Raw genomic sequence first — 142,524 nt, 5'->3', positions numbered from 1 at the left:
GGTTTCCTTTTTTGAGGGAAAAGGATTTTATGCCTGTAAAAAATGCTATGCGTGTCGACATACAAAAGAAAATAAAAAGAAAAAATCCAGTTTTTCTTTGACGGTGACTAAACAAAAAAAAGAGTATGAAATAGAGGGTTTCATTACATGTCGTAGTGAGGGTGTAGTGTATCTTCTAGAATGTCCTTGCCACATCCAATATGTGGGAAGAACAAAAAGAGAACTCTGGAAGAGACTAAGAGAGCATGTTCAAAATATTAAAAAGGGTTTTGATAAGCATAGCTTATCAAGACATTATGCAAAGTTTCATAAAAAGGACCCTTCATCATTATTAATCTGTGGGATCCAAAAATATAAGCCCCATTGGAGAGGTGACAATAAGATTATTAGGATTAGTCAAGCTGAATCCCGATGGATCCATGAATTATGCACTTTAACACCCTCTGGTCATAACGTAGAATTTGACCTTAATTGTTTTATTTCTAATTATTAATGTAAATTAATTGTATTAATCTGGTATTTTATTTCATTTTTAATTTATTGTCTTATATTTTCTGGGTTTGATTATTTTTATCTTATTGATTAGGGGTTTTCTCCTCTTCCCCTCCTTTTTTCTTTATCAGCAACTCTAAAGGTAGTCCAGCGAAAATTAACATCATAGTTATTTATGAGATGGCTAAAATAAAAGCTAGTGTTTTGCTGAGCACTTCTCCATAATGATGTTATTTATTTTAATCACTAGAAGGCCACAGTGGGCAATCCTTCATTAAGTGCCTTTTATTTATATTAGAGAGATGTAATATTTGATTTAACCACAAGATGTCATTGTATGTGAGGCGCTATATATTGATTATATCTTTGGATTTATTTTAAATGTGGAAAAAATGTTATGTTGATTTTAATGTTTATATGCTAATTGTCAAAGTAGATTTCGAAGTAGGTTCAATATATTCTAATTTTAAGCCATATTAGGAAGTCATCATCATCACGCTATGTGGCGGTTGTTGTTTTAAGTTGTCATGACAGCACCGCATGCTCTATATAAACTTTTTCGACTCCTGACTCCTTGACCCTTTGAAAAAGTCACGTGTCTGTGACGCAACGCGTCAGGGAGGAGCCAGGTGTCTTGTTCGTCACTTCCGGTCGCGGCCCAGACCTGAAGATTTTGTGTTTACAAGCGCGAGATATTATATTTAAATGTAAGTGTGGATTTTATATTTTTATTAAATATTTTGGATTACTACACATGAGAGTCCCCCTTTCATTCCCAATGATCTGTTACACTACGCTGTGAGTTTATGGATAAGCGGGTCATTTGAAGAAAAGCCAGCATCTTTTTCCTTACAAGCGCTTTTGACTCTGAGGGGTCTTGAATTAAGGTGAGAGGCTGGGGGAAACGGGGGGTGCACTACTAGAGCACTGAAGGTGGAGCGATATAATTGTGGAGCCTGCTTGCACTTTTCAAACACTGCATGATTAATTTTGAACTGTCACTATTGGGTATCAATTTATTGAACAGCACTGGATATTCTGGAACACTGGAGTTTTTGATGGACTTTCTTTGTTTGTTATTTGCACTTTGATTGTGTCACTTTTTTTTTTTTTTTGCGTAATTTGCACATTCCATGACTGTGGATTAATATCGCATGTTATATGTGATTTTGCACTTTAGTCATTGTATTACTATTTTTGCACTATTTACGGTGATTGCACATTTATTAATTTATGCACAATTTATAGATTTTTTCACTGATTTATTGATTAGGTGGTTCACATTTTTATTAGATTTATTCTCGTTTTAAAAAGGTAGCGCTACATAACTTTCTTATATTTAATAGATAGTGTGGAGATCATTATTTATGTTGGCAGCTTCCCGTAATATTTTAGTCAGATCTGTTAGCGTTGTTTATTTCGGGTTGTGCGCACTAGTACCTTATTTATAATCCTTGCCTGGCATTGCAGGCAGCAGACATAACTTGGCTCTTATTGATGTGGGTGCCAGCTTAAAGTGATTGATTGTAAATCTTTGTCTTTTCTAAAATAACAAATGTTATACTTACCTGCTCTGTGTAGTAGTTTTGCACAGAGCAGCCCCAATACTCTCCTTGGGCCTCACGCCGGCGCTCCTGGCGTGCCCCCCCCCCCCCCCAAGAGTGGCCCCATAGCAAGCGGCTTGCTATGGGAACATAAAACAAAGCAGGGCTCAGCCCTGCCTCGTCACTGGCTGTGATTGATAGAATGCAGTAAGATGATAAACCTTCTGCCTTTACAACTACTTTAAGACCTATTTCACACTGAGGTGATTTTCAGGCGTTTTAGCACTAGAAATAGAGCCTAAAAACTGCCTCTTATTCATTTCAGTGTCTTTTCACACTGGGATGGTGCGCTTGCGAGACGTTAGGAAAAGTCATGCAAGCAACATCTTTGGAGCAGTTTGGGATATGTTTGGGAGATGTTTTGTATACAGTGCTCCCAAAACACCCTGGCCATTGAAATGAATGGGCAGCATTTCCAAAGCACCTGAAAAGCGTTTCGGAAGCGCCGCAACACTTGCATTTTTAACCCCTTCTTTGGGGTTAAAAGCTCCCCACTAGCGGCTGAAAAGCGCAGCTTCTACAGCGCTAAAGCACTGCTATAATGAGCTTTAGCGTTAATGCACAGGCGGCCCCAGCTTCTACAAGTGCATCTACCAGTCTAGAATCCCTGTGAGGCCCTAAGAGTACTAAAACTTCCTATATAAACACTATTTCCAGATGTTCTGTATCCTTACTGGAAAACTGGTAAATTGTTTACATCTCCGAAACATTTTGGGGTCCAAAACTTGTTTGAGCAGGCCTTTATTAAAAAGTGGGCTTTTCATGCAGCTAGTCTGGCAGTGTCCCATCCTAATGAAACTGTAATGATCCTTGTAAAGAATGCGCTAGCGTTTAAGGGTCCTATAGATTATTGGCTAGAGACACTACAAAACCTTGTGTTCCTTGCCTGGCCCTGAATTGCAACATGCCATGACGTTAGTCTATCAAATACTGGGGAAATTTTAATAAACTCATGGTAAGGGAACCAGCTTTGCTCCACACTACTTCTCTATTTGTGGAGTGCTAAAAGTTCTCATCAACAGCCCCATTGCAACTGTGTAGATGGGTTAATGGATGTCTCCTATCCTATTTCTCATATGAGTCTCCTACCTGTGACTATGAGGAGAAATCTTGGGAATGTTGGTCTGTGCATGCTCTTCAAAGGTGAATATCTTTCATGAGCTCCTTTAAACACCCATATCATGGATGTTATTGGGCTTAAAAGCACTCGCCTACCCGAGCCAACAAAAAAGAAAAAAAGGCTGTCAAGCTGTAAAAAAAAAATCACTCTTCTGCTTAGGCAAAGAAAACTTATTTTGTTATTTCCAACCTCCAAAGGCAAATACAAGCCAAGAGCCCAGTTTTACTGCAAACCCTGGGCCACTAAATCCCTCAAACCTGCAGACAAGTTTTCAAAATGAAGGGGCACTACCACTTCCCAAAGTGTGGGAGGGAGGAATGTGTCACCCTTTGCAGACATTCGTTTGAGCAGCTTCTCAGACACCTGGGTCCAGGAGGTGGTTTCAAAGCATTACAGAAGCGTGCTGCTCCCATCTCCCTCCTAGCTTTCTATCTTCCAACCTTCTGATGTCACTGCTCATAGCATGCCTTGCTTTTCTTCTGAAGCAAGGTATAATTTCCCCAATTCCTGTATCTGAAAGTATCAAGGATGTTATTCCAACCTTTTCTCAAATCCAAAACTGAAAGTTGGCATCCACCCAATCTTGTATCACAACTTCCTGAATGCCTTCATTCGGACCCACAGGTTCTATATGGAATCCACTAGGTCTCTTCATCAGGGAGACTTTCTAGCCTTTGTAGACATCATGGATGTGTATTTGCAGTACCCATTTGTCAAGGACATGAGTAATTTCTTCACTTTGCTGTGGGTCTCCAGCACTTTTGTGTCCTTGCCATTCTGTCTATATTCACCAAGGCTCCAGCCTGTCAGGGCTGGCTTAGCCCTTCCTCCCCTGGGCTGGCCACTCAGCTGTCGGCTAATTGCCAGCTCTCTTCTCTTTCCACAGTTACCAGCTGTTCCCGATGATGCTCGTCTGACCTGCCTATTTAAAGCCTTCCAGCTCACTATTTCCTTTGCCTTCGCATTGGTCACATCACAATGAACCATCTCCTGCGGTTTGTTTCAAGACTGGCTTGCTGACATCCCTCCTGGCTTCTTATCCTGCTTGCAGTTGCTCTCCTTGGTTCCCTGACTTCCGGCCTGGCTGATTACCCGATCTGGCTACTGGACTCTGGCTATGCTTGACTATGCTTTTTTTTAATTTACCTTTTTATTTTTATTAATAAACAAGTGTGATTTGATTGTACTTCTGTCTCAGTCTGTTTCATGGTTTCTGACAGTATGCGAAGGCCATGAATTCAGAAGATACAGTCAATGCACTTGTTGGTAATATTTTTTTCCAGATTGGATGAGCAAGATCACCACATGGATCAGTTTGCATTGGCATTACAAACGCTCCTGAATCGCACCGCTCACCTGGAATCCCCCACGGTGGCTGCTCCGGTACAACCTGAGCCGCAGGCCGGCCCTGCTGCTGTGCTAGTCTCTGTGCAGGCACCCTTCTCGAGTATTACCTCTATAAGAGGTATGTCTGGTTCTGCTCCGCTTCCCCAGCGATTTGGGGGCGATCCAGTTCAATGCAGAAGGTTTTTTCAATCAGGTTGAGATATACTTCGAAATGCTGCCCCAGGCGTTTCCCATGGACAGAAGCAAAGTAGGTTTTGTGATATCTTTGCTTTCTGAGAGAGCCTTGGCCTGGGCTAACCCTCTATGGGAGACGCAAAAACCTGTTGTCTTGAGTTACCCTCAGTTTGTGGCCTCCTTTAAAAGGGTTTTTGACGTTCCCGCGCGCTCCACTTCTGCTGCCAAGTGCCTCATGTCCATCAAACAGAGTACGAAAACTGTTGCCGACTACGCCATTGAATTCCGTACTCTGGCAGCAGAGGTTGCTTGGAACAATGAGGCCCTCGTGGCTGCTTTTTCTCATGGTCTCTCGGATTCCATCAAGGATGAGATAGCAGCCCGAGATATACCCACTGAGCTGGAGAGCTTGATCTCGTTTGCCATCCTCATTGACTCCAGACTCAGAGAAAGACTTTCTCTTAAGGAGCGCTTGCAGAAGCCTCCTGTATGTTTGCCTCCAAGCTTTGTAGTCCCACCCATGCCTCCCTCACCTCCCATGCCTCCTGGTACGGAGTTGGTCAGTGAAGATGAACCCATGCACCTGGGCTTCACGCGTCTCTCTGCGGAGAGCCTTTAGGAGGAGGGAGAGATTGTGCCTTTATTGTGGCCAGGCAGGTCACTTTTTGAAGTCTTGTCCTACCCTTCCAGGGAACGCCCGAACCTTGAGGTCCTGTCATGGACAGACCTTAGGTGGCGTTGTTTCGTCCCCAGTTATCCAGAAGGATAAGCCCCTGGTTTTGGTCACCCTTTCTTGGGCTGAGTCGTCCATCGAGATACAGGCTCTAATCGACTCTGGGGCTGCAGGCCTGTTCATTGATGCTGCATTTGTTTTGCAGCACTCGATTCTGCTGCAGCTGTGTGACACTCCACTTGCCATTGAGGCTCTTGACAGGAGACCTTTACAGCCTGCGCAAGGGACTCATGAGATGGTTCCATTGTCCATGGCCGTAGGGGCTCTTCACCATGAGATAATCCAATTCCAAGTTATTTCCTCACCCAGATTGGTTATCCTTGGCACAACCCCTCTGTTGATTGGCTCCGTGCTGAGGTTCTCTCCTGGTCACCACAATGAAGGTATCCAAGGTCCTGTGCACTGCTTCACTCCCCTCCCTGCCAGAGGAGTACTGTGATTTTGGTCTTTGATAAAGGTCAAGCCGGTAGTTTTCCTCCACACCGGCCTTATGATTGCGCAATTGACCTTCAACCTGGTGCCATACCTCCTCGTGGCCGGGTTTACCCTTTGTCGGTCTTGGAGGATAAGGCCATGGAGGAGTATTTTGCTGACGCACTTTCTCGAGGTTTCATCCACAAGTCCTCGTCTCCTGCTGGTGCTGGTTTCTTCTTTGTGAAAAAGAGCAGTGAACTGAGACCTTGTATAGATTATAGGGGTCTCAATCGTGTCATGATTAAGAATGCCTACCCGATTCCATTGATTACAGAGTTATTTTTTTATTTTTTATTTTTTTTTCAAATGTTTTTATTGAGATTTTTAGCAGAGTTAGTTACAACAAGGGTTACAAAACAAAAAAAAAATAATATATAGTAATAAAAGTAACATAACACAGTATGATTACAGAGTTATTTGACCGCTTCAAGGGAGCAACGGTTTTCACAAAGCTTGACCTGAGAGGGGCATACAATCTCGTGCGCATTAAGGAGGGCGACGAGTGGAAAACTGCGTTTAATACCAGAACAGGCCATTATGAATACCTGGTAATGCCTTTTGGCCTTTGTAACGCCCCGGCAGTTTTCCAGGAATTTATTAACGATGTCCTCCGAGATTTGTTGCAATTGTGTGTGGTGGTTTATCTCGATGATATCCTCATATTTTCCAAGTCCCTGGAGAGCCACCACACAGATGTCTGTCGTGTACTTCAGAAACTAAGAGAGAACAATCTCTATTGTAAACTGGAGAAGTGCGAGTTCCATCATGAACAGGTTACATTCCTGGGCTGTCATTTCCACTGCTGGTTTTTCGATGGACCCAGAGAAACTGTCAGCAGTCCTACAGTGGCCTTGACCCGTGGGTTTACGTCCTCTTCAGTGTTTCCTGGGCTTTGCCAACTACTATCGGAAGTTTATTCGTAACTTCTCGTCTCTCTGGTCAAGCCTCTGACTGATATGACCAGAAAGGACGGTAACCCATAGAGTTGGTCTCTGGAGTCCATTAAGGCCTTTGAGACTCTCAAAGCTGCCTTTGTTTCTGCTCCTGTGTTGGCACATCCTGATCCTACGTTGCCTTTTATCCTAGAAGTTGATGCTTCTGAGACTGGAGTTGGCGCCCTTCTGTCTCAACGTCCTAACTCTGAGAGTGCTATGCATCCGTGTGGCTACTTTTCCAAGAAATTTTCACCTGCTGAGTGCAATTATGAGATTGGTGACAGAGAGCTGTTGGCGATCATTTTAGCCCTGAAAGAATGGAGACATCACCTTGACGGTACCACTGTGCCAGTTCTTATTCTGACTGACCATAAGAATCTTACATTCTTGTCTGAGGCCAATCAACTCTCTCCCAGAAGGGCGCGATGGGCTCTTTTCTTGTCGAGCTTTAATTACATTGTCTCATTCTTACTAAGAATGTAAGGGCTGATGCCTTGTCACGACAATTTTCCTCCACTTCCAAGTCGGAGTCGGTTCCGGTTCCTAGGATTCCTCCTGATCGTATCTTGGCTACGGTTCGCACCAGTCTTCTCCTTTGGGTGACAAAATTCTTGCTGCTCAGGTCCATGCTCCTCCTGATAATCCTTGTGACTGCTTTGTCCCAGAGAGTCTCCATACTGCAGTGCTCCGGACCTACCATTCTCCCAAGGCAGCTGGCCATCCTGGGAAGAATCAACTCATTTGGGCCATCTCCCAACAATTCTGGTGGCCTAGTGTTACTGCCTTCGTAGCTGCCTGTCCTGTGTGTGCTCAGAGTAAGACTCCACGACACCTTCCAGTGGGCCTCCTACAACCCATACCCAATGGAGAGAGGCCCTGGACTCACCTGTCTATGGATTTCATTGTGGAATTGCCCAACTCCCAAGGCAACACTGTTATCCTTATGGTGGTTGACCAGTTCTCAAAGATGTGTCATTGTATTCCACTTAAGAAGTTGCCCACCTCTAAGGAACTGGCTTCCATTTTTGCTCGGGAGATCTTTCGCTTACATGAGATACCCAAGGTGATTGTCTCGGACAGGGGCAGTCAGTTTGTCTCCTGGTTCTGGCGAGCCTTTTGTGCACAGTTGGGAATCCAGCTTGCGTTCTCTTCTGCGTATCACCCGCAGTCTAATGAGGCCGCAGAACGTGCCAATCAGTCCTTGGAGCAATTCCTACGTTGCTATATTTCTGTCCATCATAACAACCGGTCTGACCTATTACCTTGGTCGGAGTTTGCTCACAACTGTGCCTTGAATTCTGCCTCCCGATTGTCTCCATTTATGGCGAATTATGGTTTCCAACCTTCCATGTTGCCTGAATCGTTTGTTCCGCAGAGTATTCCTGCGTTAGAGGAGCATCTCCGTGGTCTTCGTTCCACTTGGGTACAAGTCCAGGAGGCTTTGTGTCATGCTAATGATAGGTACAGACTTCATGCCGACCGCAGACGCCTGTCTGCACCTTCCTACCAGGTTGGGGACAGGGTCTGACTGTCAACTCGCAAACCTCCGGTTTCGTGTTCCCTCACTGAGGTTTGCACCTCGGTTTATTGGGCCTTTCCGTATCCTTCACAGGATTAACCCAGTAGCTTACGCGTTGGACCTTCCTCCTAGTATGCGCATCTCAAATGTGTTTCATGTCTCCTTATTGAAACCGTTGGTCTGTAACCGATTTTACCACCTCAGTGCCACATCCTCACCCTATTCAGGTTAAGAACCATGAGGAGTATGAGGTACAATCCATTGTTGACTCCCGTAGGTTCCATGAGCGCATACAGTACCTGGTGCATTGAAAGGGGTACGGTCCGGAGGAACACTCCTGGGTTTCATCTTCTGACGTACATGCCCCTGTCCTCCTCCGCAAGTTCCATAGATGGTTTCCCCTCAAGCCCGGTGGGCCTCCGAGGTAGAGGGGTCATTGAGGGGGGGTACTGTCGGGGCTGGCTTAGCCCTTCCTCCCCTGGGCTGGCCGTTCAGCTGTCGGCTAATTGCCAGCTCTCTTCTCTTTCCACAGTTACCAGCTGTTCCCGATGATGCTCGTCTGACCTGCCTATTTAAAGCCTTCCAGCTTACTCTTTCCTTTGCCTTCACGTTGGTCACATCACAAGGAACCATCTCCTGCTGTTTGTTTCAAGACTTGCTTGATGACATCCCTACTGGCTTCTTATCCTGCTTGCAGTTGCTCTCCTTGGTTCCCTGACTTCTGGCCTGGCTGATTACCCGATCTGGTTAATGAACTTTGGACTGGCTGACTCCCCGATCTGGCTACTGGACTCTGGCTATGCTTGACTAAGTTTTTTTCTATTTACCTTTTTATTTTTATTAATAAACAAGTGTGATTTTATTGTACTTCTGTCTCAGTCTGTTTCATGGTTTCTGACACAGCCCTTGTGCTTGGCTTGTTACATTCTCAGGACATCCCTATTGTGGGGACACATAGACGACTTTGGCATAGATCCTAACCAACAATGTGAGACAGATGGTTCAGACTTTATAAAGGTTTGGTTGGATCCTGAACCTTTAATCCGTTAGTAGGCTCCAACCCAGACTTTTGGAGTATCTGGATCTGATACTGGATATAGCCTAAGCCATAGTTTTTCTTTGCTTGGTGTGAGGAAAGAAACATACATCCAGAAAAATACTAGGTGGAGCGAAGCCTGACATGTTTACACTCGGGATTAAATCAAGAGTACTGTCAAAGGTTTAATCTCAGTGCTTGTGATCTTGTTGCAAAGAACGCTAAATCATTCTATGATTAATATGCTTGTACATCCACCTATGTTTGCATGGGATTTAAATTTGGTTCTCTCAGTTTCAAAGGGTGGTTTATGAAGTACTATCAGAGGTATACCCCTTTAGTCACAAGGTTGTGTTCTTTGTCACGATCATCTCTACATGAAAAAAAAACCTTTCTGGTCTTGCACAAGAACAAGATAGTATTACGGCTTGGATCCCCCTTCCTTCCCAAGGAGATGTTGATCTTTAACCTTAATCAGAACATTGGGCTTCCATCTCCCTGTCCAGTGTCAGTACATCAGATTTCCCATCATCGTCAGGATGTAGTTTGAGCTGTGCCTATCTTACCTTGCAGCCACTGCCTCTGTTGGAAAAATTTACTCTGTCATCCCTGATGGTCCCCATAAACGGTAACCTTCTTTGAGTTCCACCATTTCAAGGGGGCTTAGACAAATCTTTATTCAAGCTTATTGCCTTAATGTTCGTTTTCCACCCTTTCCTTTCAAGGCACACTCTACTAGTGTAGGATGGGCTTTACAGCAATAAGGACCTGTTCTCCAGATTTCCAAGGCTGCCACCCGGTCTTCTGTTTATACGTTCTATACGTTGTTCCAGATGCATGTTTAGGCCTTATCTGATGCCATCTTTGGGTGTAAGGTCCTTCAAGCAATTTTTTGATCCACTGGCAGTGCCCAGTTTGTTTATGGTTGGGCCCATTACCATGTTTATGGTACAGGATGAGCACTGCCAGAGCCCTACAAAATGACCTCCAGCAGGCCACTGGTGTGAATGTCTGACTAAACAATCAGAAACGAACTTAATGAGGGTAGCCTGAGGGCCAGACATCCTCTAGTGGACCATGTGCTCACTGCCTGACACAGTGGAGCTCGATTGGCATTTGCCATTGAACATCAGAATTAGCAGGTTCACCACTAGCACCCTGTGCTTTTCACAGATGAGAGCAGGTTCAACCTGAGCACATGTAACAGACATGAAAGGGTCTGGAGAAGCCATAGAGAATGTTATGCCTGTTATGCATCGTTCAGCATGGCCGGTTTGGTGGTGGGTCAGTGATGGTCTGGGGAGGCATATTCATGAAGGGACACACAGACCTCTCTACAGGCTAGACCAGTGTTTCTCAACTCTAGTCCTCAAGGGGCCCCAACAGGTCATGTTTTCAGGATATTGCTCAGATGAAACAGCTTTGGTAATTACTAAGACAGTGAAACTGATCAAATCACCTGCAAAATAGTGGAAAGCCTGAAAACATGACCTGTTGGGGTGCCATGAGGACTGGAGTTGAGAAACACTGGGCTAGACAAGGGCACCCCGACTGTCATTGGGTATCAGAATGAAATCCTTTCACCCATTGTCAGACCCTATGCTGGTGCAGTGGGTTCTGGGTTCCGGGTTCCTCCCAGTGCATGACAATGCCTGGCCTCATGTAGAAAAAGTATGTAGCCAGTTCCTGGAGAATGAAGGAATTGATACCACTGAATGGACCCCACGCTCGCCTGACCTAAATCTAATAGAACACTTCTGGGACATTATGTTTTGGTACATCCAGCGCTGCCAGGTTGCACCTCAGTCTGTTCAGGAGCTCAGTGATGCCCTGGTCCAGATCTGGGAGGAAATACCGCAGGACACCATTTGTCGCCTCATTAGGAGCGTGTCCCGACATTGTCAGGCATGCATACAAACTATTGAGTACCATTTTGAGTTGCTTAAATTTCAGCAGAATGTACTACTGCTGCATCATCTTTTCACTTAGATTTTTGAGGTGTCTTTAAATTCAGCCCTCTGTAGTTTGATAGTTTTCATTTCCATGAAACGCTGTGGCATCCTTTTGTCCCTAACATTACCCAGTCCATATCAGTATAGATATCCAACATGATATTTTTCCCTGTTTGAGATCTGATGTGTTTTCAAAGCGTTTCTTTCATTTTTTTTGAGCAGTGTATATATAGTGATTAACATCATAGTTTGTTTTTATGTTTGCATGTGTAAACACATATGTATAGTTTTGTTATTATTTTATATATTCTTTATGTTGTTTTAAGTAGTGTAACACTTTCATCTTATTTTTTTATGAGTGTTTATTACACATACTTATGTTGTCTTGAGCAGCCCAACACATTTTTAATATTGCTTATTCTGGTGTAGAAAGACATTTTGTGTTAGCTGTAGATCTGCATTTTTGTTTTATTTATTGTTGTATATATTTTTTTTGTTGGCGCATAAAGTATTTTTTAGATATTATGAGTGGTTGATTGCTTTCCACGGCTGAAGAGACACTGGTGGATCAGTGGTATTTGTGTAGCCTAATAGGGATCTGTCCACTGATGGCATGGGTAAGCTGTCTGATAGAGTACATTGCCAGTCGTGTGCTGTGCTAGTGGAGAGCATCCAGTGTATTAATGAAGCGTTAACTTTACCTTAATAAGCTCTCTCTCTGGTCTAAGCCAACCCCCTACACATAGTAAGACCCACTCTCCAATATAAATTTACAATCTGCTCTCTGTAGAACGTCAAAGTGATTATTCCATAGTGTGTCCTGTATTTTATATTTCAGTCAGAAATTTCAGGACGCTGTTCGGAGTCTGCAGTGTCTGTACGACTGCATAGTGCTGCTTAGAACCCTTCACGATAGGAGGGGGAACTAGGTTACAAAGCTTTGACAGGTCACATGATTAGACCCTTCCCCTTCTGACATATTTTTTTTTTTTTCATTCAACAAAATGAATAAGGGCTTTATAGCTTGAGAGTCCAGAAACCAGTGAAGTGGAACGCACCTTTGAAAAGCACACTGTTATACATACATTACATAAATGTGGCACTTTTTTTTTTTTTTAAAAGCAGCAATAAGGCAATTAAAAATAAATGGGCACATTCATGCTTTGGCATTCTTGTGTGTCGCATTAAGGCATGTTAACATGTATTGTGTCACATGTTAATGTGTGTTGTGTTAGGACAGTCAATTCATTTTAAAGGTGCTCCCTAAGCACAAGAACGGACATAAAAACATAAATGTGTCTTTTTTTTTTTTTCAAGCGTTATCATGCGTTGTGGTTTTCTGCAACACATGCATCGGAGCTGCATTGCCTTAGTGCACTGGTGTTCCATCCAATTCAATATGAATGGCACCACAATGTGCTAGCCCACATAATGCGTTTTACTGCACTGTAATCCACAAGTGTAATATGGCTTGTTATAGACCATTTCTTCAAAAACAACAATTCTGACTCTTGGTGCAGACATAAAAAATGCGTATCGTAAAATTCACCGCAATCTCCCATACCCAAGGTGCAGCAGGTGGGGTATACAGCTGCCCATAGAAGGGCATGCTGAGGAAATACGCCGTACACATATGCATGGGTAAAATGCAGATGCACAGAAGCATTGAAATATACCCGTCTACTTACCTGCGCACCTCAAGCACAGAAAAATGCCAGGAATTTTATGGTAGACATATTTTTTTACCTGCAAATGTCTATGCACAAGGCCTGAAAGTCTTAACAATTTTAGTGATTCAGCCATTTAGACTAAAATGAGGGGTGGCAATACCTTTTAGAAATGATGTCAAATGGAAGGTGAATAGATATATAGGTTTACAATCAAAGCTGATTATACACTATACAGTTTAATTGTAAAATTTCCTTTACATAAGATCCTCCTATCTACAGTGAGGGAAAAATGTATTTGATCCCCTGCTGGTTTTGTACATTTGCCCACTGACAAGCTTGTAGCGAATCACTGAATGCAGGCGGTTTCCCCTGCTTTTCAGGCTTGGATCTCAAAAATAAATGTCACACTGCCATACAAAAAATTGATCTGCCTCCATAGGGGGCGTCCATTGAAATAGAACAAAGTTTGGGACAGATGGTTGGAGAAGTCTGACACTTGTGATGCCTGATTGTACATTTATGACCTAATATGTGGACCTTTTTCATGTTGAGTCTATCTCATAGTAACTAGTTTTGTAAATTGTATACTCCCCGGAGTTTGCACAGTTCGTGATAGCACCTTTCTAATTTCCTCTGACGTGTTACACTTGAGAACTTTGTACCGTTCAGTTACACCAGTTTTGTACCAGATTTGTACCCTTATTTTATCCCATTTTTTATTTTATTGTACTGCACCATGCTTTTATACATTGTATGCACCTCTTGCCAATTAACTTGGTTTGTTGAAAAAACAAAGACAGGGACAAGGGATCTAGCCCTCAGAGACTTTGAAGATGCTGATATGACATAGTAGAAATAGTAGCCCAAAAAGAGATATCATAAAAAGCACAAAGATTTTTTATTTCACAATATATAAAAAATATAATCACAAAACAATTAATTTAAAACCAATTATTCACATTGTTGTTTAGCAAATTGAATATAGCCTATGATGCTTATAGAATATACCACTCAACATGTTTCGCTCCAAAATGAGCTTCCTCAGGAGTAGTCGGTATATCTAGTGGGTAAACTGTAAATAAATATGAATATAGATATAAATCAAATGTAAATACAGCTAGTGTTAAATACATTCAAAGGATAATCTTAAAGATAAATATCTAAAATGCCTCAAATTGTATACACAATAAGATATCAAAAAGATCAGACATGTTAGTACTACATCAAACAATCATTGTTGAATCAAAATAGGTCCAAATGTGATCTCACCTAAGCACAGTCACTGTTGTGCAACTTGCATCACATATTTTTAAACCCCCTCCAATGGGTGGTGTAGATTAGGACCACAGTCAGGTCCCAAACCTGATGCTGGACAGTCCAATGGGGGGGGGGGGCACAGGAGAGCTGCCAAATATAGGACCTAAATTAAAATAAAAGGTCTAAATATATAGGTAGGGTAAAATAAAGATCCAAAAAGATGTATAACAAGTATGAAATACCTGAATTTGATAGAGAAATATCAGCAAATGCTCTGTTAGACAATGTTCAATGTCATCTTACGCTAACTTCCACTAGATATTCACATCTAATTGGATCAGCATATCGGTCAGGCCTAATTACTAAGAAGACGTGGGAATTTTTAAATGTTACATCCCCGCGTACACCTACTTTATACGCACTCCCGAAAATACATAAGAATTCCATTAAACCTCCAGGATGCCCGATTGTGTCGGGTAATGGATCCCTAACTGAAAAGGCCAGTCAACTAGTGGATGACTTTCTTAGACCTCATGTGGAAGGGCTGGCATCGTATTTACAGGACACCAGGGACCTACTCAGGGCCCTAGATGGTATTGTTGTCCAGCGGGGCTCTTGGCTAGTCTCGTTGGATGTCGAGTCCCTCTACAACTCCATCCCCCTCTTTGATTGGGGGTTGGCAGTTGTTGAGGGCTTCATTAGGGAGAATACAGAAATTTCCCATCAGTACAACACATTCATTTTGGAATTGTTGGGCTTCATTTTGACCAACAATATTTTTCTATTTGGCGATTTCCACTTCCACAAGGTGCAGGGTGTGGCTATGGGGACCAAATGTGCTCCCTCTTATACCAACCTATACCTGGGGGGGTGGGAACGCAGTTTGTTCTTTCGAGATGATATGCAGGCCTTTATGGAATTTTTACCGGTATGGCGACATATATATTTATAGATGACATATAAATGGACTTTCTTGAAAGTATGAAAATCAATAACTTCAATTTGAGGTTTACTTACGAGTTCAGCCAATATAGGCTGACCTTTTTGGATGTCCAGATTTTTGTCAATGAGGATGGGAGCATTGGCACCACCCTCTATCGCAAACCTTCATCAGGGAACACCCTATTACATGCAACTTCATTACATCCGGTACCCTTGGTAACAAGTGTCCCGTATGGACAATACTTACGATTGAAAAGGAATTATAGTTCCACTGAGGATTTTGAAAGAGAAGCCCAATTACTATATCAACGGTTATTGCAACGTGGATATAGTCATAATTGCCTCAAAAAAGCATATTCTAGGGCCAGAAATCAACAGAGACATACCCTGCTACATAAAGTGAAAACCAAACCCGAATGGGACTCTGGAGTAAGATGCAATTTCTGCAGATACATCTATGCAGCAAGGTCTATTATCCTACCAAATGGCCGCAGGTATAAACCTAATTTTTCCGTCAATTGCCAGTCCACTTGTGGGATGTCGAACACCCCATGACCGGGACCCCTCACGGGGCTACCCCGGTCCAGGAAACGAGAACAGACCGCTCAGGCCTCACAAACTCCTACTGAACATGTGACTTCAACATCTTAAGTACCCCTTCCCAGGCTCCTCAGCGGGGCCCGGCACACCCACTGATTGGCTCCGAGAAGGCTGATACCCAAAACGTCCAACCAGGCCTGGTTCTGGCCTGTCATGTGTACCTCACTGCACACCTGACCAAGCAGAACTTCTAACACAGCCCAGCCAAACTGATGTTAAAGTTAAAGCGGGAGTCCACCGGGACTCCGCGTTTTTTTTTTTTTATTTTTTTTTTAAAAGCCAGCAGCTACAAATACTGCAGCTGCTGACTTTTAAATAGTGACACTTACCTGTCCAGCGCGCCCGCGATGTCGGCACCCGAAGCCGATCGCTCGTCTGGCGGGTCCTGCCGCCGCCATCTTGGGTATGGGAATCAGGAAATGGAGCCTTTCGGCTTCATTTCCCGGTTCCCTACTGCGCATGCGCGAGCCACGCAATCCGGACGGTCCCCGCTGCCTCTGGGAGCTGTGTGTTTCCCAGCAGGCAGCGGGGCACTTGCTGAAGGGGGCGGGCGCTTGCGGAAAGGGGTGTAACGTACGCCCCTTTCCGCAGAGAGCTAGCCCGGAAGTGGGTGCAGTTACCTGGATTATCCAGGTAACTGCACCCCCCTCCCCCCTGAAAGGTGCCGATTGTGGCGCCGGAGGGGGGGGGGATTCCGATGAGCGGAGGTCCATTTTAGGGTGGACCTCCGCTTTAACCTACGTAATTAACCCTCAGAACCCCACTACTGTTCTGAGGCAAAAACTAAATTTACACATGAATGACACTTTGTCCAAAATGTCATCCGCTACAAAAAAAAAAGGGGGGGGGGAATAAAGTGCTCACAGTGCCATCTGTCCCCAGTGCCATGTATAAGTGTCATCAGTGCCAAGTATTAGTGCCATCTGTCATAAGTGCCACATCAGTGTCACGTGTCATCAGTGCCACCTATTATTGCCATCTGTCATCAGTGTCGCATATCATTTTGTTCTATTTAAAGTAATGTATAGAAGGTAGGGCCCGAAAGTGACTCAAACCCAGGGCCCCCCACCACCCTAAGTCCTGCCCTAACTGTTTGATGTGAACTATGCAATGGGAACCAATATTACCTACTTTCCATGAAAAAAAAGCACTACACTGCATGTGGTGTGTACCAGCCCTAAGGCAGAACTTCACCTAAAACTGTAAGAGACCCTGGTAGGTACTCAGAAGACTGTGGGACCTTTCCAAAATCGCAACGTGTCTTCCACATTCACAGTGGGAAGTCAAGATGGTGGTGCCGGGGACCCCAAGACTGGTGAAGAACCAGCCTGGGTGAAGACCGCTCTGGATCCCTGAACTGCTAAGTATCTGTATATTAGAAGTTAGCAGCTACAGTATCATACCTCCCAATCTTTTGAGATGGGAATGAGGGACACCTGATTCCCATCTCAAAAGGTTGGGAGGTATGATATTGTAGCTGCTAACCTCATTACATAGCTCCCAACTGTCCCTGATTTTGAGGAGCTGTCCCAGATTTTTAATAAAGTCCCTCTGTCCTTCTTTCCTCCTCATTTGTCTCTGATCTATATAGTTGTATATAAAATGCACTTTTTATCTTTCAAAAAGTGTTTCCCAGTGCTAAACCTTTCATCCAATTTCTAAATTGCTGCATTTGAAAAATTCCAAAAGCCAATATATAAAGGAATAGTAGTAGTAAAAAAAAACACTTGTGGGTCCAATGAATCATATTTTTGTATAATTCTTCTTTAACCACTTAAGGACCACCCACCGCATGTACACTGTGGTAGGGAGGCCCTATTGTGCAAAAACAATGTCCCCTTACATCGTTTTATGCATGAGTCACTGTGGGCATGCGCGTGCGCCTGCTGAACAGCAGGGGGAGCCGATGCACAGGTCGCTTTTGCCGCAGTCCCGCTAAAAATCGCTGATCAACGTCATTACTAGTAATAAAAATGCCATAAATCTATCCCCTATTTTGTAGACAATAACTTTTGTGAAAACCAATCAAAATATACACTTATTGCGATTTTTTTTCTGACTTTTTTTGGGGGGGATATTTATTTTAGCAAAAAGTAAAAAATATTGTTAATTTTTCAAAATTGTATTTTTTTTGTTTATAGCGCAAAAAATAAAAACTGCAGAGGTGATAAAATACCACCAAAAGAAAGCTCTATTTGTGGTGAAAAAAGGACATTAATTTTGTTTGGGTACAATGTTGCACCACCGCGCAATTGTCAGTGCAATGAAATGCCGTATCACAAAAAATAGCCTGGTCATTAAGGGGGTAAATCCTTCAGTCCTTAACCACTTCCCACCCGGCCAATGCACATATACGGCCGGGTGGGAGCCATCTACTTCTGATAGGATGTTCAGGAACGTGCTTCAGAAGGAGTGGGATCGCGGGCACGCGTGGCCCACGCAGCGGCGCAATCCCGATGTGCTCGTGTCACCTGGACACAGCGCATCTCAGATCGGCAGGAGGGCTCTGTGATTGGCCCTCCTGATCACATGACGGCCGTGTCCAATCACGGCCGTCATTTGATGTAAACAAACAGCCGGTTGCTAGGCAATGGGCTCCTCCTCTCCTCACACAGAAGTCATCGCTGAGGAGAGGAGAGCAGATCGCTGCAGCCGGGTGATGATCAGTGAGTATGAGCTGTTTTTTACAGCTTTTTACTCACTGATCATCAGTCTAGTGTAAACACACAACACACCACACAGTATAAACACAGTCCCCACATATGTCCCCAAAACACACATGTCCCCAAAACATACATGTCCCCAAATAATAAAAACACATGTTCCTAATAATAAAAACATGTCCCCCACATATGTCCCACTAAAATCACATGTCCCAATGATTATCTGAACACATATGTACATGATCATTTGCGTACATATGTCCGTGACCACACAAACCAATTATTATACACTTAACGGAATTTTTTTTTACCAAAAACATGTAGCAGAATACATTTTGGCTTAAATTTATGACAAAATTTGATTTTATTGGATTTCTTTTAAAATAGAAAAAAGAAAATATTGTTTTTTTTTTCCAAATTTCCGCTTTTTTTGCACTTATATCGCAAAAAATAAAAAACGGAGTCGTGAATAAATAACACCAAAATAAAGCTCTATTTGTGCGAACAAAATGATAAAAATTTAATTTGGGTACAGTGTAGCATGACCGCGCAATTGTCACTGAAAGCGCTAGAGTGATGAAAGCTGAAAATTGGGCTGGGAAGGAAGGGGGCGAAAGTGCCCTGTATTGTAGTGGTTAAAGCGGAGCTGCACCTTAAAAAAATAAAATAAAAGCCAGCATCTACAAATACTGCAGCTGCTGACTTTTAATAAATGAACTCTTACCTGTCCAGGGTGCCCGCGATGTTGGCAGCAAATGACCAGCAATCACTCGTCTCTCGGCTGCCCCCGCCGCCATCCTCGTCAGGGAATCGGGAAGTAAAGCGTTGCGGCTTCACTGCCCGGTTCCCTACTGCACATGCGCGTCTTCACTTGTCTCCGTTGTGTTCTGGGAACTGTGTGTTTCCCAGAAAACAACGGGGAGGGGGGGCAGGCATCTGTTGATATTCTGCGGCTATCTATGCCCGGAAGTGGGTGCGCCTGTATTATACAGGTATCTGCACCCCCCTCCCCCCTGAAAGGTGCCAATTGTGGCACCAGGGGAGGAATCCGATGAGCGGAAGTTGGGGGGAAAAAAATTCAAAGTCAGCAGCTACAAATACTGTAGCTGCTGACTTTTAATATATGGACACTTACCTGTCCAGGGAATCCACGATGTCAGCACCCCAGCCGATTTTTGGGTCTGCCTTTGGGTGCTGCCGCTGTCATCTTCAAGGCCGGTCACGGCCGGTTCCCCACTGCGCATGCGTGAAACAGGCTGCGCTTTATAATTGGCCTGGCGGCGGAGGAAGGAGGAGGGGACCGAACTTCTGAGCGGTGAGGCCATCTCCCAGAAATGGGGATGGAGACCTGTCAAAAACAGGTCCTCATTCCCTCCCCTGCCCTGAAAGGTGCCAAATATGGCACTGGAGTGCGGGATGAAGCAAATAAGCGGAGGTTTCCACTTTTGGGTGGAACTCCGCATTAAGGAGTGTGTGACAGGGAGTGTGCCCTATGCCTACATACTTTTGCTAATAGGCAACCATAGCTCCTAACTGTCCCTGATTTGAAGCAATGTCCCTCTGTCCCGTTCCCCCCCCCCATTTGTCCCTCATTTTGGTCTGATCTATATAGTTTTATATAAAATGCACTTTTTATCTTTCAAAAAGTGTTTCCCAGTGCTAAACCTTTCATCCAAATTCTAAATTGCTGTATTTGTAAATGTTTAAAGCCAATATAAAGCCAATATAAAGGAATAGTAGTGGTAAAAAAAAAAGCTCTTGTACATTTCATTAACTTTTTTTAGTTAATTCTCCTGTGAGGGGGTGTGGCAGGGGGCGTGTCCTATGCCTACATATGTTTGCTAGTAGGTGTCCCTCATTCCCATCTCAAAATGTTGGGAGGTATGCTATTAGCAAAAGTATGTAGGCATAGGACACACCCCTGCCACGCCCCCTTAAAGGAGAAATCTGAAAAAATGGATTAGTTAAACCCACAAGTGCTTTTTTTTTATTTTATTTTTTACCACTTCTGTTCCTTTATATTGGCTTTTCACGTTTATAAATGCAGCAATTTAGAAATTGGAAAGACAGCTTTAGCACTGGAAAAGACTTTTTGAAAGAAAATAGTGGGATTTATATACAACTATATAGATCAGACCAAAATTAGGGACAAATGAAGAGGACAGCGGGACTTTGTTCCAAATCAGGGACAGTACCTCGAAATCGGGGACAGCTGAGAGCTATGCTGTATTTATAGCTACTGACTCCTAATTTTCTTTTTATAAATGACTGAAGTTCCACTTTAATTTCGTTTTTTATTGGCCTGTGCCTCAAATTACATAAAGAGGTTAACAGTACATGGTGAGGTCTGTAGGATCCTCACAATAACTTGTATGAAATGTGTTGGATCAGTGAGAGGATCTGTCATCATTCACAGCCTGTGTTTTTTTCCTAAGTATGCACGCGTTGTACGTGGTGCAGTGATTGTTTTTATCTAAATAAAGTTTTATCGAAACATGTACACAAAGAGGCGTGCCGCTATGCGCCCCGGGATTGGAGGAGACCCGGATCACGTGGGCGTGTTGTCAGAGCAGCAGGAAGCCGTGTGTGGATTAGAGACACACTGAGGAGGAGAGCCAGGACTGTCATGGATGTCACACAATGGTGACTGAAGGTAATGTGCTTTACAGAGAGGAGGGCTGACCGTACACAGATGATGAAATACTATTATTATGATGATTATGTATGAGGTGTAAAGGGGAACACAAACTGGGGGGGGGGGGGGTCCCAAAATTGAATGCAAAATTGGAACTATAAGTCTATTTATTTATTTTTTTCATAAAACACAATATAACTTTGCTGGTTTTCTATAAAATAATTCCCCCTCTGTGTTTCCTTTTGAAAGGGTCCCCCGGTCATGCTGATACACTCCCCGTTCTATAGGTTCCCCCTGTATCGCCAGGACCTCTCCATCCCCATAGGAGCCCCGCTCTATACTGCATCACACCAGAGGCATGGGGGCTTTTCATTTTTTTTTTTTTTTTATTATTTATTAAAAAAAAAAAAAAAAATTTACTCCTTTTAACATTTTACTTTTTAAATTGAACTTAAAGTGGAGTTCAACCCATTTAAAAGTCTGCAGCTACAAAAAGTGTATCTGCTGACTTTTAATAAACAGACACTCACCGGTCCCATGGTCCAGCGATGCGGCCGCCCCGGAGCCTCGCTTCTCTGCTGCCCGAAGCCTCGCTCCTCTCCTCTCCTGCACAAGTTTTCCCATTCCTATGGGGGAGCCAGGATCGCCGGTGGGGGACACAAGAAGAAGAGATTTGGGGCCACTCTGTGCAGTTCTATTTCACAGAGCAGGTAATCATAAACCTGTTTATTATATATATATTTTTTATATAAGACCTTACAACCACTTTATGCTTGGATGTGACTGCTGTTAGCTATTAAATCTTTGTGTCCTTCATTTCTGAGTAGGACGTGTTGCTCTGTTAAACATTGCAGTGTCCTTGGCTGTGGCATGCGCTCTGTGTGAAGAAACAAATGTGACAGCAAGGAGCAGAGCTGAAGTGTGCATGGTCTTCTTCCTGCTAGCGACACTGGCTATAATCTCACTTATCTTGCGTCGTCGGGTGTACTAGAGGGGATTATTTACTAAAGACAAATCCACTTTGCACTACAAGTGCACTTGGAAGTGCAGTTACTTTAGATCTGAGGGTAAGATCTGAAATAATTGGAAGCTCTGCTGATTTTATCATACAATCATGCACAAGCAAAAATGCTGTTTTTTATTTTCCTTGCTTGTCCCCCTCAGATTTACAGTGACTGCGCTTCCAAGTGCACTTGTAGTGCAAAGTGGATTAAATAACCCCCAATGTGTTGAATTTGTCATCTGAAAAGCAGGATGGGCCAGCTTTATGTATTTGTTTCATGTTCAATTTAAGTGTAACTAAAGGCAAAACTTTTTGTTTATAACTTTTTGATAGTGGAGAGGGATTAGAACCCCCGGAGCTTTTTATTGTAGATTATAAGGTCTAACGAACAGGGCCCTCTGATTCCCCCTGTCTTGAATTGTATTGTAATGTCTACCCTAATGTTGTTGTATAGTGCTGCATAAACTGTCGGCGCTATATAAATCCTGTATTATAATAATAATATTGCTATTTGCGCTGATCCCCCCCCTCTCTATTTGTCCTGGTTACCGTTCTCACTGAAAGTGAAAGAACAGCCCAAATTTTGGGTTGTCCCCAGAACAGTAAAGCCCCATACACACTATCAGATCTTCTTCTGCTGATTTTTTTTTTCTTTAGGTTTACCAAAACCATATGATATGAGGTCAAACCTTAGGAGTTTCAATTTGTATGCAATCAGGCAGGCCATTGCACTACATGGTTTTGGTAAATCTGAAGACAAAAATCGGCATAAAATCTGTATAGGGCTTTATAGAGGGGAAATCGTCCAATTGGGACACAAATTCTGGTGACACGCCTGAGTTTCTCTCACTTTAAAGGAATTTCCTCTGACTTCCTGTTTTGGCTATGGGATACAATGTGAAGTGAAATCTTGGCAATGGGATACCGATGGCAAAAATCAACCTTACAGGGGTTATAGCCCTCCCTTTCTATATCCAAAATTAAACAAAAGTTTTGTATATAGTTCTTCAAATTTTCACACATATAACTGATAAATACTACTAAAAAAGATTTCTAACTAAGGAGTGTTTCTGTAATACTGTGTGGAAATGGTGTGGTTTCCTATTCACTCCATTACATTATTAGGTCATGTTATGTCTATCCGAATCTCTTGTGCAAAGCAGCCTATGATTACCTTTTCCAGTCTGTCTGAGCCAAGGGCATATTCAGAAGTTAATTGGAGGAGGGGTTAAACTGTGGTTGTAGCTTTATTGAGAACCAGTCATGTTTCGGCTTATACAGAATTTTTTGGCATTTTTTAATTCTCACCATGATGCAAGCCATTGATTTTAATTTTATTTATTTTTGATGTTATACACCATGCATAAACCGCAGTCCTTGTATCCACAAAATGTGACTATGCATTAGATACACTTGACCCTAGGGTCACATCTGTGCATTTCTGTGGGACGCATTTGCCCAGACACGACAGCCTATTCATTTCAGTGGGCTGCCGTGCCTGCATTTCCTGCAGAAAAAGATGCACACACCTTTTTCAAAACACAGCATGCTGGAAAATTGCATGGTCATTTTGACCATGCGATTTCCCTGCAGTTCCTGCACACGCACTATGGTTTTACATGTGTGGGAGTACCATTGAGAATGAATTACAGCCCTGCGCATTTTCTCAGAGCAGCTTGTTTACACTGCATGTGTTGTGAGTGCAGGAATCGCTGCGATTCCCGCACCCACGGCCACACACACAGTTGTGAACCAAGCCTTAACCCTTTTGCTGCCAGGTCTGTACAATGTACAGAAGGGGGTTTCACACACAATCCAGTGCCTGCAGCCACCAGAATTGTGTGTAAGCCCTGATTCACACTGACTGTGGGAATTAAATTGTGCGAGTTCAGCTGAACTCACACGATTTCATTTCCACATGTCAGTCCCGACTTCGGGAGCGAGTTCACAGACATCTGTTCAGGTTTCTGAAATTTCCGAAATTGCCAAAAGTAGCACAGAATCTACTTTTGGGAATTGGTGCAGTGCCGCAAATGCATGCCAAATCGCATCAATGTGAACAAGGGCTAAAACTGACAGGCAGACTCCTGTCTTCACACACTCCATTGCCTCCACACTAGAGCTGCACAATTCTGGCTAAAATGAGAATCACAATTTTTTTGCTTAGAAGATAGATCACGATTCTCGCAGCGTATCATCTTTCACATTAAAACAAAAAAATTGTGCTAACTTTACTGTTTCATTTTTTATTTTTTTATTTATTGAAGTGTATTTTTTTCCCAAAAAATTGCATTTGAAAGACTGCTGAGCAAATACAGTGTGACATAAAATATTGCAGCAATTGCCATTTTATTCCCTAGGGTCTCTGATTTTATATATATATATATTGTTTGGGGGTTCCAAATAATTTTCTAGCAAAAAATATTGATTTTAACTTAAGAAGTGTCAGAAAAAGATTTAGACTTTAAGTGGTTAAACTGCAAAAAAATAAAGTTACACCCAAGCACATAAAGTGACACACACACACACACACTCACCTCTGTAACACTAAACTGATGACCTATAGAGGGCTTTCAAAGTGTCGCCCATACTAACTATGAGGTACTAAAGTTTGCCATTTCACAGGCGCATGCAAATTTAAGGTTTGACATGTTGAGTATCTTTTTACTCTATACAACCTTGTCCTTTATATTTTTAATCATTTGGGTAGTTTATTGCATTTGTTCATCCTAAAATTCACTTTAGTTTGTTTTTACTGAAACTTTGCATTTCCTAGACCTTTGCGGTAATTTCGTATGACATAAAAAATTGGAAGTACCATTATTTTATTTTCTAGGGGGTCTGCATTCACAAAAGGTATAATGTTGGGTAGTTTTATGTAATCTTCAGGCCTAAATTATTTTTTTATTTTTTTACATGTGTGGGAAAAAATAGCTCTGGCAGCGAATGGGTTAATCTCTAACCATCCTAATATCATTTGTATGATACTTACAATCTATATTGTCTTCAAACAATGCTTTTTTTTTTTTTTCTTCCTCGTGCAAATCATCTGTGACTCATTGGTTTCTGGGACTTTGTAGGTGCAAGCTTTAGTTGCATACTATAAAATTATATTTATTGGTGGTTTCCTTGTTGTCCTGTGTTTTAGATTAGTAGTTTTTATAAAAGAAAAAAAAAAACCACTGAGGCATATTTTTTTTTATTTTTCATTTAATTAACATGCTGTATTGTATTTTTCTGGAGTTGAGACTTTTGCAGTAAAGTTTAATATGGATAGATGGAAACAGACGTTGATAAAGCATGTGGCAATACATATCATTGAAGAGGGTAAAGGGGCACCATCTGCATAGTAACAGAGAGTAGGTGTTTTAGAATCTGTATTTGAAAAAAAAAAGTGTTCTAGTGACATGACATATAGCCCTAAAATGTTTAAAATTTCCTAGGGCTTGTTCATACTAGCAGTTGGAGGGGAGGTGTGTGTGTGTGTGTGTGTGTGTTTGGGGGGGGGGGGTGGTTATAAAACACAGATCGCTCTTCGGAGAGCAACTCAAGTGTGAATGAGCCCTTACAGCCATGTAAACATTTTAAATAGAAGTATGGCCAAAACTGTAGAGGAGAGACGATCAGCGACTCTCCTGATAGGGGGGTTTGCGCTGATAATCAGCACATTGATTATCAGTGCAGACCCATCAGCAGTACCCACCAGGGATGCCCATCAGTGCCACCTATCAGTGCCCATCCATGCTGCTTATCAGTGCCCATTAGTGCCACCTCATCAGTGCCTATCAGTGAAGGAAACATTTTATTTACAAAATTTTATAACCAAAATAAAGAAACTCTATTTTTTATTTATTTTTTTCAAAATTTTCAGTCTTTTCTTTTTTTGTTCAGCAACAAATAAAAAAAAACCCAGTGGTGATAAAATAGCACCAAAAAAAAGCTCTATCTGTGGGAAATAAAATGGTAAAATTTTCATATGGGTACAGTTTTGCATGGCCGCGCAATTGTCAAAGTGCAACAAAGAGCTGAAAATTGGCCTGGCCATGAAGGGGTGAAATTTCCCCGTATTAAAGTGGTTAAACAGAGGCCAAGATGGCAGCTTCCTTGGCTGAAAACTATCGGAGTGTTTACTTCCACTTAAGGGGTATTTCTGTCACAGACAATGTTAACAGGGGAATCCGCAATTGTACTCTCCTAGCGGTGGTGAGTGGGGGAAGCTGTCAATGCCGGGAGAAGACCGTGATTATTGCTAGCAGCTATTGCAGCTGCTAGCAATAATTGCAAGATAATCCGGCAGGCTGGTTGCACCCAAGCTGATTGATTAACTTAATACAGTCAGCCTGCCCATTAACAGATTGAATCTCGGCCATTTCAGCAGGTTTCAGACCGTGTATAGCTGGCCTAAGCCACTGGAATAGTTCCACTGCTTGCTTTAATGTTCTAATGCCCAGCAAGTGGTCCTTTTTATCCTTGCTGTGTGGCTCTTGGACTCCAGGAGCCAGTAGTAGGGGTGCAGGCATTGATTTGTAAAGCACCTGATCTCTGGCAGTCTCATATTACGGTTTCTAGTCTGTCTCCTAAAGCATGTCTCCAGCCACACCTGTGCAGAATATATGATGACAAAATGAACACAGTTAATGGATTTTTTTAGGCACAACTAAAGTACAAAAAAAAAATTACAACGCTTTAATGATGCTCAGAAAGTAGTTTAAAAACATATAAAATATATAGTAGCATTTTGCTCCCTAAACTATTAAGGGTGGTGACCTAATTCAAATGGCACCGTGTGAATGTGGGCTTAAGGTGCAAAATGCTATTATATTTTAAAAAGTTTTTTTAAACATCCTTTTTGTACATCAATAAAGCTTTGTAAATTTTATTGTACTTTGTTTGGTTGTGCCTATAAAGTTCATGAACTGTGGTGAATTTTGTCGGTCATATATTTGGATTATCTTGGGACGTGGCACGGTTGTAATATTGGGGTTAACGAGTGTCCACACTGCCACCCAGTGGCTCCTCATTTTATATATTTTCAGCCCACACATGTGCAGAGATTTCTTGTCAGATTTGTTTATTGAATTTTAACAATTAGCATGCATGCTAATAATCATTATTATCGAGTATAGTTTTTAAATAATAATAACAAAAAAATTCTTATAGAATCTAAAATTCCTACTACATATTGGAACTATGTACCATTGGTATAATGATAACCAATGAAATAAAGTTCTGCTACCAGAGCTATATAAAGAGTAAACTGAAAGAGGAGAGAGAGAGAAGATAAAAGAAAATGTAATCTTAGGTATGAGAAAAAAAAATACAGTGTCTTGCAAAAGTATTCACCCCTCTTGGCATTTTTCATGTTTTTGTTGCCTCACAACCTGGAATTAACATGGATTGTTTGAGGATTTGCATCATTTAATTTACAGATCATGCGCACAACTTTGAAGTTTTTTTTGTATATATATGTTTTTATTTTATTGTGAAGCAAACACCAAATAGGACAAAATAACAGAAAAAGTCAATGTGCATAACAATTCACCCCCTAAAGTCAATACTTTGTATATCACAACTCCAAGTCACTTTGGATAAGTCTATATGAGCTTGCCATATCTTACCACTGGGATTTTTGCCCATTCCTCCTTGCAAAACTGCTCCAGCTCCTTCAAGTTGGATGGGCTGCACTTGTGAACAGCAATCTTTAAGTCTGACCACGGATTTTCTATTGGATTGAGGTCTGGGCTTTGACTAGGCCATTCCAACACATTTACATGTTTCTCCTTAAACCACTCCAGTGTTGCTTTCGCAGTGTGTATGGGGCCATTGTCCTGCTGGAAGGTGAACCTCTGTCCTAGCCTCAAATCACAAACACAGTGGTACAGGTTTTGCTCAAGAATATCCCTGTATTTAGCACCATCCATCTTTCCCTAAACTGACCAGTTTCCCAGTCCCGACTGCCGAAAAACATCCCACAGCATGATGTGCCACCACCATGTTTCACTGTGAGGATGGTGTTCTTTGGTTGATGTGATGTGTTTGGGTTTGCACCAGACATAGCGTTTTCTTTGATGGCCAAAATGTTCAATTTAAGTCTCATCAGACCAGAGCACCTTCCTCCATACATTTTGGGAGTCTCCCACATGCCTTTTTGCAAACCCAATACATGCCATTTTGTTTTTTGCTGAAAGTAATGGCTTTCTTCTGGCCACTCTGCCATAAAGCCCAATTCTATGGAGTGTACAGCTTATTGTAGATACTCCAGTCTCTGCTGTGGTACTCTTCAGCTCCTCCAGGGTTACCTTAGGTCTCTGTGCTGCCTCTCTGATTAATGCCCTCCTTGCCCGGTCTGTGAGTTTTGATGTGTGGCAGGTTTGCTGTTGTGCCATGTTCTTTCAATTTGGTTTGAATAGATTTGATGGTGCTCCTAGGGATCATCAAAGATTTGGATATTTTTTTTTATAACCTAACCCTGACTAGTATTTCTCAATATTGTCCCTTACTTGTTTGGAGAGCTTCTTGGTCTTCATGGCAGTGTTTGGTTAGTGGTTCCTCTTGCTTAGGTGTTGCAACCTCTGGGGCCTTTGAAAAAGGTGTATATATGTAATGACAGATCATGTGACACTTAGATTGCACACAGGTAGAAATAATTTCACTAATTATGTGACTTCTGAAGGCAATTGGTTGCACTAGTGCTTTTTATGGGCTTTATAACAAAGTGGGTGAATACATAGGGACATGCCAATTATCGTTTTTTTTTTTTTTATTTGTGAAAAATTGTTTTATGTATATATTTTCTAATTTTACTTCACCAACTTAGACTATTGTGTTCTGATCCTTCACATATAATTCTGATTAAAAAAAACATTGAACTAAATGCTGTAATGTAACAAAATAAATAAAAAGCCAAGGGGGGTGAATACTTTTGCAAGGCACTGTAGATAGGGAAGAAAGAAAATAGTAGGGGCCCCCAGGGTAGTACATAGTAATAAACACATACCGCGAATGCAGAGAATGGAAGTATAAATCGAGATTACCAAGGTCTTAGTAGGGAGTGTGCAGAGGTTTCAACCCGGGGAGACGTTTACCAGGTTAATGTAGCACTAGTGTGTAGCGTGGCATGGCAAAAAAAAAAAAAAAAATTGGTGTGGCTATTTTGACTAAGGGACATGGCTAATTTAACCACTAGGGATCCGCGCTATAGCCGAATGACGGCTACAGCGCGTACCTACTTTGCTGGGACTACGTCTATTGACGTCGTCCCGTGCACGAGAGGCCTGCACGCCCCCTGAGGGGCGCGCGCGGTGCGCTCTGTGATCAGCGAGTCTATGAGACTCGCCTGATCACGGATCGAAGCAAGGGGTCGATCCCCAACCCTTACCACGTGATCAGCTGTCAGCCAATGACAGCTGATCATGTGACACAACGGAGCTGGTAATCGGCTACTTTTCCTCCTCGCGCTGTCAGCGCGAGGAGAAAAAATAAAGCAGATCACCGGCGGCCGTGATCGGGACATCAGTCCCAATCACGGCCAGCTTACCAGTGCCCACCTGCCCCCTGCCAGTGCAACCTCAGTAATAAAAAAAAAAAGTGCCCCCCATCAGTGCCCACAATCTGCCTCAACAACGGTGCTGCACCCCAGTGCCACATATCCGTGCCCATCAGTGTCATCTACCAGTGCCCAGCAGTGCCACCTATCAGTGCCCATCAGTCCCATCTATCAGTGCCCCTTAGTGCCACCCATCCGTGCCACCCTTCTGTGCCATCTTATCTGTGCCCATCAGTACTGCCTTATCTGTGCCTATCGGTGCCACCTTATCTGTGCCTATTAGTGCCGCCTTAACTATGCCTATCAGTGCCCACCAGTGCCGCCTCATCAGCGCACTTCAATGAAGGAGAAAATGACCTGTTTGCTAAATTTTATAACAAACTATTAAACATGATTTTTTATTTTTATTTTATTTTGCATCATTTTTGTCATTCAAAGTGCATCAGCGCTGAAAGCTGAAAATTGGTCTGGGCAGGAGGGGGGTTTGAGTGCCCAGTAAGCAAGTGGTTAAAGCGGGGTTCCACCCTAAAGTGGAACTTCCGCTGATCGGAACCCTCCCCCCCCCCTCCGGTGTCACAATTGGCACCTTACAGGGGGGAGGGGGGTGGGGGGTGGAGATACCTGTTAAAGACAGGTATTTACACCCACTTCCGGGCATAGACTCCCATGGGAGTCTGTCATTTCCTGTCCTGCCGCGCTGTCTGCTGGGACACACACGGGTCCCAGTGACAGCGCGGAGATTTCCTATTGCGCTGCGCGACTCGCGCATGTGCAGTAGGGAACCGGGAAGTGAAGCCGATTCGCTTCACTTCCTGATTCCCTCACCTAGAATGGTGGCGGCAGCAGCCGAGGGCCGAGCGATCGATCGGCCTCGGCTGCCGGCATCGCTGGAACCCGGGACAGGTGAGTGTCCATTTATTAAAAGTCAGCAGCTGTAGTATTTATAGCTGCTGGCTTTTAATATTTTTTTTTTTAGGTGGAATCCCTCTTTAACCACTTGCTTACTGGGCACTTAAACCCCCCTCAGTCCCAGACCAATTTTCAGCTTTCAGCGCTGATGCACTTTGAGTGACAATTGCGCGGGCATACAACACTGTACCCAAATGAAATTTTTATCATTTTTTTCCCACAAATAGAGCTTTCTTTTGGTGGTATTTAGTTACAGCTCGGAGTTTTATTTTTTGCTAAACAAACAAAAAAAGATGCAAAAAAAAAAAAAAAAAAATCATGTTTTAATAGTTTGTTATAAAATTTTGCAAACGGGTCATTTTTCTCCTTCATTGAAGTGCGCTGATTAGGCGGCACTGATAGGCTGCATTGGTGGGCACTGATGGGCTGCATTGGTGGGCACTGATGGGCTGCATTGGTGGGCACTGATAGGCTGCACTGGTGGGCACTGATAGGCATAGTTAAGGCGGCACTAATAGGCACAGATAAGGCGGCACCGATGGGCACAGATAAGGCGGCACTGATGGGCAAAGATGGGCACAGATAAGATGGCACGGATGGGTGGCACGGATAAGTGGCACGGATGGGTGGCACGGATGGGCACTGATAGGTACCACAGATAGATGGGACTGATGGGCACTGATAGGTGGCACTGATAGGTGGCTCTGATAGGTGGCACTGCTGGGCACTGATGGGCGGCACTGCTGGGCACTGATGGGCGGCACTGCTGGGCACTGATGGGCGGCACTGGGGTGCAGCACCTGAGGCAGATTTTGGGTGGCACTGTGGGTGGCACTGTGGGTGGCACTGCTGGGTGGCACTGTGGGCACTGCTGGGTGGCACTGTGGGCACTGCTGGGTGGCACTGTGGGCACTATGGGCACTGCTGGGTGGCACTGACAGGGGGGCACTTACTTTATTCAGGATGGCACTGCGGGTGGCAGGTGGGCACTGGCAGGGGGCAGGTGTCCTTTTATATTGCTGGCCGTGATCGGGACTGATGTCCCGAACACGGCCGCCGGCGATCGGCTTTTTTTTTTTCTCCTCGCGCTGTCAGCGCGAGGAGGAATACTAGCCGATTACCGGCTCCGTTTTATCACATGATCAGCTGTCATTGGCTGACAGCTGATCACGTGATAAGGGGTCGGGATCGACCCCTTACACGGATCGGTGATCAGGCGAGTCTCACGGACTCGCCGATCACAGAGCGCGCCGCGCGCGCCCCTCAGGGGGCGCGCAGGCCGCTCGTAACCAGGACTACGTCAATAGACGTAGTCCCGGAAATGTGGGTCCGCGCTATTGCCGTCATTTTGCAATAGCGCGGATCCCAAGTGGTTAAGTAAAGGCCTTTTTTATGTTAACAGCTTAACTAAAACATCCCTACAGTATTCTTTCAATTCTCAAAAAGGCTTGGCTCAAATTAGTGCATTTTTAACCATTAACTGCCTAGATTCTTCTGTCCCACTCACTGTACTTTTGTCCCACAATTATCACAGTCCAAACTGGCTCCTTACTAACTACTGACGAATCTACAATTAGATTTTTTTTTTTTTTTTTTTTGAGCAATCAATTTACAATCTAAACTGCTTCAATTGCTCAGCCCCTAACTCACCTGCACAGGCACTTGCTGTGGGCTGCCTAGGGCTAAAGCTCCAGGTTTTTCTGCAGCCTGTGGTGCTGAAGGCTCAGGAACTGTGGGTTGGATGCCTGGACTGCTTGGAGCTAAAGCTGTTGCTCAGGCAGCTCAGCAATGGGGCTGCTGAGCTGAGAATTCGGCTGGAGGCAGGAAAGCTGAGGTTCAGGTGCACAGCACTGCCAGTGTGCAAACTGGTACTAGCAGGCAATTAACGTCTACTGCAAATAAAAAAAGGGGGTAATACTTGCCCTTATCTTGCCCTCATATATACTTCTCCCTGCCCACTCCACCAACCTCTGTGTCTTGACTAGACACTACTGGCAGTGTCAAACTCCCGGTCCCCTTCTATGTGCTTTGGTTCCATCCCCTATCCCCTGCCCAGGTCAGTGTTGTGATATGAAAAGAGAAAAAACAAAGCAACAGGCACCACTTAGTAAGACTGTTTAAAATGTAATAGCAAAATGCATTACAAAGGCTCACTTGTAGGTATCTGTTATCAGGCACAGGGGAGTCCAGTGTAGTCACATTTAGTCTCTGCAATCAGGATGGTGGTGTCCTCTAGAGGTTGACCGATATATCGGCCAATATTTACAGTTTTTTAATTGGCCGATTGAGCTGATAAAAAGACCGATTTATAACTACAGTGCGATTTGCAAATGACTTCTGTAATAGAAGTCAATGCAAGTTGCCTGAGTCTTCAGCGAAGCGTCTTTCCTCCTCTGGGCAGTCTGCCAAGAAAAGAGTAAAGAGATACAATGTTTCCACTTATGAATGAATTGAACTCCCTGTGTAGGAGTTCTCAGTGTAACCATTTAAAGACTAAATCTTTTCTGACACTTGTTGCTTATGAGTAAAAATCCTGTATTTTCTGCCATAAAATCACTTGGAACCCCCAAAAATTATATATATATTTTTAGCAGAGATCTTGGGGAATAAAATAGCAGTTGTTGCAATATTTTATGTACCACGGCATTTGCGCAGAGGTCTTTCAAACGCAGTTTGTTTGTTTTTTTTGAAAAAAAAAAATACCAAAACAGTGAATTATTATTTTTTTCATCCAAAAGTTTTGATTACTGTATTTATTGGCACTCACTTTTTCACCATGAAAATCGGGTGCAAATAGCGTGTGCGTGTTATACACCAATACAAAAATGTAAGTTTTTTTCCCTGAAACGTCCCTCTTAAAATGAATGTGTGTGTTATACACCTGTGCGTGTTATACGCCGATAAATACGGTACCTGTTTTTTTTTTTTTTTTATATATAGTGTTTTTTTTATCTAAATTATACATACAAGTAAACTGATTGGAGGTTTGTTTTGTTTAATAAATGTTTAAATGTAAGAAATTTTCTGTATCACTTATTAAGGCTGCTTTCAGACTTGAGCAGACAGGCATTGACGGTAAAACGCTGCTAGTTTTAGCAGCGCTTTACCGTCATTTTAGCGGTGCTATTCGGCTGCTAGTGGGGCACATATAACCCAGCTAGCGGCCGAGGAAGAGGTTAAATGCGCTCGTGAAGCGCGGATGCCAAATCGCATTGCATGGCTTCGGCAGTGGTGCCCATTCATATCAATTGGCAGGAGTGGTGGAGGAGCTCCAAGCGTGCTGCTTGCTGGACTTTTCTTTCACATACAGCGCATTACCTCAGTGTGAAAGCACTCGGTCTTTCACACAGACTGCAGGGGAGCCGTTTTGCAGGCATTTTACAGGCGCTATTTGTAGCCCAAAAGCGCCTGAAAAACGCCCCAGTGGGAAAGGTGTCTGTTAGATTTTATGAGATGAAGGGTGGGGGGAAAAAAAAAAGTGAAAAAAAAAAACGGCCTAACATATCGGCCCAAAAAAATTGACATCATATATCGGCCACCGTGATTTCTAAATATCAGCATCGGCCAGAGAAAAACCCATATCGGTCGACCTCTAGTGTCCTCTGTTTGTCCATGCAGCCGGCGTTCTGTTCCACGGGAGACTTACGGTATTTGGGCGGAATCCAAAGCAAGGCTTGGAGTGCAGCTAGACGGTCACAGAGGGGGCTGGAGTGCAGCAGAGTTGAGTGAAGTGACTGTACTGCCGGAAAGCGACGTGTTTCAAGAGCTTGAGAAAGGAGCGCGCACCTCGTGTATTCCCTTGGTGCGCATGCTCAGAAACGCTTTGCTTTATGGCAGTACAGTCACTTCACTGAACTCTGCACTGCAGCCCTGTGACCGTCCGGCTGCACTCCAAGCCTCGTTTTGGATTCTGCCGGAATACCGGAAGTCTCCTGTGGAACAGGACTCCGGCTGCATGGACAAACCGAGCACACCACCCTCCTGATTGCAGAGACTGAATGTGACTACACTGGACTCCTCTGTGCCTGATAACAGATACCTATATGTGAGTGTTTTAATGCATTTTGCTATTAAATTTTAAACAGTCTTACTAAGAGGCACCTGTTGCTTTGTTTTTTCTCATTACATATTTGGAGTGGCTTCAACTCCCTTCACAAGGCTGCCCTATCAAAACAGACTTGCATTGCTTATCATTATACTGAAATCTGTGCTGCTACCCATTGTTGTTTTGTTCAGTGTTGTGACATGAGACCACCTGCTTTAAAGTGATTGTAAATGATCACCTTCTGAAACGACTTATTCTGTTTAAAAAAGAAATGAGAGGCAAAACATTTTTGTATAGGTATAAAAAACATAAATACCTTTTTAGTTCCCTTTTTTTTGTAAGTGATCACGTTCCCCCTGTTCCTAGCTGCATAAGAGCTGTGGCAGGGAAAACAACAATACATGGATCTTCCCAGTCAAATGCTGTGCAGGGGGGCATCAGGAGAAGTCTGATCATTGGAGCAAAGCACACTGAGTTCCCAGAATATCTAGAGAACTGACTGAGTTGTGCTTTCATGCCTAGTGTGGTCAGTTTTAATAAGAATGCAGAGGGGACTGGCAGGAACACCAGGGATTTCACACAAAGGAAGCAATACATAGTTAGTCTGGATGAAAAAAGGCATAAGTCCATCTAATTTATACAAAGACAACAGGATGTGTTTTCATACAAGTACATGGTACAGCAGGCACATATCAGAAATATGAAATGTTGGGGAAACAAATGCTTTAACCACAGCACAGGGTGTGGGACCCGGCATTCAACACCCAATGAGTGTACCTGATGCAAAAAAATGTAAACAAAAATAGTCATTATCTTTAAAACCTCACCAGACATAACATCGTAGATATATTTGGTTTTTCAGGTTGTCCTGTTAAAAATTCAGCCGGAGTAAGGAGATATTCTGTGTGCAGTTATCCTTTATCCCCAGGGAAGTCATTTTATGCTAGGCTTTCTACATTAGTTTCAGCAGTGCTGAAGAATTGCCACCCACCGCAGTGCAATGTATAGAGCTGCTGTGTACAAAAAGCTGCTGTCTCTCCAGATGCTTGCTCACATTTTCTATTTTCTTTTGTTTAAGGTTCTTCTTTGATTTCTGCATGCTGAGTTACACTGTGAAACTGACATGTTTGGTGGTTGCACAGCCACAAAGAGGTAAGAACTCAAAGCTGACCTCAATCATTCATATTTCATAGAGGCCTGTCTTGAAAATCACATAGAGTGACACATTGCTGACCTGAAGGTGACTAGAAATAAACCGTGTTAACTATACACTCACTGTATTCTGATCTCTAAATACACAATGACATTATCTTGTGGCTTCATTGTACAGGGAATTCTCAAGAAAATAGAAATTCCTGGACTGGGGAATAAAAAGGAGTGTTCCCAACCTCCTACAGCTCTTCAGTGGACCAATGTCACTGATGCTAAAAGCTGAACAAATTCCTGCAGCTGTAGGTTAAAGTGGTTGTAAACTCCGATCCATTAATTGTTCCTATAGGCAAGCCTATAATAAACGTGTACTGTTTAGGAGATATCTGCTGTATATGCAGCCAATTACATAATTGCCACATTCACTCTGAAGGAACGGCCACCGTGCCTTTCCTTCAGATTCCTGTGCCGTAAGCGGAAGCTCCCCCATGCATGCGTGGGAGTGAGGTCATGTGGCTTGGCTTTGGCCAGTCGCACAGCTGGAGACAGCGGACCCAGAAGGAAGATGGGTGAAGCTGTATGCAGCCTCCAGCCATGACAACACATCGGTGGAGGGCTTTGTTTGCAGGCAAGTTTCACATAATTTGCTAGTATGCGATGCATACTAGCACACTATGGCTTTACCTTGCCTGTAAGGAAAAAAAATGAACCCTGCAGTTTACTTTGTCTTTAATTAAAATTCATTTAATGTTATTTTAAAAGCAACTTGTGTAAGAACCCCTATTTGACTTGGTATAGGCCTCTTGCAATCCTCCTGTATTGTAGAACTCAGACTGGGAGACAGAAGCCACAAAAGGAGCCAATCAGTAGTTTTGCAGTGCCCATGTGCTAACAAGTAACATGCTGACAGGAGGAAAAAGCGACAGAAAGATGGGCTCATCAGTCCACAGCTTTTCCTTCACTGCTCAATCATGAGCTGGGGAGGGAAAAGACCTGGTTGTATTAGTTAGCAGAAGTAGAGAGAAAATGATTATGGTTGTGGTAATGGTTATGTTTGTGGTTCTGATAATGGTTGTTTATGGTTATCGTTGTGTTATGTTTATGGCAGGGATATGCAATTAGCGGACCTCCAGCTGTTGTAAAACTAAAAGTCCCATCATGCCTCTGCCTCTGGGTGTCATGCTTGTGGCTGTCAGAGTCTTGCTATGCCTCATGGGACTTGTAGTTCTGCAACAGCTGGAGGTCGGCTAATTGCATATCCCTGGTTTATGGTAATGGGTTGGTTTGTGGTAATGGTATGTTATGGTTATGCTATGGGTATAGTTATGGCATTGCTTTGGTTCTGTAATGGTTATGTTATGATGATGGTTATGTTCATGTTATGTTGTAATAATGGTTCTGGTATGTTGTGATGTGTTATGTTGTACTCTGGTGATGGCTGTGTTATATTCTGGTGATGGCTGTGTTATGCGTTATGTTCTAGTGATGGCTGTGTTATGTTCTGGTGATGGCTGTGTTATGTTCTGGTGATGGCTGTGTTATGTTCTGGTGATGGCTGTGTTATGTTCTGGTGATGGCTGTGTTATGTTCTGGTGATGGCTGTGTTATGTTCTGGTGATGGCTGTGTTATGTTCTGGTGATGGCTGTGTTATGTTCTGGTGATGGCTGTGTTATGTTCTGGTGATGGCTGTGTTATGTTCTGGTGATGGCTGTGTTATGTTCTGGTGATGGCTGTGTTATGTTCTGGTGATGGCTGTGTTATGTTCTGGTGATGGCTGCGTTATGTTCTGGTGATGGCTGCGTTATGTTCTGGTGATGGCTGCGTTATGTTTTGGTGATGGCTGCGTTATGTTTTGGTGATGGCTGCGTTATGTTTTGGTGATGGCTGCGTTATGTTTTGGTGATGGCTGCGTTATGTTTTGGTGATGGCTGCGTTATGTTTTGGTGATGGCTGCGTTATGTTCTGTTCTGGTAGTGGTTATGGTAATAGTTATGAATGAAACCGAGTGAGTCACTTCTGTCTGTCGACTTCTAAAATTTGAAATATCCAACTGGATAATCTCATAAATAGTGGGCTACTATCGTTCTGCCAATATCGTACAAGAAATGGATTTGATGCGAGATCCACGAAATGCAAAAATCTTTTACTTTAAACATCCATGTGTATACATACAAAAAAAGTTCATGCACCTGTACAGTTTGGAGCAATACTATGCTCTTTCTCAAGGCATGTGTGAACCACTGTTGAGCAAAACCATTGAAATAGATACAAGAAAATGGCTTGACAGGTGTCTCCCATTTGACTAATTATACAAACCAAACATCAATAATTACAAATGAAAGAAAGGTATATCCAAACTAACTGGTTGTATAGCAAGTTCTCCTTTCTTAATTAAATGACGTTGTATGCAGTTGAGACATGGAAAGCACCCATTTCTGCTATCTAAAAAGGTTCTTTTTACCTCACTCTCCTGAACCTAAAAATCCATATGTACTCGCATGTCAGGTGAAGTTTATTTCTAAGGTAAGCTTTTAAGGGCACTACTTGAAAGTCCTCAATCTCTGGATAAGAATGCTGCAGCAAGGGCCAGTGTATTTTTTTATGATCCTAAAGATCTCCACACTGTCACATAGAGACACACTCTGTCTCTACGTGACACTCCTCGATCGTTGGACTGATCCATTTTCTTTAATTCCTGTTGTATAATTATTTCCGGATAATCCCGATCTCTGAATTTTTTTTTACACATTTCACTTTTTTTTTTTTTTTTTTTTTTTACACATTTCATCCAACTACTGGGCACATTTTCATTTATTACTTGCAATCCTTGTCACTCTGCATAACCGACTTCTAATGATGGACCTAAAAACGTGGTAAGTGAAAGCTGTCAAATAGCAGGAGCCGATTCCTGTCAGTGGGTTTCACATAGAGATTGGATTCAATTTGCCCTCCTTTCATGTAGAGTGGGTATAGAAAATAATTCACCCCCCTTTAAAATAATCACTTTGTGTTGCTTTGCAGTCTGAATTGAAGACAGACACCGTTTTTGATTTATCCAGCTGTATTTTCTCAGTACAGCTTATAACATCCAAGTGAATGATTTAACACCAACATGCCAGAAAAACAAAATAAAAAAACCTAATCACTGAGTTGGAAAAAGGATCGCTCCTTGTGTCCGTATTTTGTTGAACCATTTTTTGCTTTAATTACAGCCTTTAGTCTGTTAGGATATGTCTCTGCTAACATTGCACATCTAGAATTTGCAATGTTTGCCCACTTTTCTTTACAGAACTGCTCCAGTACCGTTAAATTTTAAGGTGACCATTTCTGGACTGCAGTCTTCATGTCATTCCACAGATTTTCAATGGGCTTTAAGTCTGGGCGCTAACGAGGACATTTACCTTTTTTCTCTTTCAACCACTGTGTGGTCATTTTTGCTGTGTGCTTTGGGCCGTTGTCATCTTGAAAGGTAAAACTTCTTCCCATTGACAACTTTCTAGCAGCAGATTTTCCTCAAGCATTTAATGGTATTTTGCCCCATCTATTTTTCAAGTGCCTGCTGCAGATAAATACCCCCATAACAGGATTTTATCACCTCCATGCTTTACTTTAGAAATGGTGTCATTTGGATGATGAGCTGTATTGGATTTCTGCCAGGCCAAATAATTCAATTTTAGTTTTATCTAACCATAACACCTTATTCCATGTGGCCTTAGAAACTTCAAGGTGTGTTTTTGGCAAAGCTCAGTAGTGACTGCATGTGGCCTTAATTGAGGAGTGGCTATTTTCTTGCAACCTTCTCATAAAAGCCACATTTGTGGAGAATTTGTGATATTGGTGTCACAGGCACACAATGACCGTTCTTTGTCATAAATTCCTTCAACTGCTTCAGAGTTACTGTAGACCTTTTGGTATCCTCTGACCAGTTTCCTCCTGGCTCTTTCATCCAGTTTTGAGCAATGTCCTGATCCACAGAGGATCTGTGTTGTACCACATACCTTCCACTTCTTATTAATAAACTTCGCTGTGCTTCTAGGCATTAGTAAAATCTTTGATTTATTTATTTCTTTTTTGTATCCATCTCCTGACTGTACCTTTTGCACAACTTTATCCTGGAGGTCTTTTGACAGTGCCCTGCCACCCATAGTTAATTGTTTGCTTCAGTTGCACTACCAGGGACTGAAATGCTCCAGGAAATTGATTAGCTCAGCTTATCATGCTGAGCTAATCAAAATGACCACAGCTAATGTGTGACATGGCAAAGGTGATTAGCTACATTTGATAGAGTGTACAAGTCATTTTTAGGAGGGGTGGTCCTTTTTCCAACTCTGTGATTCTGTTTTTACATTTTTTTTTTTTTATATGAATTTTTTATTTATTTTTTGTCACGTTGGTGTTCTATCTCTTCACTTGGATGTTATAAGTTGCACTGAGTACATACAGCTGGATAAAAGTAAAGGTGTCCGCCTTCATTTCAGGCTGCAAAGCAGCAAAATGTGATTTATTTTTAAGGGAGGTGATTATTTTCTATATCTACTGTAAATCACAGTGTACAAGAATGCAACCCCAGACCCTCCAACACAAAATTTAAACTGTATATCTTGACTGAAACAATTTAATACCTCCTCCAAAAAGATGAAGGTTTACAACGTCACCCCACCAAATAGCAAACACGTCATCTATATAGCGCAACCATGTTACAATACTTCTTGCATATATCATCCAAAAAGGTTTATTTGTTTGCAAAATCCTGCATATATGCACACGCAAATGATGAAGCGTTGTTGAAACCCATCACAACGCCTTGCAGCTGTAGTAGTTGTCCTGAAAAAGATAAAAATTGTAAGTCAAAATAAAATCCAATGATTTTTCAAATAAAAAAACTTGAGCCAGTGTATATTATTTGGCTAGTCGGCTTAATGATTGGCTTAATTTCATGGCCACTGCAAAACCCATTCCTTTTGGGTAGGGATGTACAGTATATAAACTATTTACATCCCAGGTAACCAAGATCTCTTCTCCATTATTTTTGGGTAATTATATTAAGTTCTGCTATGGTAATGTAAATGTTATTCTTGCTATTTTATGTCTGTTGGGTTTAGATCCACTTTAAATTTGACAGAAACTATGAATCTTAACACTCTCCTCATACTTACGTGTTTTAAAGCATGTCTTTTTCTTTCAGGCTGTGTTGGGGTAAGATGCTTTTTGCATATCTACTCCAAACCAGGAACCTCTCAGGTGCAGATGCAGTCAATGCTCTAAGACCTTTCTATTTTGCTGTGCATCCTGATTTCTTTGGTCAGCATCCAAGAGAAAGAGTAAGTACACCAACATCCACTCTCCCCACATTTTGAACATTGTACACAGATTAAGGACTCTTAAGCACAAACTATTGAATATGTATCTGTTTGACTTGGCCACTTGTTACTGCAGCTGTGCTGCTTACCTTTTATTGGTAAACCTGAACGGTTAGGCATATGGGGCATAGACCAATCGGGTCATAATATGAGTTCTGTCTCATCAGATGCTTATTGATGTGACCTGTGCCCCATGTGTATGTGACAATCAACATGATGTTGATATTCACTACAAACGCTTTTACCCAATAAATCTTACCAAATGGGACAAAGCAATGACTTCTGTAGCCTCTGTGTGTTTCATTTTCATTTTCCGCCTAAAACAAGTGAACTGCATGTGGTTTCTGTTCACCCATTCAAATTGAATAGATGTGTGATTACTAATCTAACAAGGGGCTTGATTCTCAGGGAGCAAGTGTGGCTCTCTCTGATTAAAGCAGTGTTTTAGAACAGGAAGAATATCTACAACAGACTACACTAACATCTCTTGCTAAAGCTGTTGCACATTTCACAGATAAGCTCTGTTTCTTCGGACAAAAATGGAAACCATAATCTACAATAGAAGTCTTCAGTAGTTAATCGTTTAGCACCACCAGAAAGATGGTTTATGGTGTGTGTTTGTAAATGTGTATATAAAAAAAAAATAAATAAATATATATATATATATATATATATATATATATATATATATATATATATATATATATATAGCGTTCCAGAGAGGGCCGGGAACAGTACTGTTCAGGGTTTATATGTCTCCCAGGCTCCTCTCATACACGTTCAGGAATCTCTGATCCATGGTCCAGTTCGGATCTTGATCCTCTACCCCCAGGCTAATTTAAACTCACCTGAGATAGACAGCCAGTGCTCTTGGCCTGGAAACCTCAGACAACTTCTGTCTAGGAGAGCAAAAGGTTGGTAAAAGCTATTAAGCTGTGGGGAAGCTGACAAGCTGTAGGCTTACTCAGCCTGGTATTTAGGGTCTGTAAATATTGTATAGTTAGTACCGAGACACTTTTGTTTTTGTTTGGCTATTTTAGTTCCTGTTTGTTTTTGGAACACTGTACAGCACCTGTATATAGACTTGTATATATCACATATAAACACCGCACTGTTTGTCACTACTTTACTGGATTTGGTATCTGTGCCTGAAAGACGGCTCATCCCAAGGAGCTTTGTACCGTTACCTGTCCTCCAGGTTAAAAAAATATAAATATATAATGTATGTGTGTATATATGTGTGTGTGTGTGTGTGTGTGTATATATATATATATATATATATATATATATATATATATATATATATATATATATATATATATATATATATATATATATAATACAGTGGAGACAGAAAGTATTCAGAGCCCCTTAAATTTTTCACTCTTTGTTATATTGCAGCCATTTGCTAAAATCATTTTAAGTTCTTTTTTTTTCCTCATTAACGTACACACAGCACCCCATATTGACAGAGAAACACAAACTTGTTGACATTTTTGCAGATTTATTAAAAAAAGAAAAACTGAAATATCACATGGTCCTAAGTATTCAGATCCTTTGCTGTGGCACTCATATATTCAATTCAGGTGCTGTCCATTTCTTCTGATCATCCTTGAGATGGTTCTACATCTTCATTTGAGTCCAGCTGTGTTTGATTATACTGATTGGACTTGATTAGGAAAGCCACACACCTGTCTATATAAGACCTTACAGTGCATGTCAGAGCAAATGAGAATCATGAAATCAAAGGAACTGCCTTAAGAGTTCAGAGACAGAATTATGGCAAGGCACAGATCTGGCCAAGGTTACAAAAAAATGTCTTCTGCACTTATGGTTCCTAAGAGCACTGTGGTCTCCATAATCCTTAAATGGAAGACGTTTGGCATGACCAGAACCCTTCCTAGAGCTGGCCAAACTAAGCTATCGGGGGAGAAGAGCCTTGGTGAGAGAGGTAAAGAACCCAAAGATCACTGGGGCTGAGCTCCAGAGATGCAGTCGGGAGATGGGAGAAAGTTGTAGAAAGTCAACCATAACTGCAGCCCTCCACCAGTTGGGGCTTTATGGCAGAGAGGCCTGACAGAAGCCTCTCCTCAGTACAAGACACATGAAAGCCCACATGGATTTTGCTGAAAAACACCTGAAGGAAGATGGTGAGAAATAAGATTCTCTGGTCTGATGAGACCAAGATAGAACATTTTGGCCTTAATTCTAAGCGGTATGTGTGGAGAAAACCAGGCACTGCTCATCACCTGTCAAATACAGTCCTAACAGTGAAGCATGGTGGTGGCAGCATCATGCTGTGGGGGTGTTTTTCAGCTGCAGGGACAGGACGACTGGTTGCAATCGAGGGCAAGATGAATGCGGCCAAGTACAGGGATATCCTGGACAAAAACCGAGTGCTCAGGACCTCAGACTGGGCCGAAGGTTTACCTTCCAACAAGACAATGACCCTAAGCACACAGCTAAAATAATGAATTAGTGGCTTCACAACAACTCCGTGACTGTTCTTGAATGGCCCAGCCAGAGCCCTGACTTAAACCCAATTGAGCATCTCTGAATAGACCTAAAAATGTCTGTCCACCAATGTCTACCATCCAACCTGACAAAACTGCAGAGGATCCCCAAATCCAGGTGTGAAAAACTTGTTGCATCTTTCCAAAAATGTCTCATGGCTCTATTAGATCAAAAGGGTGCTTCTACTAAATACCAAGCAAAGGGTCTGAATACTTAGGACCATGTGATGTTTCAGTTTTTCTTTTTTTAATAAATCTGCAAAAATGTCAACAATTCTGTGTTTTTATGCCAATACGGGGTGCTGTGTGTACATTAATGAGGAAAAAAATAAACTTAAATGATTTTAGCAAATGGCTGCAATATAACAAAGAGTGAAAATTTTAAGGGGGTCTGAATACTTTGTCACCACTGTGTGTGTGTGTGTGTGTATGTATGTATGTATGTATGTATGTATGTATGTATGTATATATATATATATATATATATATATATATAGTCTCTACTTCAGTATTTCACAGTACATATTGCCATTTATAGTTACCTCAGTGAACTGTAGCTCCCAGTGCCGACAGCACCCGTACAGCCCCAGACCATGACACTCCCACCACAATGCTTGACTGTAGTTAAGACTCACTTGTCTTTGTACTCCTCACCTGGTTGCCGCCACACACGCTTGACACCATCTGAACCAAATAAGTTTATCTTGGTCTCATCAGACCACAGGACATGGTTCCAGTAATCCATGTCCTTAGTCTGTTTGTCTTTAGCAAACTGTTTTCAGGCTTTCCTGTGCATCATCTTTAGAAGAGGCTTTCTTATGGGACGGCAGCCATGCAGACCAATTTGATGCAGTGTGCGGCTTATAGTCTGAGCACTGATAGGCTGACCACCACCCCTTCAACCTCTGCACCAATGCTGGCAGCACTCATACCTCTATTTCCCAAAGGCAATCTCTGCATATGACGCTGAGCACGTGAACTCAACTTCTTTGGTTGAACATGGCAAGGCCTGTTCTGAGTGAAACCTGTCCTGTTAAACCGCTGTATGGTCTTGGTAACCATGCTGCAGCTCAGTTTCAGGGTCTTGGCAATCTTCTTATAGCCTAGGCCATCTTTATGTAGAGCAGCAATTCTTCTTCTTCTTCTTCTTCTTCTTTTTTTTTTTTTTTTTTTTTTTTTTTTTTTTTAGATCCTTAGAGTTTTTTGCCATGTGGTGCCTTGTTGAACTTCCAGTGACCAGTATGAGAGAGTGAGAGTGATGACACCAAAGTTAACACACCTGCTTCCCATTCACACCTGAGACCTTGTAACACTGAGTCACATGACACAAGGGAAGGAAAATGGCTAATTGGGCCCAATTATGACATTTTCACTTAGGAGTGTACCCGCTTTTGTTGCCAGCAGTTTAGACATTGATGGTGGTGTGTTGAGATATTTTGAGGGGACAGCAAATTTACGCTGTTATACAAGCTGTACACTCTCACTACTTTTAGATTGTAGCAAAGTGTCATTTCTGCAGTGTCGTCACATGAAAAGATATAATAAAATATTTACAAAAATGTGAGGGGTGTACTAACATTTGAGATACTGTATGTCAAGTAAAAATGATTTAAAAAATATAATTACTTTTTTAATCAATTCACAAAATGCGAAGTGAGCGAGAAGGCGGAAAAATCTAAATCAAATGAACATTTGGTGCAACTACCCTTTGGCTTCAATCCAGCATCAATTAATTTAGTATTTCACAGTACATGTTGGCATTTATGCTTGTGCACACTATTTTCTTTTTAAAGATAGGTTGTCAGGTTGTTCCAAACTGAGAAATACAGGCAAATGCCAGGTATTCTTCTTGCCATACCATCAGGGAGGTGTGTGTATATTCTAGGGAAGGACAACCCAAAACATACAGCCAACGTCATTACGAACTACAGTGCCTTGAAAGTATTCATACTTATTGAAATTTTCCACGTTTTGTCACGTTGCAACCAAAAACTTAAATGTATTTTATTGGGCTTTTATGTGGTAGACCAACACAAAGTGGCACATAATTTTGAAGTGGCAGGAAAACTATAAATGGTTTGAAGTGTTTTTTTTTTACAAATAAGTATCTGAAAAGTGTGGTGTGTATTTGTATTTAGCCCCTTTTACTCTGATACCCCTAACTAACATCTGATGGATCCAATTGCCTTCAGAAGTCACCTAATTAGTAAGTAGAGTACACCTGTGTGTAATTTAATCTCAGCATAAATACAGCTGTCCTGTGAAGCCTCAGAGGTTTGTTAGAGAACCTTGGTGAACAAACTGCATCATGAAGGCCAAGGAACACACAAGACAGGTCAGGAATAAAGTGTGAAGCAGGGTTAGGTTATAAAAAATATGCCAAGCTTTGGGCGCATGCATGCGATCAAGGAAGATGGCCGCCTGATCTCCTCGCTCCATGCCGGCGGAACACTCCACCTCGGCTGATAAAGTGCAGGCTTCACCTCAGCACAAGCTAACTGGCTCCCAAGGCTGCAGATACCACACCACAAACCCTGTATCTGCCAGCGATACTAATCCCAATCGGAGTCCTCTGCTGCACAGGAAAAGGCAAGGGCAAGATGGCGCCTGAACCTCCCAAGCCAGACGACTCCATGCGGCTCTTCGCATCGGACCCTGCTTCTCCAACGGACAGCCTGCGCCAATTTTCCAACTGACCTGGTAAGCCCTATGACCATAGACTCGGACGCTCTGCTTAATAAATTTTGCTCTATAGTGCGAGATGAAATTACTATGGCCTCTCGCAAGCTCTCTGCTGACCTGGTAAAGGGTATTAAAGGGCTAGTTCACCTCACTAACCAATTGGAGCAACGCATAGACTTGGCTACAACAATGTTGGAGGGGTATGAGGAGGAGGTTGGTGGGCTAAATGCTGAACTTAAATCTGCAGGATAAGCTGTAGAATGCAGAAAACGGGGCCCGCAGAGATAACCTCCACATCTGTGGAATTCCTGAGGTCATTACTGACTTGCAAGGTACTGCTACTGCCTTCTTTCAGGAACTTGTACCTGAGATTCCCTATGAGCCTTTGGAATTTGATAGCATTCACAGGTCCCTTGCCCCTAAACCAACCGAGTGCCATAGATTCCGACGGAATGTGTCCTAACGGACCATTTTGTCGGATTAATCCGACTGTGTGTGGTCTCCTTTGGACTGTTTCCGACGGACCAAGTTTTCCAACTTGTCCGTAAAATTTTCCGACAAAATACTCCGATCGGACATACTCCGATCATGTGTAGCCTACCCCGATGGACAAAGTACCACGCATGCTCAGATCGAATTCCTAGACCAAAGCTATTGGCTACTAGCCTGAACGTAGTCCCGTCGTAACGAAATAACGGACAATTTTGTCCGACCGTGTGTATGCAACAGTTTCAGACAAAGTCCGTCAGACAAAATCCAACAGATTTGGTTGTCAGAATGTCCGACCGTGTGTACAAGGGCTTAGGGTTTCTCTTATTTTTTTCTCTTTTGTTTGTTTATTAGACCGCCAGATATTGCCCTGGTCAAGATGGTTATATTGATGATGTTTTCTATATTAATTTTATATATTTTTTTTTTTCATGTTGTATCCTCCTCATTAGAGAGACTCTTTACCACAAATGCTTTCCTTTAGATAAGAAAGTTTCTCTAAATGGACACTTATGTTTGGTAGGTATCATGACCCCTATGATACCTCATAAAGCTATTTTTGGGCTTCCCTTTTTCTCTTTTTGTCATCTGAAACGTTATGCTTGTAACTTGTGTAAAACCACTGTTTATGTCTCCTTTTTTATTACTAATTTATTTTTTTGCTCTGTTTTTTTACTACATAATGTAACCATCTAACAGCTCTCCTGTTATGTTTGATTATATCTTAATAAATCTTTTGTAAAAGAAAAATATCCCAAACTTTGAACATCTCACAGAGCCCTGTTGAATCCATCTTCCAAAAATGGATAGAGCATGGCACAACTGGAAACCTACCAAGACATGGCCGTCCACTTAAACTGACAGGCAGGGCAAGGAGAGCATTAACCACTTGCCACCCTGGTCAATTCTGACATTTCTCTCCTACCTGTAAAAATCGTAATTTTCTTGCAAGAAAATTACACAGAACCCCCAAATATTATCTTTTTTTTTAGCAGAGACCCTAGAGAATACGTTGGCAGTCGTTTTTTATCTTGCATGGTATTTTCACAGCAATTTTTCAAACGTTTCATGCATTAAAGAAAAAAAAAAACAGTAAAGTTAGCCTAATTTTTTAGTATAATGTGAAACATGATCCTACGCTGAGTAAATAGATATCTAACATGTCATGCGTCAAAATCGCACACGCTTGTGAAATGGTGCCAAACTTCAGTACTTTAAAAATACCCATAGGCGACGCTTTACATTTTTTTACAGGTTACGTGTTTTGAGTTAAGAGAAGGTCTAGTGCTAAAATTATTCCTCTCGCTCTAACGTTTGCGGTGATACCTCACGTGTGGTTTGAACACCGTTTACATATGTAGGCGCAACTTGTGTTTTTCTGGGAGAGAGCACGCGGGGGCAGGGGCGCTTTAAATTAAATTATTTTATTTTTTGTATTGTTAATTTTACTTTTATTGACACTTTTTTTTTTTTTCGCTTTTATTCCTATTACAAGGAATGTAAATATCCCTTGTAATAGAAATAGTGCTTGACAGGTCCTCTTTACATTGAGATCTGGGGTAAAAAAAAAAAATCTCAGCTTCCCAGCCGAGGTGGCGGAATTTTTTTAAATGCAGCAGCCAGGCGTGACGTCATAGCATCATGCCAGGCCTCCGAATGATCATAGAAACCCGTGGGACCATCTGGCCCACCGGAAATCTCTATGGTTAGCATCTGGGGCCGGTTGGTTTCTCCTACTCTGGTTCGCGGATGGCAGGGGCGAGCCAGTAGAAGCACTGAAGGCCGGCTTGGGCGGGGTGTCCCCTCCAGCTGCCTGTAAGAATGATCAAGCGGCTGAAAAGCCGATATGATCAGTCTTATGGTGAAGGGGATCGCCCTTCACCATAAGAAAAAAGGTGCTCTGGTCAAATGAGACAAAAATTAAAACATTTTGGCCCAAAAGAAAAACGCTATGTATGGTGAAACACTAACACTGCACATCACCCTGAACACACCATCCCTACCGTGAAAAATGGTGATGGCAGCATCATGTTGTCAGGATGCTTTTCTTCAGCAGGGACAGGGAAGCTGGTCAGAGTTGATGGGAAGATGGATGGAGCCAGATACATGGCAATCTTAGAAGAAAACCTGTTACAGTCTGCAAAAGACTTGAGACTGGGGCAGAGGTTCACCTTTCAGCAGGGCACCAACCCTAAACATGCAGCCGGAGCTACAATGGAATGGTTTATCAAAGCATATTCATGTGTTAAAATGGCCCATTCAAAGAGTCCAGACCTAAATCCAATTGAGAATCTGTGGCCAGATTTGAAAATTACTGTTCACAGATGCTCTCCATCTGACAGAGCTTGAGCTATTCTGCAAAGAAGAATGGGCAAAAATGTCACTCTCCTAGATGTGCCAAGGTGGCAGGGACATCCCCAAAAATACTTGCAGCTGTAATTGAAGTGAAATGTGGTTCTACAAAGTATTTACTCAGGGGGGCTGAATACAAATGCATGCCACACCTTTCACCTATTTATTTGTAAAAAAAAAAATTGAAAACCATTTCTCATTTTCTTGCCACTTTACAATTATGTGCCACTTGGTCTATGTTAGTCTATCACCTAAAATCTCAATAAAATACATGTAAGATTTTGGTTGTAACATGACAAAATGTGGGATATTTCAAGCACTGTATCTTCAGTGTAAAGGCGAACAAGGAGTCCTGTAAGTGATAGTTTGGCCCCCACAGAGCATCGTAAATAAAAAAAAAATAAAAAAAAATTAAATATATATTTTTGAAGACATTCTTATGTTACAGCATTTCTTCACACCTGAGTATTGTATATTCCTCATGGAATATCTCTTATTTTATACATGATTATGTTTTTACATTGAAATTGTAAAAAAAAAGTATGGTTTAGACATCTTGTTGATCATTTAGAATAGGGATGCACCGAAATTTCGTCCGAAAATGCCCTTTTCGGAAATTTGCCGAAATTTGAAAAACGGCAGAAAATGGGGCGTGGCCTGGGTGGGGGCGGGGCCCTGGTGCCGTCCATCATGGGGGTGTCCTATAGCGCAGGAGAGCCACCTCCGCCGCCTGTTTGATCACAGCGCTGGGAACATCACAGCTTTCATTTCAGTAGCTGTGTGTTCCCGGCCGCGCCGTCCCCCTTGTCCGGGCACTTTGATAGACAGATCAACCGCAGGATTGGATGGTTGATCTGTCTATCAAAGTGCCCGGACAAGGGGGGCGGCGCGGCCGGGAACACACAGCTACTGAAATTAAAGCTGTGATGTTCCCAGCGCTGTGATCAAACAGGCGGAGGCGGCTCACCTCTCTTCCCTTCACAGGTTGGCTGCAATATGGGACACACTGGCTGCAATGGGGCACTCTGGCTGCAACGGGGGACACCTCCTGTACCACGTCCTCTGTCTCTGACCATCTCCTGTACCACGTCCCCAGTCTCTGACCATCTCCTGTACCACGTCCCCAGTCTCTGACCATCTCCTGTACCACGTCCCCAGTCTCTGACCATCTCCTGTACCACGTCCCCAGTCTCTGACCATCTCCTGTACCACGTCCCCAGTCTCTGACCATCTCCTGTACCACGTCCCCAGTCTCTGACCATCTCCTGTACCACGTCCCCAGTCTCTGACCATCTCCTGTACCACGTCCCCAGTCTCTGACCATCTCCTGTACCACGTCCCCAGTCTCTGACCATCTCCTGTACCACGTCTCCAGTCTCTGACCATCTCCTGTATAAAAAATTTTTTTTTTAAATATGTTTCGGTATCGGTTTTGGTTTTCGACCTAGTGTATTTTTCATTTTCTGTATCGGTTTCGGCACCAAAAAACCCATTCGGTGCACCCCTAATTTAGAATAATAGCATGCAGACACCTCGAAAATCTTATGTGGCGTCTAAGCAGGAAAACTGGGGACTCCACATCTTTGAATCTGACTAGTGCCTCTAATAACTCATCTGAACGAGCCCTTAAAAAGAAAACCCTTAAAGGCTAAGTTCACTTTTTTTTTTTTTTTTTTTTTACTTTTCTAAAATCCAGCTCTCCTATGTACCAATATACCATGAATGTAGCTTGGTTGCAGAAACATAAAAGCCTTCTTTGATTTTGAGAATAAGACCTTACCTTAGCCCTTAGCAGTATTTCTTTGACGGCTTACCTGCTGACCTCATTAGCGTTCACCCATCAACTATGTTTCACAGCACCCCCCGCATCTCTCCAGGGTCCCTCCAGACGGGTTCAGGTTGCATGCTATACTCCCTGGGGCCACATGTAGCCAACTGTACACCCCTGATGTAGTGCAAGGGCCTGCCTGATTGGGTACAGAATGATTGGATAGATGGTGTGTCCTCCTATTTATATTGTTTTTTGGTAAATCTAAAGGAGATTATATAGTGTATGGCCACATTTGGACACCTAAAATTACTAGTTGCTCTTTCTGTGTCATTAATTAACGGTACACCAAAGACAGATGCAAGCACACATTTTTGCACATGGAAAAAAAAAACAAGTGACAAACGCAGTAAAAACATGTAACTCGCACCACGCCAAAATGTCCCATGAGCTACTTTGCAACGTGTAGAGCAGCCCATTGAAATCAATGGGCTGCCCTATGTGTGTGTATCTGGAAAAACAAGCCCAAAAATAAGCCTACAACACTAGGTGTGAATGGGGCCTGAAAGTGAAATTGGTGCATTTACACAAGAACAATGAAGCTTTATTAACATCTGTGTTTCAAAATGCATGCTTTGCCATGCGTTTCAGAAATGCTGCATATGTGCATTGTGCTTGTGTTGTGATTACATGTTAAAGGCTCCCCAAGTGCAACAAACGCAACAAAAACTGTGACAACCCACCATACTCCAGTCCAAAAAAAATCTTGAGGAAATTGTACAATCAGATTGTATAGAAAGTGGGTGGAAGGTGGTATTGTAGTGGGGGACACATCCTATCACTCCCTGTTTTTTAATGGAACAAGGAAATTTAAGGGTGCTTTCACACCGAGGCGTTGGCGGTAAAGCGCCACTATTTGGCCGCTAGTGGGACACTTTTAACCCCCGCTAGCGGCCGAAAAAGGGTTAAAACCGCCCTCAAAGTGCCGCTACTCGATTGATTTCAATGGGCAGGGGCGATTCAGGAGCGGGCACTCGCATCGGCTCTGGGCACACGCTGCATGCCTCCAGCAAAGCGTAAGGTAACGTCATATTGCCCAGCTGTGCCATTCCGCCGCAGTAAAACTGGTCGGCAAGTAGTTAAATGAACACGAGATATTTAGGCGTAGGGGCATCACAGGATGAGCAAGACAAAATTACATTGTAATAATGGTAGATATAAGTGTAAATATTGAAGGTATTTTTCAATCATTGTCTTGTTTTTTTCAAGGAGGTCAATGAAAACTCCCTAAAAAGGTTAAATGGATACCTGGAGAATCTTCAGAAGCCTGGACATCTTTCACACAAGCCAGCCCAGCTCACATTTTATGTTCGAGAAACTGAGCCGACTTCCGAGAATGACCAAGAATCCTCCAAAATACCAGGTTAATGCATCCCATATTTATGTCTGTTAAAATACTTAACCCCTCCACGCCTAAGTATTTTTTTTATGACACTTGTTGCTTCGTTGAAATCTATATTTTTTGCTAGAAAATGACTCGGAACCCACAAACATTATATATTCATATATATTTTTTAGCAGAGACCCTAGAGAATAAAATGGAAGTTGTTGCAAAACCATACAGTTAGCCCAATTTTTTGTATAATGTAAAAGATGCCATAATGGTTACCGGTTTAGAGTTACTAAGGAGGTCTAGTGCTATAATTATTGCTCTCGCTCTAACAATTGCAGCGATACCTCACATGTATGGTTAAACACTGCTTACATTTGCAGACGTGACTTGCGTATGCGTTTGCTTCTGCGCGCTAACACGAAGGGATGGGGCACTTTAATTATTTTTTTTCTTATTTATTTTATTGGTGCACTGTCCCTTTTAAATTTATATCACTTTTATTGCTGTCACAAGGAATGTAAACATCCCTTATGACATCCATTGTGACAGTAATAGGCATGTGACAGGTACTCTATAAAACCCCAAATCCCTCCTTTGCACTTAAAAGCATTCAAAACGCCAAGTTTGGCTGTTTTGAATACTGATTATTTTTTGTTTTTTTAATCTGGAGCCTTTTAAGACTCCAGTTAACCAGAAGTGATGTCTGGGTTACTAGATCCGAGACCCGATCAAAGCCAATTCCTCTGCGTCAAGTGATTAATGTACACCTGTTAAAATATGCCATCTTTTGTTTTACCCAAATATATCATCAGTTTAGATTTTGGTGCCGACCCTAAGATTCTTGGTGCCATTGTACAGTAGTTGACAGAACCTGTATGTTCATAATAATCCAGCACTAAATCCAGGGGTTTTCACTTTTGCAGTGCTTTAGTGCACAATGCCTCTTTGGGTGCAGCCCTCTTCAGACTGGGAAATCTTCCGGCCAGCTACAGGCATGGCCGAAATTGTTGGCACCCCAGACATTTTTCTGGAAAATCAAGTATTTATCACAGAAAAGTATTGCAGTAACACATGTTTTCCTATACACACTTTTATTTCCTTTGTGTATATTGGAATAAAACAAAAAAGGAGGAAAAAAAGCATAATGTCACACAGCTCCAAAAATGGGCTGGTCAAAATTCTTGGCACCCTTAACTTAATATTTGGTTGCACACCCTTTGGAAAAAATAACTGAAATCAGTCTCTTCCTACAACCATCAATAAGCTTCTTACACCTCTCACCCTGAATTTTGGACCACTCTTCCTTTGCAAACTGCTTCAGGTCTCTCTTATTGAAAGGGCGCCTTTTCCCAACAGCAATTTTAAGATCTCTCAACAGGTGTTCAATGGGATTTAGAGATGGACTCATTGCTGGCCACTTTAGAACTCTCCAGCACTTTGTTGCCATCCATTTCTGGGTGCTTTTTGACATATGTTTGGGGTCATTGTCCTGTAGAAGACCCAAGATCTCGGACGCAAACCCAGCTTTCTGACACTGGTCTCTACAGTGCGACCCAAAATCCTTTGATAATCCTCAGATTTCATGATACCTTGCACACATTCAAGGCACCCAGTGCCTGAGGCAGAAAAACAACCCCAAAACATCATTGAACCTCCACCATATTTCACTGTAGGTACTGTGTTCTTTTCTTTGTAGGCCTCATTCCGTTTTCTGTAAACAGTAGAATGATGTGCTTTACCAAAAAGCTCTATCTTGGTCTGATCTGTCCACAAGACATTTTCCCAGAAGGATTTTGGCTTACTCAAGTACATTTTGGTAAACTGTAGTCTTGCTTTTTTTATGTCTCTGTGTCAGCAGTGGGGTCCTCCTGGGTCTCCTGCCATAGCGTTTCATTTAAATGTTGACGGATAGTTCGCACTGACACTGATGCCCCCTGAGCCTGCAGGAATGTTTTTGGAACTTGTTTGGGGCTGCTTATCCACCAGCCGTACTATCCTACATTGCAATCTTTCCTCAATTTTTCTCTTCCGTTCACGCCCAGCGAGATAAGCTACAGTGCCATGGGTTGCAAACTTCTTGATAACGTTGCGCACTGTGACAAAGGCAAATCTAGATCTCTGGAAATGGACTTGTAACCTTGAGATTGTTGATATTTTTCCACAATTTTGTTTCTCAAGTCCTCAGACAGTTATCTTCTCCTCTTTCTGTTGTCCATGCTTAGTGTGGCACACACAGACACACAATACAAAGACTAAGTGAACTTCTCTCCTTTTTATCTGCTTTCAGGTGTGATTTTTTTTTATATTGCCCACACCTGTTACCTGCCCTAGATGAGTTTAAAGGAGCATCACATGCTTGAAACAATCTTATTTATCCACAATTTTGAAAGGGTGTCAATAATTTTGACCAGCCCATTTTTGGAATTTTGTGTGACATTATGGCCAATTTGCTTTTCTCCTTTTTTTTTTTTTTTTGTTCCAACACACAAAGGGAATAAAAGTGTATAGCAAAACATGTTTCACTGCAATACTTTTCTGTGAGAAATACTTGATTTTCTGGAAAAATTTCTGGGGTGCTAACAATTTCAGCCATGACTGTATGTAATTTTTCATTTTGAGCAAGAGTAAGGCATCGTGCATATCTTGGCATTCTAAATTGCAGGCTGAATCACTGTGATTCTGCCTGCGATTCGAAATAGCGGCAAATCGCAGGACGCCCATGCAATCACCATTCACCATTTTGCTGCAATTCGCCAGGCAACAATCATGGTAAAATCATGCACAAAATCTCTGACGCATTATGTAAAACTCATTATCTTACCTGTTTAGTTTGCTGCACGATTTCTTTGTTCTGTTATCCTATTTTATGCTAGGTGGTGTTTAATCATTTTATTTTATTTCATTTTGATTAAAATAAAATCTGTTACACCAAATGTAAACTTTTATCTATTTGTTTATTTTATTTAATTGATTTCAAGATTGATTTTTGTCTTGTGTAATAATAAGTTTTGCAATTGTATTACTGATGGTTTATTCCAGATAGGATTTATGTTATGTTAAAGTATAACTAAAGGCAAAAGGTATTTGTTTTTTTGCTTTGGATAGAGAGAAAATGGATTAGAACACCTGTCAGGTTTTTATCATTCTCCTTGTCCCCGCTAAGGAGATTCACCTTCCCTATTTGTCTTTTTTACAGTTATCTCGAAGAGTGAAAGTGGAAGAAAATTCCCAAATTTTAGGTTGTCACTAAAACCGTAATAGAGGGAAAAATCTTCCAATTTGAACTTTACATCTAGTGACCATGGGGACAACCAGAGATTCCATCTTTATGGAGGAAATTCCTCTCATTTCCTGCTTTGACTATGGGACAGGAAGTGAAAGGAATTCTTCCCAATGGGACACAGATGTCAAACAAACTGACAGGGTTATAACCGCCCCCTGCTCTATTCAAGAAGAAAAAATGTTTTCCTTTTATTTCACTTCTAAAGAGATCTCATATTATAAAGGTTTTTAATAACTAATGTTTTCATTGCATGAGATTTTTTTTTTATTCAAGCTTTATTATGAAATGAGCAGTGCAGTCAGTACACACAAACTGTCAAAGATCCAGATTCAGGAAAACAGTATTACTAACCATATCTTATAAATATCTGTTTACCCATAATCACTCCTAATTCGGATGCACTAATTGGGTAAAAAATGTATTTATTCCGGTTTACTCTAATTCTAAAAAAAAAAATTTCCCATGAAGCCAAGGCATAGGGATAATACACGCACCACTCACAAAAATCCAGAATACAGCTAGCTTACAGTTTGAGCTGCTAACTTTTGACTGTTCTGCAGTAAAATCTCTAGCAGTGTGAGCAGCCCTAAACGCTCCCCTGGTGGACTATAGAATAGATCAATTTCTTATCTGCATAATATAAGAAGGAAGCATTCTGTAGACCAACAGGGGAGAATGGAGAAAGTGTTGTCAGCTTGGCACAGAAAGACAGGCAGTGACTGGATTTCTGGCAGAATCAGTAGGTATATTTCTTAACGTGCAGTATTTTTAAGAAGACAAAATGTGAGGAAATGTGCTTATATTGTAGACATTTATTGAAAAAAAAGTGTGTGTGTGTATGTGTGTGTGTATATGTATATGTGTATATATATATATATATATATATATATATATATAAATTTTACTGTGCAACAATTGTAGACAGGTTTGAAAAAAAAATGCTGTAAACTAGCAATGCTTTCAGAAATAGAAGCACTATTAGTTTTTTTTTTTTTTTTTCAGTTAACAAAATGGAATGTAATTGAAAAGAGAAATCCAAATAATATCAATATTTGGTGTGATCACCCTTTGCATGCAGTTTTTGAAGCAGGTAGGCTGTTCCAAACATCTTGAAGAACTAAGCACAGATCTTCTGTGGATGTAGGCTGCCTCAAAGCTTTCTGTCTTTTCATGTAATCCCAGACAGACTCAATGATGTGAAGATCAGGGCTCTGTGCGGTCCAAGCCATCACTTCCAGGACTCCCTGCTGTTTTTTTACACTGAAGATCATTCTTAACGCCATTGGCTGCATGTCGTTGTTTTGCTGCAGAATAAATTTGGGGCCAATCACACACCTCCCTGATTGTATGGCATGATGGATACATTTCTGTCTGCATTTCTCAGCATTGAGGACCCCATTGATCCTGACCAAATCTCCAATTCCATTTGCAGAAATGCAGCCCTTAACTTGCAAGGAACCTCCACCATGCTTCACCGTTAGATGCATTGTTGTACCGCTTTCCAGCCCTTTGTGAACACATTGCCTCCTGCTACAGCCAAATATATCGAATTGTGACTTGTCAGTCCAGAGTACCTGCTGCCATTTTCTGCACCCCAGTTCCTATGTTTCCACCTACATTTTTGGTTAGTTTTCCAAGATGTTTGGAACAACTTACTTGCTGAGTTCCTTTAAAAACTGTGTGCAAGTGTATCTATAAGAATCAAAGAATTAATGATGTTTTAAAGGCAAAGGGTGGTCACACAAAATATTGATTTGATTTGGATTTCTCTTCTGTTAATTTACTTTCCATTTTGTTAATTGATAAAAATAAACTATGAACACTTCTATTTCTGAAAACATTCTTAATTTACAGCATTGTTCACACCTGCCTAAAACTTTTGTAATATATGTATATTCATTCTACAAATTGACTTAAGTTGAAGTACAATGTTGGTGTGCAGTTGACAACACTCCACATGTGTGTTCCTCCACTTTTACAGAATTAAACACTGCCATAACTGCATTTTTTTTCTATTTTTTTTAAACAATATCAGTGTGAATTATGCTTTGTTTATGTTACTGCAAATGTTCTGTACAAAAATATAGATATCAACAGGAAGTATTTGTAGGATGAGAAAATACGCCAGCTTATGTCTCATTAGGTTTGTGTTTTCATCCTTAGCATAAATGTGCTTATATGAACAAAAAGGTAATCATTTTCTTTTTGTTGCTTTTTGTCAGGATTCCGAACGGTCAGCTTCACTTTAGATAGCAGAGACATGCTCAGCACGGTGTTGGGTATTCTCAATTCTTGCAGCTTGTCCACAGACCATGTGCAGTGTTCGGTTAAAGGTACGGCATCTCCAAGGAAAGGAGCAACCACATTTTACAGACCCATCAAGTGGGACAAGAGCTATTATGCCTTCACTGGATTCAAGGACCCAGAGGAAGAAATGGCACAAGCACATAGAGCAGAAATGACTATTATGCAAGTAACATCCAAAGCATTATTAGTAATGTTTCTTTGCTTCTTGTAGGCGTTGCCCCTTATTTATCATGGGGACTACGCTTTGTGCACCTTGTTTTGCTAGCTACTCGCTTACCATTATTAAAGTTGACCTTTCAGCATGAATAAATTACTGACGTCACAATATACAGCAACATAGATAAAATAAAACTGTACTTATTTTTATTGATTAAAAAAAAGAGTCCTTAGGCTGCAATCAAGTAACCTTACTTAAACTTAGGCTGGCCTGGCTATACATGATTTTGTTTTGTTTTTTCGTTCAGCAAGCAGACAGAACAAAATAAGTCGACAGATTCCTCTATCCACACAAGTTAGGTGGATGGAGGAATCTCTTCTTGCCAGGACATGATATTCTGACGGCAGGACTCTCTGCTGTCAGAATACACTGATCAGCGGCTGCAGGCACTAGTTGACAACAGTATTCAAACCTTCTCATTCAACAGAAGTCAAACTTCTGAAACAGATTAATTTTGATTATTATGAGCAGCTTTAGAAGAAATCGTTAGCCTGCTGCAGGCAGCAGAAAATACTACTTCAGTCTCCTTTTCTCTGATCATCAGACTGCAACATTGCAACTTTATATCAAGCCACAAGCTGAAAGGCTTCAGCAGTCAAAAACTGCACAGAAACCAGAATATGTATACATTGTTTCATCTCTAAAGCCGGATACACATGGGCTGAATGTTGGGAGATATTCGCTGATTCAAATAAACACCCATGTGTAGGTCGGTTTGTCTGGCTTCTGTCGGAAGAGCATGCTGGAAAACCAGCAGCTGACCGACTCCTGATCAGCGCTCTCAGCCAATGGCCGAGAGCCTGATAGAAATGTTGTTCTGGCGGGCGAGCACCCCCCCCCCTCCATCAGAACACAGCAGCTCAGCGGATCGCTGTACTAACGTCAGATGGTTAGTACAGCTGCTCCGACCAGGGCCGTCAAACTGTTAGTGTGTACCAGGCTTAAGACATTGTCAGAGGGAGTATTGTTATCTTTGCCAGATGTAAAAAAAATCCTGCTAGCGTTACACATATACATTTCTTGCAATTGACTTTACAATATGCATGATGTTATTATGATCAAACGTATCTGATACTAGGTTCACTACAATGTAAATGGCACAAAGTTAGATGATAATGTCTGATACTTATGTTGATTAGCAATGGTTTGAAAATTACTTGATATGACCTGCATTGTTTTTGTGTGTGTGTGTTTCATGCAAATCCACCCCTCATACTGATTTTATAGATAAAGAATCATTGATTTTTTTTCTTTGCGGTACGTTTCATAAAATGTCCTTCATCATATGAAGAAAGTTTTACCCTTTTCTTTTCTCAAGTGTTTCTGTGATTTAAGGGTAACCGCAAAAAGCCAAAATAATAATTTGAACTATTGTTGGTACATTACAAAGTATAACATTGTAAGTACTGCATGTTCCTTTGAACTAAGATTTTTGTTAGAGACACAAAATACTTTCAAATGAGAGTTGAATGAAGCAGTTGCAGTCTGCTTTGAATGACTGCAGGTCTTGAAATCGCCTTCCTACTGACCAAACCTAGCACTAGAATATGAATGGGTTTGACTCTAGATGTATTTTTTTTCTTTATAAAAATCAATGGTAAAATCATTTAATCTGCACTGAATTCTTTTTTCTGGGTCATTGAATCATTAAATAAGGGAAGTTGGAGAATCATCAAGCCAACCAGAAAACTAGCCTTTTCAAAAGAGGTCTGGGTTATCGGCACATAATTCTGTTACGGAATTTCTTCTTTAAAACAGTTGTGGATTGTCATCAAATGAATACATTTTATGACGTATTGCTTTGTAAGCAATAATTACTCCCCTTTTTTTTTCCCTGCCATGTAAGACCCTGTTGTAATGTTGATAGATGTGTAGATCTTTCTTACAGTGAAGAATGTCTGTTTGAAGCTCAATCTGTATTACTCTATTGTGTCTGCTTAATTTAAATTAGCACAGTTAACAGTTTTATGGTGTGTTCCTAATGTTCTTCATGAATCTATTAACTCAAGTTCATTTTTATTTTCTTCAGTTTTACCGGCTCTCAAATAATTTTTTTTTCTTCTTTTAGTCCATGGTTAGAAAGTAACCGAGAAGTAGCCCTAAAGAAGCTGCAAGACAGTATTTCTTTAAGGGAAGAATTAGAACGTTTAAAGAAAGATTTGTCCGACCGACTTCAGCTGTCTGATGTCAGGTAAGCTATTGTTCACCAAGAATTGTTAACAATATTTATGTGATAAATGACTTGATAATCACTTAGTAGAGGTGGAAACACTATTGCTGTATAATAATTTGGACGCATGCTATATGTAGTAAAAACAATAAATAAAATTGCCAGGCTTTATTCATGCCCACTTAAAACATTTATATACAAAAATAGCACTCTTGTAAAAGCATACTAATTACCAATATTATTCAACACCTGTGCTCTACTGTGAGGAAATTGATCTGTAAAATCTGGCACTACGCTGCTGTATAAAAAAACAAAAAACTCTTGTGTTACTCAAATGCCAAAACTACAGACTTCCAGACTAGTGCTAGTTTATCAGCTGATGCTTTCTTATACAATACCTACTTCAACTGATAAATTCCTATGTCAATACTATGCTTTCTATGTGTTTCATACTGTAAATTAGTAATGTTCATGGAGGCCTCTGTTTTTCTGAATGTGACTAAAGTGTTTTTGTTTTTGTAAGATAAAAAAAGTTTTTTTGGATAAAGAATTAAAAAAATTAAAAAGTTTGCGTGTGTATTAAATCTTATAGCACATATCTTAAGCCAAAACATAGGACACTTTATTGCCTTGAACTCGGGTAGCTTGGGTTCGTTAAAGTTTTCATTCTTTAAGTGCTTTGGTACATTAGCATTTGTGCAGATGTACGCAGTGTACGCTTCACTGCAAACTGCTGCTAGTCAACGCAAGACAAGGCAGGAGAAGGGGTACAAACAAAGCTCAGAGGTCGAATCCTGCTACTGCTAATAAGATCGTATGTTTATGAACCAGAAGAGGTAACTGTACAGGTATCAATTGTTATTTTGGTGTTAGTTTTGCATTGTGTTTTTTTTTTTATATGATATTTTAAGAAGTTGGCTTCATGGATAGAAATTACATTTCTCCTCTTTTACAGGTGGCAGAGAAGTTGGGGTATCGCTCACCGTTGTGGGCAACTTCATAGTCTAAGCCGACTAACTCAACAAAGCAGTGAGTCTTTAAAGATGGCAAAGGGTAAATATTCCATCTACACCACATCTTGTTGTTGTGTTGCTAAAGCTTTACATTCTCTTGCAGCTTTGTTTGACCTATCATCTGGTTATTGTTTTTGGAGAGAAATGTGGGGAATATAATGTGTGCATGCTGCTTTTCTTAGGAGATAAACAGGTAATTGGCATGGGTGGAACATGTATACCCTTTTTTATGACTGCATTTTCCTGATTTTTTTTGTCAGTAATTTAGTACAGCAATAAGCTTCCCTCACATTTCGACACATACAGTACAATAATATAGTCAATTTATCACAGGATATTCATTCCTATTTGTTCTTTATCTAACCTACCAATTTATCACTTGGAAGCTTAATGGGCCATTACAGGCAAATGTATTCACAGACCTATTTTGGCAGGCAAGGATCCATTGAATGTGCACCAAAAACTTGTGTTGTTTCAGTTATACCTCATGTGTGTGCCTCTTCATCTTGCACAATAATGTTTGACTTCTTTTAAAATGCTTGCTGTAGCTATTGCATGATCATATTTTTCTGCTTAGGACGCATAGTGATATTTACAGATCGAACTGGCATGAATGCAGCCGGACATGTAATGCTAGGGACCACAGATGTCCATCACCACTGGACAAGGGTAAGCAATCATTCTGTAGTCAGCAATTGCCCATGAACAAGTAATGGATTATTCCTTGTGAAACTCTTTTTGCAAACAATTCTCATGTATGCATGCAACAATTATTGGAAGAAACATTGAAGGTTTAAGCGAAATCGAAAGCTTTTTTTATTTTTTATTTTTTTTAAATAATATACATGTCATACGTACCTTCCCTGTGCAATGGTTTTGCACAAACAGCCCCAATCCTCCTCTTGTGGGGTCCCCTACCGAACCTCCTGTCTTCAACTAATGCCGACATCAGAAGCTGCTTCCTGTGAGGTGCTCATCCTGGCTTGACCCCGAGTGTCCATAAACACAGACAGCTGGCTCAGCTCCACCCCTCGCCACCTTTTTACAGGATTTGATCGACAGCAGCATGAGCCAATGGTTCCTGCTGCTGCCTCACTGTCGCTTCGGGAAAGAGCGAGCAGAGACAGCCATAGCTCTAGGGCTCAGCACTGAATTGAGATTTGGCTCAGGTAAGTGAAATGGAGGGGGGTTGGGGTGATCTTAATAAGTTTTTTTTACCTTAAAGTGATACTAAAGTTTTGTTTTGTTTTTTTGTTAAAAATAACAAACGTGTTATACTTGCCTGCTCTGTGTAATGGCAACCCAGATCCTCCTCTTCTTGGGTCCCTCTTCGGGCTTCTGGCCCCTCCCCTCCTGTTGAGTGCCTCCACAGCAAGCTGCTTGCTATGGGGGCGCCCGAGCCGAGCCACAACTCCCTGTGTCCATTTAGACACAAAGCTGTGGCCCCGCCCGCCCTATCGCACCCCCTTTCTTTCCTGATTAGCTGATTGACTTTGACAGCAGCAGGAGCCAATGGCACCACGTTGCTGTGTTAGCCAATGAGAAGGGGAGTCCCAGACAGCCGAGATACTACTGCTACATCGCTGGATCTAGATGGGAGTTCAGGTAAGTATTGGGAGGCTAAGCGGAGATCTGCACACAGAAGGCTTTTTATCTTAATGCATAGAATGTATTAAGTTAAAAAAAAATCTTCTACCATTTAAACCACTTTAATGCAGAAAATGCATTGGGGTGAAACCATTTGCCTTTTAGAACCCCTTTAAATCATCCTTACACAAACAGGTTTCAATGTTGCCAACAAATGATCAACCTTTTTTCTCCTTACAGAAATGAACATATATACTACTCTTGTATACAGATGCTCAAATTTGTTGCATCACTTGTAATATTTGGGTAATGTGTGGCCCACTTTCCAAAAGCCACAAGGCCCTGGTGTTGAATTTAAGCTGCTTTTCAAACATAAGTCTGCCATAAACTCAAAAAGCAACTAGGAGAAGAAACAAGGGATGTGAAGGAAAGAGAGATGTGTACCAACTGTATATTCTGTATAAATTGTAATGCAGTTGCCCCTCTGAGTCTTAATGTCGTTAGTCTTTGGGATATAGTGAACCGTGTAGCATCTAACCTATAGCAGTTACTGAAGGTCTTGTGATCCTTGGGTACTCCATAATTAAAGACATACAAAAAGAAAATTCTAAGTCTTTAATTTATACAATGTCCATTATTGATTGCCTACCCAGCCTTTACTATCCTTGATTTGATGCAGCATTCCTTCTGTGTGTTCTGACATGGTCACCAAATCGTCCTAATGACCTGGCCTTCCTAAGCAGGATGAAAGAGAAACTGCATTAAGTAGCTTTCGAGCAAGAAAAGCTAGCATGGTAGATGCCGGATGCTTACAATGTGCTGCTGAAATGTTTTAGTGTTTGATTTATAACCATATTGTAGGAAAAGGTTTAGTTTTTATAGCATACAGGAGACTTTAGTAATAATGTTCTGTCTGTGCTTCTCTTCAAAGAATGCTCAATATGTTTTCAATTCCCTAGGGCCTGGGAAAAATAATCTGTTTGTTCATGAGGATATATATCAATTAAATAAACCGATGTCTTTATTTTTGCTAGTTTTATTCAGATGATTTTAACATATAGTGTGGAAACGTATCAACTCTGCTACACAGCAAAGTATATTGTAGAACAGGAGGAATAAGCCAGGCCAAGTGCTAGATTTACTAAAGCTTGCAGGTTAATTCATACATTCTCCCTTCAGCTCCTCAAAAAAATAGCACTGCGCTAATTAAACATGCACACATCTGGAGGAGGTAGTCCCTTCCAGGGCTATGCGCACAATGCTGAATGTGTTATTATTTTATGGCAGGAAAGCCATACTGCTGCATTGGAAGAAAGCCAGGGCTCCTGAGGTCTCCTTCTGGAAGGGTTTGATCAACTCGATGCTGCCCTTTTACAAGGCCACCTATATGGCTAGGGGGTGCATGAAGAAATTCGACAAAGTATGGCACACGTGGTTCAACGCTGAGTCAACAGTGGGATGAGAGGGCCTGAACTCACATGGTTGCTCGGGTGCTGGGCGTGTTACTGTTGAGATGGCTGGGTGGTGATTTCGTGACTTCTGTATCACATCTGGGGGAGTATGACAACTGAAGGTATGATACTGAGGATACCTTGCTAGGGTGATGTCAGACAACGGATAAATCCGTCAGATGATCGAGCTGTGACCAGGGGGGGAGGGGGGGTGGGGGGTTTTTGGGGGGATAGCTAGTTGTACGTTGTTAGTTAACGGCGGCCGGCCGGATGAATGCCTCCAGTTGAGGTGTTCACTGTTTGTATTGTATAAGTTTTATGACGAAATAATAAAAAGAATTTTATATAAAAAAAACATGCACACATCTAAGAAGTGGTTGGGGTCATGTTTTAGAAGCAGAGAACTATGGCATGTGTAATCATAAATATGTCATAGATACTGTATGAGCAAAACTGTCCAAGAGACCATAAGCATAAACTGCTGCAAATTCTCTGCTAAATGCCAGGTAGTCTGATTTGCATTAAACTGCATCTAAACTCTTTCTGCATTTCAGAGATGTGCTCTGTGCAAGCCGAAGCAGCAGTTGGTGTGGACAACTACCAGAAAGAACTGATGCAGATTTGTTTACCGTATATATCCACACCATACAACAAGCACTCCTGGACCTTTGCACATTTAGGACTGTAGTTAGGGAACATTGAAGCCATCTTTCATAAAAATAGAGTTCCCAAAATGTCTTTAGTCATGTGAATATGGATTTACTGTATTTTATTGTTGTGTAATCTGTGTTCTTCTCAGTGGGTGTTTCTATTTGAATCTTCCTTTAGTCCCATAGTGTTGTCAGTTTATCAAGAAAACAAGTTCTCATTATCCAGTGGAGTGGTTTGTAACAGGATTGGAAATCCAGAAGCTTTTAATTTTAACTGCTGGGCTTAGCACTGGATCCAAGCTGTCACTGAGGATCCATTCATACCATGGTATCCTGGTTTGTTTTGTTCATGATGTGTTCAGTCAGATGGATGGGACGCCAATGCACCAAAACATCCAAAAAACTGACTTATATTTTGTTGTATTTTGCAGAAAAGTGCTCCATGATGCATGGTAGTGCGTTGGGGTGCTATTAAAATGAATGGCAGTGTCCATTGAAGCTGACAGAACCTGCAGCCACAAAGTCCTGTTGATGCTTTAAAATAGGGGTGCCCAACCTTTTGAAGAGCAAGGGCCACTTAAGGGACTTGATAACCGGTCACGGGCCACAATGAGCAGAGCAGGGGGGTGACAGGTCCATGCAGAGTGGACACGGACACAGCCCACTCTACTATGGGTCCACCGATCCAATCCGCCCTAACGGAAGGGTATTGATCCCCCTCTGGTTTTGGGGGGGTTGTTTTTTGGGAATCAGATTGGAGTTAGGCAGGTGTAAAATTACACAAATCTGTTTAGATCTGCTGTTTCATAGCGGTGAATGGAGGGTTCAATTGAGTTGGACCGATTGTGTGAAAGGGGCCTTTCACACTAATGCAGCGCAGTGCATCTGTGTTTTTCCTGCAGGTTAGCTACACTTTGCCATACTTCTATTATATCCTGCAGCTGTGCTGTACTTACTGAAAGCTCACCAAACCCGCAGGTAATAACAGAAGTCTATGCCTCAGTGCAGGTAACCTGAAGGTGCGCTGCACCTGTGCATCAGTTTGAAAGCAGCCCAGTAACCACTGCGCAGATATGCCCATATATACACTGCAATTTTAGTAATAAACTGACCTTTAGTAACAGTCTTCCATTCAGGTATCACCTGCTGTTGCTGTCCCCGGCAGAGTGCATTTGGTATCACTCCGCCTGTGGCAAGAGATGGCGCTGTACAGGAAGCATCAGTTTATACAGCTCTGCTCCACAGCTGCTTGCTTTGTCGGCTTCATTAACAACACAGATGCTCTGAGATGACAGGTCTGCAACCCAAGATCTGGGCTTGCCAATCTGCCATCCCACAGAAGGAGGTCGCAGGCCACAGGCCACATCAGAGGTCTCCGTGGGCCACATGTTGCCACTGGTTGGGTACCCCTGCTTTAAAACAACACTGGTAAAAAAAAAAAAGTGGCTATCCCAGTGCAATGTAAAAACTGCACCTGCGACTCAAGCGATTAAAGAAAAGGTATGCATTTCAACCCTACCGGTAATATCTTTTTCTCTTAGTACACTACAGCAGTGGTCATCAACCCTGTCCTCAGGGCCCACTAACAGGCCAGGTTTGTAAGATAACTGAAATACATCACAGGTGATATCATTTGCTGCTCAGTGATTGCAGTATTCTAGTCTGCATCTCCCCAAGGTAATATATAAAGCCTGGCCTGTTAGTGGGCCCCGAGGACAGGGTTGATGACCACTGCACTACAGGACACGGGCATAGTCCAAGACAACTGGGTTATATGCAGCTAATTTCATAGGATTGGACACTGGAAAATGAGAGCTGTAAGGACCCCCTCCTACTCCCACTATTTTTTTTATTTATTTTTTTAGTAAGCAATAAAAGGATCCATAGCCAGGGTGGGAGGGTCCTGTACGGTACTCCAAGAAAAAGATTTTACAGATAAGTCAAATATGCAACTGAAGCATCAGTATAGACCTGAACATCTACCTAGCAAGCTTGCAAATGTGTGAACAGAGGACCAAGTGGCAGCCTAGCAATTTTAAAAAAGAGGTGCCTGGTCCTGAAAAGCCCAAGAGGCACCCACAGAGGTGGTGAAGAGTGCCTTAACAGGAAAGGGAAGGGAAGAACCCTAATCCTCAATGAATAGATCTGAACAGTGAGCTGCCTAGTTCACCTGACACAAGGTGAAAGGAGAAGCAGGAGCACCCTCTGAGAACATGCAGAATAATAAGAGGCGATCTTGATTGCTGAAAAAGCTATAGCCATGCGGTAAACCTTTAAACCTCAAACCATGTCCATACAGTGGAGAGAAAACTCCTTTTAGATGTTTTTGAGCAGGACAGAAATAAAAACATAATATAAAATAAAGTCCAGTGTCCTGGTTTAGGCTATATTCACACTTATGCTGTGAGGGAAATGCTGTGATCCATGCTAGATCCCACCCTGCATTGAAATGCAGTGCGCTTGCCTGCATAAGATCGCATGGTACAAAACAACCATGTGATCTGGTTCAGTGCAGCTCCAAAAAAGTGCAGTGTGGCCTGAGGCCTTGAAACAATGTTATCCTTAAGCCCCTACAGGAATGATTCCCTACATAAAAATGCTACTAACTCTGATTCCCTCCACGCAGAAGTAAAGCCTAGTACACACTACTAGTTTTCCTTCTTGCAACCCAATGGGTTGAATAAAACAAAACTGTAAGCTCCAGTTGGAGCGCTGTATAAACAATCTGATGTTAGTACAGCAATCTCCCCCATTGAGCTATTGTGCTCTGACGGGGGGGGGGGGTGGCCCCCCAATATGGCTGAGAAAGCTGATTGGGAGCTTTTCAGCTGCTGGTTTTCCTGCATGCACATCTGACAGAAGTCCGCTGAAAGGCCAGCTTCTGTCGGGCTGGTTGCCATACAGTACACACGGGCCGAATGTCGGCTGGGTTTTATTGAACTGGCCAATGTCGCCCAACATTTGGCCCATGTACTAGGCTTAAGTGTGACAAGGTAATCAACCTTATGATTGTGCACACCTTGTGCATAAAATCCCCCAAGGGAATATACCTCATAGGCTTGCCCCTGGAGGTACAATAAAAACTAGGTTAAGATCCTATGCAGTCACAAAGAATGCCTGAGGGGAGCATATTAGCGACCCACTACAGAAAAGCCTTCACCAAGGAGTGAGAGGGCAGTCGACACTAGAAAGGGCAGCCAAGGTCAACTGCAGATCCAGATCGGATTAGAGGAAGGCCAGATTTGTCCCAAGGAGTACCATCTAGGATATACGTTTCTTTGTTTGCACCAAGCAAAGAAAGTTGAACAGGTGCCATGGTAAACGTGCAATGTCAACTTGGAACATCTGGACCCAAAAGTTGACTTTTAGAGATTTCAGATTCAGAATGACATGGATGCCATCCTTGGCCTTTGAAATAAGTGAGTCTGACAGCGCTGCATTAACACTGAAAACAAAGTATGAACAAACTATCACAAAGTAAAAATAAAATAAATGTGCTCAGATAACAGTCCATTAGTGACATGTAAGTGACAAATCTTCTGCTAAAGTACAGGGGCTCAGGAAAATTCCTGTAGGCTAGCGTGGGAGGAGGTGACGAGGAAGCTAGAGAACAGGAGGTCTTGGGAGGAATGCAGAGAATGATTAGGTTGGTATTTTGAGACTAGGTTAGTGATGTAGCTTGGGGCACAGTTGTGGATGGCTTTGTAAGTTAGTATTTTGAATTTCATTTGTTGGGTGAATGGATGCCAGCAGAGGGATTGACAGGGAGGAGTAGCAGACACAGAATGATTGGTAAGGTGGATAAGCCTGGCAGCAGCATTCATGATAGACTTAATGGGGGATAGCTGATGTAAAGGTAATCCAGTGAGCAGGGAGGTTCAGTAGTCAAGACGAGAGATGTCCAGGGTGTGAACTAGAAGCTTTGTAGTGTTATTGGTTAGGAAGGGGCATGTATTGAAGATGTTGCATGTGCTGAGGCGAGAAGATTTGGACAGTGATTGGATGTGGGGCCGAAAAGATAGTTCAGAGTCCAGGGTTACACCTAGAACCTTGGCATGCAGAGATGGGTTGATAGTTGTGCCATTGGTCTTAAAAGAGAAATCCGGGTAATATTCAAAGCAAACTCGCCCATCCATCCATGTCTCCATGCTTTACTTTGTTGCGGAATCATTTTGAAAAACACCCCCTTAGTATTTCTAGCCGCGGCCATCTTGAATAAGTGCAGATGATTCATGTGGCATTTTCTTCCTGGAATCCACCTGTCCTTAGTTTAGGCATGCAGGCAGGAGGATGGGCTTAGCTGAGAAAGCCCCTCTTCCTAGATGAAAGAAAAAAATGCCGTGATGACTAATGAAATGTATAACATTTAGTTGGCCCAAGCTAGACTCTAGGAAGCAAATGAAGGAAAAAAAAAAAAGGTTAAAATAAGTATTATTTTAATAATATAATACACATTCCTCTCTATGTTGATGCTTGCAGCATAAGGATTAAAAATAGTTAATGTTATTTTGAGAGAATTTAGTTCCGCTTAAAGGTAGCTGGATATAACCCAGTCTATGACTATGCTTGTGTCTTGTACTGTACTCACAGAGAAGGATTTTACTGGTAAGTCAAAAATCCTATTTTAGCTTTCCTGTTTCTACAGTCCATTTTAAAATGCATACCTTTTCTTTATCACTTGAGTCGCAGGTGACATTTTAAAATGGCACTGATAGCGGCTATTTGTACCAGTTCCGTTTGTAAAGCGACAGCCTGGATCATTGTCTGCAGGTCCCAGTTTGTTTGAAAATAGGATAAACATCAACCGTCAGTCCATTTACACTGTTGTCAGTTGTTCATTTTCAATAGCACCCCAATCCAAAGCAAACAGTACAACACATTGTATCACATTACTATGCATTGTGGTGTGCTGTGCTGCAAAATTTAATATGTATGAACTTTTTGGTGCGTTGGCAGCCTATCCATTTGAATCCAGCCTGTGTATCAATGTTCAGGTTAATGCCCATATAATCCATTTTCAGACACAATCATTTATTTATAGTCATCAAGGTAACAATGGAATTAACAAATTGTTGGAACCTTTTGGTGTTTTTGAAAACATTTTTGTGCTCTTGTTACCCATTCTCTCTGGTTTGTACTTTGAACATAAGTGACCTGTTGCACTTTTTTTTTCCCTCCCTTCATCAATAAGCTCTTTGAGAGTATACCCAGCTATTATCTCCTTCAAAGAAAGGTACTACACCTACAGGACCGAGTCAGCCATCTATTAGGAGGTATAGAAATTGTGCACATTGAGGAGATGCAACCATTGCTTTCCATGGAGGAATATTGCTCAGCCCTAGATGCCTTCTGTAACAAGCTGCTAAAAAGAAGAGTCCCTATCCATCCTCGCAGTCTACGAGGCCTGCAGATGATTTTGGAAAAGTGAGTGTTTTTCATTTTCATGGGTGCACATACAGATGGCATGACAGGAGTTGACTTCCCCAAGAGCATATTAAAGCACCATCTGGGCGTTCATTGTATAAAACAGGAACAACAGAACACCACCTTGAGCAATACAATAGTTTCCTCTACATAATTGTGTAAGATTAACATCTGCGTTGGGTGCATGTTCTTATTCATATTTTAAAGGATTCATTCTCAGATCAATTTGCATTTAGCACTGTCGTTTTAGAATGTGACAGTTTTTTTTTCTTCCTCATATATAAGCTCCTGTACAGAGGCAGACTGGGACTCTCACCAGTGAAACTTAGGTTTTGGGACCCACCGGGCTAACTCTTGGATGTTTTCTTTTACCACAACTCAACTACAGTGTTCAGCATCATTCTCTTTATTTTTGATGCCACAATTTAACAAGTGAAACAATTAAACTTTGCATTAATGACATTTGTGCAAATATATAGTGTAATCAGTTTGATTTATATGAGTAATTTTAATTGCCAGATGCATCCCTGCATTACCAGTCCAAAAGTGAGTGACTGACCCCTAAATAAATGATACCATTATGATTGTGCCCTAGGAGAGTGGTTCTAAACCATGTCCTCAAGTACCCCCAATGGGCCATGTTTGGGGTATTTCTCTTAGATAAAATAGCTGTCCAAAATACCAAGCCATTGACTTTCATTTTAAAGCACCTGTGCAAGATAAAGGAAAACCTGGAAACATAGCCTGTTGGGGGCACTTGAGGACCAGGTGGAGAACCACTGCCCTAGGACATTTAATTTTTGTCAGGTATTGAAATTAATTTTAGGTTTTTCTGGGTTACTTACTAAAGAAGATGACCACCCAAATACCACAAATCCATGCAATACCAAGACAGAAGTGAGTGTCTGTCTTCCAAATAATGTATACTATTCTCACAATCACAAGTATATAGTTTGTTGATGTTTACTACCATGTCACATATCTGGCCCACAGAGCCAATCAGCTCAGCAGTGTGGTCACCAGCAGGTCCCAGAGCGTACTTGTGCTTTTTGTTTTGGTTGGTGGAGAGGGTGCTAATGGGGTGAGCAGGTTAGGTGGTCCAAAATCAATACTTTTTTGTGTATGTAACTGCCTAGCTATGCAGTCAAAATGGAAGAAAGAATATAGGTTGCAGACAGGCAACAGCTCTCATTTTCAAAACATTTACTGAAGTTGCTGTGCACAATGCTCATTGACAGCAATGATGGGGCCTTGGGGGTGAAACATTCAGGGGAAGAGAGTCAGGCAACAACAAAAAAAATGAATGGTAGAAAATGACAACCTTGTGCTAGAAAATTTTCATGTTATTTTTGGGCCACATACTTGGGGCCCACCAGAGAATACTGCTTCTCTAGCAGGCCAGTCGGTCTCACTCCTACAAGTCCTGTGCAAAGGGTTAAAATCTACTTTTCAGCAGGTGGCAGATTTAGAATTATTAAAACGAGGTGAAATCTTGCATCTTCCAACTGAAAAAGGAAAAATTCTCAGTATTGCCTGTAGCAGTTCCTCTCGCATATTCTAGGGTAGCTCCTACCATAGATGTTTTTTGTTAGTTTGACCCCTTTATCATTCTGTGTTTGGTGACCATGGAAAATATGGATGTGATTGTAGGTAGCATAAGTGTGAGATTGCTTGCTGTAGGTAGCAGAAGTGTGAGATTGCTTGCTGTTGGTCTCCTTTAGCGAATTTCAGAACTTTATGACTGTAAATTTAATTTACTTTTGCTAGCCCATTGTAAAAATGTAAACATAGAAACTAATGATGGGTATCGGAATTTATATATTAGCAGGTGCAGTATTATCCGTTTCAAGTAGAAGCTGTTACTGCTAGGGCTTTTTTACACTTGGGCTTCAGCAGTGTGTACAATATACTTTAACAAAGCATTTGCAAAGCTCTCAGCCTGCTCTAAATTGCTGTCATGAAGACGTTCATGCCCTCTTCAGCTCTTTCCTAGGAATGCATGCTTTTAAAGCTTAATGAGAGCTGCCAAAGTTTGCATAAAGCTTTGTAAATGCTGTTGGACCAGTGACTGGAGCAATTCTGCACTCCAGTCTGTCCTCCAGACAGACAGTATATTTAGAAGAAACTCTGCAATAGCAGCCTCCATATATTTGTTCTTTCTGTTTTTGATGTATGCTGCTAATACACAGCATTATTTTCCCAAATTACAGTGATCGTTTTGTGCCACGGTTACATGAGATGGGACACTTCAGCATACCGTCTGTATGTGATCCTGCATCCCTGCAATGGTTTCTCGTGACGCATGCACAGAAAGCCAGAGACAACTTGAAAAGAAAAGAGGAGTAAGTGTTTCCTATGAAAATCTATAGCTTAGATGTATTTGTCTTAGCAACTGAGAGTTTTTACAACTGAGAGGTAATCACAATATATTTTAAGGTTAATCTCCCATAGAAACTCTGCTAGAAAGCAAAACCTAGATTTTAATAGCTTATATAATATAGGGGAATCTGATTCGTTGCTATAGACAACACACAAAAAGTTTAAAATAATACATGACCTCGTGTCGGGATTGTCTTGTATTTTGCTGATTTGTATTCCAGGTGAAAATGTATCTTATTTATCGGCGTATAACACACACCCTAACTTTAAGAGGGAAGTTTCAGGAAAAACTTTCCACATCACCCTACACAGAGCACCTACCTGGCCCACAGACGCAGACTCCCTTGCCCTGCCCGCCACGCAGACTCCCTTGCCCTGCCCGCCACGCAGACTCCCTTGCCCTGCCTGCCACGCAGACTCCCTTGCCCTGCCCGCCACGCAGACTCCCTTGCCCTGCCCGCCACGCAGACTCCCTTGCCCTGCCCGCCACGCAGAGTCCCTTCATTATAAAGCCCCACTGCAGCATTGCCAGCATACTCTAAAGTTGAGAAAACATCACTGTCAGCCTCTTCTCATACACTGCTCCTCCTGTGTCACTGTCCTAAATCGAAGCTTCTAAATACCTCAATTAACGCTGCTGTTCCGTGGACCAGAGTCCTTTTGACTGCTCTCCTCTGGTGTTTCATTGATGGTCACATGACCACTCTCCTCGTCCAATCAAAAGCTGACACGCAGGCACAGTTTACACTCTATTCTCAGGGGGTGTTATATGCAAATAAATACAGTACTTCCTTGTGTAATCTAGATAAATGTTTGTTTTCCACTCTTCCATAATGCAATCTAGGTGTCTGAAATTAGATTTTTTATTTTTTTATTTTAAATATAGGTTAAAATTTGTAGAACAGGAGCTGACTAAAGCTTGCAAGGACAGAGCATCTCTGAGCCGACTATATAAGGAGCCCAGCGTATCCAGCAAACAAATGATTGACTGTTGTCGACGACTAATTGAGGAACCATTGCCTAGTCTGGATGGCATGCACCTCTGTGTCTCTCATTACTTCTCAATTCTGCAAGATGGAGACTTGTGTATACCCTGGAACTGGAAAAGAAAATCATAGTACATTACCTCAGTAACCAGCAATCACACATACTTTAATATACGCATAGATCTTTAATACCTAAACTCAACTACATATATTTTCTATGCATTTTTGCAATAGAGAAGTTCAGACATCTAGTAAATGTTCCTGGGCTGCAAATACTGTATTAGTGGATAATGGCAACATTACAGCCTTAATGTACAAAACAAGGAGAATGTTGGCCATGAGACTATGCTGGGCAGTACTGTAGTAGCTTATTTAGGAATAAATGGTTTGGGTCATGAATAACAAGCTAAGCAAGTTGGGTTATTTTTGTATGTGTCCCTGAATGTTCCGCTTTCAGAAAGGGGGAATTCCTGCTCTTTACTGTATCTGCACAGTTTGGGTGATGTAGCAAAGTTTTTAGACAGCTGTGACTTAATATGACAATGGGGTTTCTTTGCATGAGGGAATGAACAAGTTGGCTGCAGAAAGCTATAGGAAGCGAAATAAGCAACACTGTTTTTGATCAATCCTATGCTGGAGTTGTCACACAGCCAATAATGCAGAGGTAGATGTATTGAACCACACTATTGGTAAGGCTGTCCATATATGATTTAATTTAAAAAAATGTTTATTTTTTTCAGCCAGTGGGTTGAACAAAAAAAAAAAATGAACCAATTCCCCCCCATGCACACATTTGATGTGAATGTGGGAATCCTTCCTGCTGAGCTATTTTATTCTGCTGGCCAAGGAAGTCTTCCCCACCTGGAGATTCTAGTGATCAGTGTTGCCAGCTATACCTATCTAGATGAAACAAACAATAGATCCCAGACTGCTTGTTAAAAAAAATAAAAAATAACGTCAAAGTAGGAAACCATCTATTCCCAGGCATTAATAGCTGTCAGTGCCCTGTTGACCTAACCTACATGCACATCTCTGTTCTTTGTTTTTCCTCTGATTAGAAGTTAAAAAAGGAATGGAGTAGCTATGACCATATTACCAAGTCCTACAGGATAACTAACCTGAAGAACAATACGTAGTCTATTGTGGTTTATTAATCCTTAGATATGGTGGCTGCTTTAGTTTTGATTTTTCTGACTAGGAACATTTTCAGCAAGTACAGGGAAAACAAACTGTTGATCTTGCTAGAAATACAGTGTCCTTGTCACTTCCTGTGAGATGAACGAAACCACAAAGAATGTTGTCTTTCATATGTAAACTGGTTTTCTCTCCATTACATGTTGGGTGGTTGTTTAGTAAAGGGTGACAGCCATGGCTCTCTCTATAAATACAGTGGAAGAGTGAGTCAATGGCAGGATTACAGGGCTGAAAAAAGCCTGAAAAAACGTTTGCATCCCCAAATCTAAGAACTGGTAAGCTGCACATATACATTTTTTTGTTTTTGGGTTGACATCTACTTTTAGCCATTGTCCAATTTCTGTATTAAAGCATAACGGTAGGAAGTCATGATTGAGATGGTCCTTTTTTAGTTGAAATGCGTTGTTCATTGATTTTTTTCAGGGGCCGTTAAACTGTAACCTGTCTTCCAATCAATGCTAGGTGTATCAAAAAGCCGTAAATGCAGAGGTAGAGGCATTTAGGCACAGAGTGGGGTTAAATTACTAAGGGCAAATGACTGTTTACTTTGCAATGGATTTTTTTCCAGAATTTAGTGAATGAGATGAAGCTTTGCTGACTTTCATAATTAAATGTGCACGCAAAAATGCTTTTTTTTTGTTTTTTTTCCAAATGAAAGTGAAAATTCCCTTGAAAAGTCAACAGCCAAATTGCCTTTAGTAAAGTATCCTCAGTGTGTGTAACAAAGCATACTGTTTTTAAATGGGTCTCATGTTTCACTGTCATGGATGCACTGTGGTGTTTACTAAAGGCAAATCCACTTTGCGCTACAAGTGCACTTTCTGTAGATCTGAGAGGGGACATACAAAGTAAAAATAAAAACACAAAATTTTAGCTTGTACACGATCGGATGATAAAATCAGCAGCGCTTCCCCTTATTTCAGATCTACAGCGACTGCACTTACAAGTGCACTTGTAGTGCAAAGTGTATTTGGCTTTAGTAAATCAACCCTACTGACTCAAATGGAGCACTATGATTTAACTCTTGGAAATTAAACAGATATTACAGCATCTACCTAAAGACCTCAGATAGTTGCCTGGTAAATATATATTATCAGAACACTTTATTTTAAGCCAGTGTGAAAAGATCTCTAGAGAATTGTATGTGGTGTTTTTTTGGGGGTTTTTTTTAAGTGTATAATCAGTGTTACTGGAATACTTTAAAACAAATTGGTGTAGTTTTGGATTTAAATGTATTTTTGCACAAAACATGGATTAATCTATTTAATAATGGTAAGGTGAGAAGAGCACTTTACGTGGGTACAGCTTATTTCTACACACATCTATAAATGTGTCTAATCATTATCAAAATGGTTAAAAAAAATTAAATGTCCATTTTTATATTCAGTCTCTTTATTGTATGGACCCCCTTTACCCCATAAACCCTCAGACATGGTACATTAATAGGGTGTATTGGAGGAGAAGACATACATTGTCTTAGGAACAGATAACATTTTCAAAAACCTGGCTTCTGGTCCTCCATAAATTATGGCTGTATTGGAGAAGGGGGTACATCTATGTGACCAGAGTGGTCTAGGGCAGTTGTAAATTCATTTTTTTACAACAGAAATGGAAATTCCATGTAATGTCCTCCTAAAATCTGGGATTATTTAAATGCTCAAGAAACAATGTAAAAATGCACATATTTGGAATTTATATATTTTGTTAAATGTTAGTGTATCTTTTTGCCATAAAGAGTTGCCATAATGTTACAGGGAGCTGAATCTGGAGGTGTGAACATGTTTGAAATCTGTACCACAATAATTGTAGCACAGCTCTGTTGAACCATGTGAGCGTGTATTTACATGGAGAGCCTATGGTTTGATCCATGTCTTTTAAAGGGCACATCATCTTCCCATAGATACATAATGCCTATCATGTTTAGTAGATTAGTAGAACTCACTGTATTACTGCAGGCAATGTTGCATTTTCCATTGATGTGTTTTTTTGATTAAGTATTTATACTAATTCTGACTTGTCATTTCGTCAGTTTAGCGTTAGACCAAATTCTGAGTCATGGTATTGAGTATATCCATTGTTCCTGCAGAATTGGTCTACAGAGTTAAATTTTGACTACTGAATTCCATTGGTGGCAAAGTATATAGAGGTCAGTGTATTGTACTTTGTCTTGTATGTATATGTTCTTTTTGAGCTTATATATTTGAAACAATAAAACAAACACTCCTACTAAAATAAAAGTTAATTTTTTTTTAATGGAAGTCCATAATTTATATATTGTTCCGCTACCTCCACATTGTCCCACCAACAGAACTACAGATGAAAATAATTTGTTTCCTTACTCTTTGATTTTGCTTTATCTTTTCAACTGCTAATTACATAAAATGTGTATATATGTATGTATATATATATATATATATATATATATGTGTGTGTGTGTATATGTATGTGTGTGTGTATATGTATATGTATATATATATATATATATATATATATATATATATATATATATATATATATATATATATATATATATATATAGATATGCACTGTTTCACTTCTAAAAGATTGGGTAATTCTCTTGTGGTTCACACACTACTGCCATTTTTATACCTAAACTGTGATATCTCTATTCAGGGCAGGGCCTACATCTTTTTAGCCTTCTCAGAAGAGTTAGACCAATTGTAGAAACCATTGTGCCCATGTGTAAAGGAGAGAGAAACTCAACTCTAAGTAGCACTTACAATGATTGCTAATTACAGGTTTATGGTCTCTCACAAACATTTCATAAGAAGTAAAGAGGTGACTCTTGTGGTTTTATAATTTGCATTTCTGTAATAAGTGCAGAGATGGGGTAAGGCAATGTCCATAACAAACAGTGGTGTCCCTTGTATGTATATAATCTCTGTACAGCTTCTTTAGCTTAAAATATATATAGTGTTTTACAAAGTGGTAGCTTTGGTACTTTTTGGTCTTTGAAAACCTAGTATAAACTGTAATTTTCCTTTTTAAAATTTTGTAAAATTCAGTGCCTTGAAAAAGTTTTCGTACCCCTTGAAATTTTCACATTTTGTCATACTACAACCAAAAATGTAAATGTATTTTATTGGGATTTTATGTGATAGACCAACACAAAGTGGCACATAATTGTGTAGTGAAAGGAAAATGATAAATGGTTTTCAAATTGTTTTACAAATATCTGAAAAATGTGGTGTGCATTTGTATTCAGCCCCCTTGAGTTAATCTTTGTAGAAACACCTTTCGCTGCAATTACAGCTGCAAGTCATTTTGGGTATGTCTCTTCCAGTTTTTCACATCTAGAGAGTAACATTTTTTCCCATTCTTTATTGCAAAATAGCTCAAACTCTGTCAGTTTGGACGGACAGCATTTGTAAACTGCAATTTTCAAGTCTTGCCACAGATTCTCAATTCGATTTAGGTCTGGACTTTGACTGAGCAATTCTAACACATGAATATGCTTTAATCTAAACCATTCCATTGTAGCTCTGGCTGTATGTTTTCGGGTCCTGCTGGAAGGGGAACCTCCACCCCAGTCTCAAGTCTTTTGTAGACTCTAACAGTTTTTTTTCTAAGATTGATATTTATTTGGCTCTATCCAACTTCTCAACAACTTTGACCAGGTTCTCTGTCCCTGCTGAAGAAAAAGCATCCCCACAACATGATGCTGCCACCACCATGTTTCACGGTGGGAATTGTGTGTTTTGGGTGATGTGCAGTGTTAGTTTTCCGCCACTCACAGCGTTTTGATTTTAGGCCTAAAAATTCTATGTTTGCTGTGTCCCCCACATGGCTTCCCGCAAACTGCTAATGGGACTTCTTATGGCTTTCTTTCAACAATGGCTTTCCTCTTGCCACTCTTCCTTAAAGGCCAGATTTGTGGAGTACATGACTAATAGTTGTCCTGTCGACAGATTCTCCTACCTGAGCTTTGAATCTCTGCAGCTCCTCCAGAGTTACCATGGCTCTCTTTTGATTTAATGCTCTTTTTGTCTGGCCTGCCTGTCCGTTTAGTGGACGGCCATGTCTTGGTAGGTTTGCATTTGTGCCATACTCTTTACATTTTCGGATGATAGTTTGAACAGTGCTCCTTGCTATGTTCCAAGCTTGGGATATTTTTTTTTATTACCTAACCTTGCTTTAAACTTTTCCACAACTTTATCCCTGACCTATCTGGGGTGCTCCTTGGCCTTTGTGATGCTGTTTTTTCACTAAGGTTCTCTAACAAACAAACCTCAGAGGGCTTAGCAGAACATCTGTATTTTTTTTTATTATCAAATTTTATTTTTATTTAAAATGTAATATATCGATTCATACAACTTTATATTCAATAATTCAAACGAGACTACACAAATACCAAACAGTCCTATGTATTCTATTCCAAAATAACTGACATGCTTACCCCACGCACACCTATGAAAAAAAAAGGGAAAACGCCCCCCCCATCTGCTCCCTCCATCTCCCTGATAGACTGCCTTTCTACTCCAAATACTATTTTTTAATTCCGCCATACCACCCTATACTCCCGTGAGAAAAAAAAATTATATATATATCCCCCCGTAACCCAAAACATGTAAGAGGCCATTAGTGACCATAATATAGAATAGAAAAAATGAAGAAAAGAACCCCCCCCCCCAAACAAAATCCTTCCACTCTTATTCTTACTCCATGATTCCGACTTAGTGGCCACGCTATCTCCTTCTCCCTTCCCTTAATATAATAAAAAAATAAAGAAAGAAGGAAGAGAAAAAAATATATATATTCTTTTTCTCCCTTTTTCCTTTTACCCCATCTATATATATATTACCCCCGCCCCCAAACGTTTAGGAGGCCATTAATGGCCCTACTATCACCCACCTCTTGTATAAAAAGAAAAACAAAAAACAGAACAGCTGTATTTATAGTGAGATTAAATTACACACAGGTGGACTCTATTTACTAATTAGGTGACTTCTAAAGGCAATTAATTCCACTAGATTTTTTTTAGGGGTATCAGAGTAAAGGTGGCTGAATACAAATGTGCGCACCTTTTTTCAGATATTTATTTGGGAATAATTTGGAAAACCATTTATCATTTTTTTTCCACTTCACAATTATGTGCCACTTTGCGTCGGTCTCTCACATAAAATTCCAAGAAATCATTTGTTTTTGGTTGTAACATGGCAAAATGTGGACAATTTTATAGGGTAGGGATATTTTTTTTAATGCACTGTACCTCTCATTTTTCAGGTGTACACAGATAAATAATCTGGTAAATCCATTATGACCAACTTGTCTGTAAAAATATAATCTATAGAAAATGGTTAGAAAACCTTGATAAGACTACCACTCACAAGTTAGAGAAAAGGTGTTTTGTATATTAGGGCAAATGCACAGGCCAGCTAAGTACTGTATAGGTTTAATTAATTTAATTAAGTCATTGGCTCTATTAAACCATACACAGCTCAAATTTCGGCTTAATTTGCTGAAATTCAAGCCTTGGGTAGCCCTCTTGGCAAAACTTAGCTCAACAAAAGTCAATTTAAAAATCAGAGGAGCTAGATGGAAAACTGTTGATCAAACAGGGGCTGTGTCTAATAAAAAGAAGTCACTCTCTGGGTATTCAGGCAACTGCTGGTGTTGTGGCTGTCTAAATATGACAGCTGCTAGCCACCAGTGTAGATTCCTCCATCTATACTGTTTAGCATGGATGAGGGAATTGATTGATTCCTCTTATTCAGCCCCACAAATCATTGCTTGTGTTTCTAGCTATAGTAGAAGTGGCCAGTTTACAACTTGGTAGAATGTAATATCCTGTTCTTGTACCCAAAGCAGTGCTCTATCCTTCACTTCATGCCAACCTCAAGCACTCACTGGGGTTGATTTTGCTAAAACTGGAGAGTTTAAAATCTAGTGCAGCTGTGCATAGAAACCAATCAACTTCCATTTTTTTTGTCAAAGCTTAAAGGAGTTGTAAAGGAAGAAGCTTTTTTATCTTGATGCATTAAGATAAAAAACGTTGTGTGCAGCAGCCTCCCCAGCACCCCCAAATTACCTACCAGAGCACCTTCTCTCTCCAGCGATGTCCACGATCCCCTCAGCCATCCAGTACACTATTCCTAATTGGCTGAGACAGAGCAGCGGCGCTATTGGCTCCCGCAGCTGTCAATCAGTCAGTGAGCCAATAGGGGGAATGAGGGGGCAGGGCCAGGTCAGGGTTACGTGTCTGAATGGATACACGGAGCTCTGACTCAGCTTGGGTGACCCCTGTAGCAAGCTGCTGGCTGAGGGGCACCCAAAGGAGAGACTAGGAGCAGCAAAGAGAGACCCAAGAAGAGGAGGATCCAGGCAACTCTGTGCAAAACCAACTGCCAGAGGGAGTTAGTATAACATGTTTGTTATTTAAAAAAAAAAAAAAAAACAAGCCTTTACCATCACTTTAATTGAACAAGCTGAAGTATCTACAGGGTATCGCAAGCTCTGCCCCGCCCCTCCAAATGATGCACTAGAGGGGCCAACGGCTGATGAGAACTGCAAAAGTCAGGAAGGACACGGTCAGGACACGGTCATTTTTACCAATGTTTGCAATGCTTATCCAATTTACCTTGCTATCAGAATCCTAATATATAAAATTGTATAAGTGACCCTTCTCATCTAACTCTGATGGGGTGGTTTTATCAAATTTTACCAATTCCACACCTTTAAATTTTTTTTTAGAGATGATTCTGTTGATCTTGATGTGCACACTTCAGAAGAGGGGCTACATAATGTCTATATATTCATGGATTCCTGAAGACTACACAACTAGGTCTGAAGGTGTATTTGGTATTGACTACATTTGGAGTAGCGTGTGTGTGTGTGTGTATTATTTATATATATATATATATATATATATATATATATACATACATATATATACATACATACATACACACAGTATCTCACAAAAGTGAGTACACCCCTCACAGTTTTGTAAATAATTTATTATATCTTTTCATGTGACAACACTGAAGAAATGACACTTTGTTACAATGTAAAGTAGTGAGTGTGCAGCTTACAGCTTGTATAACAGTGTAAATATTCTGTTCCCTCAAAATAACTCAACGCACAGCCATTAATGTCTAAACCGCTTGCAACAAAAGTGAGTACACCCTAAGTGAAAATGTCCAAATTGGGCCCAATGTGTCAATATTTTGTGTGGCCACCATTATTTTCCAGCACTGCCTTAATCCTCTTGGGCATGGAGTTCACCAGAGCTTCACAGGTTACCACTGGAGTCCTCTTCTACTCCCCCATGACATCACAGAGCTGGTGGATGTTAGAAACCTTGCACTCCTCCACCTTCCTTTTCAGGATGCCCCACAGATACTCAGTGAGGTTTAGGTCTGGAGACATGCTTGACCAGTCCATCACCTTCACCCCAGCTTCTTTAGCAAGGCAGTGGTTGTCTTGGAGGTGTGTTTGGGGTTGTTATGTTGGAATACTGCCCTACGGCCCAGTCTCCAAAGGGAGGGGATCATGCGCTGCTTTAGTATGTCACAGTACATGTTGGCATTCATTGTTCCCTCAGTGAACTGTAGCTCCCCAGTGCCGGCAGCACTCAAGCAGCCCCAGACCATGACACTCCCACCACCATGCTTGACGGTAGGAAAGACACACTTGTCTTTTTGTACTCCTCACCTGGTTGCCATGACACACGCTTGATACCATCTGAACAAATTAAGTTTATCTTGGTCTCATCAGACCACAGGGCATGGTTCCAATAATCCATGTCCTTAGTCTGCTTGTCTTCAGCAAACTTTTTGCGGGCTTTCTTTTGCATCATCTGTAGAAGAGGCTTCCATCTGGGACAACAGCCATGCAGAACAATTTTGATGCATTGTGTGGTATATGGTCTGAGCACTGACACGCTGACCCCCCCCCCACCCCTTCAACCTCTGCAGCAATGCTGGCAGTGCTCATACATCTATTTCCCAAAGACAATCTCTGTATATGACGCTGAGCATGTGCACTCAACTTCTTTGGTCGACTGTGGCGAGGCCTGTTCTTAGTGGAACCTCTCCAGTGTACCGCTGCATGGTCTTGGCCACCGTGCTGCAGCTCAGTTTCAGGGTCTTGACAATCTTCCTATAGCCTATGCCACCTTTATGTAGAGCAACAATTCTTTTTTTTCAGATTCTCAGAGTTCTTTGCCATGAGATTGAACTTCCAGTGACCAGCATGAGAGCATGATAGCAATAACACCAAATTTAAAACACCTGCTCCCCATTCACACCTGAGACCTTGTAATACTAATGAGTCACATGACACTGGAGAGAGAAAATGGCTAATTTGGGCCCAATTTGGACATTTTCACTTAGAAGTGTACTCACTTTTGTTGCCAGTGGTTTAGACCTTAATGACTGTGTGTTGCATTATTTTGAGGTGACAACAAATTTACAATGTAATACAAGCTGTACACTCACTACTTTACATTGTAGCAAAGTGTAATTTCTTCAAAGTTGTCACATGAAAAGATGTAATAAAATATTTAGAAAAATGTGAGGGGTGTACTCACGTTTGTGAGATACTGTATGTACTTTTTGGATGGCCTGCTTGACCCTAAGGAAACTGTGAGACTCCTTAATTAATGTGAACTTTTTAGTTGAAAGTGTTTAAATTAAGCTCCAGACCAACAAGATAGTGTATTCCAAAACTGATCCCCAGTCATATATGAAATGTTTTGTACTCTTCTTGTATCTGAAAGGCTACTTTTATGGTCGGCAACAAAGGACCTCTGAACAATTCTCAGCTGTGCTTCTTTTTGTTGGAGCCAGTAATTCCTCCAGAATGGTCACCTTCACTACCCACTGTGTGCGGGATTTTGGTCCCTCCAGTTTAGGCCTTATAAGCTTACTTAGGAGTTCTAATAGGACTGCCCAAAAACGTGCCTATAGAGAATGGTCACCTTCAGTGCCCATTGTGTGAGGGCTTTTAGGCCTCTCCAATGTATGCCTTGTGACCTTGCTTAGAAGTGCTCATACGACTCCCCAAAAACATGCTTACAGATCATTCCATAAAAAGGAGATTTGATCAGAGGCTTCTGTAGGGCATAACTCATTGATGGTCAGCGATCTTACCAGGATAAGATATATCGCTGCCAGTTCTGCCCTGTAGAGGAGGGGGTTTATCACTAGAATACTTTGACTTTTTAAAACTATGAATATTGTTTTGCTACTTCATTTTTTTTATTTTAATAAAATATATTTTGCGTAAATATGCATATTATTACTATACTGTTATTAAAGTGTGTAAATAAAATACAAACTTAACAATATTTGACTGAGAATTGTGTTTCTTGATACTTGCATTGAGTATTTTACTTAGATTTCCAAAAGGCAACACACAGTAGTACGCAGTATTTTAGTGCAGTCAAACTGCTTTTTTAAGCTGGCCACACTCTTCACAATCTTCACTCAACTTTACAATCTGCTTAAATTTACCAGGGCCTAAACAGTACACCGTTTATATGCAAGCAGGTAGGCTTTCAAACAGATGTTTGCAAAACTAAATGAGATTGTACAATCGGACCCGGATGGCCTCTCAAAACCTCAACTAAAACGTATGACATGTCTTGACAGCAACAAAACTATAGGAAAGCCTATTATGATAGAACTCACCTTGGCTCCAAGACACTTGCACCCCTTCTCTTTCTTTCCCTATTTCTTTTTTGCTTTTTGATTCAGTTATGGGGTAGGTTCTCACACGCTATTCGTATATTGTTCTTCATTGTTGTCACCCGTATGTAACCCCATTATGACCCCCTGTCAGATTTTTTTGTTTTTTTTGCCATCTGTTTCCCCTTCACTGCGTGTCCTATAGCCAGAACAGGATGCAATTGGAAATTCCTCCAAATTGAGGGAATTCCTGGTTGCTACCATAGCTACTGTCCTCTTTGGATGATTTCCCCTCTATTCCTGTTCTGGTGACAACTTAAAATATGTAGTTTTCTCTATGTGTTTTTTTCAGTAATAACAGAGGGTGAATCTCCTTAGCAGGGGGACACAGACAGACATAAAAAGTGGCAGATGACCTAATCCCTCTTCACTCTGTTCAAAACGAAAAAAAAATTCCACACCTTTTTAGAATTACATTTTAGAGATGATTCTGTTGATCTTGATGTGCACAATTGAGAAGATGCAAAATGTATGTGTGAAGAAAGGAGTACTTTATACTGCATACTAATAACAATCACTGTTTTTAAAATTCACATTCGCCAAGATGTTTGTGGGGTAGATAACATTTGTTCTTCAATTAGGAAATTTGTTTACTGTAACATTCATCCTATTTATAATGGGAGAATGTTACATTCACTGCCCATTCCCAGGACTTTATTTTTGGCAAACATGGACTCTCTCTACTATCACATTTGCATCTTCTAATGCACATGCAGTAGTAAAACCTTGTACCATGTTAGCCATTGATTTATTTATTTTTTCCCACATCAGCTAATATTGTCGAGAGACGTATTCAACTTTACATTCATTAACTGTCTCCTTCTCGGTTTTGCATCATTGTGGTGTTTTTACAGGAGTTTGTTTAATTTCTTCTACTGTCAGGTTTTCCATAATTTGAATATTAAAATCACATTCACTATCGTTGATATCTGTCTTCCAATACATTTTCTTCTTTCACTACCCAAATACCCCATTCTCCTGCCTGCTTCTATCCACCCCCCCCCCCCCCACCCCTTTGGTCTGCTCTCGCCCCCCTTTCTTATTTCTATTCTTGCTCAGACACTACTACATTCTGTCATTTTTTATTTGTATTTTTCATATTTCTCAGAGGTTTTAAAAGTTTTCCATTTTCCCCAGATACTATTATATCTTATATGCCCTTTTTCTCTGCTGCATAAGTATTCCATTCTGCTTTAGTATTCTATTCGCTCAAACCATTCCTTTTACATCCATTTTTTCTGTACTTAACCACTTCTTTGGAATTAATCATTTTGCAGCGTTCAGCAATATTGGGGTAGATTTTTTTCCATATTGTTTATTTGGGGTTTTTGATTCATGAAATACACGTTTGCAAGATGTTACATAGTTGCATAGTACGGTTGAATAAAGACATCAGTCCATCCAGTTCAACCTGAGTGTCTACAATTGTCCCCATCACTGTACATTGCACACTCACATCGGCCCCTACCCTCAAGGAGCCCACAATCCAAGGACCCCATTTATATACTAGGGCCAATTTTGGACAGAAGCCAATTAACCTACCTGCATATCTTTGCAGTGTTGATTGTCTTTTCTTCAGTTATTTCTATAATATATTCTGAGATTTCCTGCCAATATTGCTTGATTTTCGGCCATTCACACCAGATGTGTCATCATGGCCCTCTGTCCACGTTCCCTCCCACGCTGGGGATTTGTCATGTTAATATGTATGAATTTTGTCCGGGGTCTGATACCAATAGTTTATAGTTAATCTCTATTGTGTTTTATGTTCGTTGCATAGCTATGTACTGCTCCTATAATTTCAACTTGTTGGTTCTCTAGTTTCGTACCTACTTCTTTTTCCCATTTGCCTATATAGGGAGGTATTTCTTTCCTCCAGTTCTGTCAATATTCAATAAACTGTAGATATACCATGTTTCAGTGGAATTTGTACACCAGAGTTTTTCTAGTGGGTATAAATGTTTTCCATCTCTAATTGGTTGAGGTAGTATATTTAGCAGGTGTTTTAATTGAAAATATTCCCAATCGCTTATCTCCCATTTATTTATTTTAATTCCCATAGTGTTCTCATCTTCCCATGTGTGGTGATATCTCTTATTTGGGCATTCCCCATTTTAACGCCGAAAAGTGTCCCCTTTCCTGAGCGAAAAAAAATTGTTCCACTGAGTGCAATTAGTGGTGAATTATATGCCCAGGTCTTTTGTCTGTACAATGTGTCACAAATTTTGAATACATTTTTAGTCAAATCGTGTGCCGCCAAATCTAATTTTCTGTGCTTTCGTGGTGGTATATTTTTTATAAAGTGTTGTTCTGCTTAATGTGTTTGCAATCTCAATCCACTGTTGTTCACTTTTTTCATTGACCCACTCACAATCCCTGAAATGATTACTGACTTGTAATATCTTTTTATGTCTGGTGGTGTTAAACCTCAGTGGGTTTTTTTTTTCCTAGTGATTAGTAGCACTGAGGATGCCTTATTTTTTTCCTTTTGTGACATTAACACTGTTTTTATGCTATTGTCTCTACCCTCTCTGCCAGGTGCGAACCCTGTTTGATTTGGGTCCACCCACATTGGTATAAATTTTTTAAATCTTGTTGCCAGGATTTTTGTGTAGATCTTGGTGTCCGCATTTAATAAGGCTATAGGCCTATAGTTTGAGCAGATGGTTTTATCTTTTCCCTCTTTTGTTGTTATTGCAATATGGGCTAGTAATGACTCTCGCCTTGTTTCTTTGTCGTCGCCTAACTTATTCAAGTAGTCTCATAGCTTTTGTATCTGTTGGTTTTATATTTTTTATAGTATTTAATCTTAAACCGATCTGGGCCTGGGCTTTTACCTATAGGGGTCTCTTTCAGTGCCAGTTCAATTTCCTCTTGCGTAATTGGTTTTTCCAGCTCTGTCAATTGTTAGACTTGTATTTTTAGCAATTTGTCCTTCATTAAATAGTCTTGTATATTTATTTTTCTTGTTGTGTCTCTTGATTTCTTATTGTATAAAGTGCACTATAATATGATTGGAAGGCCAAAGCAATATCTGTTGTCCTTATTTACCCTTTCTCCTTTCATTTTTTATCCTTTCGATATAATTTAAAGTCTTATTTTTTCTTAAGATTTTTGCAAGGTGCTTCTCTGGCTTATTACCCCATTTGTATCTCTCATGTGACACTCTATTTAATGCCTTCCTTGTTTCCTGTTCCATTAGGTCTTTTAGTTGGTCTCTTTTTTTATAATTAAGGTCCTATAGGTTTCTGCTTCCGCTTGCTTTTTATGTCTTTGTTCCAGGTCGTATATATTTTATAGTTCTGATATTTTCTCTCTCCCTCTTTTTCTTGTCCCTATGGAGATTAGTTTTTCCACTTATGACTATTTTGTGTGCTTCCCATATTGTTGCTTTTGTTATTTCTGGCATCTCATTCTTCAGGAAATATTGATCTATTTCCTTGTCGTCTATTAAATCCTCATTTAATCTCCATGGGGATTTCCTATAAGTTTCCCCTTGTAATTTCATCTTCATTGCCACTGGGGCATGATCCGACACTGTTGTTATTCCTATTGTTGATTCGGTTACATCCACCAGTGCACTATGTTTAACCAGGAGAATATGTACTGTGTACAGCCGAGTGGAATGTATAGCCTTTTATACTTGAGTGTTGAATTCTATAGATGTCTACTAATTGATGATCAAGGTCCCTCTTAGGAAAAGGAAACGACCCTCTGGGTCAGCGTTTCTCTTTTCTTCTATAAAATGAAAATGTTTCCCAACGCCTGTTGCTACTCCTTTTGCCCTCCTAATTGGGGAATCTCCATAGTATCATGTTGGGATGTTTGAGTATAGCTTGACCTTTGTATCCTGTGCAATATGTGTCTCTTGTAAAAAAAATATTATTTCTGCTGCATTTTTCTATTTCTGGTAATACCATATGTCTTTTCTCTGGGGAGTTTAATCCTCTAACATTGTATGTCAAAAATGTTGTACTACTTATGTTTCTCTATTTCGCTCTAGAGTTTGGCTTTATACATCCCCATCCCCTCCTTGGGTTATATATTTGTGCATAGGACCAGAGCTCATGCTTAGACTAGCATGGGATGATTTGACAACTACCCCACCACCTCTTGCCGACTTACCCCTCATTTTCCCAACGTGCTCCCAAAAAAAAAGGGGGGGGGAGGGCGGAACAAATCTCCCATCCCTTCTCTGTGTTTAGGACTTATATATTTGTTATATATAGTGCACAGGAGAGTAGGGCCAGCTTCCAATTTTCATGGTTTCTCTAATTTCAAGATAATAAAGTGCCTCAAGTAAGTGTAGTTTCTCACATCAGACAATAGTGGACCCAAATCACACAAGTCTCTTAACGTGTATCTTAACATACACTCACATAATGCTTCTACTTCAAGTATTCTATACGTGAGAACTATTTCTGTACCCGGGTATCAAATCTATTCTCCCCACTTTCCTCTAACAGTTCTCTTCAACCTACATTAATTTAATTTGTACAGACATGTTGGAAAACATTCACTTATACTTACACAATATTCTTTCACTTATCTGGAGGAAGAGGGGGGCGGCAACTCTTCCTTATCCCTCAGAATCTCTTCTGCATGCTCTCTCCGATGAGCCGAGCCTCCCTCTGCTCTTCTTGGCAATCCTCTGTGGCCCTCGGCCCGTTGTTTGTGCTACCTCGGCCATTTCCGACCTACTCCGAGTGGCCGACCACCGAGAGCTGATGGCCGTGTGTGTCTCCCCCACCCCACCTGTCTCCGGATCTCGCCGGAGACCACACTCTCTCCATTCCAGACTAGTTGGGAGATAAGAGGGGAGGTATACCACTCCCGTATTCCCAGTCAGTCTTCTGTCCTCCCACAGCTACAACCGGTATCTGATATGGGAAGAGAGGAGATGGAGAGGCACAGAAATTACCCCTCAGCAGTGCACAGCAGACTGTACAGTATATGGAGCCACAACCTCTCCAATCTTCCCACACAGTCTCAAAAGCAGGCCGTCCAGATGATTTTTCACGGGGGGGGGGGGGGGGGGTTCTTGCCGTGTCTTTTAAGGCAGGGGGATGAGGGGGGCTAGAGGGATCTAGTAACATCCTATTGAAGGGAAGAGAAGACAACCCTGGGCGCTCCTACGGTGTGCTCCTGGGGGCACTATTGCTAGACTCCTCCCTTCCTGTGTGCCCCATGTTTGCCATTGATGAATGTAAAATGGTTGTTATTAAAGTGTAGTGGTCCCGCTGATAAATCGGGTTCTGATCCCTTAATGGAGCAAGCAGCCAGGCACAGGGTAAATTCAGCCAGATGCAAACAGTAATCAGGTATGTGTGTAATCAGGCAGATGATGTCTTTATTTTTCTTTTGTTTATTTGTGTTGTAGAGCTGGAATTGGGATCAAGACAGGCTTTCGGACACCCAGAACTAAATAACTTGAATGAGGACACTATTTTAAAGCACTTTTTTAACCAAAGTAAAACTTTATTTTATCGTACTTTAACTTTATCGTACATCATGGGCCACAGTGCACCATAGTAATCACTATGTGGGTATATAGGCAACTGTGTCCTGTGATGTACGATAAAGAAAATAGGATTTTTATAACCGCTTGCCTGTAAAATTCCTTTCTTGGAGTACATCACGGGACACAGAGGTCCTGCCCCCCTTTCTGGGGTTTAGATATATTGCTTTGCTACAAAAACACTTGTGACCAACACCTTAGACACTGGCGAAAAAAAACTGAGGTACTCCTGGTAGGAGGAGGGGTTATATAGGGAGGAAACTTCCTGTAATGGGTATAACAGTGTCCATCACCTGAAGGTGCCTATATACCCTACTATGGTGCTCTGTGTCCTGTGATGTACTCCAAGAAAATGATTTTACAGGTAAGCTGTTATAAAAATCCTATTTTCTGTACAAACAGTAGCAACAGGTTTAAATAAAGGGGGGGGCTTGATCTAAAGCGCAGGTATGGAACATCCCCTCTACTAATAAACGCATGTACAGGCAACAGTCTCTCTCCCTCTCCCCCTCCCCCTCCCCCTCCCCCCCTCCTTCCCTTCCGTTGTGGTTTGAAGTCCAGGTCGGAGGCCAGTAGATATAGCAGTGGAGCAGCACCCACTGACAATTTGGACAGGTATACATTCACCTGAGGTACGGGGTCCAAGTACTAACCGGTATGGTAATGGTGTAGAAGAGCTTTTCTGCGTGTTAGTACCAGGTTGTGGTCCTCAGGATTTCCCCACCAGAAGATGTGCAAGCCAGGGTCCAGTAGCAGATATAGCAAGTAGGGATCAAGCAGAACCGTAGTCAGTAAACAAGCCAAAAGACAGTAACAAATTGGTTGCAGGTTAGTATTGAGCTGATGTGTTGTCGAGGAACAAGCCAAAGGTCAAAACCGAATGGCAAAGATATGGACAGCAGTGTCAGGGCTGGCTAAGCCCTTCCTTCTCTGGCCTGGCTGCTCAGCTGTCAGCTAATTGCCAGCTCTCATCTCTCTCCATAGTTACCCAGCTGTTCCTAATCCTGCTCGTCTGATCCGCCTACTTAAAGCTGTCCAACTCACTTCATCTCTGCCTTCGCCTTTGTCACATCACAAGAAACCATCTCCTGCGGTTCTGTTTAAAGACTGGTTTGCTGACATCCCTTCTGGCTCCTTATCCTGCTTGCTGTTGCTCCACTTGGATCCCTGACTTCTGGCCTGGCTATTACCCGATCTGGTTATTGAACTCTGGACTGGCTGACTACTCGATCCGGTAACTGGACTCTGGCTATGCTTTGACTACGCTTACTCTATTTACCTTTTTATTTTTATTTAATAAAAAGAGTGATTTAATTGTACTTCTGTCTAATTCTGATTCATGGTTTCTGACAAGCAGCCAGAGAGAGAAAAGTGAGATATTGGTTGGAGAGAGCACAATATTTTGGCAAACAGGAAATAGTGTTCAAGATTCACGGCAGGGTCATTTGAGGAATAGACCAGTGAATTGTTGAGCAATTGACACTGACACTGCCAGGTCCTGACACCTTCTATCCGCTTCAGTTGACACTGGCACAATGTATCCCGGGAAGACCCCTTTTGGGTGTCGCTTTGGTTGTTCCTGCAACTTTAGGGGGTGATCCTTTAGCTCCTTGATGAGCTAGAATCATCCAGGACTTCTGAAAGCTTCTTCTAACCCTTGGAAGGTTTAATAGCCTTTCCTGGCTGGGTTACTCTCCTGCAGACAAAAGACCCTGCTACTCTGTTCCCACTCTTATACACCACTCTCAGCCCCCTACTGGCCATTTCCCAACCAGGGATTGGCTGAGGTTGTATCCAGGGCCAGATTAGACTCTACCTCTCCTGCTCACTATGTTTCCAGAGAGTTCTGGAAAGACAGGGAGATAGGCAAGCATGCAGCTGCAAAACACAATTTTGTCTCCACTAACAGCAGAGCTAAAAAGCTAAATGTGTGTGACTTTTAGCATCTAAACTAGGTGGGTGCTACATAAGTAAAGTGCAATGTTACTGTTATGAAGGACTGTATTTGGTCACAAGATGGCAGTGTTACTTCGTTATCACACAACCTATACAGGAATGCTGAGACTTGTATGCTGTAAACAGGATTCTTTCGTCCAGATTAACTGAAGCTGAACTACACCGCCCAAGAGGACTGGCAAACAGGATGGGCACATTTAAAAAGGAAAATCCTGGGAACACTGGGGTAGATGGGAGAGACTGTGTTGGAGGCCAGACGTGAGAGGGAGAGCAGAGTGGATCCACATGGGCCCAGGCCAGATAGAACCGAGTTGGGAATTTGCAGAGCCACCAGAGAGAGTTGATCATCCTGAGGAGGCAGGTTAGCAGAACCTGTAGATAGGCTGACTGAGTCATCGCCATCTACACAGCCATACAAGAAGACTGACAAAGGGGGGTTTCCCTCCAAACGGAAGGTCATTGTTTCGCCCTGCTGAGCTGTGAGACCAGGTGAGAGGGTTCTTAACCCACGACACACCCAGCCATGCAGTCTAACATCTTTATTGTCTTTATCAACAGATACCAGAATTTACCCCTTTTTGCTTCCTTGCTAGGCAGACATTCTACACACATTCCACTGTGGACTTAAGCTATCCAAGGAATAAATTGGCATTTTAAGTGCTGGTTTCTATTTAAATGGGCATACCTCAGCCAAAATCTATCTCTCCCCCCCCCCCCTTTTTTTTTCTCCTTTCAAAGAAATCCTGGTTTCTCTAAAGCCCAATATAAGGAGAGCATGAAGAATTTACTGGGGGACAGTACCACATATATAAAGTTACCAAGGAACCCAGTGTTCAAATGCAGAAAGGAACTGGAGCAGGTGGTACATTTGGGGCTGAAGAGGGATATTCTGAACAAGGAGGAGGCTAAATATCTGATCCCAGAGGTGTGTATAAACCCGATTATCTACTCACTACCTAAGATGCATAAAGATAAAATAAATCCACCTCCTAGACCCATAGTAAATGGGATCGACTCTCTTATTTCAAGAATGGGTGAATATATAGATAGGTACCTACAACCAGTGGTCAAACAAACAAGAGCCTATCTTAGGGATACCAAACAGGTACTACAAAGTATAGAGGAATTGTCAGAAAAGGAGGGGCCATGGAGTATGGCATCAGCTGATGTTTCTTCGTTATATACAGTGATTAAGCATCGTCAAGCGTGTGAAGCCGTAAAATGGGGTTAAAGAAAATATAGTAACCTACCATGTCCTCAACGAAAATACCTTGTCAAGTGTTTAGATTTTTGCCTGAAGAACAGCTATTTCTGGTATGATCGAGAATACTACCATCAAATAACCGGAGTAGCGATGGGCACAAGTTCGCACCTAGTGTGGCATGTCTGTTTATGGCCCAATGGGAAGAGGAAGCCGTATACCATGACGGACCTAAAGAATTGATTTTATTCAAGAGGTATATTGACGATAATATTATATTCTGGAAAGGAGATACCAATAGTTTAGTTATGTTTTAAGAAAACTTGAACGTAAATAATAGGAATATAAGCTTATCGTGGGAGGTCAGCAGTAAGTCCATATGCTTCTTAGATTTAGAAATCATACAAGAGCATGGTAGATTACGCACGAAGACGCATTTTTAAAAATGTGGATAAGAACAGTTATCTACCAGTAGAGAGCTGTCATCATCGTAACTGGCTATGCAATATACCTAAAGGACAATTCATGCGGTTACGAAGAAACTGCACAGACACCGAAGATTATTTGATGCAAGCTGAAAGGTTAGGTCAAAGGTTCACGAATAAAGGCTATAGGAAAGAAGAGATTAAAACAAAGATTTTGAAAGTTGAAAGATTGGATCGGATAGACCTTATTAGAGATAAACAAACCTTGAATATAGAAGACAAGAAGGTGCCCATTGTTTTGAATTATAATACTCAATACAGGAAGATCGAAAAGATCATTAAGAAACATTGGTATATTTTATGCTCAGATGTGCATCTAAAGAGTCTGTTACCACAATGCCCAAAATTTGTATATAAGAGGGCACCAACATTAAGAGATAAGGTTGTAAAGAACGTCCCCGATCCACCGTTTAATGGTTTGACCTTTTTCACGGGAAAAGGTTTCTTTCTCTGCAAACACGGTTATGCGTGTAGAAAAACGAAACATCCACCTAAAAAGAAATTTAGCTTTGTCTACAAGTACTGGGAATTCCTATAAGGTGAAAGATTTCAAATGCTGTAACACAGAGGGAGCTGTGTATGTCCTACAATGCAGTTGTGGCCTGCAATATGTAGGCCGCACCAAGAGACCCTTAAGAGTGCGTATAAAAGAACATGTTAAAAACATTATCAATGGGTTCGACAGACACAGTGTATCAAGACATTTCTGTACACATCATAATAAAGACCCCACCCACCTCACCTTTTGGGGTATTGAGCCCTACAAAAAGCATTGGCGGGGAGGTCATAAGGTTAGGACACTAAGTCAACTAGAATCCAAGTGGATCTTCACTTTAGACACTTTTGTACATCAGGGACTCAATGTGGACTTTGACCTTAACTGTTTTATTAGTGATTTTTAGCTTTTTAATATTTGGTATCTCTGTATAATTTTTTTAGTTTTGTATATTAGGAAGTGGTATAGTGGGTACTTTGGACTTCATTTTCGGTATCCTCCACTAAATTATGTGTATATATATTAGGTTGCGGCTTATTGCATTATTCTAAATGATTTTTGATGCCCCCACTAACCTCTTCCTCTTTTTTTTTTAATTGAAAAACAAACTTTATTGAAAAAAACAAAGAAAAAAAAACCAAAAAGAAGGAAACAGAGAATATAACATACATAGTAAGCATATATAAGGTACATCAGGTAATAAGGGCCAACCTGGCCAAGGCAGTGTTGCATACATGAGTGCTTTGGGATAGTTGCGCCACATAGGGTTTAGATACCCATCATGGGTAGCATCATTGTAAGACCAATCCGTGTCAACCGGGGAAGGGGCAGGAGGCAGAGAGAGAAAGAAAAAAAAAAGGAGGAAAGAGAGGGGGACACAATAAAAGCAGACCCATGGGGTGGAGGAAGCACAGAAAGGGGAAAACAGAGGGGGGAGGGGGACAAAGGATCAATACAACAGCATATCAAGTACATGTCTCCCCATCCCCCAACCATCTGCCCCATATCTGCTCGAATTTAAGTGGACATCCTCTATGCGTATATATTAATTTCTTATACGGGAGGGTATCGTTAACCTCTTTCTTCCAACATTGGACCGTGGGGGGGAGGGCCTGCATCCAGCCGCGAGCAAGCACTTTTCTCGCCAGGAACAGTGTTTCATGTAAAAAGGTACGAAGGGACTTGTCAGCTTCAAATTCTGGCAAGAGACCAAGTAAGCACAGCTTCGGGTCGAGGCTAACAGGAGAGCCCATCTGGTCATGGAGAAAGCGAATTACCTGTATCCAGTATGTTTGTATAACCGGGCAGGACCATATGAGGTGATAGAAGGAGCCTGGGGTGTGGTCGCATAAGCGGCATCCCGGATTATACGTGGATTTGAACCGTGCTATCTTTTGGGGGGTCAGATATGTCCTATGAACAATGTACAGCTGTGTGAGGCGGTCCGAAAGTCTGGGGGATACTCTCTTCACATCCCCCAATACATCATCCCACTCCTCGTCCTCAATTAATCCAACATCCACCTCCCATCCGGCCTTGGCGGCGTAAGCCAATGCCCCGGAACCTGGGAGACGGATGGCGGAGTAGAGGGCAGAGATCAACCTGGTTGGCTCAGCCCCTGTGACTATATCTACTATAGGAGGGACTGTCGGGGGGGTTGGAGCCGGGAAACTGAGTCTGTAGCGCATGTCGGAGCTGTAAATATCGGAAGAAGAGATGGTTAGGGAGTGCGAATTCTTCCTTTAGCATTTGAAAGGATTTAAGCCCAGAGCTAGTCATGACTTGGTGCATGTACAATATCCCATACCGCGTCCAAGCTGCGGGGTCTGGAACGGACAGCAGTTCGGGCAAGTGAGTGTTGAACCAGAGAGGAGTATAAGAATGAACCTGTGGGGTCCCAAGTTTGTTTAGGGCCGTCCGCCATATCCTCCGGTGATGCGTCAACATGTCTACTTTTGGATAGGGGGAACGTTTTGACAGTGGAGCCCTAAGGACTGACTGAAGTGGGGTGTGAGCAGGGTCATCAGGGCGTTTACAAAGTAATGTCTGGTATCTTGGTAGCTCGCTCTTGTCAAAGTGATAAAAATGGGACAATTGGGAGGCAAGGTAGTAATCCTGGAAATCTGGAAGGGCAGCCCCTCCCATTGTCACTGGATTCTTCAGAAGTCTCCAAGACAATTTGTGTCTGCTGTGGCCCCATATAAATGAATTGAGAATTGATTCAATCGTCTTGAAAAAATTTTGTGGTATATACAGGGGTGCATGCCACACCAAATAAAGTATCTTGGGCAGAAGTATCATTTTGACCAGATTAATGCGTCCCATAACGCCCAGGTAGTCTGGCCCAGGTTTGTGTCTTGGTCTTAATCAGGGCGTAAAGGGGTTCAATGTTTAGGGGTACATAGTCTGTCAGCGATCTAGTGACCTGCACTCCTAAATACTTGATCACGGAAACCCTAGGGAGATCTAGAGGAGGGAACGTGGGTACAGGGGGGAAATGATCAAGCGGAAGGATCTGGGATTTGGACCAGTTAATGCTCAGACCCGAATGACTACCGATACAGTCTATGGTATGGAGGGCTGCAAGAAGGGAACCTCTTCCTCTTTAGTGGAATCATATACTCCACCAGTCCGCTAAATTGGACCTTTCCCTCTATTACCGATGTGTTACTGGATTTATGATCTGTCAGGGTGCTGATACTATTGGTATAATTACTTGGGAACATTATAAGATTAACGATGAAATTATTTTAGGTTTTGTAATTTTGGATTACTGGTCTGAGTGATGATATGGGATTTTTAATATTTTTAATACTATTAATGTTTCTAGGTTGGTCTCTTCAGTGGTACTAATATTGTAATTAGTAGCCTATAGTATTTATATCGTTCTCTATTAAGGTGGCTAGGTCTGCGGGTATTAGTTAATTTTTTGGGTGGGTATTTTATTGTCTGTATTCTTAAATGGCTTCTTATGCTCTATTTTTTAAATTATTCTAATGTTGTTATCATCTATTAGAGGGGTAATTTGATGGTTTTATCTGTTTAGATTCGTTGAATATATTTTCGACGACAGTAGGAGCACTTAAATCGACGGGCCACCACCACAATGCTTTATTGTAATATTTATTTTTAACCTCACCATAATGGCACAATTTATGTTAGTTTTTTGGGTATTCTATTTTTTAGTCGTTAGATTTGAGCTATAGAAAAATGGCCGCGGGGGTAGTCTGTGACCATCAGTGTGATTCTTAATGGTGGACTACAGAAATATGGCCGCCAAAGATACGCTCGTATTTGGATAACCCATCGAAATAGGGCCGTGGACCCTCCCACTATTGAATGCAATCAGGTTAGGTTAAAATGGCCGCAGTTTGGGCTTACGACCGTTACCGTTACGTTGAATGACGAGCTCTTAATACATGGCCACCGGTTACGAACGTATATAATGTATTAAGAAGGTATGGGCTACAGGGAGATGGCCGCGATTACCTGCAGTGATATGGAGCCAACTATGGGAAAATAGCCGCCAAATAGATCTTCTATCATATGGGCCACAGGAAGATGGCCGAGGGTGGTCATTAGTTAAACAATGTTAAAGTGTATACAGTGGACTACAAGAAAATGGCCGTGATCCTCACCCACTATTTAAGGGTTAGCTTTCCTCCTATAGTCTATTCCCTGATGAAGTCACATGTCCAAGTGACGATACGCATAGGATTGGACTAGGAGGATATCGGAAGTGACGTCCGCAGTACGAACGTGCGTTCCGTTCGTTTGATGCTGCTGCCTTGTTTATAGTTTGCCTAAATGCTTTATTTTAAATGTGAGTACCCAGGACTATGTCCTTTTTAGAATAAAGTTTGATTTTATTACATACTTCACTATTGGAGCTCCTTCTTTTCTCCTATGGATGTGAATGTTGGCTTGGGGCTGAGGACCGAGAGGGGACCACCCATACTACCTATACCATCTGCCTGGTGAAAGGGGTATCTGCTGTTTACCTTACAGCAGTAAGGTAAGGTAGCCATTGCACCTAGTGTGTGGACACCTACTCACGTGATCACTGGTGGAGTTATTGTTTACTCACGGAGCCATTATATGTTGATAACACAGAGTGGATATATAAAGTGCACGTTCTGATATGGACTGAGAGATTTTTTTATATATAGAAATAGACACTTTCACTATTGCTTCGTTGCACTTTATTGGACATTGAACGATCCATTATTTAGTTTTTTTCAGACTTTGTTACTTTATTTTCATGTTTTACATGCTTATGCACTATGGACTGAATTACATCGTATATAATATATATATATATATATATATATATATATATATATATATATATATATATATATATATATATATATATATATATATATTCTTTTTTTTGATTATATGTTAAATAATTTTGGCACTGAATGCACTTTACTGTTTATTGTCACTAGATGCACTTTTGTGGAAGAAGTTTACATCCCTATTATGCACCAACATAAGGGCCGCAACTAGCCGAAAGAAGAGTCCTAAGTGTGTTTGGGGTATATGTTGGAAAAATATACTTACTAAATAAAAAAAAATAAAAACATTTTAAAACTTCACGAATGTGCGCTGATGAAGCGGCACTGATGAGGCATGACTTATGGGAACTGATTAGGTGACATTGATGAGGCATTAATATGCTGCACTGTTTAGGTGCCACTGATGAGCACTGATAGGCAGCACTGATGGGTGGCACTGGTGGGCACTAATAGGTAACACTGGTGGTTACTGATTGAGGGGCGGCACTAATAGCCAGCACTGACTAACATTACTAATGGGCACTAATTGCTGCCACTTGTGGGCACTGATTGCTGGCACTGGTGGTGCTGTATTGTAATCGGGGCACTGATTACATGTCTGGATGTCCCCTGCAAGGAGATGCCGCTGATCTGCTCTCCTTGCACACACTCTGTCAGCATGAGGGGATGAGAGCTGATTACAGACATCCCCATGTTTACATGTGACTGGCTGTGATTGGTCACAGCCGATGACATGGTTAAAGAGCCGCAGCCCTCTACAAAGATCAGGGTCATGCGGTGTCCTAGCAAGACAGTGCGACCGCGATCACCACGATGCGTGCCCAGTGGGCATGCGAGAGCAACCGTTCTGGGACAAAGTCTTATGAGGTCCCAGAACGAGAGCTGCACCGCTCCTCCATAATTTGACGGTGGGCTGGGCAGCAAGCCGTTAAATTCCTGACTCTTCTCACTGAGAGACTGAGAGCCTGCAAGTGAGCTAGCCCAGTGTTTGTTCTTTGCTTTCTTCTTATCTCATCCACTCACTTGGAGAACATTTCTCGATTTTGGGAGCTCACGTTTAAATCTTCAGTCCTGTAAGATGGGTGGGAGTGGTTTAAAGTGGTACTGTATTGTGTTATATTGCTTTTTCTCATTGGTGTTTTGCCATTTGGAAGTTTTGCTTAGTTTGCCATTTCCGTGTCATTAATACAAGTTAAACATTTATCTCATCAGTGTGTACGTGTTTGTCCTTTGTGTTACAGCCAGGGAGTCACCTGGTCAAGGTATTTTAGTGGTGTCAGCAGGGGCAACACTCTGCTCAGGGTTTAGTAGTGAATAGGGTACCCAGAATACTCAGCGGCTCCTGAGGGGGTAGTGCTACAACATTTTGTGGTTACCATAATTATTAGCAAGCTTTCCTGACTCTTAAATCTTTTTCGAGCTTCATGCAATATCAGTTGTATAAAGCCTGAGGAAAAGATCAAGGGGGTCTCGAAAGCTTGCATAGTCAGTAACCTGTATTAGCCAATAAAAGGTGTGGCTTAAAAAGGCAAACCTTCTGCACTAATGCAAATGCTGGGATAGCGACTAATAGTGCTGAACTTGTATTTTATATATCAGTGATAATCTACATTCATGTGAGCAACATAGATTTGTGTGATTCTGTATCGGTGATTTCACAAGGCCGTAAATCCAAAAATCTCAGCAGATCACATAAATCTGGGCATATATGATCACCAATATACAGTGGCTAACTGATTAGAATTTCAGCCTAGCAGCACTAGGGTCATTGGTTCATACCTTAACCGTGGTACTACCTGCCTGGAGTTTGCATATTTTTCCCTGTGCTTGCATGGGTTTTCTCTGGGTACTCCGGTTTCCTCCCACCCTCCAAAGACATGCTGGTAGGTTAGTTGACTTCTGTCTAAATTGGCCCTAGTATGTGTATGTATGAATGTGAGTTAGGGACCTTACAATGTAAGTTCTTGGAGGTCAAGGACTGATGTGAATGTACATCTCCCCCACTGTAATATCCATGTCATCTCCCCCATTGTAATGGACATCTCCCCCACTGTAATATTGGCTGAGTATGGCTGGGTATTGCCGAGTATGGCTAGGTATCGCCAAGTATTGGTAGAGAATTGGCTGGGTATTGCAGAGTATTGGGATGGTATGGCAGAGTATTGGCAGGTTATTGCTGGGTATTTCAGAGTATTGGCAGGGTATTGGCAGAGTATGGCAGGGTATTGGCAGAGTATGGAGGGATGGCTGTGACTGCACTTGTCACAGAGCAGCGCTGTGGGCACTACAGATCCAGCCCACAGCGCTGCTGCCATCCGATCTCACCCCTCCACTGTATAGATCAGTACACAGAGGGGAGAGGGTAACCGGCGTCATGCCGGTTTGTTTACAAGTGATTGCTCCTCGTTTGACGGAGCGATCACATTGTAAACGGCCTGGATGTACAAAGATGGCCGCCACTCCGGAGCTAGGCCGAAGCCATAGCCTTTCCTAAGGCCGAGGCCGCTGATCGTGACGTGTGCCGATCCAAACAGGGTTACCCGTTCAGATCACAGATCAGTGACGATCCATTGCACCCCTAGTTAGGACAAAAGAGCTTTGGCCATACTTCTCCTATAAATAAAACAAATTTTGGCCTTTAATATCACTTTAATCTTTCTATTCACTTTTAATTAAATTATGATTGGAGAAACTTTTGCGTTTTTCCTCATTAAACTTTTTTGAACAAAACTTTTTTTTATTTGTTCTTATAATCATACAGTTAAAGCAGAACTAAACACCAAAACAGAAATGTAATATATAACAGCTTGCTAGTCTTTAAATATGATGGCTGCATTCATTTTTTTTTTGGGGGATTTTTACGTTTTATTTTCATCAGGTGGTCTAGCCAGTACCACACTTCCTTTCTTGGGCTAGCCATAGACTAATGACTTCCTCTATCCACACTGGACCACTGTCGGGACATTGTATTCTGACAGCTGCATCTGTTGCTGTCAGAATATACTGATCAGTGGATGCAGTTGTTGTCCTGAAAGTTTTTTCCTTCAATTAATCGACTTTTGTTGAACAGGGATGGTCACATACTGATTGAATTTTGATCTGTGGATGGCCAGCTTTATGCTAGGTTCACACACACATGTGGGTCGAGAAAAGTGTGCTAATCATGTTCCCTGACGACTCCTAAAAAATGCTCTGCTTTAGATGTGCATGGGTGCTATTAATTCGTAATGGCACCCCTATCCATTGAAAAACACAGCTTGTTTTTAGGTCATGTTTCCCGCAGGTACAGCAGCCCATTCAAATGAATGCCTGCTATGCTCGCATGAACGCAGCATCCGTACAAGTGTGAACCTAGCCTTAGGATGTCTTCATGGCCAAAGACCGACACCCTGAAGAAGCCATGGAGAAGATGCCGATGAGGTACTTTAACTTTAGTTCCACTTTAAATATTTTGTCTCAACCCTTTGACTGCTAGAACAGCTTGGTCTGTTCAAGGAAGTTGAAAAATACCAGTGTTACTGCATGTATCACCAGGTGAAATTTAAGGGGAAAGGGTTAAAAAAACAAAAAACTTTTGATAAAGTCTTGATGAAACATGTCAGTTTGATTATGCCATCACATTGCAACTAGAAAGTGCTATAAGAGCTGGCAATAACACAGAGGGAGACCGAGACAGGCTCTGGGTGAGTTTTAGTCCTTGTGCACAGGACTTGTGTACCTCTTAAAGTGGTCATAAAGGCTCAAGATTTTTTTACCTTCATGCATTGACACACAGAGCAATGGCTTGGAAGGGAGCTTGCTCGGGTGCCACCATAACAAGCTGCTTGCTCTGAGGGCATTCAGCAGGAGGGAGGGGCCAGAAGCGAAGGAAAGGGACCTTAGAAGAGGCGAATCAGGGCTTCTCTGTGCAGACCCACTGCACAGAGTAGGTAAATCTCCCCTTTAATATCACTTTAATGTGAGTATATCTTTTATATATTTATTTTAAATAAACCATTTAGACAGAGAGCACCGTTTAGTTTTAAAGGAATGGCAGTGTGTCAATATTTTACATGTGGGATTCACATGAAACAGCATATCAAGATTGAGCACTGTCAGAGAGGGGAGGGCTGGGCTGGGGGGCAGGGATTCAATTGCCCCCTGGGCTGCTCTGATATGCTGTGGCAAAGGCTGCTGTGCCATCAGCTCAAGAGCACACATGCGCAGATCTTGAGCTGGCCGAGTCCAGTACTGTGATCCAGCGATGTCTTCATTTCAGGGCTGACAGTCTGTGTTACACAGCACAGCCCCGCCCAGCCCCTCCCTCCTCCACACCATTGGCTGGCAGAGGCAGGACCTGCTTCTTTCCCGGCCCACAGGCGGGAAAGTTCAATCTGAGCAGTCGGCTGGAATCCAGTGAGGCTCCTGGGAGGCTGAGACCATCCTAGTAAGTGAATTCCTCCTCCCTTCCCCACTTTGCAGCCAACGAGTTTTTTTTTTTTTTTTTTTTTTTTTTTTTAGCAGCCTGAGCAGTACCTTCTAGATGGTATGATGTGGGCTCACACTGGAATGCTGCGGTTTGGCTGCAGTGCTGGTGTCCTGGTGTCTTCCTGCATGTTGTCCCTGGTCCCATAGAGGTTGCACATTTTTACTGCATGTTCTGAAAACGTCCTGCATGCTGCATCTTTGTTGCAATTCCAGAAAATGCAGCAAAAATGTCCAACCTAAAAGAAGTCTGGGGGACTGTGAAAGCCGCCAGTACACTCGCACTGCAGCACACTAAAGGCTTGTATTCACTTGCAGCAGCCACTCCTCTAAAAAGTGATCCATGCTCAGGTCACTTTTCAGAGGCATTTGACAGGCAGTGAGGAGTTGATATTACATTTCATCCCTGCCTGTTTTAACCCTCTAAATGCCAATCCCTGCAGGTAATTATACGGTTCACTTTGAATTCCACCTAATTTCCATTACTCTCTGTAGGTATTAGATGTGCTCTCACCTTATTGTTTGCACATCTAATATCCAAGGGTACTTTCACACTGGGGCGGTGTGGGCAGTAGTGGTAAAGCATTGCTCATTTTAGCAGCGATAGCGGGGCACTTTTAAAACCCACTAGCAGCTCAAGAAAGAGTTAAAAACCCGTGTTGCTCATTTCAGTGGGCAGGGCACCTCTCCCAAACCGCCCCAATAATGCTGCTTGCAGGACTTTTCAGAATGTCCTACAAGCGCACCGCCCCATTGTGAGGGCACTCGGGGCTTTCACACTGGGGTGGCATGAGAGGCAGTTTACAGGCGCTATTTTTAGCACTAAAACGCCTGTAAAGCGCCTTCAGTGTGAAAGGGCCCTAAAAAGAGTTCTGGAAATAAGGTGGAGTTCAAAGTGAATTTCTACACCTAAGTGGAGCGCTCCTTTCAGAAGATTTGAGGATATTATTAAACAGAGACTGGTGGACTTAGGCCACCATAGACAGATTGAAATTCTGCCTGTTCAGCAGAAATTTCAATCAATCTATGTGCAGACTGGCTGCACAGAATTCGATCTATCAACTGATAATACAACCAGCTTGTCTTTATTTCTTTTTTCTTTTGATCACTGCTGGCTGCTAAGCTGCCGGCAGCGATCACTGTATTCTGATGGCTTGAAAACTTTCACCTCAGAGCACACACCCACACACGACTCTTATGGATGCTTAGTAAATCAAGTGCCAGGCTTCACTAGCATTACACCTATGTGACTGCGACCAAGTCTGGGCACAAGCTAGCACAGGCTCCTGGAAACATGGGAAGGGTGGCCAGTAAGAGGAGAGCTGGGAAATTACATTACTTGCCTCATATTCCTGCCACTCCTAAACCTGCTCCACTGCAGCACCAGGCCCACAATGCCCTTAATCTGGCTGGTGCCCCAGGGTGTGCACCTGCATGTGCTTTTCTCACTACCCGCAATTGACACAGGTGGAGCCTGCACCCTGTCTTCACCTTCCTGCTGTCTTATTGGTCTTTGTACTGGGTGTGGGGAAGGGGCAAGCTCTTTTTCTCAGTCTCTCTGGGGCAATCATGCAGTCTCTCTCTGGGAGACTGCTCCAAAATGATTGCCCCCCACAGGGAGTGACTGCTCCACACTGCCTGCACAGAGAGTGACCGCTTCACACTGCCTGCACAGAGAGTGACCGCTTCACACTGCCTGCACAGAGAGTGTGACCGTTTCACACTGCCTGCACAGAGAGTGTGACCGTTTCACACTGCCTGCACAGAGAGAGTGACCGTTTCACACTGCCTGCACAGAGAGAGTGACCGTTTCACACTGCCTGCACAGAGAGAGTGACCGTTTCACACTGCCTGCACAGAGAGAGTGACCGTTTCACACTGCCTGCACAGAGAGAGTGACCGTTTCACACTGCCTGCACAGAGAGAGTGACCGTTTCACACTGCCTGCACAGAGAGAGTAACCGCTTCACACTGCCCCCACAGGGAGTGACCGCTTCCCACTGCCCCCACAGGGAGTGACCGCTTCACACTGCCTGCACAGAGAGTGTGACCGGCAGTGTCAAGCAGTCTCTCTCTCTGTATGGGAAATGTGGTGTAATGGATGGTCAGCTGATTCTGGGGTTTAATGGGCCACTTGACTGGACTTGCCCCCCAGGCCTAAGGCTGCCAGCCCTCCCCTGCTGTCAGAGCACTCTGCATACTTTTGGTTCACATTTGAAAAAAGGACAGTATTGTATTATTCTGAAGAGTAGGACTTTTATGATTTTATTCTCATCTGTTATTGTGGTGGGATGGTGTATTGCCGACTGTATACAGTACATATACGGCAGTTCTCCTGCGCAGGATCACGTACCTAGTACATGATCAGTGGGGCTAGGGAGCTCCCCTGCCACCCCAGCTGTGCTGTGATTGGCTGAAGCATGAACCAGTCAGCAGGTGCCATCTGCTGATTGGTCGCCGGCACCCAATAAACGGCTTCCGGAGATTACATGAGTATCCTGGGAAATGTAATTCCAAAACATCTGGGGTGCCAAGGTTCACTGTCACTGCCCTAGATTTTAACCCCTTCCCAGCCAGTGTCATTAGTATAGTGACAGTGCATATTTTTAGCATTGATCACTGTATTGGTGTCACTGATTTCCACAAAGTGTCAAAAGTGTTGGTTAATAAAAATTCCATAAATATATTCCATGGTTTTTGGATGCTATAACTTTTGCGCAAACCAATCAATATACGCTTATTGGGATTTTGTTTACCAAAAAATATGTAGCAGAATACATTTTGGTCTAAATTGGTGAAAAATTTTGAGCTTTTAATTAGTTTTTTTATATAGCAGAAAGTAAAATTTAATTTTTTATGAATTTTCTGTCTTTTTTTATTAATTTTTTTTAGTTCATGGCGCAAAAAAAAATGCAGAGATGATCAAATACCACCAAAAGAAAGCTCTATTTTTGAGGAAAAAGGACATCAATTTTATTTGGGTACAGCGTTGCATGACGCGCAATTGTCAGTTAAACTAATGCAGTCCCTGGGCATTTTATTGTTCAGATATTTGAATATTCTTTTATGCATTATCCAAGTCTTGCTGTTCCCTGTCTGGGTCCAGATGGCCATCGGGATGCCCAGCTTCCCGATTATATTATTGTGTCCTATATAGTTGCACAGTCTGAGTATTCGTTCTGGGTCTCCCATGCCGCCACCTCATTCTATACCCTGCACATTGATGATCATTTTAATGTTGGTAATGCTATATGTGCCCATATATACTATGTCTTGCGCTAGCCTGTTGGTTTATGGATCTAAATGGTGTGGCCCTCTTGGTTCTTGTCATTTGATAAATACTGTGTTTTTCCTTTTTGTTTACCTGATTGTAAACAAATGATCCCTGATGATGTCAGAGCATGCTGACAAAACGCGTAGGGTAGCTTGAGCATGATATGCCACTTACGCTGTTTGCAACGCAGCTGGAACGCTAATGGCGTCTCCAAAACATGGTTGAGTTAGCTGATATTGGAGATTTGATTTTAACCTATTTTAAACACAATTTTTGAATACATTTTTGATATACTTCACCATCAAAGCCCTTTTCTTCTTTTAAATCCTTGGATACCTGTTTGGATTGATGCTCTGGTTATGAAAATTTCTACATTGGAATTTCCTACAAGCGTTTGAGGGCCTGCATTAGGTCCCATAGGATCCTGATCGTCCGGACCGTAATTGTGGCTGTGAGGCTTTTCCAGTGGCATTATCCACGGGTGCATGTGACTACCTGTAATGGGTGTCATGGGATTTTGGTGAGTAGGATGTGTGGCAGGTGATGGTGGAAGATCTATTCCTTGCTGTTCGTCAAGAATTGGAAGATTCACATGCACGATTTTTGATTTGACACTTGTGGACATTACACATATATTTTTACACTATATATGTTTGTGTTTGTTGATATTGTCTGATGCATGTCTAGCACTTGCTCTTTAAAATTATTTTATATTTTTGGGAGCAAGTGCTAGACATGCATCAGACAATCCGCACACATTTTTTTACAAAAATAACGTAGTGCCATACCACAATAGCCTGGTCTTGAAGGGGGGTAAACCTTTCAGAGTTGAAGCATTTAACCACTTAAGGACCACCTCACGCCGATATACGTCGGCAGAATGGCACAGCTGGGCACAAGCACCTACAGGTACGTTGCCCTTTAAGAGCCCAGAGGCGCACTTGCGACCCGGTCCTGAGCTCTGTGGTCACGGGACCCGCGGACCCGATCGCCACCGTTCTCAAGCAATTGGGCTGTCAATAAGCGCTTATTGCGATTTTTTTTTTTTTTTTTTTTAACAAAAATATGTAGAAGAATACGTATCGGCTTAAACTGAGGAAAAACATTTTTTTCAAAATTGTCGCTCTATTTTTGTTTATAGCGCAAAAAAAAAAGGTGATCATATACCACCAATTTTGTTTGGGAGCCACGTCGCATGACCGCGCAATTATCAGTTAAAGTGACGCAGTGCCGAATCGCAAAAAGGGGCCTGGTCCTTTTAGCTGCAAAATGGTCCGGGGCTTAAGTGGTTAAAGCAAAGACTTTTTCTTGAGTTTTGTGGGTTGCACCTAAATCACTGTCCCTGTTTGTCATGAGAAGAAAAGTGTCAAAATATACCTTTCAAAATTATCTCCAAATTCATTTTTTTAACTTCTTTTGTGCAGTGACAACACTTCTGCCTCCTCCCACAATTCCCAATTGCAATATTATGTGTCTGCCCAGCCTTTAATGGACTACAGCATTACACAGTGACATAATGTGGTCATATGGCAATTTTTCTGGACAGACACACATCAGTCATCTCTGCTTCAGCACTGCCCATCCCTACATAATTCCGCACAGCACACAACCCCACTGTATAGAGAAGTCTCTAGGAGTGTTGGCAAGTGTAGTTTTGTTCATCTGTGGTGCATCCAGACAGCAAGGAGGGGCATGGGATGACTACATCCTTTAGACCAGCCTTCTTCATCCAGGATGCCTTCTGGGTTATACAGGGGTGCTTTGACAAAATGCCTAAAAATTGCCCCAAGTTGTCCAAAAAAAATTTGGGAAAAGTGTACAAGGTCAGACATAGAGAAACTTTTCTCCAGGAGAATTGCCACATTCCAGGCAAGGCAATTCCTGTTCAGAGGTAAAATGAATTTCTTATGTTGGCCTTTTTTCAACCTGGATGCCAAATTTTTCTGGGGTGTCTTGGAAAAATGCCTAGAAAATTGCCCCCAATTGCCCAAAAAATGTCAACAAGCCAGTGGGTGGATCAAGCCTGCTTTTTGATTACACAAGGCTACAGGTTTTTATTGTGCAGCATTGCAACCTTGGGTCAGTTGCTGGTGTCCTAACAACCAATGACGTCAAAGGTTGATGAGGTAGATGTCAGATGCCAAAGGACTTCCTTGTTTGCGTCTCCATCAGCACTGCGGTCACGTTAGCCAAGTGAAGAAGAGAAAATGAGGGCAAAGAGAAAAGCTGGGATACTAGTCAGTACCAATGTGCATTGTAAGCATAAATCGCCTCTAATGTTCGGTGTCCTATGTTTGTGGATGATGCCGTGATACGTAAAACTATTTGTTTAGCTTTTTACATTTTAGAATGGAGTGTCTATAGATTGTGCAGAATTTTTACAGGGTGCTGTAACTGAAAAAAGGCTGAGAAACACTGCTTTAGATTCAGGAGGTGGCAGTGCTGATGGGAAGAATCACATATTGCAAAAACATTTGGGGAGTGAGCAAAATATCCAAAATCCTGAGCTGTTGCATGTATAATATTTGGTCTGCTGACCGTGGTCACTGGGACAGAAAGTAAAGGGAAATCCAAAATTTTTCACTTGCTACCAAAACAGAAATCTTTCAATGGGTAAGCCTGTTTTGATGACAACTTCCTAAAGCCTCGTACACACGATCAGATTTTCGGCAGGGAATTGTGTGATGATCCAACCGTTGGTACGCTCCATCAGACAACTCTTGTCCAACTTTTGGATGGCAGGCTAGTAATTTTTTGGCAGACAATGGTCTGTTATCAGCTTTTCATCTCGTCTGTATACAAGTCCGTCACATAAAAGCCCAAAGTACAAACACGCATGCTCGAAAGCAAGGATGAGCCAGAAGCGGTCAGTCTTGTAAACTAGCGTTCATAATTGAGAATTAACATTCGTGATGTGGCAAATTATGAAATCTCGAAATGCAGTGCACATTCTCTTCTTCTTTAATGGGATAATAATGAAGCTGCTTTGCTGGTGATACTGATGGAGTTCTGCCAAAAGTATTTTCAAAGGCTGTATTTTTCTAGTGATATCAAGAATATTATGCTTGTTTTCTTTTTGACCAAGTTACCACAACACTATTATGATATAGTTTTTATTATCAAAGATACAACTATGTTGGTGGCCCTTGTTAGTTTTACCTTGTATTTTTTTAAATGTAAGTGCCTACTCCCAAAATGTAATTTGAAGTAAAACACATAGCCAAGTATTATTCTACACAATTTTTTTTATTTTGTGCATTAAAAAAAGCAAAAATAAATAAATTAGAGATGCTATCTGCCATCCAAATATAAAGAACTTAACCAAAAAGTGCATTCTATGCATACAAAAATATAGAAAATATAACAAATAAAATAATTATTTCAAAACAAAAAAAGGAAATTAGTAATTGGTGAAGGGCTGAAAATCCCCAGTCGAACCGTCTTGTTGGGGGTCTTGTGGCTGGTATTGCCACTGTCCGCCATGCTCCTGTGGTGGGTGGGGTGGCTGCGGAGGTGGGGCCTCAAAATCCGAAATGTGTGAAATTTGCCGCCCCCCCCCCCCCCCCCCTGTTGAGGAGCTGCAGGATGAGTTACTCACACCTTCTTCTTTGCTCAACATCCATCTCCCTTCATTTTTTTTTGCCATCAGGCACCCAAATGCCCCAGCCGCATCTGGGTCTGTCCATATGGCAGTAGTGGCCTGGCTGAGGAAGGCAGCTGTGGCCTCATCCAGATTCCTGCTCTACCTGGCCCTTTTAGCGGGAGGGTGTAGGGGAGGGATCTGGGATTCAGTCTGGCTGCTGGCCATGGGCTCGTCCTGACTGACACTTTCCTGTGTATGAAAATGGGACATAATTAGAATCTTTTTTTAGAGTTTGGTCATCAATCACAAACACTTTTGATCTCCTCACTTTTGCAAATTGAATGTGGACAAATAGAAAAGACTATCATTCTGACCCCAGCATTTTTTATTCTTGCGCAAATAATTTTTGGTCACTACTGTCTATTGATATGGAAACCACTTTAAGGCAGAAATATTTTAACAATAACATCTAGTTATCATCATTGTTTTTTTGGATACAAATATGTTAAACAATGCTATACCTGGGTCAAGCTGGGCTCTTCCACGTCTTCATCCTGTGCAGCAGGACCTGTGTGGACCTCTGGAGCAGTGGCCTCAGCAGATGTAAAAGGGAGTATAGACATCGATGGCCTGGGTTCTGTCTGGTCAGACAAAAAACGCAGGCTGTTGTAATACCACAGCCTGGGGACATATATGTTATCTGCTGATGCTCCAGATCTCTGTGAGTCCATGACCTTGTTGATCTGCCATTTAAAAGTACTCCTCCAGTTTGATATTTTTGTCTTGACATAGTTGATGTCCTAGGGTACACCGGCTTCACCAACTCGAGCAGTTTTTCCAACACTGCCTTCCTCAAGATTTTATTAGAGTAGTCTCGACTCTTGACCTCCCAGAGACAGGGCAGCTCCCAGTACAAGTCAATGAATTGGGGCAAAAAAATAAGCGCAGTAAATTTATCCGTCATGATAAATGATAAGATGCCTGCTAGACAGAACACAAGCCAAAACATAATGTCTGGCTTAACTCATAAGCTGCTCCCAATCTAGGCCTCAATCTAAGCAGAATAGGCCACTAGCCTAACTATGCCCCAATTTCCAATTGTTCCTTAGTCCTTTTGCGTGTTGGCTATAATGGTCGTTCGTCCCCTACTCCAAGATCCTTCCTACAACTGTTTCATTGATCATGCGTTATGGCTTTATATATACTGCGCATGCGTGAAACTCCGCTCTCAGTGCGTCATAGCGCTGGGACGTGACCATCTCTTTTCTGCATGCAAACACACACGGCAGAATGTTTGGGAGGAGCAACATGGCAGATTCAGCGGATTCCATGCAGTCCCACGGTGGTGGAGCTCATAGGAGGCATAAAGCAACCCCCATGAGCAAGTGGAAATGGTGCGCATCCTAGAGAAGCGCGACTACGAGTGCAAGCTGTTCAGTTACGAAAGGACCAACATCTGTAAGGACAGCATTTTGGAGAAGGTCATCGCCATTTTGCAGAGTGATTTTTTTTTGGTGGAACGATCAAAGGACCAAATCCGAAAATGATGATCTGATCTCAAACACTGTGAGCAAGACAAGATGGAGTACATAAATCAGATCATAAAAAAAAAGTAAGGAAGATTTGTATTTAACCAATATGCATATGTGTAAATTGGCTGTCTGTTTATGTTCTTTCTCAAAGTAGCTCTAGAGAATTATATATAAGGTTATATAAAATATTTGCATGAATTGGTATTCAAATTGAAAGTGGTAATATAGGTGGGTGGCAATGACAAATAAAAGGCGCCAACATCCCTGTATGTAAATGTAACCAAGGGAAATTATTTGGCGGGATTTTTAAGGGTGCCAACAATGAAAGAAAGTCATTACAATGCTCTACAGTAAGTATGTAAAATTACAAGATTTTTATTGTTACATACAAAACATAATTAAAAAGTTTCAATATAAGTTATACGCACGTGTTCAAAGATGCATCTTGGAATTTAAAACAGATGATAAAATATAGAACAAAGATGGGAGGGGAGGGAAAGAGGATGTAGGAGAAGGGGAGGGGGGAAAAGGGAAGGTGGGGAGGGGGGATGGAAAGGGGGAAAAGGGAAGGTGGGGAGGGGGGATGGAAAGGGGGAAAAGGGAAGGTGGGGAGGGGGGAGGAAAAGGGGTGGGGAAGGGGGGGGGGAAGGAGGGGTGAGGGGGAAAAGGGGGGGGGGAAAGGGATGTTGATTAAGGTAAGGATAGAAAAAGAAAAAGCTGTTAGAATGGGAAGTTGAAATGTGAGTGAGGGGTGATAGAAATTGTGGAAGGTAGTGAATAGGAAATAAGGGTCTGAGAAACAGATAAAGATCATCAACAGAAGGTGCTAGACTAAACACAAACAGGTGTGGAGTGATTAGTATATGTCAGAAAAGAGGAGAGCTTACTTACATTCAAAGGGACAATGAATAAAGAGAAACCAAAAGGTACCAGGATTTGCAGACCAGAATCTGTCTGGGAAATGTATAAAAAATAACTACAGGGTAAAATAAATGGATTTTTTAGAGGACATTTTCTAAAAGGGCAAAGCTATATAGATTAAGATTTGAAGACAAGGATGAAAAAAGAACATAGTTCATATTAATAACTAGTTTAAGAAGAGATAGGTCATCTTATATACAAAGGTAACCAATGCCTGCTGCAGATCACCTGCCCCCCTCAAATATGGGGGGGGTAAAGTTACCAACACAGGCGGCAGCAAGTAGAGAAATAGAGAAAAAAACATAGCTACCCTTGGAGTGTGTGGCAACATAGTGTGATGTAAAGGCCCTACATATAGGCAGGTGAATACCATACAATTAGCGCCTGACGTCATGCAAGAGCTGCAGGCAGGTGCAACACACGGCGCATGCGCGAAACGTGACAAGGATGACATGAAGCTCGGAACACTACAGTTCTCATGTTGCAACATGGTCCGGGGGCGGGGAGGGAGATGGCACGAGAGGAGCTGACATTCCCCAATCAGTGGGCATGCGTCTCTCTCTCCTCCGCACACAGAGCGAGAAGCAGCACGGGGGGAAAAGGCAACAAAAAAGGGATTTCAGAAATTCACAGTTCAAAAATGTTAGATGGAAGGATGAAGAATAAAAATAATGAGATTGAAAAATTGTAATGGAGGATGAAAAATGAGAAAGGGATAGATGAAAAGGCAAGTGTACAAAGGTGAAAGTATCTATAAGAGTGAGAAGACAGAGGGGTAACCATATCATATTAAGGAGGGCAATGCGATGGAACAAGGCAGACGGCAGACACCACACGAAATACATCAAAGGAAAAGGCCAAATGAAAATATATACGTATATAAACAAAAATGCAGATTTTGCTAGAGAAACAATAAATTTGTAAGTATTTAATATTGAATAGTAAGTTCACACATCAGTAGTGTAGGGTTAGTTCATTAAAGTACGCACTATTAGATGTATGTAACATTTGTTGGCACATGGCATACATATTAGATAGGGTATTTTGAATTTTCTGATGCTTGTTTATACTTCTATAGATAAAACTGTTCAAAAATAAGGAGAAAAACATGAAAATAAAAATAGAAAGACAGTGTCACTCATCCATAGGGGTTTTGGCGGTGTGGTACAACACCTGAAATAAACATGGAAAGTGGTAATATGGGTGGGTGGTGGGATTTTTAAGGGTGCCAACAATGAAAGAAAGTCATTACAATGCTCTACAGTAAGTATGTAAAATTATAAGATTTTTATTGTTACATACAAAACATAATTAAAAAGTTTCAATATAGGTTATGCGCACATGTTCAAATATACATCTTGGAATTTAAAATGGATGATAAAATATAATCACTCGGTAGTAGCGTTGGAATGATGGTCCTGACATGTTTCACCACTCTGGGCTCATCAGGGGATGTTTTAATAATCGACCTTCCCTCCCCACAGCCCATTCCATGTTCCCTCCTCTTCTTCCTTCACTTTACCCAATATTTGTTAAGTAGAATATACATTTTTAATCCCATTATCACCCACACTTGTATCACTTCTCTGGCTAGATTCCAGCTGCAAAGCTCTTCTCTGCCTCATTCGGCACCTTTTATGTGGACTACTCAGTGAGGGTTTCCCTTGTTTCGACATTAAGTCGCAGGCATAAGACCTCAGGGTGAGGATTTGATGATGGGCTCAACGGTCGGCGGTATACCCTATTGTACCTTTTTTATTTCATTATTATGTATTATACTTCAATTCAATTAAATGCTTTTTTTGTTCTGTTCTATGCAGGGTTTCATCGAATTGTTTTTTAAAACATCCCCTGATGAGCCCAGAGTGGCGAAACATGTCGGGACAATCACTCCAACATTACTACCGAGTGATTATATTTTATCATCTGTTTTAAATGCCAAGATCCATCTTTGAACATGTACGCATAACCTATTGAAACTTTTTTTAATTATGTTTTGTATGTAAAATTAAAAATCTTGTAATTTTACATACTTACTGTAGAGCATTGTAATGACTTTCTTTCATTGTTGGCACCCTTAAAATCCCGCCAAATAATTTCCCTTGTTTACATCGTATTTGGTCATTTTTCTGGACATTTCCTTATTTTTGGAACAAATTTTTTAATCTTCTTTCAACAGGGAGGCACCAGCCAAGCCACCACAATGCACGAAGGGAGGCTACACTGGCTCAGGCCCCAACAGGGTAGACAACAACCCCCCCCCCAAAAATGAAAAATGTAAGTGACAACAACACAACACACTCATTTAGCCACCAACAGGGGTGCTTTTAGGTGGACCAAAGGCCATGGGCTTAGGTCAGAACTTAAGGGGTGAAGAACACTTTCTGGTTGCTGCCCGCCTCATCAGTGCCAATGCAGACTTGCCAGTGTAGACATGGGTAGAGGAGAGGCCCCGGGGATTACAGTCAAACAGAGTCACGCTTGCTAAGATGATCATCATATATCCCCTTTCCCATAGAAGACGGGGGCAACTGCTGGACTTTTTAAATGTTGGCACTTGTCCAGTGTTTTCCCTCTGTAAATTACATCACCATCCCTCCTATGCATTTTTCACAGGAAAACAACCAGAGTGCAGCATGGTGGAGTCAACAAGTCAGGAGCAAGCATTGACATCAGACCAAGTGCAAGGTTGGTCAACTAATGTAGCAAAATGGATGCTAGAAACAGATGGGACTTGGGGTGGCTTAATGAATGGTGTATTGTTTCTTTTTAGAGGAAAGAGAGTGTGGTGAGATCATCCAGGATGTTGTTTGTGAGGAATAGGATCTGACTACTGGACCCAGCACAGATGTAAAATACCCTGACGCGAGTCACACTGAGGGCCAAAGCGACCCAGAAGAGGAAGAAAGTATTCGGGAGCCTCTTCTTTGTGCAAGTAAGTATTGTTGGACTCTTGGACATTAAACACTTGACATTTAAACACATTTGAAGCCAAACACCCACTTCACACATTAGCAAAGTATGTAGTACATTAACATTAGCATGGAGAACGAAGAGGTGGAAAGAGCTGTCAGTGTTGCTAGGTATCCGAGTTTTGGAGAACCAAACACCAAGGCCAAGATTAAAGAGTCGTTGCAGTGTGTACATTCCTAGTAGTGTAGGTGTCTGAAGGGCAAGCAGGTTGCAAGCAACAATAGACTGGGTAGGTATTTACTGAATTTGACCATAACTCTCTATGTAGGGCCTCAACTACTTGACCATCGTTGCCTTAATACTTTTTACTCTTCTTACTAGGTCATGATCTTCCACGATGCACTATTGGCAGAATGAGTGCCTTTTGCCTGTTCTGAAGTTTTTTATTCCACTTTTCTGATTTAACCTTTTTTTTCAGACTTGGAAATGTGAATGTTTAGGGACAGAACTCAGTGTTTCTCCACTTCACTCTTCTAGGTGCACCACCAGGTCATGTCTTTTGGATTTTCCTCAGTCTAAAAACGACTGTGCGAATTACTAAGATGACAACATCACCTGTGGCAAATTTTACAAATATAGAAAACAGTGATGGACGAACTTCCGACGGGATGTTTCGCGAACGCGATCCGCGAACGTGCCCAAATATTCGCGAACCGCAGGTTCGTGGCAGACCCCATTCACTTTAATGGCAGGCGAACCTTAAAAACCTCCAGGTCATATTTTCAGCCACAAAATACTTACTAGCTGTGCACAAATAGTCCTACAACATGGACACTGACATACCAGAAGTATTAAGTGAATCTGGGATCGACACGACAAGCATTCTTTTTTTTATCTGTGAAAGGCTATGAAGGAGAGGCAAGGTCAGGCCAGGCTATGAAGGGGGTGCAGGAGATGATCAGTGCCACAGTCAGGGCAGCGCAGTCCTGTGCCAGTGTTCCAGTGTGCCAACCTGTGCTTGAGCCCCTGACCCCTCCCTCTGCTAGATCCTTTCCCCCACCTATGCAGGGCTCCACTGCGGTGGTCCGGAGGTGCCAGTCCAGTGCTGATCCTCAGCCATGGTGCTGGCACTGCCTGCTGATTGGCTTCTCCGCTGCTATCTCCCTCACACCAGCACTGAGATAGACCACTGACACCAGCACCGAGATAGAGACCGCTGACACCAGCACCGAGATAGAGACCACTGACACCAGCACCGAGATAGAGACCACTGACACCAGCACCGAGATAGAGAGAACTGACACCAGCACCGAGATAGAGAGCACTGACACCAGCACCGTGAGAGAGAGCACTGACACCAGCACCGTGAGAGAGAGCACTGACACCAGCACCGTGAGAGAGAGCACTGACACCACACCAGCACCGTGATAGAGAGCACTGACACCACACCAGCACCGTGATAGAGAGCACTGACACCAGCACCATGATAGAGAGCACTGACACCAGCACCGAGAGAGGGAGCACTGACACCAGCACCGAGAGAGAGAGCACTGACACCAGCAACAAGAAAGAGAGCACTGACACCAGACCAGCACCGTGATAGAGGGCACTGTCACCAGCAACTCGCTGCGGGCACCAAAAATATGACACCGCTCAACCTCTTCAAACAGGAGGGTAGGGGCATATAGTATGGTGTGCTTTTTTGTACAAGTGAGCCAAAGGTAGAAAAAAGGTCCGTGTGCTAGATTATATAAATCGTTTATAGAGTTATGCATATACATGGTCTACTGGTCACATGTGTTGAATTCCTCCGAGATCCATGCCTCATTCATTTTTATAAATGTGAGGTAGTCAACACTGTCGTGAGCTAGGCGAGCACTCTTATCGGTCACGATCCCCCCTGCTGCGCTGAACTTCCTTTCGGACAGGACACTGGACGAGGGGCAAGCCAACCGTTCCATTGCAAATTGTCCAAGCTCTGTCCAGAGGTCAAGCCTGCCCACCCAGTAGTCCAGGGGTTCATCACTCCTCAGAGCGTCCACATCGGCCGTTAACCCGATGTAGTTGGACACCTGTCGGTCTAGACGTTCCCTGATGCTGGATCCAGATGACACCCGTCGATGGGTCGGCTGAAAGAATGACCTCATATCAGAAGTGACCAACACATCTTCAAACCACCCTCTTCTTGCAGGCGATGTTGGATTGGTACCCGCAACTCTTTTTCTGGGAGTGGGAATTCCTCTGCCAGCGCACGCAAAAGCAGAATGCAGCATTTCTCTAAGCAAGGCCTGGAATTGCTCCATTCTGACAGCCCTCTGTGATGGGGTAACATTTTCCACCATTTTGTGTTTGTACCGGGGGTCTAAGTACTAAAACTGAAAGTACGGAAGTACTAAACTGGAAGCAGTGTGGTGGCCTGGCTCCTGCTCATTATCCAGGATAATGTCGTTCCTCCTCGTTCTCCTCCCCCCCCATCCACGGACAACAACAGGGATACCAGAAAGGTTTAAAGCATGCTCTTCTTGCTCCTCCTCATCCGCCCTGGCACCATCCTCCTCCGACTCCTCTTCAGACTCCTTTTGACTTGTCTCAGATAGAGTAGCCCCCCTGGGATTTTATCCAGCATTGCGACTTCATCTTCCTGCTCCTGCTCCTCCACGGCTTGATCAATGACACAACACAATGCAGGCTCCATAAAGAAGGCATAAGGTACGATGTCACTGATGGCGCCATGGCTGCGACTGACCAGTTTGGTGATCTCATCAAATGGCCGCAGAAGTCTGCATGCATCGTGCATGAGCAGCCACTGGCGCAGTGAAAAAAAAACAAGCTCCCCAGAACCTGTTCTGCTGCAGAGTTCGTACCGGTAGTCGTTAACTGCACGTTTCTGCTGGAGCAGTCTATCAAGCATATAGAAAGTTGAGTTCCATCTCATTGGGCAATCACAAATAAGATGTCTGACCGGCAGATTGTGTCGCTACTGAATGTCAGCAAGGCGAGCCATGGCCGTGTAAGATCTTCTGAAATGAGCTGAGATTTTCCTTGCCTGCCGCAAGATGTCATGGACCCCAAGTTATTTGACAACGAATCGCTGCACGACCAAGTTTAAGACGTGTGCCATGCATGGCATGTGTGTAATTTTGCCCTGTTTCAATGCGCTAAGCAGATTGGCACCGTTGCCACACACCACTTTACCAACTGTCAAATTGAGTGGTGTTAGCCACTGATCTGCCTGTGAACGCAAAGCTGAAAGTAGTGCAGGGCCAGTGTGGCTCTTGCCTTCCAGGCACAACAGACGCAGCACAGCATGGCAACGTCTCACCTGGTATGTCGAATAGGTTCTGTGGATCTTGGGCGGCGCAGCGGAAGAGACGCTAGCAGCGGAAAAGGAGGAGTCAGCCGAGGAGGAGAGGGAGGATGGAGTAGGAGAAGGAGAAGAGGAGGCAGGCCTGCATGCAATCCATGGCGGTAAAACCAAATCTACACGGGTGCCACGGGTTACATGCTTGACGGCCGTCAGAAGGTTCACCCAGTGGGCAGTAAAATTTATATACCTTCCCTGCCCGTGTTTGCTAGACCACGTGTCTGTGGTCAGATGTATCTTGGCACCGACACTGTGTGCCAGAGATACATTCACTTGCCGCTGAACATGGCCATATAGCTCTGGGATGCCCTTCTGTGAGAAATACTTCCTTCCTGGGACCTTCCATTGTGGTGTTCCAATAGCCACAAATTTTCAAAAGGCCTCCAAGTCCACCAGTTTATATGGCAGTTAGTTGGTGGGCTATAAGTTCTGACAAGCCAGCCGTCAACCGTTGGGCAAGAGGGTTATCCGGCGTCATTTTTTTGGCCCACAGAAGCCTGCCCTTTTCCAGAAAAACCTGAGGACGGCATGATGGAAGGTGGAGTGGAGTAGATAATTCTGAGGAGAAATAGAAGTAGAAGAGGCTGCACAGTGAGAGCCTGGAGTGTGGCTTTGTGGGTTCCGCTGCTCCCACTGGGCTCGGTGATGGCAGCTCATTTGCCTTCTTAAGGCGTTGTCCCTAGGTGAGTGTTGGGCTTAATGCGACTTATACGTTGACTGCAAAGGCTGCAGATGGCAACACTATTGTCAGCAGCGGACACGTTAAAAAAAGCCCACACTGCGGAGCCATGTGTCGGCGTCCTGGGAGCGTCAGATGTGACCGTACATGGTTGATGCCTCGCTCCTGATACATTAGCAGTCTAGTTTGTCCCTCCTGTGCAATGTAAGTTCTGCCTGCTTCTCCTCCCTGGTATGCTGGTCCATATCTCCCTCTGAACTCCCCTACTCTTCCTCTCTTGTTGGCACCCACGTGACATCCCTAGACACGTCATCATCGTCACCTTCCCCACCGCTATAATTAGAGATCTCGGAGTAGGCAGCTACAGTGGGGACCAACCTCCTTGGGCTGATCTGGGTACTGTCGTCAGACTGCTGAGTGGCGGTTGTTGCTACCTCCTCTTCCTGATCCAATGCCAAGAATGGCTCGGAAAATAATTCCTGTGACTCAAGCGGATGGTATATGGTGGTGGTGGTGTTGGTGGTAGTGTCTTTGGGGATGCACACAGCAGAGAGTGAAGAGGGTGTAGATCGAGAGGATGAGGAGGGTGCAGAAGAGTAAGGCTGAGTGAGCCACTCAACCAAGTCTGGTGCGTCCTTAGATGCAATCGAACGCACCTTCTGCAAAGCCTGTTGCTCCTGCCCTACCCCTACCACCCCTGCGGAAGGGCCTGCCTCTTCCTCTGCCTGTCATTTTTTTAAATGACCCTGTGACAAAAGTATCTAGAGAAGTGCAGTATATGTGGATTAAGGTATATAACACCCCGCTTCAATCTGTTGTTTTGGGGGGCCACTGGTCTAGCACACCAGTTATAATACTTTTTTCTAATTGCGTTTGTCACTCTTTGTGGTATCGCTGCAGAACCGCTCAGCAGTCACAATGCTACACAGTGGAAATGCACTATACTATGCTTTCTATATTTGAAAGTATTTTATACGTGTATTACACCCCTATATACTGCACACCAAATAGTACGCCTATACCAGTCCTTAAAAGGACGTTTGTGGACCTAATGGTAGCTAGCTAGTGAATTACAGACTGTCCAAACAGCAAACTCTATCCCTACACTGAGAAAAGACAGCTGCAGAATCGGTCAGCACTGCAGTGCACTATAATATGCTTTCTATATTTGAAAGAAAGTCTATTATAAGTTTATTACAACCCTATATACTGTACACCTATACCAGTCCTTAAAAGGACGTTTGTGGAGCTAATAGTAGCTAGTGAATTACAGACTGTCCCTGCTCCAAACAGCAAACTCTATCCCTACACTGAGAACAGACAGCTGCAGAATCGGTCAGCACTGCAGTGCACTATAATATGCTTTCTATATTTGAAAGAAAGTATATTATAAGTGTATTACAACTCTATATACTGTACATCTATACCAGTCCTTGAAAGGACTTTTGTGGACCTAATAGTAATAGCTAGTGATTACAGACTGACTGTCCCTGCTCCACACAGCGTCCTTTCCCTACACTGACAAAAGACAGAATGTAAAATGCCCACTAGATCGGGTCTATTTAAAAGATAGTGGGTATGTCCATGTGCTGAAATGTCTCAATTGGCTGTCCTGTACCCCATGATGAATGTGTCATGGGTCAAAGTTCTTCACAATGTAAACGAATATGTCCGCCGCGAACAGCGCCAGAAGTCCGCCGGTTTGGCGAATCGCGAACGAGCAAAGTTCGCCTCGAACCGACCGCCGGGCAAACCGGAAGGCCATCTCTAGAAAACATAACCTGGGTTTGCATCTTGAGGAGGAGAGTTGGGAAACACTGCCCTAACTAATGTGAATTGTAATTCTTTCATGTTTTTAAGAATATAAACCCCAAAATTTTAAGGTGCTCCCAAATTGTGACTTATCATTCTTATTTCCCTCATGATCCCATGCCTAAAATGTGTTCTTGTTTGCCAAAAGCCACAAAACACACAGTGTTTCAACATGTGCTATCTACCATCACTGGGTATCGATGGATGCGTTTTGGGGGTGCAACTCATTCCTCACAACTATAGAAGCTCAGAGGAAGGGGCTGCACCCCCGAAACACATCCATTAATACCCCATGATGGGAGATAGCACATGTTGATACACTGTGTTTTGTGGGTTTAGGAAAAAAGTTGTTTGTAACTACACACTTTTGCAGCATGGGATCATAAGGGTAATTTTATTGTTATGCCTCTACATGTATGTGGCTTTTAAAGGGGTGAGATCACCCCATATGAGGAAGGCAACATCCACACAGTCTTGGGATACTAATGTCTCATTTGGCCTTCACTTTACCAAAATCTAACTTTGTAAGTTCCTGAGTTTGGGGTGTGGATCTAATGTTTTTGAACATACCTGCTTAGCCCCAAAAAAGGGGAAATAATGCAAAACATACATGTTATACAACAAGATGTTGGTTTGTTTTAAAATCTTAAAATGCACATGTGAATGCACATATTTTTATATGTGGCTTATTATTTAAAAGTTCAATACCAGTGTATTTGTTAGTCCTCCCAAAAATTATAAGAGATGAAAGCGCATAATGTTTTTGAACTTCATGCATTAGATCCATTAAGAACAAAACCACATGGTTGAACTTGTAGAGTGCCAGGTTGATTGGAGTCAAAAACAGCCTGAAACTACTCAATAGGATGCCAAAGGCATTTTCGACCACCTTTCTGGCACGAGAGAGCCTGTAATTGAATATTCTCTGCTCTGGGGTGAGGTTCATAATAAGAAACGACTTCATCAGATGTCCCCCCAGAGCAAAGGCCTTTTCTACAACAAAAACCAAACTGAGGCCTTTTCCTCAGCAGGTGGCAAGTTTAAGGTGCCATTCTGGATCTGCTTGTAGAACTCTGCATAATCACTCCTTCATCAGAGTTGCGGTGGTTCTTCCCAACATCCAGATACAAAAACACATAGTTGGAAAACACTACAGCTAGCATGACTATGCTGCAAAAGCCCTTATAATTAAAATAATAGGAGCCAGAGTTGGGTGGTGGGACAGTCACATGCTTGCCATCAATAGCACCACCACATTTGGGAAAATCCCACTGATGGTGGAACTGGGCTGCAACATCCTGCCATTGCTGTGGGTTTGAAGGAAATTTTGGATTAAAAAAAGAAACAAAAAAATACTACTTCTGCACATAACATTGCAAACAGATTTGACACAAACATGCTTAGACAACATAAGACAACTTAAGGAGAAAATGTAAACTTATCTGCTTCATCTCCCGCTCTGGTGGCCCATTAGCAAATATAGATGTTTTGGATAGGTAACCCTCTCCACTTCCATGAGAGCTGTTTGCATAAATAATCTGGGATACTTTAGCCAGCCCCTCCTTACTTACACTATTGGCAGCTCAGTGGACAGGTAAGAAGTGTCATAATCTAAAAATACGGATCCACACTTTCCAAATTGCAGCACATTTTGACATTCTAAAAAATACCTATCAATATAATAGGAGACAAAAACTGTCTACGTTACAATTTGTAAGTAATCAGGCAGGCCCTTGCACTACATGGTTGGGTGAATTTATACAGAAATTTAAACACAAAAGAGGGATAATGTGTATGGGTTTTGTAAAGTCAGCAGATAAAGTAGTTGTATCTGTTGACTTTGCTATTTGGGGGAGGGGGAGGGTTCCAAATGAGTCTGTGCCCCAAAAAATGGTCTCTTGCACTCTGAATTTGAGGACAACAATAACATTTGTACACATTTTATGGATTGTTTAGGGTAAGCCCCAAAATTTAGCTGACAAAAAACACTGTGAAGTTACTAGGCTAGGTGTGTATGGTCCCAAGATAGCATGCTAGGGAGGTTAGTTATGGAAAATATGCATGTAGGCCAACAAAGAAGCAGGAAAAGCTTACAGCATGCATGAGGACAAAGAGGACATTCACAGCATAGAGTATTGCAAATTAACTAATCAACAAATTAAGACAATACATTAGCAAACATTAATACATAGAATGTGATCTTAAAGGGAAAACATACCCGAATATAGTCCTGCTGCAGTACTTGAATAATGGCTGAGCAAGTGTCTGGAATAATGAGTCCCAAAACCTGGGGGGAGATCCCAGTGGTAAATTTGAGGTCCTGGAGACTTCTCCCCGTCGCCAAGTAACACAAGGTGTCTATGAGCCTTTGCTCTGGAGTGATGGAAAGCCTCATACATGTGTCCTGCTTCTTAATATAGGGGGTCACCAATGCCAAAAGTTGGTGAAAGCAGGGATCCGTCACCCGGAGATAATTCTGAAAATCATCCGGATTATTCTCCTGAAGCTCCCGCAGTAAAGGCATATGACATAATTGGTCACGATTAAGCAACCAATTTTTGCCTCTGCCTGTTCCTGGACTGGACTTGAGTCAAAGCAATAACTCCAAGGGCAATAATAGCACGTTCTCTCCTCCGATTCCGCAACATGGCTGGATGACGAACAGCCATTCAGAAACAAACTGAAAAGCACAAATCAACATTCACCAAACTTCTACTAACACAAAATTAGCAGAAGGAGCCCAAAGGGTGGCGCATGACAATTTAACTTCCTCTTTATCGGCTGGTAGTACATCTAGTACGTCACTACGTTCATGTTTGTTGGCCGACAATTGTATACCGTTTGTATACAAGACAAGGTCCCGGCACACACCCTTCAGACAAAAGTCTGGCGCTCTGTTGGCCAACAATCGGATCATGTGTGCAAGGCTTTAGAATGGATTTCCTCTCACTTTGAAGAGATTTCCTCTTACTCCCTCTAGTGTCTCCAAGACAGGACGTAAAGGGACATTTGCCAAACAGAGGTTCTTTTCATTTCCTACACTATCCAAATAAAATAAAAAAAAATAAAGATTTGGCTATAGAGACACTTTACACTGTAAACAGAGATAAATGTAACATTTTTGATTGGGTATAAAAATGGGCTGAAGAGTTTGGTGATTTGAAATTTATCTACAGTGAGATATGTTCAAGAAAACGCTATCCATAAATAACAAGGCCTCGCACATTCTGCCGAGTTGCTGAACCAGAACGAATGATGAGACATCTGAACCAGACGTCAGATTTTAATCAGTTGTATGTAAGAGATTGAACACCTGGTTAACAACAGTTTAATTTACAATATGTTAAAACAGCAACAAGGAGTTAAATCTCTTGCTGACAAGCAAATCACACTTCCAGTCCTAGGCTAAGGTATCTCTGGAGCTGGCAATGATAAAGGGATTGTAGTATTACATGACGGGAGCTGTGTCTGATAAAAATATAAGAATGGCTGGCTGTGATATGTCCTGTGCTGCCTTGGGGATTGATTCCAACAGATGAGTTGTCATGCATTATAAAGTGTGTCGGAAAAAAAAGTCCGCCATTCAAGACAATTCAAACAAAATATTTAAAAACCGCAATGGAAAATTTCAGATTTATGTTTTTTGTATGCCTGTACAGTCTTTACGTGATGGATTGCTGAACATAATAAAGATTTTCATGTAAAAAAAAAAAGCAATGCAACACATGTCGATGCATGGTAGGCAACATTTTTGAACACATGTTCTGGAGGGAAAAGCGTTCAGGAAATGGCAAGGCTGCAAATGACCTTGATAGTGTCTTAACATTCAGGTAAAAAAAAAAAAAAAATCCTTTTTTCATTATCACTGTCAGAAACCATGAAATCAGACCAAGACAAGTACAGTTAAATCGCACTTGTTTAATAATAAAAGTAAAAAGAACAAACGTAGCCAAAACATAGCCAGAGTTCAGTATTGGAATGGATCATCAGCCAAGCCAGGAGTCGGGGATCAATCTAGAGGAACAGCAAGCAGGATCTGTAGCCTGAAAGGATGTCAGCAAAGCCAGTCTTTAAAACGGGAATGCATTAGATTCTTGTGATGTGACCAAGGCGAAGGCAGAGCCCCCCTGGACTGGACGGCTTAAGTAGGCAGGACTGACGAGCAGGATCAACTTCAGCTGGGTAACTGTGGAGAGAAATGGGAACTGGGAATTAGCTGACAGCTGAGCGGCCAGCTCAGAGAAGGCAGGGCTAAGTCCAGCCCTAACACACGCTTTATTGGGGATTTTTGCCTTCCTCGGGATCAACTATGAGTAGAAGATTATGTATATGGGGGGTTTTTATTTTTATTTTTTTTCTATTGTTTGGACTATGTTTCGGGCAGCACAGTGGTGTAGTGGTTAGCACTCTCACCTAGCAGTAAAAAGGGTCGGTGGTTCGAATCCCAACCACGACACTACCTGCCTGGAGTTTGCATGTTCTCCCTGTGCCTGCGTGGGTTTCCTCTGGGTACTCCGATTTCCTCCCACACTCCAAAGACATGCAGCTAGGTTAATTGGCTTCTGTCCAAAATTGGCCCTAGTATATGTATGGGGACTTTGGATTGTGGGCTCCTTGAGGGTAGGGACCAATGTGAGTGTGCAATGTACAGGGATAGGGGTAGACACTCACTCAGGTTGAACTGGATGGACTGGTGTCTTTATTCAACCTTACTAACTATTAAACTATGACTAGATGGCTCGTTCACACCTATGTTGATTATAAAGAATGGAGCCATGTTCACTAATGTACTTATAGCATTTATGATCTGTTTATGACATGTTTTCGTTGTGTTTAGCACTGAAAAAGCTTCAAGAATGCTTGATAAATGCCCATGTAAGTGTTTCTTTTCAACTGGGAAGTGCTTAAAGGGGAAATGATGTAGAACTACTTTGAGGCGTGATTAGGTTGTGATGTGATAGTGGATATTTTTGTGACTTCTCTGCAAAATTATCTCTTTGACACTTGACTTGGTCCAGCTCAACTTTACTGACACAAAACGCTTTGCCACTGTCAATAATGCTCAATGCCTCTTACTTACCAGTGCATTCTGGGATACAGGCACTTTCACTGTCTCCTCCAATACTCAGTTAACACTTTATAAATGCTTCACTAACACATCTTAAGGCTCAGTTCACACTATAAAGAAAAAGAATGGTCAATATTATCGTGTAGTGAATAATGGGTGGGATTGTCCTAAGTTCACACTAATATGGGCCATGTGGCCCACACTTGCTTGGGCACAGCAGCCTATTTGAATAGACTGCTGTGCCTGCGTTTCCCACATATGAGGGGGTGCCATTCAGAATGAATGGCAGCTTCATGCGTCTCGTAAGAGCAATGCGATCTGGTTGCCGGTGCGAGAACAGGTTCACCCGCAACCAGTGCAGACTGCAAGAATGTATGAATCAAGCCTAAATGCTATGGTTGCTGTTAAGCAGCGGTTATAGAATGTTACCATCGAAATCAATGGAGGAAGCTGACAAGCGTTGATGCCTCATGAAAGCAACATGCTGCTTAGTTTTTAATACAACACAATGCTACCGTTTCTGTGTGGGATTTGAATCCTGTGTCCGGTTCATCCAGTTCATCTGAAAACCAGACAAATTATTAAAACCGGATTGCGTCTCTCTCCATTGCTGTCTGAGGAGGAGAGGATGTGGCATCCCCAGTGGAGAGTGGATGCAGGGCTGTGTCTCTGACAGCACAGTGAGGACAGACTGTGATCACGGTGGACACCTCTGGCTGGCTCAGCTAACATTCTGCTTCCTTAGTAACACAGACGGTCAATGGTGCTGCCTGGAGCATGGCTAAAGTGTCCTCTCTGGAGATGGGGGAGAGGTTATTTGACAATGTATCAGTAGAGATGGGCTTGGGCACGTTTGGGATCCCACCTGCCTGATCCCACCAGGAATCCAACACTGTACATGGCTAATCACAGGCAGTGAGATATTTCCCAATCTGTGCAGCTGCAGAAGTATACTGTGCTGCGTCATACTGTATTTATATTTGTGCATCACTTGTGCATCGCTATACACTATGCCACATTGCACGATACTCCCTGCACTCCTGCACTATATATACAGTACTATAGTGAACATTACTTACTTCTCACCAGGGCTTTTTTTCTCGGAGAATAGGTTCAGAAACCCACCCTCCCCAGTCAACTCCCTGCCCCCACCCCAACCCAACCCCCTCCTGTCCCCAATAGCGCCATTCCTCTGGGAAGAGAAGTAAAATTATGCCAAATAATGGGTGTGGTCAAGGCTCTGAACTGTGTTTCTCACACAAAGGTTCAGGAAAGTGTAACACACAGAGTTGTGCAGTGCTGAGGAGTGTGTAACACACAGTGTGCAGAAAGAAAATAGTATCCCCATCCACAGCTCACCTTCTCTCCTGTCCAAAGCTCACCTTCTACTGCCCTATCCACAGCTCAACTCTCCCCCCCCCCCTCCCCATCCACAGCTTGCCTTCTCTTCCTCCCGTCCACAGCTCATCTTCCTCCATCCACAGGTCACCCTTATTCCCCCCTCAACCACTGCTCACCTTCTTTCCCCATCAACAGCCCACCTTCCCTCTCCATCTGAAGCTCACTGTCTCCCCCCAGTCTATAAGTCACCCCTCCATCCACTGCTCACCTTCTCTCCCCCCCATCCACTACTCACCTTCCCTCCCATACACAGGTCAGCTTCTGCCCCCCCCCCCCCGCAGCTCAACCCCCTTCTCTTCCCCATATTCTACAATTTACCTTAGCATTCGCCCCCCCCCCCCCCCATCCACAACTCACTTTTTCACCCTTCTGCACCCCTATCTACAGCTCCCCTAAGCCATAGATCTCAATCTCTGAAAACTCAAATTTTTCACCTCTGCACCCCCAGCTCTCACTGTGCACAATCGAATACCCAATCAACCCCCCTCCCCTTGTCATCCCCAGCTTTGACCTCTGCAGAACAACCTTAAAGTCTCCACAGTTATCTCTCTGCACAGGCACTCCTCCCCCCTTTCCCTTTGCATCTCTCTCACCTCTTTTTAGTTTACAGCCACAGTTTATCTGCAAGGTAGAACAGGCTTTTTCTCAGCAAACTGTACAGTCTCTTCTGTGTAGCAACACCGGTCAGATCAGTGTAGGCGGGGAGGCCTTTCAAAGAGCTTCACTCAGCTCAATGCTACACTGATCTGGTAGGCAGCAGGTGGGGACAGAAGCTGCCTCTGGAAGCCCCCAATTAAAAAACGTCTTACAGTTGCGACATCTGTATCCGAGGCACCTATTAACAGATGTGGGGAACGTGCCCTGGGTGCCGATGCTAGCACACAGCCGGTGGAGAAAGTACTATAGAAAACGTCCTCTACTGGCTTCAGTGCTGAGTGACAGTCTGGAAAGGAGACGGCTGCCAGAGGTGGCAGAACGCCATTCTGGCTGAAAAAAAAACCCTGCTTTTCACCAAAGTGTTCACTGTCTTAACAGTAGCTGGTTCCTAAGCAGTCCCTGACTGTTTTAACTAAGGTTGTCTTTAAAGTTGTCTTTAAAGACTATTTTCATATGTAATTGAAGATTTTTTTTTATTATTTAAAAAAAATAAATAAAAATTAGTGATTGTGCTGAGGTTTATACATGCCTACGAGACACTTGGAACACAGCAATCTAATGCTGCGTACACACGATCGGAATTCCGGACAGAAAAAGACCATCAGAAAATGCGAGCGTGTGTATGCTCCATCGGAATTTAGCTGTCTGAATTTCCGCCAGCCAAAAATTGTTAACGTTCTCAATTTTCCCAACGGAAAAACTTTCTATCGGTAATTCCGATCGTATATATGTAATTCCGACACGCCAAAAATCACGCATGCTCAGATTCAACTACAAGACAGAAGCTATTGGCTACTGGCTATTGAACTTCCTTTTTCTAGTCACGTCGTACGTGTTGTACGTCACCGCATTATAAATGATCGGAATTTGATGTGACTGTGTGTAGACAAGACAGCTTGAGCCAAATTCCGTCGGAATTCCGTCGGGAAAACCATGAGAGCTTTTTCCGATGAAAATTCCGATTGTGTGTACACGGCATTAGACTATTTTATGGAGACAAGAATGATTTTGTTTTATTTAACAATGCCCACTTCCACTGTTGACACAATTTAGCCACACCCACTCTTTTCTGCGGTGGACGACACATTACTACTCTACTTGGGGCACCCAAAGGTGTCCAATATCTTTTACAATCCTATAGTGTATACTACCAAAAAAAATAAAAAATCCTGTGCGCTGCTTAAATGTTCAGGTTTGGCTTGGACAAAAGGTGGCAACCCTAGTGTGGCGCCATTGTAGAGTCTTTTTCACACAGGCTTCAGCCTGTATAAAAGCTTGTTAAGAGGCTAGGTTAGCCCACGACACCGGACTATGTTATGTCCATTATTACATATTGCTTTTTTTTTTCCTTTCCTTTTTTGCTTCTAGCATGTCCCCTGTATGCCCCCTGTAGGCACTCATTTACAGCACCCTTCCTGCTGTTGCTGGATTGCTTTGGTGCTTGCCCTGTGTGTGTGGGTATCTCTAGATAGGTGGGGCTGGGGACTGCAGGGTGGGTGATATTACAAGCTATGTCACATGATCATTTTGCTCCATGTGTTTTTGTATACTATGCATTTTCAATACTAATCTGCTGTGCCAATTATTAAAATGTTTTTGTATTTATTGTTATTAGAGCCATTGTCCAATACTGGCAATTGCACATTACCCTGAAGAAACCAATGTTTGGCCAAACATGTAGGGATCACTACCAGTAATTACCATAGGCATATGGATACTCTGGGCTTCTGTCAGATTTTTTCGTGTAATAAAATATTTAATATTTTTAATAAAACTGTATTTTTATATATTGTTGGGCACCGTTATAATCCCAAACTCCAATCCCTTCATTTACATTCTATTAATACAAGGGATAAGGTGCCGAATCCTCAGAGGTCACTCAACCCACACCTTATCACAATTTTTGTATAAAAGCAGTGTGAACACAGGGTATTGATGCACAAGTGAACAAAAGTAAGTATGTAAAAGTAAGTGATCCACACAATTGTGAGTACAGATAGTAAAAACATGTAACATATTACCAGTGATAAGTAAATAGATGCGTGTAGCAGAAACAGGCACAGCTGTAGTAACATAAAACATCAGAGAAAGCCTAGCCTGATTGAGCTTGTAATCTAGATCAATCATACCAAGTGTAAGTGACCCTATTCCTCCTTCTTTGCAGCCCTCTCCAGATTCAATAAGTCAGGCTGAATTAGACCCCAGTCTAATCGTATATGCATCTTAAAGATTAAGTCCACCTTTTGCAAAAAACATAATAAATGCACATACAGTTAGGTCCATATATATTTGGGACACAGGCACAATTTTCATACTTTTGGCTCTGTATGCCACCATAATAAAAATTAAAATGAAACAATCCAAATGAATTTGAAGTGCAGACTTTCAGCTTTAATTCAAGGGCTTGAACATAAATATCAAGTTCAAATTTTAGGAACTGCAACCATTTTTATAAACAGTCCCCCCCCCATTTTCAGGGGTTCAAATGTAATTAAACAAATTAATATAATCATAAGTAAAATGTTTATTTTTAATATTTTGCAAATCCTTTACTGGCAATGACTGCCTGAATATGAATATATAAGGCAATCAGCGCATACCACTACAAAATATTACAGAACAATTTGCAAGCTGAACACTATAAGGCAAATCACAAATCCTTAGTCCAAATGTATAAAAAGAAAATAAGTGCAGCGCAAAAGATAAATCAAATAAAAGTTAATCTGCAAAATGAGTTCATATAACGTGGATGTGTGGATGAGAACACCCTGTGGTTGTGGTAATCTTGAGCGATATCTCAGTGACAAATCCTCCACCATACGAATAAGTTACTCTTACCAAATATGGAGGACCATACTATGGTCAGAAACGCATGGACCCATCAGTGGGGTGAAGAGAGGGATCCGATCGGGTCAGAGGACAGCCAGTAGTATAATGATCCGGACAGGAATTTGCTCTTTACAAGATAAAGATTTGACTCCAATCCAGCAGGTGAGCCACCATACAAATGTTCATACAGATACAATGTCAAAAAAAAAAACAAAGAACGATCTCAGTGTAGACTGTTACGATCGTATTTAATGTTCACACAGATAGATAGATATATATATATATATATATATACACTGGATGGCCAGTTAAAATAAAAAATATGAGCATAAAATAAAGCATACAAGCTTCCAAAATAGCAAAGCAGTAAACAATTTAAAAACCGCAATATGTTACCGCAGTATACGAAAAGATGGATTGCGGGTGACTAGCATGTATGATAGCTCCTTCCTCCGTTACGATCGTAACAGTCTACACTGAGATCGCTCTTTGTTTTTTTCTTTTTGACATTGTGTCTGTATGAACATTCGTATGCTGGATCACCTGCTGGATTGGAGTTGAATCTTTATCTTGTAAAGAGAAAATTCATGTCCCGATCATTATACTCCTGGCTGTCCTCTGACCCGATCGGATCCCTCTCTTCACCCCACTGTTGGGTCCATGCGTTTCTGACCATAGTATGGTCCTACATATTTGGTAAGAGTAACTTATTCGTATGGTGGAGGATTTTTCACTGAGATATTGCTCAAGATTACCACAACCACAGGGTGTTCTCATCCACATCATTATATGAACTCATTTTACAGATGAAATTTTATTTGATTTATCTTTTGCGCTGCACTTATTTTCTTTTTATACAATGACTGCCTGAAGTTTGGAACCCATGGACATTATCAAAGACTGGGTTTCCTCCTTTCTGGTGCTTTGCCGGGCTATAACTGCAGCTGTCTTCAGTTGTTCCTTGTGAGTCTTTCTACCTTTAGTTTTGCCTTCAGCAAGTGAAATGCATGCTCAATTGGGTTGAGATCAGGTGATTGACTTGGCCATTGCCAAATATTCCACTTCTTTTCCTTCAAAAGCTCCTGGGTTGCTTTTGCAGTGTGTTTTGGATCATTGTCCATCTGTACTGCACTGTGAACTGCCGCCAATCAACTTTGCTGCATTTGTCTGACTCTGGGCTGACAGTATATCTCTAAACACTGCACAATTCATCCAGCTTCTTCTGTCACATCATCAATAAACACCAATGTAGACATGTGCTGTTCGCACATACGAATTTCTATGCTTCCGAATTGTATACGAAATACGAAATCAGAGGTTTTCTTTTGCTGTGTGAGGGTTGGAAAAATTACCTTTTTTAATATGCGAGTGGGAGACTGGTACTCGATGGGAGATTCAGAATCAGACAAAATAAGAATGTTCGTTAATATTGTTTTATTATTGTCATAATAATTGCGATTATTCGTTATGAATTTAAAAACTCAGGAAGTCAGCACAGGGGTGGTGGGAGCCCCTCATAATGAGCACAGCAGGGGTACAGCCCCAGGAGGAAGTCAGCACAGCACAGGGATGGTGGGGGCCCCTCTTAATGAGCACAGCAGGGGTACAAACCCAGGAAGCCAGCACAGAAAGGGGATGGTGGGAGCCCCTCATAATAAGCACAGCATGGGGTACAAACCCAGGAAGTCAGCACAGCACAAGTATGGTGGGAGCCCCTCATAATGGGCACAGCAGGGGTACAGCCTCGGGAGGAAGTCGGCACAGCACAGGGATTGTGGGAGCCCCTCATAATGAGCCGATGACTGCCATATTGGGAAAGGTATTTTTTGCTTTTTAAATTCATCATAACGAACGTTCGTAATTGTTCCGCAAAGTTAACGAACCTAAAGAAAATTTGTCTTTCGTACGAATCCAGATTGCATTATGAAATACGAATTAACGGCTAATACGAAACAGAACGGAATGAAGCGAAATTGTTTTATTGACGGCGCACATGTCTACACCAATGTCCCAATGCCACTGGAAGCAATGCATGCCTATGCCATCAGACTGCCTCCATCATGTTTTACAGATGACATTGTGTGCTGTGGATCATGAGCTGTTCCAAGACTTCTCCACACTTTTTTCTTCCCGCCATTCTGTTATTGATTAATCTTAGTTTCATCTGTCCAACAAATGCTTTTTTTTGTTCCCGAGCCCACCAGTTCATTTTCCTTTCATTTTGCTTTCCTCAGAATGTACCAAACTGTTGATTTGGCCACTCCTATAGTTGCTGCTATCTCTCTGCAGGATTTGTTTCATTTTTGAAACCCTATAATGGCCTGTTTCACTTGCATGGACAGCTCCTTTGAACGCATGATGCAGGCTCATAGCAATAGATTCCAAATGCAAAAAACACACTTAGAATCAACTCAAGACCTTTTACCTGCTTAATTGATGAAGAAATAATAAAGGAGTAGCCCAAACAGCTTTTGATTCAATTATCCGCTTTTGGTTCTTTGAAAAAGTCTTCCTCCGATTTGGATGTACATACTCTCAAATAAAACCTGAGTGTGTGCACTTCCAGCCCATATCCATTATATAGCTATCACTTGAACATTTTTTGGTAAGTGCTTGAAATTTTTGTCCAAATATATATGGACCTAATTGTATTTTTGCAGAAAAAAAATGCATATTTTTTAATATATATTTTTTTGCAGATGCAATGCCAGGCTCCTGCAGACTCCCCCTTCAGCTCGACGTCTGTACCAAGGTACGGGCTTCCAGTAGTTAAAAAGCTGGAGGAAATGTCAATGGACTGATCATCACCACTCTTGTATACAAGTCTGTTCTTTTGCAACGGTAGACTGGACTTGTTGTTTATTGATTTCTGAGATCTCTGTGAATAAATGAAACTGGTAGTGTAGGAGCAGCCCCACACATGCTGGTTTCAAATCTAGCAGCTGCTGCGGGGAAGAAGGACCTCTGCATGCTGTCGAGAGGGGGGGGGGGGGGGGCGGTGGGCATGTAACATTGTCTTAAAGAGGAAGTAAACCCTGATGGGTTTACTTCTTCTTTGTCTCCCTGCAAAGGTAAAGCATAATGGGCTACTATGCATCGCATAGTAGCCCATTATTTGTCACTTACCTGACACAGGAGCCAGCGATGTCACAGCTGTGACAAAATACATTTTAATTTATTGTGTTTTTATCGTGGAACACTTTTTTGGACTGAATGGATATATATAGTTTATTAAGGATGTATATTGAGTTAGCGTCAAACTTTTACTTTATTCTGATAATTTTTAAGGTGAATCTTTTCACTTGAAAAGGGGGTGTACTCACTTTTTTTGCACAAATATTATCTTCACATATTTTTGGCGCCACTACTTGTTATTTGAATATACACTCTATTATATTCAAGCAGGTATGAATATCTAAACGGTGTCTGCGTTTGACTGAATGTGATCAATGTTCGCTGCAACCTCTTTCATTTTTTCAACAAGTTTTGTCAAGCCAGGAGTGCCACACATAGCTAAAGCTTTGGCTTTTTAATGAGGCTGGGCCTGCGATACCAGTACTTACCTTACTAGTACTAAGAGCAATCCTACCCTAAGAAATACCAGAGTTGAAGCAGCAGCAACAAAAATAAATGATTCAGATCTGGCTGTTGTTTAGTTCGATTTATGCAAAATGACCAGATGATGGCACTGCTGAGCTACAGTATATGCAGATGTCCAACTATCTATGGTAGTAGTAAAGAAAATTTAGAGGCTGATTTTTAATAACCGCTGTGCCAAAAAAATAAGTTGCTAATTTTAACAGGTCCAGCAAATGCTTTTCTTCACTAACACCTGTGCTAGAGGAACAGCATGAAGTTTAAGTGCTATTAAACCCAAAAACAGAAATGTAATATATTATAATTTACTAATCTTTAAATTTGGGCACTGCATTTGTTTTATTTTTTAAGGCTTTTTTTTCCCTTGACTTTTACCTGGTGATTTGGCCAGTAACACTTTTCCCTCCAGCTAGCAGTCCCAAGGCTCCGGTAAGATGTTGAGAGGGGATTTTTTCCAAAAACACCCCCTACCTGGACAGAAGCTCTCTCCCTGGATAGAGGGGGAAAGGAGAACAATCGGCAGATGTCACTCCGTTCTCCACTGCCTCTGCAGGATGGTTTTGTCACAGCTCTCCTCCTCGCCGCCCCCCCCCCCCCCAACACATACGCTGATCCTGTCAAATCAGAGGCCCGCGCTCACACTCTTTTTGAAAAGAAGAGGGTCGCGGTGGGAATTCCGAGGGGGTGTAGCTTAGCGTGGAGTTGGTGTGCAGCAACGTCCAGTGCGGGAGTACATTTAAAAAGCAAAAAGGGGGCATGTAAGTGGTGACGCAGGCATTCCTTTGGCACATTTACTAAAGCACCAGGCTGAGCACTAATTGCAGCGGAAGTTGTTGGACTATTTGCTCAAGCAGTGGGTACAATTTCTTCTGATAGTACCTCTGCATCGGCTATGGTCAGAAGGGGAGGTAGAATGACCCCCAAAAAAGGGCTCAAAAAAGCCTAAACTCATCTCTACAATAGCATCCTCCCCTGAGAGATCTGAGGTGGCTGGTCATAGTGAGCAATCAGGGCTGTCAAATGTTGCAACTGTTTCCAACACTGCAGCCCCTGTCTATATTACTGAAGAGGTTTTTTCCTCAGCCATGATAGGTTTGGAAGAAAGGGTAGGGACTTTAATCGCATCCCAGTGTGGGACAAAGCGCAACAGGTCCCCTTCCATTACCCAGGACCCCCAAACTGAGGAACTGGAAGCAAGACAATACGAATTTCTCTCAGGGGACCGTAAAGAGGCTGATGACTCCTCTTCTGAGGGGGGTAAATGCGGAAGCATCAGCTTCACAATCTGAAAGATTGATGGTGCAATCTCTTACTTAAATGGTATGTTCCACATTTATGCTACCCATAATTAAGTCGGTTGATAAGCCCACTTCTTGTTTGGGTTCGCTAAAGCCTCCTCAAGTTGTGCATGCCTTTCCTGTCCATTCATTGCTGGAAAAGCTTATGTATTCTGAGTGGGATAAGGTGGTATTGCGTCTTCATCCTAACTTTCTACCAAAGGTAGGGTTTTCATCTAAACCAGGATATTGTTCTACCTTCATTTTTTCCAGAACCCCGTTCTACGGAAGAGAAGTCACTACATTCTCTGGATGTGGTGAGAGCAGTCAAAGTCTACTTGAAGGCGACTGCTCAGATTCGAAAAACGGATGTTTTGTTTGTGTTGCAGCATTGAAATCTACTATTTCTAAATGGATTCCGCAAGTAATTGTTCAAGCTTATGGTTTGAAAAGGAAGATTCCACCCTCTCAAATCAAAGCACACTCCACTAGGGCTGTTAGTGCTTCATGGGCAGTGCATCACCAAGCTTCCATGGCTCAAAACTGCAAGGCCGCAACTTGGTCTTCAGTTCATACATTTACCAGATTCTATCAGGTGTATGTTAATTGGGCATGGGGATATTGCCTTTGGGCATAGTGTGCTGCAGGCAGCAGTATAAGTCCTCTAGTCTCATGGTGCCCTACTTTTGCTGCGTCTGCCTCCCCTCAGTTGCCATTGCTCTGGGACATCCCACATAGTAACTACTGTGTCCCGTGATGTACGATAAAGAAAATATAATTTTTATAACAGATTACCTTTAAAATCCTTTTCTTGGAATACATCACGGGACACAGAGGTCCCTGCCCTCTTTTAATACATGTATATTGCTTTGTCCAAAAACTGAGTTGCTTACAGTAGTGGGAGGGTTTATATAGGGAGTGTGCCAGTGTCCATCACTTGATTGTGGCATATAACCCACATAGTAACTACTATGGCTCTGTGAAAAGGATTTTACAGGTAAGCTGTTATAAAAATCCTATTTTTAAGCATTTACAACAACAGTTTTATTTTCCTTTTGGGATTAAGGTTTTATTTAAATGAATGAAAGCTGAACATTGTAAGTACTCCTGTTGGTGTGTAATGTTTTTTCTAACTGCCACTTTTGGTGAGCAACTTAGTCTGTAAAAGAAATGTAAAAAATCCCAGTCTTACTGGCTGGATCACCAGGTCAAAATAAAGGGGGGGGGGGGGAAGCAAATTAATGCAGCCACCACATCTAAGGATTGGTAAACTGAAATATATTACTGTACATTTTTGTTTTGGTGTTTAGAAAGGCTTTAGCAGTTCATGTCTGTAGCATATCCGCAATAATGTATCCGGGATGAAAGACAGCCCATAGGCTCAATACACAAGTCTTTAACACAAGGATAAGTAACTTTTATGTTAGCCGTGTGACTGTTACTTTCTCATATCATTTGACTCAGTTAAAAATAACTGTCATCTTTTTTTTTTTAACCACTTGCTGACCGCCTAACTGGGAATTTACATCACGACGTTGACGCCTTGGCAAATTTACTTGAATAGAGCATATAGACAGCTTTTTATAACGAATCTGCACCCGGTCCACAATTAGTGCAAAGCAATCAGGTCTTCCCACTGACCATACATATAAGCACAAAAGATTGCTGCACTTAAAAACTTTGTTTATTTGTTGAAGGATTTGTAAAGTTACATCTTTTTTAATTAAATAATGTTATATGTCATAAATGCATTCATGCAGATTTGTAAAAAGACTGAAAATAAAAGGTCTTCAATATCAAGACCAAACCTGTTAGCAAAAGTAGGAGGGGATGGAACAAACTTTATCACTGTCTGTGGTGCTTCCAACAGTCACCTTTCATTCACATGATTTAAAGCCTCTTTTTAAAACATTGTTGCATAATAGTTGTTTCAGTAATCATGTTTGCTTGTATTTTATTAACTATCTAAAAAAAAACTGAATAAACAGGTTGAAATTAAAAAATTTTGCCATGGCTAAAGTACCAAAGTACACCCCAACCCCATCTTTTGCCTTACTGCTTGGTCTGTATGCAAATGTAAGATATAAATAAGGGCCTGTGAAACAAAAAAAAAAGGAATTAATGTAGCAATTGGAGTCAGAATAACTATTGCTCGCATGCTATTAGAAAAGTATTATTATTATTGTTATTATACAGGTATAGTGCCAACAGTTTGTGCAGCGCTTTTCAACATTAGGGCAACACTAGAGTTACAATACAATTCTATACAGGAGGAATCAGAGGGTCCTGCTTGTTAGAGCTGGAGTATTTTTTTATGAGATTGTTTTTAATTCATTACAGTTAATTATAACTTTGCATAGCAGTCCAAAGTTTTCAAATGCCTTCATTATCAATAACAATGAAATTGTAGAAAGAAGAAATACTGTATATATATATATATATATATATATATATATATATATATATATATATATATATATATATATATATATATATATATATAGGGGGTCACTGGTAAAAGTGTTCATTTCTTTTTGGTTTCCCATAATTCTTCATGTAAATATTTATTTTCAGGGCTAATTGACAGTGTCTATGTAAAGGTGCCCGACCTGCTGATTCCACGCCAACATTTTCCAGTAGTTTCCTCCCAAGTGCCAGTTCTTGGGCCCAGTGAGCAATCGCTATATAAGGGCACTGTCACATGATGTGCTGCTTTCTCTAGGGTCTAACAAGGGGCAGGGGGATTTACTAAAAGTGGAACAGACAAAATCTGTGCATGGTATCCAAACAGTTTCTAACTTTAGCATGTTCAGTTAAGCTTTAAAAACGAAAGGTAATTGGTTGCCATGCACAACTGCTACAGATTTGGTGTGCTCCAGTCTTAGCCAATTCTCCACATGTTATTTTGATGCCAGTTGTGATGCAAGGTGACGGCAGGCAAAGTAACAATGTCTCTTAGAAATGATTCTTCCTAATTCAGCATTTCAGCTTTCTACATCACTGCTCAGTGAACAGTGAATCAACATTATCACCTTTGTCCACTGTGTGTGACGCTGTAAAGCCAAACTAGACTGGTGTTATCAATTAACAGAGGCTGGAATGGCTTGCCATAATGAGACATTTTTTCCAAAGGTAGTAGCAACCTCAGTTGGTAAAGAGCTTTTTTTTATACACAAAACCAACATACTCTGCACTTGCCAATATAAAAATAATAAAAAATGTAAAAATTAGAATATATATATAAAAACTAATATACACACTCTATGCTCAGCGCAGCTGATCGCACTTCTGCATCTATCGCACAGATAGCACAGTGGCTGGACAATTTTGTAGCGGCTGGGTGGAGCCTGATGGGGATTCAGAGATACTAGTTCCCCATCAAGTCCACTCTACTTAGGATTGACAGCAGGCAGTGGGAGGATGCATAGTCAATACACAGCCTGCTATTAGCAATACAATTTTTTTGTTGTCCTTTCCAAGGTGTTTGTGGAGCTTATGTGAACTAGTCCCTCAGCTTCCTCTATCAGGCTTCACTCACTGTCAGACCCCTTTCACACTGGGGAGCTTTGCAGGCCCTACATCGCTAACAAATAGCGCCTGTAAAGTGCCCTGAAAGACCCACTACTGTGTCTCCAATATCTCCCCGAGGATTTCACACTGGAGCGGTGCGCTGGCACGATGGTAAAAAAAAGTCCTGCTAGCAACATCTTTGGAGCGGTGTATACAACGCTCCATCACCGCTCCTGCCCATTAAAATCAATGATGCAAATCAATTAGTAGATATTTGGAGAGCACAACATCCCAAAAAATTGGATTATACGTTCTTCTCTCCTGTGCATGGGACATACTCCAGGATCGACTACATTCTGGTGGAACATAGAGCTCTTGAGACAGTATTGGAAACAAGCATAGAAATAATAACACAATCAGATCACGCTCCAATAAAAATGAAGATACAGATCCCTGGATATAGCAAACCAGCCACTAGGTGGCGGTTAAACTATGAATTAATTCGAGATAAAGAGGGGGGTGAAGTAGTAGGTAGAGAATTAGAAAAGTATTTCTCAATAAATGAAACGGAGGGCATCTCTGGGCAAGTCCTGTGGGATGCCCATAAGGCATATATCCGTGGGATTCTGATAGCTCGAGGTTCACAAAAAAAAAGAACGGGCCGAAAGGATTAACAAACTCAGCGAGGAAATCCGTAAGATAGAACAACAACATAAATTAGGGATCGCGGATAAGAAGATTTACCAGAATTTATTAATTAAAAGAAAAGAACTACACGGGTTAAGAGAACAAGAAACAAAAAAATACCTTAATCAATTAAGGAAAGCAAGATATCAAGATGGGAATAAACCCACTAAATATTTGGCTAATAGACTTCAAAAGAAAAAAGCTATCAACTATATAGAGAAAATACAAACAGAACACGGGGACTTGTGTATACGTCAAAGGAGGTTGCAGAAACATTCAAAATATACTACGAGAGATTATATGCAATAAAAAACAAGAAGCTGAAAAAAGGGGGGGACACAAAAGAAATAGATAGATACCTCAATAATGCGAGACTTCCTAAGATAGGGGAAATAGATAAAGAAAACTTAGAAAGCCCCATAACAGTAGCAGAAATAAATAAGGCATTGGCAGACTCAGCTTCGGGGAAGAGCCCAGGACCTGATGGACTAACAATCTACTATTATAAAAGGTTTAAGGAAATCCTGGTACCGAAACTCTGCAGGTATATGAATGGAATTGGAAAAGAATATGACATAAGTAAAGAGGCATTGTCTGCCTCTATTACTGTCATATTAAAGGAAGGGAAAGACGAAACTAAGTGTGCCAGTTTTAGACCAATTTCACTTTTAAATGTAGATACCAAACTATTTGCCAAGGTATTGGCAAATCGAATGAAGACAGTAATGAATTTCCTGGTACATCCGGACCAGGTGGGGTTTGTGCCCGGCCAAGAGGGAAAAGATAATGGGGTTAGAACTCTATTATTGCTATCTCAAAGGGAGGAGACGGAATCCCCGGCCCTATTACTATCAACAGACGCCCAAAAAGCCTTTGATAGGGTTGACTGGGGATTTATGTTTCAGACAATAGAAAAAATGGGTATTGGCCCAAGGATGGTCAAGTGGATCATAACATTGTATCAACATCCCACTGCGACTGTAAACATTAATGGGTTACCCTCCCCTCCCTTTGAAATGGAAAACGGGATTAGACAGGGCTGTCCACTCTCGCCCCTCCTCTTCGTGCTTTCATTGGAACCTTTACTTTCGACGATTAGAAATAATCCAGAAATAAAAGGAATTACAGCGGGCAGGAGGAGCACAAACTTGCTGCATACACGGATGATGTATTATTTTATATCAGCAACCCCAAAAGTTCATTATTAAAAGTAATTGAGGCCCTTGACGACTATGGGAAAATATCAAATTTTAAAATCAAATAAAATCGGAAATCCTCAATTTAAATGTCAGCAAACAGGAAGAACAACTAATTCAGGGAAAATGTAAATTTAAGTGGGCAAAAGAACTGAAATACTTGGGAATAAAATTAGCACGTACGTTGGATAAGATTTTCCACTTACATTATATCCCATTATTAAATGAAATCAAAGCGGAATTTAGGAAGGTAACTAACGGATCTATATCTTGGCTGGGCCGAATAAACATATTCAAAATGTTCATCCTTCCCAAAATATTATATAAATTTCAGATGCTGCCGATTAATATACCCTCCAGCTATTTTTTAAAATTAAATTCTTTAATGAGTAAATATATATGGAATAATAAAAAACCTAGGATCTCCCATAGGGTATTAAAACAGGAGAAAGGGAAAGTGGGACTGGCTGTCCCTGATCTGCACTATTATTACCAGGCTACCTTATTGTCTAGAATTGTCGAATGGGTAAGGGAAAAAAGGAATGAAAAAAGGTGGGTGAATCTGAACGTATATATAGCAAGGTACAACTTAGGGAGATAATATGGAATCCCCCTAAATATAGAGCACTGGATACAAACACAAACGAGTTGACACGGATTGCACTTAAGATTTGGGATGGGGTATATAAAAGATTGAATGGACACTATAATTCACCGTTGATTGCTTTAAAAGATAATGAATACTTTCCCCCTGGTAAAAGGGAGATAGGAGGGAACTGGATTAAAAAAGGGTCACAAATAAATGATATAATTAAAAAAGGGAAACTTATTCCACTTGAAGAGTTAGTACACACTGGATTTATGGTGAATGATAGATGGCGATATCTCCAACTGGTACATTTTATACAAAGACTGCCTCAGCCAATTAGAGTTGAAAATGAATTCACGGGGTTAGAACAACTCTGCAAGGCAGACAGAATTAAGGGCACAATATCAAGGCTATATGAGCTGTTGATATCGGCCAGCCAGAGGGAAATACCGCCATATATAAAAAAATGGGAACAGGAAT

The 142,524-nt window shown here is 41.8% G+C and overlaps 1 protein-coding gene across 1 annotated transcript; it reads left to right on the top strand.

Annotated features, from left to right (window-relative positions):
* The first annotated feature begins 21,061 nt into the window (after positions 1–21,061).
* Positions 21,062–77,275, top strand: TCAIM (T cell activation inhibitor, mitochondrial). Its single transcript, XM_077491471.1, has 11 exons — positions 21,062–21,171; positions 35,735–35,808; positions 40,992–41,127; positions 52,240–52,393; positions 57,869–58,115; positions 60,239–60,361; positions 61,296–61,393; positions 61,931–62,022; positions 70,233–70,465; positions 72,676–72,807; positions 73,731–77,275. The coding sequence occupies exons 2-11, from the start codon at positions 35,780–35,782 to the stop codon at positions 73,960–73,962; spliced, it is 1,476 nt and encodes a 491-aa protein (XP_077347597.1). The 5' UTR covers positions 21,062–21,171; positions 35,735–35,779; the 3' UTR covers positions 73,963–77,275.
* Positions 77,276–142,524: the final 65,249 nt, after the last annotated feature.

The sequence above is a fragment of the Lithobates pipiens genome, unplaced genomic scaffold (assembly GCF_037356315.1).
Source record: "Lithobates pipiens isolate NorthernLeopardFrog02 unplaced genomic scaffold, aLitPip1_a1.2 Scaffold_19, whole genome shotgun sequence".
NCBI lineage: Eukaryota > Metazoa > Chordata > Amphibia > Anura > Ranidae > Lithobates > Lithobates pipiens.
Note: the sequence above shows the minus strand (reverse complement) of the source record. Positions and strands in the feature narration are given on the sequence as shown.

What these genes read in the sequence shown, in the direction of transcription:
- TCAIM (XM_077491471.1), top strand. Translation starts at nt 35,780, where the DNA reads ATGTTTGGTGGTTGCACAGCCACAAAGAG. An exon ending in GTCAGCATCCAAGAGAAAGA is followed by an intron (nt 41,128 to 52,239) that starts GTAAGTACACCA and finishes GTTTTTTTCAAG; the next exon opens with GAGGTCAATGAAAACTCCCT. An exon ending in CTGCAGATGATTTTGGAAAA is followed by an intron (nt 70,466 to 72,675) that starts GTGAGTGTTTTT and finishes CCCAAATTACAG; the next exon opens with TGATCGTTTTGTGCCACGGT.